At 44.7% G+C, this 116,976-nt stretch overlaps 2 protein-coding genes and 2 non-coding genes across 5 annotated transcripts; 3 read left to right on the forward strand and 1 right to left on the reverse strand.

Annotated features, from left to right (window-relative positions):
* The first annotated feature begins 22,802 nt into the window (after positions 1-22,802).
* Positions 22,803-38,160, forward strand: DKC1 (dyskerin pseudouridine synthase 1). 2 transcript variants are annotated; one of them, XM_051967738.1, is made up of 15 exons: positions 22,803-22,912; positions 23,892-23,959; positions 24,416-24,502; positions 25,296-25,387; positions 27,012-27,196; positions 27,435-27,499; positions 29,010-29,136; positions 29,358-29,488; positions 30,046-30,189; positions 32,406-32,526; positions 33,526-33,644; positions 35,048-35,151; positions 35,600-35,666; positions 36,467-36,853; positions 37,200-38,160. In XM_051967738.1, the coding sequence occupies exons 1-15, from the start codon at positions 22,897-22,899 to the stop codon at positions 37,266-37,268; spliced, it is 1,782 nt and encodes a 593-aa protein (XP_051823698.1). In that variant the 5' UTR covers positions 22,803-22,896; the 3' UTR covers positions 37,269-38,160. The 2 variants fall into 2 exon arrangements, with proteins under 2 accessions (XP_051823698.1, XP_051823699.1); XM_051967739.1 differs by lacking the exons at positions 22,803-22,912; positions 23,892-23,959; positions 24,416-24,502 and adding an exon at positions 26,362-26,518 and having other exon boundaries at positions 25,331-25,387.
* LOC127543289 (small nucleolar RNA SNORA36 family) lies at positions 29,578-29,705 on the forward strand. Its single transcript, XR_007949193.1, has one exon. It is a non-coding gene; the product is annotated as a small nucleolar RNA SNORA36 family (small nucleolar RNA).
* LOC127543294 (small nucleolar RNA SNORA56) lies at positions 35,384-35,515 on the forward strand. The gene has a single exon (XR_007949196.1). It is a non-coding gene; the product is annotated as a small nucleolar RNA SNORA56 (small nucleolar RNA).
* Positions 38,161-41,162: 3,002 nt separating the features above from the next.
* Positions 41,163-110,033, reverse strand: MPP1 (MAGUK p55 scaffold protein 1). The gene is made up of 12 exons (XM_051967749.1): positions 109,587-110,033; positions 70,119-70,268; positions 69,562-69,640; positions 67,573-67,658; positions 67,082-67,150; positions 62,076-62,272; positions 56,744-56,856; positions 50,583-50,663; positions 49,492-49,572; positions 48,269-48,471; positions 46,890-46,964; positions 41,163-41,853 (listed from the first exon to the last, which is right to left on the reverse strand). The coding sequence occupies exons 1-12, from the start codon at positions 109,686-109,688 to the stop codon at positions 41,677-41,679; spliced, it is 1,413 nt and encodes a 470-aa protein (XP_051823709.1). The 5' UTR covers positions 109,689-110,033; the 3' UTR covers positions 41,163-41,676.
* Positions 110,034-116,976: the final 6,943 nt, after the last annotated feature.

Below are 116,976 nucleotides of genomic sequence, written 5' to 3' on the forward strand. Positions count from 1 at the left end.
ACTGACACTCATCTCCATGGGGGGTATCTACCCCTGACCTCCACAATGGATCACTGACACTCATCCCCATGGGGGGTATCTACCCCTGATCTCCACAATGGATCACTGACACTCATCCCCATGGGGATTATCTACCCCTGATCTCCACAATGGATCACTGACACTCATCCCCATGGGGGGTATCTACCCCTGACCTCCACAATGGATCACTGACACCCATCCCCATGGGGGGTATCTACCCCTGACCTCCACAATGGATCACTGACACTCATCCCCATGGGGATTATCTACCCCTGATCTCCACAATGGATCACTGACACTCATCCCCATGGGGGGTATCTATCCCTGACCTCCACAATGGATCACTGACACTCATCCCCATGGGGATTATCTACCCCTGATCTCCACAATGGATCTCTGACACTCATCCCCATGGGGGGTATCTATCCCTGACCTCCACAATGGATCTCTGACACTCATCCCCATGGGGATTATCTACCCCTGATCTCCACAATGGATCACTGACACTCATCTCCATGGGGGGTATCTACCCCTGATCTCCACAATGGATCACTGACACTCATCCCCATGGGGATTATCGACCCCTGATCTCCACAATGGATCACTGACACTCATCCCCATGGGGGGTATCTATCCCTGACCTCCACAGTGGATCACTGACACTCATCCCCATGGGGGGTATCTACCCCTGACCTCCACAATCGATCACTGACACCCATCCCCATGGGGATTATCTACCCCTGATCTCCACAGTGGATCACTGACACCCATCCCCATGGGGATTATCTACCCCTGATCTCCACAATGGATCCCTGACACTCATCCCCATGGGGATTATCTACCCCTGATCTCTTAGGGGGGGTCTCTGCCACAGTAACCCTGCCAGCTTTTATTGCTTACAGGTTTCTCTTCCCTTCCTCAGGACCTGATCTTTTCCACCTAACTTCTCCAGTCTCATCTCCACACGCTCTGTTTCCCCTTCCACCACTTCTTTTTCCTTACCCTTCAGCTCTCGATGCCTCATCTCACAGTGGATCTATCACCGTGATCCCCGTGGGTGGGGGTCTCCATCCTTGATGGTCATGAAGGGTCTCTGCCCCGGGGAGTCTGAACCAAATGTCCATGAGGAGTCTGTCCTGCAGAGGTTTCTGGCACTGATCCCGATGGGGGGTCTGTGACCCCGATTCCCATGGGGGTTCTTTTACATTGATTTTTGAATTTGATCTTCATGGGGGGGACACTGTCCTTGATCTCTCCATGGAGGCTCTCTGCCTCCAGGGGGTCTGTGACCCTGATCTCCACGGAGGATCTCTGACCCTCATTTTCCTGAATTTGCTCCATATGGGGAGGATGTCGTCCTTGAGCTCCATGGAGGGTCTCCACCCCAGGGGGTTTGTGACACTGGTCTCCATGAGGGGTTTCTGCCCCTGATGGCCAGGAAGGGGTCTCTCTCCTTCATCTCCATTGGGGGTCTCTACCTCTGATCTCTATTGAGGATCTATCATGTGATTCTCCATGGGGGTTCTGTATGCCTGATCTCCATGGTGTGGCTGCGTCCCACATCTCCATTGGGCCCCATACTCGTGATCTCCATGGGGGGTCTCTCTGCTCTCCATGGTGGGGGGGTCTGAGATGCTGATCTCCATGGGGGATTTTCTGCCCCTGGTCTCCATGGGAGGTTTCTGAATCTGATGTCCATTGTGGGATCTTCCTCTGACCTCTAGGGGGCATTCTAGCTTTGATCTCCATCTCTTTGTCGGGTCTCTACCCATGATGTTCTGGAGATCAGGGTGGGGTCTTTGTCCTAGATTTCATAGAGGATCTCTACCCCTGCATACCCCTGCCTCTCATTAACATGGGGGTCCCTAGCCCTGATTTCCATGGGGGCTCTGTGCCTCTGATCTCCATGGCTTTCTCTGTTCCTGATCTTCTTGGTGGAGTCTATGCAACAATAACCATGGCACCTTATGTTCCTTACGTGTTTCTCTTCTCTTCCTCACGACCTGATCTTTCCCCCATAATTTACCTGTGAATCTTTGCCCCCCATCTGCACACACTCTGCTGCCCTCTTCCCCCCATCTCTTCTTTCTCATTGGTCTTCAACGCTCAGTTGCTTATCTCTTTATCCATCTTATTCTGTAATCTCCTAGAGTTTTCTAACCTTGAGGTCCGTGGAGGGTCTCTGCCCCCAGGGGGTCTGTGAACCTGATCTTCATGGGGAGTCTCCATTCCTGGGGGGGTTTCTGACACTAATCTCCATAGGGGTCTCTGACGCTGATTTCTATGGCTAGTCTCACCTCGATCTTCACCACGGTTCTCTGTGACTGACTTCCATAGGAGGTCTGTGCCACTGAGATCCATGGGAGATTTGTAACCTGATTTTTATGGGCAGTCTGAATTTTAATCTTCATGGGGGGGGTGTCCCTGTCTTTGATATTCATGGGGGGACTCTGTCCTTAATCTTTGTGGAGTATCTCTACCTCTGGGTGGATTGTGACCCTGATTTCCATGGGATGTCTCTGTCTCTGATCTCCATGTGGGAGTCTGTCTTATTTTCCATAGGGAGTCTCTCAACCTGATCTCACTGGGGTGTTTGTCTCAGATCACAATGGAGGGTCTTTGCCCCTGATCTCCACGGGGTGTTGCTGTCCCTGGTCTCCATGGGCATTCGTGTCCCAGATCTCCACGGGGAGTCTGTACCACTGCTGTCCATGGGGAGTCTTTTCCCCTAATGCCCATGGGAAACTCAACATACCTCAATGGGGAGTCCCAGCATTTAACATTCATAAATGATCTGTTTTTCATGGGGGGTCTCTGCCGCTGATATCCATGAGGGTTTTTGTCCCTGAATTTCATGGGGGGGGGTCTGTGATCCTGATCTCTACAGTGGGTCTCTGACCATGAACTCCATGGGGGTTCTCTTACCTGTTCTCCATGGAGGGTTGCTGCCCATGAAATCCATGGGATCCTACCTTGATCTCTTATCATCTCTGACCCTGATTTCTATAATGGGTCTGGCTGTGATTTCAGTGGGTATTTTTTGCCCCTGATTTCTATTGTGGGCTCCCTACCAATGATCTTAATGAGGGGTCTCTACCATAATCTCTATGGGGGTTCTCTACCAATAATCTCCATGGGAGCTTTCTGATGCTGATCTCCATAAAGGATCTCTGTCATTGATTTCCATGGGGGGCTTTACCCTGGATCTCCAAGAGGGTCTTTGTCCTTGGTGTCCTACCCCTGTTCTGCATGGGAGATTTGTGACCCTGATTTTTCTGGGCACTCTAAATTTTTTTTGGTGAATCTCTCCAATTATTTGTATCCTTTATTTTTGCAAAAATCATCTTGTATGTGTTATACTTTAACTTCCAGACACTTTTATGCACATTGTGATTATTTTTTTTATTAAAGCTTTTTATTTTTCAAAACATATGCATGGATAATTCTTCCATATTAGCTCGTATAAAACCTTGTATTTCAATTTTCCCCCTTCCCCCCCCGCCAGGTGGCAAGAAGTCCAATCTATGTTAACCGTGGTAGAACTATATGTTAATTACAATATATGTATACATATTTATACAATTTTCTTGCTACCAGAGAAAAATCAAATCAATCCAGAAAAAAAATGAGAAAGAAAATAAAATGCAAACAAACAACAACAAAAAGAGTGAGAATGCTATGTTGTGTTCCACCCTCAGTTCTCCCAGTCCTGTCCCTGGACTTGCTTCATTAAAGACCATTGGAAGGAGTCTGAATCATCTCCTTGTTGAAGAGAGTCACGTCCATCAGAACTGATCATCGCATAATCTTGTTGCTGTGTACAGTGATCTCCTCTTTCTGCTCATTTCACTTAGCATCTTCTATCCCAAAGAGATCTTAAAGGAGGGAAAGGGACCCACATGTACATAAATGTTTGTGGTAGCTCTTTTAGTAGGGGCAAGACACTGGAAACTGAATGGATGCCCATCAGTTGGAGAATGGCGGAATAAGTAATGGTACATGTGGGGGTGTGACCCTGATCTCCACGGGGGGGTCTCTGACTCTAATCTCCTTGGGGCATCTCCTTCCCGGATGTCATAGAGGGCCTCTACCCCTGAATACCTCTGCCTCTCACTATCATGGAGGTATCTAGTCCAGGTTTCCCTGGAGGCTCTGAGCCTCTGAACTTCATGGCTTTCTCTTTTCCTGATCTTCTTGGTGGAGTCTCTGCAACAGTAGCCCTGGCACCTTCTATCCCTTACATGTTTCTCTTCCCTTCCTCATGACCTGATTTTCCCCCTAATTTTCCTGTGAATCTTTGCCCGTCATGTCCCCACACTCTGCCGCCACCTTTCACCGTTTCTTTTTTCCATTGGTCTTCACCCCTCTATCCCTATTTACTTCATCTATCTTACCCCATGATCTACATGGGGGTCTCTGTCCTTGATGTCCATGGGGGGTCTCTCTCCCTTGGGGGGATTTCTGACCCTGATCTCCATGGGAGTTCTCTGACTCTGATTTTCATGGGTGGTCTCTGAATTTGTTCTCCATGGCTGGGGTCTCTGTTCTTGACTCTGAGTCTCTCCATGGGGGTTCTGTCTCTGATTTCTATGTGGGGTCTGTGTTCCTAGTCTGCATGGGGAGCTCTGTCCCTCGGGGTCTTGGACCATGATCTCTATGGGGAACTCTGACCCTGATCTCCAAAATTGGTCTCTGACCCTGACCTCTATGGAGACTCTCTTTCCCAGGATAGGGTTTCTAACACTGATCTGCATAAGGAGGGTCTGTATTTTATCTCTGTGGGGGGTCTTTGTCCCTGAATTTCATGTGGGGTTTCTGACCTTGATCTCAGGGGATGGGGAGGTCACTACCACTGATTTCCATGGGGTCTCCAGCACTAATCTCCATGTTTGATCTCTGCCCCTTGTCTCCAGAAGGGAGCTCTGCCCAAGGGGTATTGGACAATGATCTCTATGGGAGATGTCTGATCCTGATTTCCATAAAGGGTCTCTCACACTGATCTTCAAGTAGTTCTCTACCACTAATCTTCATGAGGGACTCACTGCCCCTGATCTCCATGGGGAGTCTGCTCTGATCTTCATGGGGGTTCCCTGCACCTGACCTTCATGAAGGATCTTTCCCCCTGATCTTCATGGTAAGTCTGTGGCCCCTATCTCCATAACAGTTCTTTGCTCTGTGTGATCTCGGACCCTGATCTCCACGAGGTTCTCTGACTTTGATCTCCATGGGTGGTCTCTTACCTTTTGCCACGATTTCCATGGAGGGTCTCTGATTTTGATCTCCACTAGGAGGTCTGTGTTACTGACTCCCATGGGAGGTCTCTAAACCTGATCTGCTTGCGGGATTTGTGACCTTGATTTTTTTATGGGCATTTTAAATTTGATCTTCATGAGTTGACTCTGTCCTTTAGCACCATGGAGAGTCTCTGTTCCTGATCTCCATGTTGGGGTCTGCTTTGATCTCCATAGGGGTTTTCTAACCCTTATCTCAATGGGGAGTCTTTCTGTGATCACAATTTTTGTCTTTGCTCCTGATCTCAGGGGTGATTTCTGTGCCTGGTTTTTATGGGGTTCTGTGTCCCTGACCTCTATGGGCAGTTTCTGAATCTGATGTCCATTAGAGTCTGCCTCTGATCTCTATGAGGTTGTCTGTCCCTGATCTCCATGAAAGGTCTCTGATCCTGATTGCCATTCTGAGTCTCTGACCCTGATCTCCATGAGGGTTCTCTTACCCTGCTCTCCAAAGGGGCTCTTTGCCTGTGATTTCCATGGTGGGTCTTTGACTTTGATCTCTACTAGGAGTCTTTGTGATGGAACTTCATAAGAGGTTTCTACCCCTGATCTCCAAGGAGGATTTGTGACCCTAACTTTTTTGAGCAGTATAAATTTTTTCTTCACGAGTGATTCTGTCCTTGATCTTCATATACTTCTCTGACCCTGATCTCTTTTGTGGGGTCTCTGCAACAACAGGTGTCATTTTGCTTGTCTCCTTTGGTCTGGCACCTTCTATTCCTTATATGTTTCTCTTCCCTTCCCCATGACCTGACCTTTCCCCCCAAATTTCCCTGAAAATCTTTGCCCCTCATCTCCATACACTGTGCTGCCCCCTTCCACCATCTCTTCTTTTGCCTTGGTCTTCAGCTCTCTATCCATCATCTCTTAATGATTCTCACGCCGTGATCTCCATGGGAGGTCTCTGTCGCTGATCTCCATGGGGGGTGTCGCTAATTCTGATCTCCATGGGGGTTCTCTGACCCTGATTTTTATGGTCAGCTTCCCAATTTGATCTTCATGGGACGTTTCTGTCCTTTAAGTCCATGAGGGACCTCTACCCCCTTGGGGTCTATGACCCTGATCTTTGCGGGGCGGCTATGACCCTGATCTTTGTGGGGTGTCTCTGCCCCTGATCTCCATAAGAGGTCTGACTCTCATCTCAATTGGGGGTTTTTTCCCCTGATTTCCAAGAGGGGGGTCTTAGCCCCTAATCTTCTTGTGTGGTCTCTAACTTTGGTTTCTAAAGGGGGTTTGTGTCTCTGACCTCCTTGGGAAGGTCTCTGACCCATGAGGGGTCTGCCTCTGATCTCCGTGAAAGGTCTCTGCCACTGATCCCCATGGTGGGACTTCAACACTTATCTCCATATGAGGTTTCTGCCCTTTGTCTTGATATTGAAATCATGGGTAAAGAACCCACTAATTGAGATCAGAGGCAAAGATTTCTCATGGAGATCAGAACCAGACACCTCCCCCCCCCCCCACCATGGAGATCAGGGACAAAGACCTCACAAGGAAATCTATGACAAAGACCCATTGTGGAGATCAGGGTTAGAGAACCCCCATGGCAGGATACAAAATAAACCCACATAAGTCATCAGCATTCTTATATATCACCAACAAAACCCAACAGTTAGAGTTACAAAGAGAAATTCCATTTAAAGTAACTACTGATTGGATAAAATATTTAGGAATTTATCTGCCAAGGGAAAATCAGAAACTTAATGAGAAAAACTACAAAACACTTTCCACACAAATTAAGTCTGATCTAACCAACTGGAAAAATACTAAATGCTCTTGGACTGGGCGAGCAAATATAATAAAGATGACAATACTCCCTAAACTAATCTATTTATTTAGCGCTATACCAATCAGACTCCCAAAAAACTACTTTGATGACTTAGAAAAAGTAACAACAAAGTTCATATGGAAAAAGAAAAGGTCAAGAATTTCAAGGGAATTAATGAAAAAAAAAATCAAATGAAGGTGGCCTAGCTGTACCAGATCTAAAATTATATTATAAAGCAGCAGTCCCCAAAACCATCTGGTATTGGCTAAGAAATAGACTAGTTGATCAGCGGAATAGGTTAGGTTCAAAGGACAAAACAGCCAATAACTTTAATAATCTAGTGTTTGACAAACCCAAAGATCCCAGTTTCTGGGATAAGAATGCATTATTTGACAAAAATTGCTGGGAAAATTGGAAATCAGTATGGCAGAAACTAGGCATGGACCGACACTTAACACCGTACACCAAGATAAGGTCAAAATGGGTTCATGACCTAGGCATAAAGAATGAGGTTATAAATAAGTTGGAAGAGCATAGGATAGTTTACCTCGCAGACCTGTGGAAGAGGGAGGAATTTATGACCAAAGAAGAACTAGAGATCACTATTGACCACAACATAGAAAATTTTGATTATATCAAATTGAAAAGTTTTTGTACAAACAAAACAAATGCAGACAAGATTAGAAGGGAAACAATAAACTGGGAAAATATTTTTACAGTCAAAAGTTCTGATAAAGGCCTCATTTCCAAAATATATAGAGAATTGACTCTAATTTATAAGAAATCAAACCATTCTCTAATTGATAAATGGACAAAGGATATGAACAGACAATTCTCACACAAAGAAATTGAAACTATTTATAGACATATGAAAATATGCTCCAAATCATTATTAATTAGAGAAATGCAAATTAAGACATCTCTGAGATACCACTACACACCTGTCAGATTGGCTAAAATGACAGGAAAAAATAATGATGAATGTTGGAGGGGATGTGGGAAAACAGGGACACTGATACATTGTTGGAGGAATTGTGAACACATCCAGCCATTCTGGAGAGCGATTTGGAACTATGCTCAAAAAGTTATCCAACTGTGCATCCCCTTTGATCCAGCAGTGCTACTCCTGGGCTTATATCCCAAAGAGACACTAAAGAAGGGAAAGAGACCCGTATGTGCAAGACTGTTTGTGGCAGCTCTGTTTGTAGTGGCAAGAAAATGGAAACTGAGTGGATGCCCATCCATTGGAGAATGGCTGAATAAATTGTGGTGTATGAATGTTAGGGAATATTATTCTTCTGTAAGAAATGACCAGCAGGATGATTTCAGAAAGGCCTGGAGAGACTTATGGGAACTGATGCTGAGTGAAATGAGCAGGATCAGGAGATCATTATATACCTCAACAACAATACCATATGATGATCAATTCTGATGGACCTGGCCATTTTCAACACTGAGATGAACCAAATCAGTTCCATTTGTTCAATAATGAATAGAAGCAGCTACACCCAGTGAAAGAACTCTGGGAAATGAGTGTGAACCACTACATAGCATTTCCAATCCCTCTATTTTTGTCCACCTGCATTTTTGATTTCCTTCAGAGGTTAATTGTACATTATTTCAAAGTCTGATTCTTCTTGTGCAGCAAAATAACTGTTTGGACATGTATGCATATGTTGTATTTAACATATATGTGAACATATTTAACATGTACTGTTCAACCTGCCATCTGGGGGAGTGAGTGGGGGGAAGGAGGGGAAAAATTGAAACAAAAGATTTTGCGATTGTCAATGCTGAAAAATTACCCATGCATATATCATGTAAATAAAAAGTTATAATAATAATAAAAAAAGATTTAGAACATTGACCTAGAACAAAGTACCTAGAACCAGGATGAGGACTAGAAGCTAAAGAAGTGGTCTTATCCAACCTAAGAGATAAGTGTGGTAAGTTTGCTCTTTGAGATGCTGGAGACACTTGAGGGAGACATGATGTATTTACTTGTAGAGGGCTGGAACTCTGAAAAGGTGTACTTGAATTTAAGACAGCTGAGTGCTTAAGGCTAAGTACCTACTCAATGTGAGATGATTCTATAAACATATACTTAGATGATATGGTGACATGATGGCTCTCTTCACGATTGGCTCTTGCTGAACGTGTAGTGGTGAGGTAATCGTAGGCAAGGATTGGATGCTGAGGGAGAGAGATCAGAGTCTCTCTGCTGCAGCACGCTGAGGAGAGAAGAATTCAGGCTCCAGACTCGAGAGTCCAGGATTCATCTTTAATGAGCCGCGTGGCAGCTTTCCGGCCTCCTTCACTTCTCCTGCTAAAGGCCAAAGACTTTGACTGATCCTGAGGACCTCGGGAGAGCTAGCCCAGACATTATATTTACTAAGTGATAGATATCACTCTGTGATCCAAGGTCACTCTATGATCCCAGGTCCACAAATGAGGCCCTTTCTCTTCACTCCAGGCATTTTCACTGACTGTTAGCCATGCCTGGAACTCTGTCTTCATCTCTGTCTCCTGGCTTCCCTGGCCCCCTTCAAGTCTCAGCTAAAATTTCACCTTCTGTTGGAAGCCTTCTCTCTCACACACACCCCAATTTGAGGGCCTTCCCTCCTTTGCTGATCTCTAATTTATCCCGTATACTGGATACAGTCGTTTGCATGTTGTGAACTACTTGAGAGTACTCGCAGATTTTTGCCTTTCTTTGTATCCTTAGCCTGGAGCCTGACATGTTCACTTTAATAAATGGTAACTGATTAATTTGTGAGAAGTCAAAACATACTCAGTGGGAGCTTCACAGTAAGAGTATTATATCCTGCTAAGTAGGAACAAATTGGGCTGTAGAAAGGATGGGATATAGTGTCATTAAGTGGAATCTGGAAGAGAAGCAAAGATGGAGCTTATTTCATTGTTGGAGGCAGCTCTTGATGAGGAACTCTCTGACCCGATGCAGATTGACAACTGCTTTATTGTGTTGAGTTGTCTGGGATTCGTTCGTCTACTGTCACAGAGCCAGTAAAATATCAGGTGCCGACCTTGAACTCAGATCGTATTCCCTCAGAGGCCATATCCCTTACCTCACTCATTAAGCTTAGTTTTTGGTAAAACACATTATACAACATTGGAATGAAGAATCACTGGTCAATAAAAATATTTTTGGGAAACTGTCTAGCATCATGATAAAAAAGGAAGGGGGGGGGGAGGGTGGAGTTCCTTCCCTGTTTTGGTCTTCCAGCTGGGTAATCCAATTATCCCCTAGGCTGACTGGATTCACCTAGGCAGCAGGGAGAAGAGTGAATTCTTCGGAGAAACAATGACTGGGGCTAAAGGGTTGATCTGGATCGCCATCGTCCCACCCCTCAGCCTGCTTTGGAAGAAAGTCTTATCAAAGTGGTGAAATGGTCAAGGGCAATGAGCAAGCCCTTTCGGAAGGAGGGAGCACACGTTGTCCATGGCAGCCCGCTTCTGAGAAATGCCCTAGAAAAGCCGGCTCCACAGAACAAGGCGTGGGGAGGTAAGAGGCTGGGAGGCAGCGACCGGGGGGCTGTGGTGGTCAGTGCGCAGCTCCGAGAGTCCGCATTGCACAAAGCAGTTCGGATTCTGGCTGGGGCAGCAGCAGGCCTGCACCAAAGGGCCCTCGCTCTTGGTCTCCCGCCTGTGTGCATCCCGACCAATTTGAGGGTAGAACCCCACATGCCAGGGCCAGGCTTAGGGTTATGACCAGGACCAGGACCAGAGCCTGGACCAGGACTTGGACTGAAGCCCAGGCCAGCGGGCTCCAAAGGTACTCGGACCCAGTGTCCCCTTCCCCCTCTCCCCTCCTTCCCCTAGATAGTACAGGCAATCTCTATCTCCCAAGGGTTCCAGGCCAGGAAGAGGCTCCAGCATTTCCAGATGAACGGATCAGAAGTCTCAGGCCTGGTGCTAGGTTTGGCATGGGACCAGCTTTGAAACAAGCTGATGCTTTCTGGACATCCTACTCCAAGGGAATGGGAACTCCCCACTGACTGGCTCTTCCTCCCACCTCTGGCTGGTAAAGGCGATCCTCCCCCTCCCTTTCCTCCTTTGCTGGGAGAATTTCCTCTTGAGAGGTCCAGAGTTCTTTTCCATTCCTTCCCCTTTCCTCCACCCCTTTCCTCCTATCCCTCCACTTCTCCTGCTCACCCTTTTTTCTGTACGCTTTCTTTGTCCTTCCATTCCACTAGGCCCTCCAGAAATCCACTTTGGCCTTAAATTCTGAACCATTTCTCTCTCTCTCTCATTCATTTCCTCCTCTCAGTCACACAGCCACTCATCATCGGCTTCCACCTGGGCTACACAGCAAGAACCTCCTCATTGGTTTTGAAGCCCCCCTCTCTCCAAGCTGTCCTCCTATTAAATTAATATTCCCGAAACCCAGATTTAACCATGTCGATCCCTTGAACAACAACAAAAAAAAAAACAAACTAGTGACTCTCTGCTGTTCCTGGAATCTTAGGGCCTCTGCAATCTGGCACTGCCTACATTTTAAGCATTAGTCCCAGTATTCCACATTGTATATGACAAATTGGACTAACTGTTCCCTGAACTCCGCATTCCATCTCCATCACTTCTGCTTGTAATGTGTTCCTTATCTTCACCTCTTGAACCCTTAGTTGCCTTCAAAGCTCTGCTCAAGGTTCTTTTCCATGAAAGCTTTCCAACCCCAGGTTTTCATGGTTTTTTTTTTCCTTTTTCAAATGCTGACCAACTGGACACACTATACTTTTCAAAGATAATGTAGTCATGAGAGCAAGAACTATTGGTTTTTTTTTTTTTAATCTTTGTAGCTTCGGCGTGCCTGGCACAAGACCTGGCTCACTGTAAGCATTTGAGATATTTTTGTTAGAATGAAAGGCGGGCAGCAGTGGGCAAGATGAAGTGAACTCCATGTAGTTCAGTTGAAATTCAGAGTGTGTGTGAAGAATCACGAGCTACATTGGCAAACGTGTGGGATGGGTCTTGATTGCTGTGAAAACCGGAGAAGATTAGTTCCCATTTATTCAGAACTTTTCTTAGAATAATTTGAAGGCAGGTGAGACAGTATTATTTCCATATTAAGAATGGGAAGAAAGAAAAACATAAGTGATTCAAAGATGCAAGTGTGTTATCAAGTACTTGGAAGAAAACACTGATGGCGTGCTCTCAGAATTTGTACATTCAATTCAAATTCAATTTGATGGTTAAGTTTTTGTGGCTGGCAAAAACTGATTATATTTTGATAAACTTTGGCTGCAGCTATGGGATTAATTTCCAAATTGTTTATACACAATTAGACTATTGAATCTGGAGTCGTGTGCAGAGAGGAGGAAAGGAAGAGTTCAGCATGTGATGGGCTTTAAATGCTAAACAGTGAATTTTGTGTTTGTTCTTGGAGGTATAATAATGAGTCACTGAAACTTAGAGGAGGAATATGGTCAGTTTTAGGAAAATCCACTTAGCAGATGAATAGATTGTATTAGGGGAAGATTTGGGTTAGGGAGATCAATTAGAAGCCCATTCCAATAGTCTAGGGAAGAAGTGATGGGGGCTGAGTGAAGGGGATGTGTGTGTGTGTGTGTGTGTGTGTGTGTGTGTGTGTGTTACCTTATGAAGGTATAAAACAAGACTATGCCAATATATTGGATATGTGGGATGAGTATAAGTGAAGAATCAAGGATGAAGTAGGATTGTGAGCGTGAATACCCTGGAGGATGCTAGTACCCTTAAGAGCAATAGAAAGTTGGGAAGAGGGGAGAGTTTGTTGGGGAAAGAAATGAATTATTTTGACCATGGTTGAGTCTGAGATGTCCATGGGACATCCAGTGAAGAAATATCCAAGAAACACTTGGTGATGGGATACTAGAGCTCAGGAGAGAGGTTAGAGGTGACTCTATGCATCCGGGAATCATCTACATAGAGATACTAACTGCACCCTTGGAAGCTTATGAGATCATCAAGCAAAGCAGTTTAGAAAAAGAAGAGAAGAAGGCTTAAGAAAGGGTGCTGGAGGATGCCCACATCAGTGGATGTGATTTGCATGGATATCCTGACTGAGAGACGGTCCATAGAAGGAGAACTAGAGGTGAAAGTTCTTTCCAAGCAGAGAGATATGGCAAAAGCTAGCATTTTTATAAAGCACTTGTGTGTGCCAGACACTGATCTCTCAACAAACTTTCAAAGTAGCTGCTACTTTTTCTCTCTAGTTTACAGTTAAGGAACTTAATGACTTGCCTAGGTCACACAGCTAGTTTGAGGCCAGATTTGATACTGCCCACTGTGCCATCAGCTGCTGCTTTGATAACAAAAGATAACATTGACATAGAACATAATCCATTTGTAAAATATCTTTTACGCTGGGTGTCTCTATCTTAGCCAGACTAGAAGTACAGTCCACTTACAGGCCTGATCTCAATGCCAATTGACCCAGACGCTTCAACCTGCTGCTCCATTTTTTTCTGATCTGGCTTAATTCAGTATTCCAAATCCAGGGGCTCCACGAATTTTTGCCAGACTTAGTGTAACCCCCGATCTGCTTTAGTTTTATGGCATAACAATCTGTTGAACTCGAGTGTCCCATCAGCCTCAGTTTTACCCCAATATTAAGCAACATAAACACCGACACCCTCATGTCTGGATTACTTGCCAAATCTTACAGAGGAGGATAATGGAAGATTATGAGCAATATTGTGTCATAAAACTTTTGAGGTAGAACTGAGAGAAAAACAGAACCATAGGAAATTTGGTAAGAGACCCAATTAAGCTGGATTATTCTGAAGGCATTTAAAGCTAAGGACAACAGACAATGCAAAAAAGTTTTGTAAAGATTTCCATAAATCTTTTCCTCACGAATTCCCATTGGAGCTACTACATTTGTACTCTGATATCACAATCTCAATGAGGAAATAGAAATGTCACCAAAGAAAACCAAACTCGGAGGAACAACTAGACTCAAGTATACACAAGGCTGTTCCATGTTCTAGGATAACAAGAGTTTGAGGGTGTTGGGAGCACTATTTTCAAATTATCTAAAAGAAAAGAAGATAGTAAATGTTGGGGGGAAGGAAGAAGGATTGTGGATCTTGTGATTATTCAGAAAAGTAACCAAGATGACTCCTGATCCATCCATGTACCTACTTTCCCATTTCTACAAAATCTTCCTGAGAATAATCAATACAGGCATTGAGAGCATCCTCAACGAAGCAGAAGAAAGTAGACTTTGTTAAATATCAAGATCAAGGCTTTAGTGGCTAAATGGCCTTTATTGTTCATTGAGTGTATGAAAAAACAATTAAGAAGTGATTACCATGTGCTAAGTCCTGCATTAAGCACTAGAGAGGCAAATAGAGGAGTAAGCCAGGCCCTGCTTTCATATGGAGGAGACAGGATCCGTGATAGCTTTCAGCTGCAAAACAGATGGAAAAGTCTCATGGACCTTAAAGGACAGTAGAGAAGCACATAGTCATTTCTACAGGTAAAATGACACGTTTCTGGGCTAGAATGACTTGACATAGCCAGACTGGTGGTGAGCATTTTCTCTTCTGTGCCTTTAATAACTCTGGCTGTAGCTCCTGTAGAAGCAGTGTTCAGGATGTATCTCTTTGGAGATTGCTTTCCAGAAGAATGGTAGAGGACAGAGGGAGCTGGAAGTATACCAATGCTCTGGGGGATGGGGCCACTCCCAGGAATTCCTTGCCCTTTGATGGCAGTTTCTCAGCAGTTGGTATTGTGGGGACAAGAAAAGTGAGCCTCTTCTCCCCATGATTACTCCCTTCATGGAAGTCTCCATGGTTCAGGCTGGAAGTAGGGTCAGTGGTCTGGAGGATGCTGGTATCCTCAAGGTTCTTGGGCTCAAAGTCCTAGTGTGTTTTCATTGGGGTCCAAGAGGAAATGGTAGCTCAGGCAGTGGTGGGAATGATTTGACTTGTTTGGTACATATGACCTTCTGTAGCTTCTTCAAGGTACCAGCTAGATTAGCTTACCCGCCTTATAAGTCAGTAGCTGGAGTAAATTTGGAATGCAATTGCATAGAACAAAGTGTTTCCTTAAAGGCTTTTCTCCAATATATTGTCTATGAATAGCTATGTATATTCCATATATGAATATGTATGTATCCCATGAATATGAAGATTCCTTGACATCTGCAACAAGAGAAGTAACTTTGATAACCTTCTGATTATTATCAAGCAAGGCAGAAACTAGGAAAACAATATATGCTCATCATTTCATTCAAAGGAGTTTGCCCCTGTCATGGAGAATGAACATCCAGATATGTAGAGGGCTGAAACTATTGAGTCGATGCACTGAGGTCAGGACTGCCAAGCACTTGAGGCTAACTACCAATGGGACAATACTCTATGGGCATATGCTTGGAAAATGGTCCTTTTCACTATCCGTGCTGGCTCAATGATTGGTGTATACAGAGGATAGTAAGAGGGACTAGGGGATGGAGTAAGACTAGCTAGAGTCACTCTTTGGCCCTAGACGAGGGAGAAGGCAGTCGCAGAGATCTGCTCCCATCCTGTTCAATCTTGCGTCTAAGGACCAAGAATAAAGACTAAGGACTTTTGCTTATCCTGACTCTGGCTGATTCTGAGGTATCCTGGGTGCTAGTGCGGTTGTCACACAGTGAAAGGAATTTCTAGAAATAGTAAGGTCTTCCAGATATTCCTGTTTATGAATGACATTGGGCCAATTCCAGAGCCTGGAATGTTGCAGTGCTTTCACCAAGAGATTTTTTTTTAGTTTATTTCTTTTTAATCCACATTGTTTTATGAATTGTTGGGAGAGAAAAATCAGAGCAAAAGGGAAAAGCCATAGGAGAGAGAAAAAAAAAAAACAGAAAAAAGTAAATATATCATGTGTTGATTTACATTCAGTCTCCTCAGATCTTTTTCTGGATGCAGATGGCATTTTCTTCCAAAATCTATTGGAATTGCTTTGGAGCACTGAACTATTGAGAAGAACCAAGCTTTTCATAGTTGATCATCACACATTCTTGTTATTATTGTGTACAATGCATTCCTGGTTCTGTTCATTTCACTCAGCATCAGTTCATATAAATCTTTCCAGGCCTTTCTATAATCAGCTTGTTCATTGTTTTTATAGAATACTAATATTCATGTAGCACAGCTTGTTCAGTCATTCCCCACCTTACGAGCATCCACTCCTTTTCCAATTCTTTGCCACCACAAAAAGAGCCGCTACAAACATTTGTGCCCATGTGGGTCCTTTTCCCTTCTTTATGATTTCCTTGGGATACAGACCCAGTAACGGCACTGCTGGGTCAAAGGGTTTTTATGGCCCTTTGCGCATAGCTCCAAATTGCTCTCCAGAATGGTTGGATCGTTTCACAACTCCACTAACAATGCATTAACATCCCAGTTTTCCCACATCTCCACAAACATTTATCATTATCCTTTCTTGTCATTTTAGCCAATCTGAGAGCTGTGAGTCCACAAAGAGAATTCAGTCCCTCAGGGGTTTTACCACCCACAGAGGAAAAACCAAGTAAATCAAGAATGTTCATTGTCTAGAGAGAGTTATGCAACTGGATAGACAGATCCCCTAGATCTCCTGAATCTGGAACCAAAATCTGGGACAGATACTGAGGATGAACAATCAATTGGGCCCATCACTTTGAAGATTAAACCTTTACTCAAAGACCAATAGAAGAGAACGTGGTATACATGAATAAGGTACATATGTTACCTGCATAATTGCTCCCAAATCCTCGGGGGGACTTGCCCCTTCAATCATCCATTCCTCCTTTCTTACTTCCACAAACATAGCCAGATTTCCCCTATTCTTCACAAGAAAGCAAAATAAAACTTTCATTTGATCTTACCATTTCCTCCAAGAATTGCCTTATGTCTCTTTTCTCTTTGACAGCCAAACTTCTAGAAAAAGTTGTCTTCAGTGACCGCCTCCACATCATCTTCCACTTACTTCTCTACCGTTCAATCTAACTTCTATCCTCACCCCTGCACAGAAACTGTTCTCTTCACTTTATAAACAACCTCTTACTTAGCATATCCAAAGTCCTTTTTGGGGGCATCATCCTTCTTCTACTTTGGTGTATTTCAGACTGTTGTCAGCCCTCTCCTTCTGAATATTCTCTCTGCCCTGGGCTTTTGGGATATTGACTCTACTGATCCTGCTTCTCAGATTCCTTTGCTGGAATCTGATCTACATGTGGGTGTGCCATAGGTCTCTGGACTGGGCCCTTCTCTTGTATAATCTAGCTACACTCTCTGATTTTATCCATTCCCATGAGTCCATGGGAATTGACTCCTAAATCTGGATATTCAGCCCTTATCTATATCCCGAGAAATAGATCCATATTATCAATTCTCTGCTAAATATGATCAGATCATAAGTATACCAAAGAACATGTCTAAAAGAGAACCCATCATTTCTCCCCTTAAGCCTACTTTTCCTCCTAACCACTTTCTTTCTGTTGAGGGTGTCACTATTCCTAGAACCTGGCCAGGTTCATAACCTCCAAGTCATCGTCAACCCTTCATCAATCGATCAACCAATAAACACTCATTTATTAAGGTCCTGCTATATGCTAGCCACTGGACTAAGCACTGAGAATTTAAAAACAGGCAAAAGCCAGTCCCCACTCTCAAAGAGTTTACCATCTAATGGGGTGGCAACCTGCAAACAAATATATACAAAACAAGGTACCTACAGAAGAAATAGGATAGCTTGTTGTGTATACAAATTATTTCTCCTGTAGATAGCTTGTTTTGTATATATTTGAATTAAAGATATACTTAGTGTTCCTGTATAAGGTGGTTATTTTAGCTGGGACTTAAAGGAAGCTAGTGAGGTGGAGTTGAGGAAGGAGAGAATTCTGGGGCATAGGGAACACTGTTGGAGAAAAATTCCCCAAACTGAAAGAGGAATATCTTGTTTGGGGACCCACCAGGAGGCCAATGTTACTAGGATCTTAGAGGGGACTGTTTGGAAAGGTTAAATACTAAACAGAGGGTTTTGTATTTGCTCCTGGAGGGTGATAGGGAGCCACTGGAGCTTCTTGAGTGGGGCAATGATGCAATCAAGCCTGCACTTTAAGAGACTCAGTTTAGTTTTATAAGAAATCAAGCCATTCTCCAATGGATAAATGGTCAAAGGATATGAACAGACAATTCTCAGATGAAGAAATTGAAACTATTTCTAGCCTTATGAAAAGATGCTCCAAGTCATTATTAATCAGAAAAATGCAAATTAAGACAACTTTGAGATACCACTACACACCTGTCAGACTGGCTAGAATGACAGGGAAAGATTATGCAGAATGTTGGAGGGGATGTGGGAAAACAAGGACACTAATGCATTGTTGGTGGAATTGTGAATACATCCAGCCATTCTGGAGAGCAATTTGGAACTATGCTCAAAAAGTTATCAAACTGTGCATACCCTTTGATCCAGCAGTGCTACTACTAGGCTTATATCCCAAAGAGATCTTAAAGAAGGGAAAGAGACCTGTATGTGCAAGAATGTTTGTGGCAGCCCTCTTTGTAGTGGTCAGAAACTGGAAACTGAGTGGACGCCCATCCATTGGAGAATGGCTGAATAAATTGTGGTATATAATTATGTTATGGAATATTATTGTTCTGTAAGAAATGACCAGCAGGATGATTTCAGAAAGGCCTGGAGAGACTTACACGAACTGATGCTGAGAGAAATGACCAGAGCCAGGAGATCATTATTTACTTCAACAAGACTATATGATGATCAATTCTGATGGACGTGACCCTCTTCAGCAATGAGATGAACCAAATCAGTTCCAATAGAGCAGTAATGAACTGAACCAGCTACACCCAGAGAAAGAACTCTGGGAGATGACTATGAACCACTACATAGAATTCCCAATCCCTCTATTTTTGTCCGCCTGCATTTTTGATTTCCTTCACAGGCTAATTGTACAATATTTCAAAGTCTGACTCTTTCTGTACAGCAAAATAACTGTTTGGACATGTATACGTATATTGTATTTAATTTATACTTTGACATATTTAACATGTATTGGACTACCTGTCATCTAGGGGAAGGGGTGGGGGGGAAGGAGGGAAAAAGTTGGAACAAAAGGATTTGCAACTGGCAATGCTGAAAAATTACCCACGCATCTATCTTGTAAATAAAAAGGTATTAAAAAAAAAAAAAGAAAGAAAGAAAGAAACTCAGTTTAGTGATTGAACAGAGAATGAATGGAACAGGGAAAGATGAAGCAGGTAGGCCCATAAGTAGCCTCTTCTAATAGTTCATATGATAAGGTCTAGATTTGGGGTACCTAAATGAAATTAGGGTTTAATTGAGGTCTAGTGGCAGGTTCGGGGTACAGGGAATCAAATAGAGCTCCCCTGCAACCCCCTTGGATTCGGCGCAAGGATATGGAGTTAAATAAATCTAATAGTGCTGCGAGAGTTCCCTATAAAAGAATTTATAGGCCCGAAAAGCTAGATTGATAAAAGAGGTTTATCATGGGGTTTGGAAGTAAAGTTAAAGTCTAATTAAGGAAATAGGTGAAGGTAGAGATGCTAAGGAGGGCACTGGACACAGAGTTCCAGTGGTCAGAGGGTCCTGGCGTGCCAGGCGTAAGGCTGGCATGTTTGGAACCTCTGCAAAGAGAGGGTCCCAGCTTGGCTCTGTTATAATGAGAGCTTTGACTAGAGGGGCCTATGGGTATAGCCCCAAGTTGGCTCAGATCTGGGTGGGGCTGGGACAGGTCCAGATCTTCTATTGGAATTGAAAGGGACCAGGATTTGTGAATCAAAAGGTCCTTGATTGATAATTACATCAACTAAGGAGGGGTTGGGAATCAGAAAGAAAGGAATCTTAAAGGCACCACACCTGCATCAAGGCCAGTTCTAATTTCTTCTGTTTCCACATCCTCCCACTGTCCTCTCCTTTTTCACATGTCACATCTTCCCTAGACTACTGCAGTAGCTGCCTCTGGAGAATTTCCCTTCCTCCTCTCTCCAATCTATTCTCTCCACAACTACCACTAAGAAGTTTCTCAAGCTCAGATTTCCCCCTGTGACTCCCCTGCTCCAGAAGCTTTGGTGGCTCCCTGCTGACTGTAGGATAAAGTAGAGCAAGCTGTCTTCCACATCACCTTCCCACACTTGATGGGCCAAGCCTGCCATCTCCTACAATGAAATCCCCATTCCATGCCTTTGCATAGCCTGTTCCGATCGAGTTCTGGCCCCTTTCCAGGCTCCCCTTCTTCTTTCATGAGGCCTTTCCCCTCTCCCCACTTCCTGAAGTCACTTGGTACATGCTTTGTTCCATGTGAGTCGATAGTTGAACGGGAGGTATTTGAGGAAGGAAACACGTGGACCGGAGTCCCTCGGTAGGAAACTTTCTGGGTGAATTGCTGGCTGTACCACTTCAGGGCAAATCCAAGTCAGTGATAGCACGGCCCAATCGCAGAATTTCCAGTTTGAAGGGGGCCGCGTTGATCATCTGCTCTAACTTGTACCTCCCTCCCCCCCCAAAAATCCTAAGTAGAATAGTCACAATGAGCCCCGCTGGAAAGGAGCCCCTGCCAAAGTGGTTCATTCCATGACTATTCTTGTAAACAATGTAGACAGGAAATGTTACTCTGAAGCCAAAGCAGAAGCAACATAGTGAATACTGAGTTGCAGTTCTTCGGAGCCCCGGGAGAGGCAGGTCGTGCGGAAGAGTGGGGGTCCCAAACAGAAAATAACATTCTCTAACACGTCAACCGGCTAGTCTCGGGGATGTCACCTTAACTTTCTGAATAACAATTTCTCTATAAGACGGCACTAGACCGTCTTTTGTACTAGCTGCCTCGCTGTGTGCTGGGAGGGAGCAGAGCCTTGTGAGTTCCCATTTAACAGAGAGAAGGCTGGGGTTTCAGCAGTTAAGCTTCGGATTCAGAGAGAGGAGGCATTTTTGCTTCCTCGTGTGATACGCTCTGCCGCCGGCTAAAAGTCCAAAAATGTGCTTCTGGACAGGGGTGAAACCTACAACGGTGGAGGATTCTGGGGGTCACATCTAAGAGGAGTTAAGGAGATCGGTCTTGACCAAAAATTTCTCTTTTAACCTCAAAAAGAATTCCCCCTCCCCCCAAAGACCTCAGCTATCTTTGTGTCTTCTCCCCCATCCCTTTGACTTTCTTGCCAGTTCATTTCTATCCTCCTATCCACATTTTCATCATGATGTGTCTTCCTCCTGTCTCCTTTGATTTAATTCCCCACTGCCATCACCCTAACTCAGTCATTAATTTGCTGGCCTCCCTACCAGGCTTTGTCCTGGCCTCTTTTCTTTGATCTCTGCGCTGTCTCTTGGAGATCTCATCCAGTCTTGTGATTTTCTCCCCTCTACCTGGGTGTCTCCCAAATCTGTATCTCTAAGTCCAAATTCTCCCCCCTTTAAGGGGCAGATTTCTTTTTGTTCATTATCTTTGCAGTTAACTAGGTTCTACGTTTGATTTTTCCTGATGTCTCATACCCCTTCTAACCTAGGAGCAAGTCCTGTTCATTCTAGCTCCCGCCTCTCTTGCTTTTAGCTCCTTTGCTTCACTCCCATGCCCCAAACGCAAATTCAGGGCCGGTCGCTTCCTTGACCTGCTGAAACAGGCTTTTTATTGGCCTCTTCCAGTCCATCCTTCTTCATACAGCTAGCCGGCTCTATTCTGTGAAAGGTGACTATGCAGTGCCTCGCTTGCTGCCTCTGGAACAAAAGTCAAAGCCCTTGGCTTGGCTTTTAGGGTCCTCCACACTCTGGCTCCAGCCTATCTTTGGAGTCTCGAGGATCATTCCCACTCTGGCCCGGCTGCAGGCACCCTCGTGAATGTGCCGCTTCCCCCGCCCCATCCCGACTTCATGCATTTGTTCAGGCTTCCCTACTGTCCCACGAGCTTCACCTGTGGGACGTCAAGGGGCACAATTCAGTGCCACCTCCTGTGTGAAGCCTCCTTCCCCCCCCCCCCCCCGAACTACACGTGTTCTCTGTCCTTCAGTTATTTGGTGTTTGATCATTTGTTTGTCTTTGGGATTTGGCGGGCTGAGCTCCGGGAGTTTTAGGTCTAGGATTTCCCTCTCTATTCCCGGGCCACGCTTATAATGGGCTGGGGGCTGGTTTGGAGCTCGGATTTCATCGTTGCCGCTAGAGGAAATGTCCTCTGTCCACGCAGATCCGCCGCTTGCGGCAGCCTGGCGGCTGGGCGGGAATTTTGACTTGCCTGGGAGGATGGGGGGGAGGGAAGGGGGGAAGGAGGAGCGAGGCTGCCCTCCCAGCCTGGAAGCCCCGGCCAAAAGCCAGGCCTTCCAGACTCCGGACCAGTTTACTGGGCGACTCACAATGTGAGCCGAGCCGGAAGGCCCGTCATTTTAGACTAGACTAAACCGAGGCGCCGAGACGAGACGTGACTAGGCCAGGGTGATACTAAGCGAGCAGGTCCGGTCTAGGAGGCGGAGTGGGGGAAGGGGTGGCTCGCGCTTCCGCGCGGTGGCTGCCGCATCTGAGTCGGAGCGAGCGCAGCGGGTGCGAGCCGCCTGTCAGTTTTGTCGGGCGCGCGCGCAGCGTCTCGCGCTCCACGAGCCCGGCTCTGTTCAGACAACCAATCAGAAGCGCGAGTGCTGCTCCGGAGTCCCGCCTCCAGCCTCTGGCCTGCCGTCACGAGCCCTGAAACGTCACGCGTCAGCCAGACGTTAAAGGGGGCCGGCTCTTGGCCCGCACTGCCTCTCGGGACTGAGGCGGGTTCCCTTCAGTCGGTTCTCTCGGCGCTCAGCTGCAGCACGCGGGTTGGAGTCCCGAATTGTGGTCCCCAACATGGCGGACAGCGGCGGTAAGAAAGGCCCGCGACGTTTCGGGACGGAAGGGGCTATTGAGGCCGTTGGGGCCTCCTAGGTTTGGACGTCGTTGACGTCCGTACGGGTGCGGGTCGCGTAGGACCGGGAGCGTTGAGGGGAGGTCGGGCGTATTGCCATCGGTCTGGGCAGGGCCTGATCTTGGAGCGAGGCAGGGCCGGGCTGGGCCGCGCTGCGCGCCTTCTGGAGGGCCCGGGACTGCCGCCTCCGCCTCCCGGACACAGTTCCGCCATGGCTCGGCTCGGTCTGACAGTCGGCTGCCTGTGGCGCGCGGCCCTCCGGGGACTCGGGCCCCCGTTAGCTGACGGACGAGCGGTTGAAACTGCCGGGCTTGGGTAACAGGGAGAGGTAGCAGCTGCCTATGTTACATTTGGTTACTTTGTCATTAGGCGATAGCAGCTGGCGAGTTCGGGGCCCTGGGCTGGGAGGCTGTCAGGCCGGCCGAGCGGAGGGGTCAGAAGAGGACCTGCAGGCCGATCGGGGGAAAGGGGCAGAGTTGGCCGACCAAAAGTTCTGGAGGGGTCTGCGGGCCGATCGGGGGTCCACGTGACCGGGCCAGTCAGGGGAGAAGGGGCACAGGATGCAGAGGAGGGGCCTAGTAAGGCAGGCAGATTGAGGGGAGGGCGGGTTAGTTGGGCAGATGTAAAGTCCTGCCCGCCCCCCACCCCCACCCCCCAGAAGCTACTCTTAGCGTCTGGGTGCCTGTGTATCTCAGGAGGGGCTTTTGGTGTGCTGCTGCCTGCCCCTGCTGCTGCTCGGGACTTTTCCGTTAGAGCATTGGAGAACGAGCCGTTGCAGCCACGTGGTGGCTGGCCCCTGAGGGGAGGGAGCACGTGGGACTGGCCGGCCCCTTGGAGCACTTCTGGTGTCCTTGGGAAGAAGCTTGATCTCGACCCACTTGGTCCAGGATCCTCAATGCCTCAAGTTCATTGGAGTGTTTTTCTTTTTCTTTTAAAGTTGTTATGGTGTCAAAGAAGCACAAGAAAAAAAAGGAGCGCAAAATATTGGGAGACGAAGATATAGCTGTGAGTAGAAGATGCCTTTTCCTTGCCAGTATTTGTTTGCTATTTCTTGTTAGTATTTTGCCATATTTAGAAAATAAATAACAGAATGGTGTGCTCCATGAACAGGCTCGAGCTGGGGTAAGGAGCCAGTAACATCCAGATTTAGATTGTAGTTACTCCTGGCTCATTCAGTATTCCAAGACCCACTTCACAAAATACTTTGCAAACTAAATGGTCCCCCTTCAGTTACTCTGCAGTACTGGAACACACGTACATTTCTCGGGGCTTTTTGTTGTTATTGGTTTTTTTTTTTTTTTTTTTTTAACCTTTTGTTCCTGCTTGGTTCCACGTGCTAGTTCTTAGAACTATAAGCCACCAGAAGAGATTTAGGACCCCTTGTTCAGGCCTTTTTTGTTATTCTGTCTGCGCATAAAGTTTAAATAGAAGTAATTATTGGACTTTTCTATCCTATATTAGGAAATACAGCATGAAGGGGAATTCTTCATCAAACCTGAATCTAAAGTAGTTCATTTGGACACATCTCAGTGGCCCTTACTGCTAAAGGTAAGGAATATAAATGTTATATATCAAATAATTGCCTTTGTTTTCCTATGTAATTTTTTATTGGTTTGTTTTAATTTATTGAATCAATCCTGTGACAATCTAAACCAGTTTTATAAACTGGCTTCCTTTTTTTTTTTTTTTTAATTTGTTATGTCTTCTATAAAACTTCACTGGTAGCTTTTTTTTCTTAAAATAAATTTAAGAGATATTGTATATTATATAATTTAAAAGTTAGGGCATTAAATTTTTCTTTGTGCTATAAGAATTCTCATCTCTTAGCTAAATAGATCGCTTGTATTTTGTTCATAAAGCCTGTCCAAAGAGATTATATCCATATCTACATTTTCAGTGGAGGGCAACGTTATTTTGACAAGCAACCTCTTAGAATCAAATAGCACAGAATTATATCGGCTATTGAAAGCATTTCATTGAAATTCTCTGATACATTAACTTTAAAATGGTGCCAGTTAAGCTTGGAAATCCCTACTTGTAGATAAGAATGTTAGAATTTGGAAACCTAAATATCTGGTAGATACCATAATGCACAAGCAGAAATAATGTATAAAATTCTCAAACCAAATGAGGTCCACAGCATCTGATATCTGCAGTGTGGCAGTTCAGAAAAATGGTTCTGCTTAAGTCAATTTCTGGTTTAGACTTCGGTGGCTTTGTTTATTCATTGGATTTTCATTGTGAGACCAGTTGGTCTTACTGGGTCTAGAAAAGGGTCAGTCAAAAAATTGAGAATTTATTGTTGATTGAGTTTAATTTGTGTCCTATCATCCCTTTTTAGAACTTTGATAAACTAAATGTAAGGACAACTCACTATACTCCCCTCCCTTCTGGATCTAACCCTCTCAAGAGAGAAATTACAGACTATATCAGGTAAGCCATTTTTGCTGGTAGTGACTTCATTACTCTTCAGTTCAAACTTTTCTGTACCCTATCTTCTATTAAAACCATTAAAATATTTGAACCATTTGAAACAATATGCTACCTCTTTCAGTTGGGGAGGGAGAAAGATTGTTTTAACCCTAAACAGATGCCAGAGAGGGGCAGTTTGCGGGTAAAATCGTATTACCACAAAGGGCGTGACTGAAATATGTTCACAAAAGTTGCCTGTGGCACAACACCCGAATAATGGTGTCAAGGAATTCTGTTTAACCAGCGGGTACGACATTACTTCTCCAGTCCCTGATTGGGGATCAGTTGCTCAGTAAATGTACCTGTTTTTTATGTGCTGTTTTCACTTCAGGAAGAGAGGGAGAGAGGGGAGCTGTGTGCAGTGAGAGCTTCACATCTCTTGTGCTTCCCACTGAACAGCAATTACCCTATGGCAATTCTCATCTCTGTATACCTGAAACATTGTAAAACACAACTTGGCTCACCCATATACAACACTGTAACACAGAAAGGCCGGGAGGGGGAGGGGGGGGGGGCGAGGCACAATTCTGAAGTTAGGTTTATAGCCCTTGGACTCCTGGACTCAAGTCACCCAGCACCTGGGGAAGTGCTCTCCAAATGCCAAACCTTATGAAGTCTAGTGGAATTTGTTATACTGAGATTTTCCTTGGATCGCCAAAGCCAATGGCAGGCAAGCACCCACAGCAAGCCAATCGACAATGTGTGCATTCTGCACTGGTCGTGCACAATGTGTGCATTCTACCAGTGCAGAGATTGGTTAGAAATCGATCGGGCGACCGAAAACATAGCTTGTTGCTTGGTCCAGAATCAATCGTTGAATGCATCCTCTTGATTGTCGTCTGTTCTTGGCACTGTGTGTAAAATAATCTGTCCATCTCTATTCTTTTTTTTTTTTTTTTATTATAAATACATTTTTTGTACCAACGCCCATTAAGGATAATTGGGTAAAATCGGGAAGTTTGAAGAGACAAGAGAGCAAAAAGTGTTAATAGCCGACTGACGATGAAACAAACCTCCATGAACCTAGTCCAAGTACCAAAACAGAAGAAACGAAAATATGACGATAGCTAGTCATCCTGACGTGCTGTTATGGTACCAAAATTTTTTAAAAATAGTTCTATGATTTCTTTTTGCACATTACAAAGGCATTTTCAAATAATGCAATGAATTTAGAAACAATTTTTTAATGTGAAAATGTGATGAACTGAAAGAGTCCCCCAAATACTGGCTTATGTAAGTAAAGGGGAATAGGAGAATTGGTGTGAATCAGCCTAAAAGGTGAGCTATCCCTCTGTTATTTCCAGTTATTGAAGAATTGCTGGTAGCAAATCACTTTCTTGCTAAGTTATACTATATTTTCAGAGCAATTTTATTCTCTTGTTTATTTTAAAATCCACATTTCTCTTTGGTGTCATGTAATCACAGGCATTTAAAATCATTTAGAGGCATTTTAACTGGGGTGGGTAGAATTAAACTTGTAAGATGACCTCTTTGGGGTGGTAATCTTGGGGGCCTTGTGCCATGTTAGGAAAGGGGAAAGAGGTGGTATGCTAATATCTTAATTATAAAAAAATTTTCATTCTAGGACAGGTTTCATTAACCTTGACAAACCCTCCAATCCCTCTTCCCATGAGGTAGTTGCGTGGATCCGGCGAATACTCCGTGTTGAGAAGACGGGCCACAGTGGTACTCTGGATCCGAAGGTGACTGGCTGTTTAATTGTATGCATAGAACGAGCTACCCGATTGGTCAAATCCCAGCAAAGTGCAGGTATGTTGGTTTGTTTTGAGGCTTTCTAATCAAGTGAAAAAAGGTGGGGCTTGGTTTAACCCCACAGGCTTTGATGCCAACTCGCAGAACTGCCACTTGAATTGTGTTTCCCTCAGCAGCTTTCTCTTCCGGGACCCTTGTACCGCTGGGAAAGAAGGTGCTCAGGTGTTTCACATATCAGGCGGACCCAACCCAAAGGATTGACCCACATCTCACCTCACTGTCTTTCTCTTTTCAGGCAAAGAGTATGTGGGAGTTATCCGGCTGCATAATGCTATTGAGAGCGAGGTTCAGCTTTCCAGGGTAAGGCTCTGTGGGTATTAATTGCTGTCATTGGGAAATGGTGGGACAGGTCCCTTTTTCTGAGATCATAAGAATCGCATGGCCTTTAACTTAGGCTATTGGCAACTCTCCTGAGCTATGTATTTACTTTTGGTTTTCCTTCAGTAAAATGCAGCTTTCTCAAAGACAAGTGTCTATTTGGCCTAGTGCCTGATCATCTCTTAGAGCTTGTCTTTGATGTTTTTGCAATGGCATCAATAAAATTTAGATTTTGTTTCATTTCATTTCTCTAGCTGTCTAGCTGTGTATGTTGCAGCTTTGTCTGACTTTGGCCAGCTACATTGTCTCTGGCAGTGCACACTCCATGGCCTCACTGTAGCCCTGCTAAGGGCCGCTGGGGATCGTTTTAGATTATATTGGAGATACTAGTCAGCGGGGCTGTTCTGGAGAGATGGTTGTATGTAGTAGCAATCAGTTATTTGATTACTATTCTAAGGCTGTCAGTGTTTGACTTTGTATTTACTTAATGACATACAGGTAAAAAATGTAAAAAGCTGGCATTTAGCACATGCGTACAGTCTTTTTTTTTTTTTTAAATTTAAATTTTATTTTATTTAATAATAACTTTGTATTGACAGAATCCATGCCAGGATAATTTTTTTTTACAACATTATCCCTTGCACTCGCTTATGTTTCGTTTTTTTTCCTCTTCCCCCCCCCCAAGATGGCAAGCAGTCCTATATATGTTAAATATGTTGCAGTATATCGTAGATACAATACATATTTGCAGAACCGAACAGTTCTCCTGTTGCACAGGGAGAATTGGATTCAGAAGGTAAAAATAACTCGGGAAGAAAATCACATTCATTTCCCAGTGTTCCTTCTTTGGGTGTAGCTGTTTCTGTCCATCATTTATCCATTGAAACTCAGGTCTCTTGGTCATAGAAATCCACTTCCATGAGAATACATCCTCATACAATATCGTTGTCGAAGTGTATAATGATCTCCTGGTTCTGCTCATCTCACTTAGCATCAGTCCATGTAGGTCTCTCCAAGCCTCCCTGTATTCATCCTGCTGGTCATTCCTTACAGAGCAATAATATTCCATAACATTCATATACCACAATTTACCCAGCCATTCTCCAATTGATGGATGCGTACACAGTCTTGATGTGTATTGTAGGTGAGGTAGAATTCTTTCAAGAAGAGTGCTTTTTACTTGCTTTGCAAGAGACTTGTTATTTGTCCCTTTATATTCTTCTCTCCTCCCCCCCATAATAAATGGAAATCATTCCTTTCTTCCCCCCCCCCCCCCAAATATAACAGGCATAGAAATTTGGTCATTAAACTCCTCCAAAATTGTCAGGTGTGCTTAAGAACAAAAGTACTCCAAATGGATGTTATTGTTAAATAATGTCTGTGTGAGATCATCAAACACTATTTGAATTTTGGTGCTTCTGGGATTGTCTCAAGATGTGATAATATTGTCTTAGATGGTGTATGTTGTGCTTAAAATGTGTTTCCTTTCAAGGCACTGGAAACTTTGACAGGGGCTCTGTTCCAGCGACCACCTCTTATTGCTGCTGTCAAGAGACAACTCCGAGTACGAACTATCTATGAGAGCAAAATGTTAGAATATGATCCTGAAAAAAGACTAGGTAAATCAGATATCACTATGCTTTAAAAAATGATTAGCAGTATACCACATGGGCCATATCATTCCTTGGAATCTGTTATTGGAAATTCTCTTGTTTCCCGTTGGCATTTAGAAATAATAGAAAAGCACAGTTGTCTGCTTATGGTACAAAGGTGATGTTTTGTGGGTAAGGAAGCCAAGCACATTGGATTATGGCTTTTAAAAGTCTCATCTCCGTATTAGGTATCTTCTGGGTGAGCTGTGAGGCTGGAACATACATTCGAACATTATGTGTCCATGTCGGCTTATTACTTGGAGTTGGAGGCCAGATGCAGGAGCTTCGCCGGATCCGCTCTGGTGTTATGGGGGAGAAGGTATGATTGAAATGTTACAGAGAAGTCTTGTTTCTTCCAGATTTTGGACAGGACTGTTCGATCGGTCCCCATTCACCAAGGTTTTAAATATCCAAAGTGTTGAGTTCAGCACAGGGATTCTCCCCTGTTCTGTTAATTAACTTTGGAACATTAAAGTGGCAGGGGGAAATGAGGATGGAAAAGTTGTTCTGTCCTTTTTGTCACCCAGCCTACAATCTGCTCCTGGTAGAGTGCCTGTGGTGATAGTCCAGGGCCCGGGTCGAGCTGGGACTTTGGTTTCAGCGCATACTCTGGGATCCTTTGGCTATGGATTTATGCTGTTTTACAATATACGTAGGTAAGTATTTTAAAGTTTTCAAAAAAGACATTTTTGTCTTTGAGATTATTGCTTAAAAGAATTTAGTCGGTTGTGAGATGGTAGCAAAGCAAGTTGTGTAAGTTTTGAAGGGTTTTTTCTAGGTGGTAAGTAAAATAAATACCTATGGTACGAGGAGCAAGCAGTTCAGAACAATGGGGTGAGGCACAGCACATATTAATTGTCACCTTATTCCTTGCAGGACCACATGGTGACTATGCATGATGTGTTAGATGCTCAGTGGCAGTATGACAATTATAAGGATGAGGGTTACCTTCGTCGGGTTATTTATCCTCTGGAGAAGCTGCTGACATCCCACAAGCGGCTGGTCATGAAGGACAGTGCGGTATGTTCCACTTCTTCCCGGGCAGACTATTTGTCCTGTGACTGTCTCTGGTTAGGGCTGCTGGGTATTGGGCACACCTACCGTAGGATGGATTTGGGAGGAAAACACTATGGCGGGAGGAAAGGCATGAAGTCTAGTTGAAAAAGAAAAGAGGCAGAAAGCTATGAGCCCCTCCAACTCTAACCTTCTTTCAGTAGAAACCGATTAAGCTTCTTTGCAAGTCAGATCTTTAGGAATAATATTCCATTTCAGAGGGCATCTTGTCTTGTGACCCCTATCTGACCAGTGGGTTGCTCCCCGCCTTCCTTCTGTACCTCTCACTCGCCAGCCAGAACCAGCTTTAGTGATTTCACTCATCTGGCAGCACCTTCTCTGCAACTTTGGTCTGAGAAAGTAGCTTCAAGGGCTGAAGTCACCTGGGATCACCTAAGGTTGTCTAGCTGAGGGCAGCTTCTCTATCCATTGTACCACATTGACTCTTGGGAAAAATGTTGATAGCAAAGGAGAATTAAGAAATGAAGCCTAGAAAGAGGGGTGGGGATGGGTTTGAATATCTTGATTCCCAGCTTCCTTCAGACACTTACTGGTTGTCTAGACCAGAGCTTTTTAAACTTTTTCCATTCAGGCCCCTTTTGCCAAAGAAATGTTTACTTAACTCTGGACATACGGGTACATAAAAATGGGTATGCAAATCAAACAATACTGATAAATCATAATTTTGCAACCACATTCAGTTACAGTGCCCCTGTGGAATCAGGAACCACAGTTTAAGAAACTAATGTGTAGACAAGCACTATAAAATAGAGATAACACCTATTTCAAAAGGTGTTTGTGGGGATCAAATGTATGTAAAGTGCCTTGTAAACAAAAAGAGGTGTATATATACACGTGTTCCCTATGATTAACTCTGCTCTGTTGGAACTCATTGATCAGAGAAGAGAGGTCTGGGGAATGCCCTGAGGATGAGTAGAGAAGAGGACATGTTCTGGGACATTCTGGAAGACGATTAGGGCCGAGTGGTTGAATGAGAACTTTGGGTGGAGCTTCACTTATCTTTAGATGAAGCCACACTTTGGCTGCTACAGCCTCTCAATTAGAAGGCCCTGGAAACAGAGAAAAGTAAAACTTGGGTTTAGGGTTGGAAGAGAGCTTGGAGGGCAAGTTCTCGTAATTCAGGGTCACGGGCTGTTCTTAAATTCTTCCCATGAAGCAAGTCTGGAAGAAGTTATTGCTCTTCCAGAAGCAATGGGGCCCCCAGATGGGAGTCTGGAGTTTTTAACCTGCCACTGAGGACTTTGGGCAAACCTCCCCCACAATTTGATCACTAAATCATAGGATACAGTAATAGATCCTAAAGGATTTTAGTCATTGACTGGTTCCTTAGCTAACAGGGGACAAAAGTGTAATGAAGAGTGCAGTAGTAGAGGGTGAGGGTCCTGGGCCTAGTCAGAAGGCCTGGGTTTGTCACTTAATAAGGATGAGGAAGTGTGGGTGATCTTGGGTTTTGAGCTTTAGTCTCTTCCCCGTAAAACAAGGCAGCTAATTTATAAGTGTCAGTCATTAGGACATTGAACTAAAGCCCAAATGAAGGGCTAGAGTTGGAGATAAAAACTGTGTGGCTATCTCATTGGGGAGGGGTGTTAAGGAAAAAGAAAACAGCATCAAATCTGTTTGGAAGAAAGCTGTATGGAAGGGTTAGGAGTTGGGATTTAGGAAGAAAATGTCTAGAGTTAAAAGCCCTAAGGGCCAGCAAACTAGACACCCTCAGGCCATAAATTTTGGTAGCTGCGTGCATCTGGTCTAACTTGCTGAGGAAGTACCTGCTACCTATTAACAACCTAATTGTAACTCAGAGGAGGCAGCAACATGGCCCAGGTGACACTGAGCTCCTCAGACCAGCAACCCCTGAGGCTTGATTGACTTGCATGGATGGAGCTGTAGTGCAGAGGCAAATGATCATAAAGTACTGCTGATCTTGGGTAGTTCCCCAGGTGTAGTAGAGAGATCTCCACATTCAAGAAAAACAAGCTGGCCTTGGAGCCAGGAAAATCTGACGCTGACTGATGGTGCCTGGGAAAACCCCTAAGATGGTGTAATGATACGCATTGGTAGGGAATCTTTTCTTCTAGGAAATACAATCTAGAGGGAAAAAAACAAAGCAACATTTTATCCCGAAGTTTGGGAGGAACTGAGTTTTTCATCTTAATTTTCTCTAGGTTAATGCCATCTGTTATGGAGCAAAGATCATGCTTCCTGGAGTTCTTCGGTATGAAGATGGCATTGAAGTCAATCAAGAGGTTGTGGTCATCACTACCAAAGGAGAAGCAATTTGTGTGGGTAAGAACTTGGAGCACTATGTTCATCAATCGGTCCCTAGGAATCTGCAAGTATGGGACTAAAAACCTTGCAACTCAACCAGATTTCAGTTCCAGTAAACATTCCCTTTATGTTGGTGGAGTCTAACAGAGGCAAAGAAAGGATTGAAAGCTTATAGCGCTTTTGATGAACTGGTTTTCCCTTTCCCCTTAAGCCACTGAGGAACAGAGCCCTGAGTGGCTGCCCCTCTCTAACTCTTGAGCAGACTCCATTCATTGGAGTGATTTCTTACCCTTCAAGGGTAAGAAAATTGTTTGTCAAGAGTGAAGTCTCTGTAGTCAGACTCCTTAGCTAAAGAGCCCTGGTGCTAGAGAAAGTATTTGTTCTTATGGCATATAGGTTTTTGAGTGGTTTCCCATTCTGATTGTTGCATTAGGCCCCCTAGAGCACTTGAGCTTTGTTGTGGTTTTTAATCCTGTCCTATGTAGCCTCCATGCTCCTCATCTTATTCTGGATCCTTACTTTGTAGGTGTAAGGGAGGGTTAGGGAGGCAGCATCCTGCTTGTAGGAAAAGAATGATGTCAGCACAGGTGGTCCTCAATAGTTTGAGGTTTCAACTACAGAAGAAAAATGGGAGTCTAATCACATATCTTCAAGGCTTTGGCTGAGCTTCAGGAAATGTTTTCAAAGTAACCCATTACAGTTGAGATGCCAGTGGAAGATGATCTTGGGCCCCTTACTTGACAGTGTCCACATTTGTGGTCATTTGAATAGAAAATGAGGATCATCAAAAAAGGGTTTGCCTCTGAATATGTGCTCTGCAGGGCTCTGTGAATACTTTGGGAGTTTGATTTATCTATTCCTAAGAAAGTGATAGAAAAAATGGCAAAAAGATTAAAAAACAAAACAAAACGATTTGGACTTGTGTATGTCTATAACGGGTAGTTGTATTTTGCTGTATGTAAATCTGGTGGGTGTTCCCCCCTGCCTTTTATTCTCATTTACTTCCTCTTTGTGCAGCTATTGCCTTGATGACTACAGCAGTGATTTCTACCTGCGACCATGGTATAGTGGCCAAGATTAAGAGAGTGATCATGGAGAGAGACACTTACCCTCGGAAATGGGGTCTGGGCCCAAAGGTGAGTTGACTCCTTTAGTGAACTGGCATTATGAGAGACTCCTTTGATGGCAAGGTTTGAAAAATACTGTAATTTCTTTGGGAAAGCGCTACAGAAATAAATTCTGTCCACTACAATGCACAGCATGGCAGCAGTAGAGACTCCCTGAAAGCTCTACTTAATGACCCAGCCCTTTTTAGGAAAAAGATTGGCCCCATGTTTCTTTGATTTCTTTTGATTAGCTGTTTTTTCTGTTTTGGGAATGAGACTGAATGAAGGATGGTTGCAGTTTGATACCTGCTGAGCAGGATTAACCATTGTAAGGAAGTTGATGCTGTCCGCAGCTACAGGGCTCCCTTATTGAAGGGAAAGACTAACTGTGACAGCTCTGGCTGCAGGGCCAATTTGTTAACGTGTCCAGAATCTGATGCCACAAGGGTAGGAATCCTTTGTATTTTATGTATAGAAAGGCAACACCATTTGTATCTGAAGTGCCTCCATTTTCTTGGCAGTCACTACTTAGTAGTGGCTTAAAATGTATTTTCAGAATAAGATCTGCCAAATCTGCTGGCAGATTATCTTGATGCTGGAGAAAAATGCTGCCATTGAGAATTCTGCATCTTCAGTCTCTCCCTTCTCCTGTTCTGCCCATCTTCACAAAGCCTTTCCATCCTACTGTTTTGTCTGTTCTTTGTGGATAAACTTGCAGAAGGTGGTCTACGATAATTGAGATCTCTTCCTCTCTCCTCCACCTTCCAACCATGTCACCATCTCACCCAAATCGCTTGCTCCAAAGTTAGCACTGATCTTTTAATTGCCAAATCCAGTGGTCTTTTCTCAATCCTTATCCTTCTTGACCTGGTGCAGGCCCTCATTGCCTCAGCACGCCTGAACGACTGCAATAACCACTGGTAGGTCAGCCTGCCTCTAGCCTTCGTCAGTTACCTGAAGCACACCTTGTGATCAAGAGGCTTCCTTTAGTCTTAAGAATCAAATACAGGAAGCTGTGCTTGTCATTCAAAGTCCTTCATATCCCAGTGTCCCTCCTCCTTACCCTTGCCAATCTTACACCTATGTCCCAGTGGGTGACACTGGCTTCCTGGCTGCTTCACAAACAAGACCCTCCATCTCTTGGCTCTGGGCATTCTGTCCAGTTCTCCCACTTTTCTTTCAAAGGATATAGTGTAAAGTATTTTGTGCCAGGGGGTCTGCCATAGTTCTGTGACCACCTCTTGGCCTGTTTTCTAGCTGTGAAAGTAGGGTGCCGCCTGCCCTGTTGCTTTCAGACTTGAAGGAGATGAAATCTGTGAAATGCTAATAGTTCAAATTTGTAAAATTCACATGATAAGCAGTGCACTTAAGCAGTGCAGAATTGGTTGTATTAGGTTTGTTATTTAATAAAAATTGACTTTTTTGTTCATGAGGCAAGTCAAAAGAAGATGATGATCAAGCAAGGTCTTCTGGATAAGCACGGAAAGCCCAATGCTAGCACACCTACAGCTTGGAAAGAAGACTATGTGGACTACAGGTAAATTGGAGCAGCCTTTGGGTGGGTGGGTGGATGGGGGATTCTTACAAGCCAGGTGGAAGCATCTGGGTGACTAGTATACTAAGTCACAAAGTAGAGATTGCAAATAGAAATGGGCAAATGAAACCACTTAAGCTGGGTGAAATGGTTTCCCTTGGAACCATTCAGAGTCTCTCAGCACGGTGATTGAGGGGCAATGTGGGGAGACAGGCTGAAGTCTGAGTTAGCCATAAAGCAGACAGTTATCCCTTTTTAGTCTTGCTCTTGTGACTTTAGAGGGAGTCAGTCTGCAAAATGAAATGGTGAGCTGCTTCTGTTCAGCATCACAGTGTGTTGATGGTGACTTCAGCTTTGCCAAACATCACCAGATATACTCAAGGACTTCAGTACTTGTAATACTGACATGTTACTGAAAATGACTTCAAAGGCACCACCTCCTTTCTTTCAGTGTAACTGTGAAGCAAGAACCAGGAACATTTGTAGTTGAACCCCTGAAGACAGAGAAGACAAGAAAGGTGACTAAGTAATTCCTTCCTAGCTGTTTAGTTTGTTTAAACCTCCCGTGGGTACACTTGGAAGTGCATCAGGGTGTTGATGCCCCAGTTTCTAAGTTAAGGGTGGGGGCTGTGCTCTGGCAATGGGGTGGGGCTTATCAAGTTCAAGAAAGTGGACATGGAAGGATGGAGGGGAAAAATCGGAACAGAAGCGAGCGCAAGGGATACTGTTGTAAAAAAATTACCCTGGCATGGGTTCTGTCAATATAAAGTTATTATTCAATAAAATAAAATATTAAAAAAGAAAGTGGACATGAAGTGTCACATCAACTGGAGTTGCTAATAAGTCATTCCCAGAGCAAGATCCTAAACAGGAAAGCTCTGTGTGTCTGATTTCAGAATCGGGGTCAAGAATAGATAGGCAAGAGCCACGGTAAGCAGAGTATTTTGGACGTGGGAGATCCGGACAGCAGTATGGGAATACTTTTGTTCCCTGAATGAAGGCGCTCCCTTGAACTGGGAATTGCTGAGCAATGCAAATTTGAAGAATGACTGGTAACGGGGAGTTACCACTGGGCAGACTGTGTGGTTGCCTCAGCTCCATGAGGTTCTCTGCATTTGCTCACTTATCTCGTAGCTAGATAGGAAGCTCAAGAAAACGCTGTGGGTCTAAAGAAGTGTTGCGAGTGTTTCCTCTCTCCCATTTGTCACCATTTTGGTTGGCTGGGATTTCTTTTGGTTAATTCTTTTCAACTTGACTGTTTTTCCTGATCCTTGCTCTAAGGAAAGATTGAGTTTAACATTTTTGTTTTTTAAAATAGCGGAAACGAGAAGGGGACAGTGAAGAGGAAGCCGATGTTGCTCCTGGGTACAGTGATTATAGTGATTATGGGGATTATGGGGAAGAGAATGGCGAAGAGGATGAAGAAAGCAGTGAGGAGGATGCAAGTGGTGAAGTGCAGGAAGAGGAAGAAGAGGAGGAGGAGGAGGAGGAGGAGGAGAAAAAAAAAGTAGTAGGAATAGATAGTGATGGAGGAAGTGTGGAAGAGGAAGATGATGGTGATGAAGTTGCAGCAGGTGATGATGAAGATGAAGAAAGTGAAGACTTTACTCCTCAACTGGAAGTCAGCAAAAAAGGGAAGAAGAAGAAAAACAAAAAAGAAAAAAAATCTAAAGTTGCAGTAGAGAGTAGCAAATCAAAGGAATCGGTATGTATTCTAGATAAATGAGGCTTGCTTGGTTATCACTTAAAGGGAATCCTCGAGATTTTCGAAAGGAAATGCTGTCATATAGGTACTGGGGAAGACTGGCATGGTCGAGTCAACAAGTACACATTAAACATTCAATATGTGCCTGGCACTCGAGTCCAACCTCCAACTTGCTGGCAGGCTTTTTTTTTTTTTTTTTCCAACCCAGTTACGTTGTCCTAATATTTAAGCTATTGCTAATCACACCAACGCTGGCTGGTTCTTTTGGCATTCGGTGAGTGGGCATTGCCACTACAAAGTGTCGGATGTTCGTTATGTAACCAGCTTAACTTTCTTGACCTTTTAGGCCACGGAGAGCACCAAGAAGAAGAAGAAAAAGAAGAAAGCCAGACTAACGACTGAGGATTCCGACTAGTGAGCATCCATTATGGGGGACATGATGGAAGCCTTCACCAGAATAACGCCAACTCTCCACAACCGTTTGAAAGGAAGAGTGGCCAGTGGCTACCATTGACCCTACTACTTGGAATATACTTCTGTATATCTTCTGTGGTGTGGGGATAGAGTAATCCCATCTTGTCCTGTTTTAAGGATATTGGCAAGGGCATGGGTGAGAAAAATATATGCAAAACTGCAGTAGCAGATTCTGTACTATAGCTTACGTTTAGAGCAGCAGGTGGCCAAGCTATCCACATATACCACCTAGTAGCTGTTTGCAGCCATTTTTTTTAATTTGCTCATTTTATCTGTTTTACGTCATGGATTGGGGGTGTTGAAATGTTTTCTTCCTTGTTTTCCTTTGCTGAAAAGTTGATAAAAAGAAGTTGATAAAACATTTTTATGTTTTGCACAAGATAGAAGCCCCCATTGCTAGTGGAGGTTAGCTGTAGTGTGGTCATGTCTAAAGAGGGCCCCAGAACAGCTTCTTAGACTCCCTTGAGTCGCTTTCTTCTCTCCAAACACATCTCCTGGCATGGAATGTGCTTCTTCCCGCAATGCAATAAGTTGTGTGTTGGTGAGCCTCCGAAGAAAAGGGCTCTTGGGACTGTTTGTTCTTCCAGTTCCAAATCTTCTGAGCCACCTTAGATAGAGATGGGTGTTTGCAATGGAATCATCCGTCCTATATATATATATATATAATATATATACACATACACACACATACAATGATTCTGCACCCATCCTCCCTCCCACTCATTTAGTTCAGAGAGGGGGTAAAACAACTAAATGGCTGTAGGGGAGGAGAAAAGTTGTAATTTTTATTTACTTTTTATTAAAAATAATAAAACATAAGAATTAGTTTTTAAGGATTCTTGTCTTTTTTTTGAGGGGGGGAAAGGTGCCAACTTTTGGACAGAACAGGAAGGAAGCAGGAGTTTGAAGTTGTAGTTTGTGTGGGGAACTAGTTTCCTTGACTAAGTTGGAATATTGGACAGACGTGAACCACGACTGGAGGAACAAAACAGTGGGACCTAGTCCTTTTCCCTCCCTTAAAAAGGGATTCCTTCCCCCTGAGGGAGTCAAGACTTGAGTCGAGTAAGCAAGTATATAGTAATATACAATATAGTGTATATACGATTGTATATATACAGTACATATAGTGTATATATAGATACAATATATAATGGCACTCAAGTTCTGTCTTCAAACTGCTGGTTATATAAGCAAACTGGAAGGTAGGTATTTTAATAGGGTACTGATACCCAGGGGTGATAGCGCATAAAAATCCTGTCTCCAACATTTACCATTTCCTAGGCTCTTATGTTTAAGGTTCCCGACCTATTATAATTGAGCATGAAGATTATGCCAATGGGCCTACATATGTAAAGGTTCTGAAAAATGGAAACAAGTTGTATGAGTAGCATTGACCAGGTTTTCTGGATCAAAAGCAGGTGGAAGTTTCCCCAAAAAGTAGGACCATAGTTCTCAGATCACCGAGTATCAGGACTTTTGGACTCCAAAACCAACTTTCTTAAAACTGGACCTTCACCCAAACTTTCCAAAACTAGACCCTCAAGACCTGCAGTTAGTTGTAATCCCTAATTACAGCCAGACTGTGTATTTAATGATTCTGGTCTTCAAATTCTCTGCTGAAAAAGACTTAGGAGGAAAGAAAGGAAATTTTGAAAGTGATTTTTAAGGAACATGTTGGAATTAGGGAATTTAGGACAATTTGGAGAGGTAAAAGGGGGAACAGTGAGAATGGCTCAGAGAGAGTTGATGGGAAGGAAAAGCGTTGAGTTAGCTGAAAAAGTTGATCAGGTTAGTGAGAAGAAAAGAAATCGCTTAGTTACCAAGAAACTATTAAACTGAGGTTTGAAAGGCAACAGCTTCCTAGGGATCTGTTTCCCAAGATTCTTTGGGAAAAAAAAGACTGGAAGTCTCAATTAGCATCGTGTGGACAAGTTTACTGATATAAATTGAGTGTAATGACAAACAGCTTCAGTATCTCTGCTGAGAAAACCCCTTGGATAGCACGACCATGCTATGGGCCAGGCCATGAGTTCTGCTGTGAACAAGAAATTTGAGTATGTACTGTTTGGATCTCTACCATAGCCAAGTGTCTTTCCCCAACTCCCACCCCCAAGTGTAGGTTGGTGTTCTTCCGATCACCCACAAATGGAAGTGGGGCTAATGGGGGAGGGGAAACCGGATTGGCCAGAAGTGGAAAGAATGGCAGAGTGCAGAGGAAGTAGGAGACGGAAGGGTAGTTTCAAGGAATGCTGAGTTAGAGGCAGTTTAAAAACAGATTCTTTTTAAAGAATTTTAAAATCTGTTTAAAAACAGATTCTTTAAAGTTTCACATAATCAATCTAACAACTCTAGTCAAATTTTGAACTTTGTAAAAACTTTCCTCAGTGAATTACTGAGGAAATTCGACGTCACCTAAAGAACAAAGTTTGGATGCATATGTAACAAAAAAACAGGTAGCTCAGTGGGTAGGGTGCCGGGTTGGGAAGAGAAGTTCCAACCTCCCATTTCCTAGCTTTGTGATTGTGGGCAGGTCAATTTACCTCCGGTTACCTAATTTCCTCATCTGTAAAATGAGCTGGAGAAGTAAATGGCAAGCTGCTCCAGCGTCTCTGCCAAGAAAAGCCCATGAACAATCCGGTCCACAGAAGTGGGCACAACAAGGAGGTGATCCAGCAAGAACGAACATCTATTGGTCCTTCTCTGAGAAAGTCATCTCAACTAGTTAGTAGTCTAGTTATGACTAGATAATGTATAATATGTCAATGTGATTTTATTTGTGGATAGTCACTGGATGCTGTGAGAAAGGTAGGAGGTAGGCTTTGAACTCCGGCCAGAGGATTTTATATTTCATTCTGGAGGTGATAGGGAGCCACAGCAGTCTGAGTAGGGAGGTGACATGATGGAACCTGCATCTAACCACTTTAGTGTCTGGAGGGTGGTAATGAGAGCCTGTACTAGAGTGGACGAGATGCCAATGCCATGGGAAAGAAGCAAGTATTTGGTGAAAGTAGTTGCCAGGCCTTGTCGCCTTGTCCCCTTGTCCCTTGCCCCACCACTTGGGGAGGGGGGTCGGGATGAGAGATCGAGGAGTTCGGGATGATCTAGATTGGAAGTGGGGGGGGGGGGGAGTGGACTGGGAGGATGGTAATGCCTTCCCCAGTACTGGAAAAGTAGGTTTGGGGGCTGACAAGGATGGTAATGAACATTTAGAACACGTTGAGTTTCAGGTGTCTGCTGGACATCCGGTTAGGCATGTCTGAGAGGCAGATGGGAGATTGGAGTCCTGAGAGTCTGAGGCTGGAAGGTAAATGGGAGAATGAGAAATGGCAATTCGATCCATGGAAGCTGATGGGATTCCCCAACTGAAGTCGCTAGTGTTTCAGGGCTAAATATCTGCTGAATCTGAACCGAGGCTGTCAGTGACTGCTGAGAATCTGGGCAAGAGCCAGCCCATGGGAAAAGGTTACAGTTTGTTTCTTTAAAAAGGAGGGGAGGGGGAAGAATGGTTTCTGAAAGCATTTGAAAATCAGGGCTCATGAGACGCTACCAAATCACTTGAAAAAACACCCAAAAAAAGGAGTTTAGCAATGAATTGTTGAAGGCCAACATGTAGCCTGGCTATGAAGCCCAATAGTGTGACATCGTTTTGAAGGAAAAAAGGGATGGTGCATTTCTATGGCACGAAGTGTTGGGTCCCATGGGAAGGCCTAAAAGTCAGGATTGGAACAGAGTCCAGAACGGGGAAGGATCCGGCCCTGGTCCCGAGGGCCATGTGACTGCAGCAATAGAGCGACCGCAAGAAAGAAGCCTCTGCAGAGGCCTGGGAGACAAAACGGGCATTTGCACAGCGACATTTTTATTGCTACTTAAGGCTTCCCTGCACATCAGTTTTTGGCATTTAAAGAAATTGCACAAGTATAAACATTTGCATCATTCTACTAGACAGACACCCTTCCCCAAAGCGAACCGGACGAAGCTTGTGCTCCCTGGGGAGACAAGACAACAAGAGAGAAGCAGAAAGGGAGCTGGATCAGCTGCAGCAGTGGCAGGGAGAGGCTGGGGCGTGCAGGGCCAGGAGAAGCCTAAAGACTGGAGCTTGTTTTCAATCCTTTTCTCCTTGTTGATTTTCCAGTTGATTTCTATTCAGTAATTTAGATCCCTCTCCAGCGATTCTTGGAGAGGGAGTCTTGCACGAAAGGTCTGACTGCAACCTTGACCTATCTTTGGTAGGTGGGTAAGTCTAGGAGCAGAAGCGGCAAGCCCGGACTAGCTGTGAGGAGGGAAGGACCGATGGAAGCATCGCTACCATTGGGTGCTGGGGCAAGGTCGGGAAAAGCGAGCTAATGTGCTCAGTAAACCCAGGAGACGGGGACCCACTGGGGGGAAGTGCACGCCTGCTCGAAGGCCTCTTGCACTATCTTGAGGCTCTCATCGATACCATTATTTACCAGCGTGAAATCAAAATAATGTGCATATCTGTGATGGATAGTCTCAGAATCCTTTTGCAGTTGCTGCAAAGCTTCCGACTGCAAAGAGAAAAGGAACAATAAATGAAATGATGTTGCCTTTGTCAGCTGCGGGCTCTCCCTCCACCCCCCTGCCAGGACCTTAACATTGTTTCTTGGCTGAGTTTTCCAACCCTGATGGCTGGAGTGGCACAACAAGGCAAAAACATATTTAACCCGGATCAAATTGCTCGGAGGGAAGGGGAAAAATGTAGGCCACAGAAGTTTTACAAAAATCAAGGCTGAAGACTATCTTTATGTGTATTTTGAAAAATAAAATACTATTAAAAAAAAAAAACCCAACACAAAAAGAACCCCAGTTAGCAGCCATGGGGGTGGGAGGGGAGGAAAAACAGGTGGGAAAGGTGAAAACCTTTTGTCTTCCACAGAACAGCCGCCCCCTCCCCCCAAGTCTTCTCAAGTCTACAAGAGCCATCCCAGAGAGAGGAGAAGCTGTGTAGCCCCCAGACTCGTCATTCTGAATGGATCTGCTCATAATGATCCCATTATGCTAACATCTAGTTTTTGCACTAAGTATATTTCTACTCTGAAGAGGAAATAGATTTAAAAAAATTTTTTGACTAAACAAGCACAGAGAGTTGGAGAAATCTATAGCAAGCTTCTCACAAGGAATCTCGTGTTCAAAAGACACGTGTGTGTAGGTCATATAGAACACATATATAAAAACATGTACATAGACACACATTTACATATACAAATTGTAATAGATAAAAGAAACAAGTGGTTTTCAGAAGAAATCCAAGTTATCATCAAAGAAATGTTTTAAATCACTAATTATTTAAAGGTTCTTTCAGGTAGTATATGGCCAAATGAAAACATTTCCAAATTTGTACCAGAAGACCAAGTGTTTCTCAACCAGCACTACATTCGGTTGCTTTGAATTAGGTTTACCATTTGAAGGCGATAAGGCGGTGTCTCAAAGTTGTTGAGTATCTTTTAAGGCTTTTTATTTTAAATAAAAATTTCATTTTGAATTAGATTTTGTTTTTGCCATCCTTTGTGAGAAAGAAAATTTTGTTTCTCTGAAAAACGATTCATGTTCTTTGACCATTGTAGAGTGGGATGTACCACTCCGGCTTTGAGAAATTTCTTTTCTGGCTTCCTTTCTTTTTTGTTGTTCTGGAGGGGAAGGGGTTTGAAATGTGTTAAATTTCACTCCCTGTCTCTCCCTTCCCCCATTTCCCCTGAAGTAGTCAGCTCCAAACTATGACTGGAAAGGTTCTCTTCCCACTCTGAGGTCAGCCTGCTGGCATTTCTATTTCTGCTGGAATAAACGTGGGGCTCAATGTCTTTCCCAACCAATTACAGAAATAACCCTTTCCCAATTTAGATTCCTAAATAGGAACCTTTTCCATACATTTGGATGGATATTTGGGTTTAGACCTCCCGGTTTCCCTTTTAACTTTCTTTTTTTTCCATGTAAATTTCATTCTGATTTTGTCCAGCTCATATAATAAATGACATAATAATAATAATACTATCTAAATTAATTTACTCTCAACGGTAATAATGAAAAATGGAAAGAAGGCATGGCAGGATATATCAGTGCTAGGTCTCAAAATGTGCTCTCGAGTCCCAACCACTAGTGAAGGGGATGATCAGTGGAACAAACAGTGACCTAATAGGACAGACCGAAAGATGCCAGTTACTGAGAGAGGGACGAACCCACTTTTGACAGAAACGACTGGGAAAACTGGACGATTTTTATAGCCCTCAACACCAGAGACGCAAGGAAAAAAATTACCTTTCAGATCAATCGATAGGGGAAGAGTTCATGATTAAAACAAGCAGAGAGGTGGAGAAATTTATATCAAGTTTCTCTGACAAGGAGTCTCATACGCAAGAGACACGTGTGTATATGTAAATATAAAAAGTTACACATTTACATATATAAATTATAATGTAATAAATAAAAGTAACAAGTGATTTTCAGAAGAAATCCAAGTTATCGTGAAAAAAAGTTTTAAATCCCTAATTATTTAAATAAATGAACAGGAAATCAACATAAGGGTTCTACCCAGCAGATTAGCAAAGATGATCAATGAGGAAAATAGTGGAGAGGATAGGAGAAACTTGATAGTTTCTAGCACACCGTTGGCAGAGCTGTGAAGTAGTTCTGACATTCTAGAGAACCACAATCATGAACCAGGGGTACTGCTTGGAGTCTATACCCCAAGAAGATCAGAGGAAAAGACTGTCCCCAAAATTGGACTATTGGGAAAAGGTTAAATTATGGGATTAGAATGTTGTTCCATAAGAAATGGTGAAATAGAACGTGAGAAGGGAAAAGGGAATAATCATTTATTAAGAGCCCACTATGCTGGGAGAAGGAAATGGGCAGACCACTCTGATATCTTTGCCAAGGAAACACTTAAAACGCTAACAGATATAACATCGGATGAGTCCCTCAAGCTAGAGGGGCCTGGTGTCTGGGGGGTCACTAAGAGTTTGACTGAATGACAACAAATGTGGCAGGTACTGTGCTAAGTACTTTCGACAAATATGCCATCTGATCCTCACAACAGCTCTGGGAGCCAAGTAGTGTTATTATTCTCATTTCAGAAATGGTAGGAGAGGGAGACAGACAGGTTAGGTGACTTGTCCAGAATCCAAAGCTAATATATGTCTGATATCATATCTGAACTCGTCTTGACTTCAGGTGGCACAGGCCTGGAATCAGGAAGGCTCACCTTCCTGATTTCCAATCTGGCTTCAGACACTAACCGTGTGACCTCAGACAAGTCACTTCACTCTGTTTGCCTTAGTTTCTCATTTGGAGAAGGAAATAGCAAAAAAACTCCAGTATCTTTGCCAAGAAAATCCAAAATGGGGTCACATCCTCTTAACGAGGGTGAAAGAGAATATAAAAGCTGGCTTAAAGCTTAATATAAAAACAAACCAATATCAAAATAAATGCACTAAGCTCTTGGCAACTGGTCCCATCCCTTCTAAGCAAACAGAAGGAGAAGAAATAGAAGAAGTATCAGATTTTATATTCTTGGGCTCAAAGATCACTATAGATAGTGGTTGCAGTCAGGAAATTAAAAAACTCTGACAAACGCGGTCAGCATACTAAACAGCAGAGACGTCACCTTGCCAACAAAAGCCAGGTCAAAGCCACGGCTTTTCCGGTAGTGACGTATGGCTACGAGAGTTGGATTAGAAGGAAAGCCGAGCACTGAAGAATCGACACTTTGAAATCAGGGTGCTGGAGAGTACTTGTGAGAGTTCCTTGAACAGCAAGGAGGTCAAATCAGTCACGATTTAAAGAAATTCATTTTGACCATTCACTGGAAGGTCAAATGCTGAAGCTAAAGTTTAAATCCTTTGGCCACATGATGAAAAGCCGGGACTCATTGGAAAAAACTGTGACGTTGAGAAAGATTAAAGGCAAAAGGAGAAGAGGATGGCAGAGAATGAGATGGAGAGAGAATGTCACGGAAACAACAAACACGAGTTTGGACAGACTTTGAGAGATAGTACAGGATAGAAGGGTCTGGTGTGACCACAGTCCACGGGGTCGCAAAGACTTGAACAACTTCCTGACACCAGGCCTAGTGCCCTGTCATTTAGATGATCTGAGCTCATTTGAACCAATGAAAAGCCAAGTGAGCAGCACTAGGATGAGTTCTAACACCATAGAGAAAAACACCTTTGAAAGATTTCAGCACCCTAAACGATGCTGTGATCATAGCCTTCTTTCTCCTCCGAGGATCTTGTGGCTGTCTTTGCCATGGGGCAAAATAATTATTTCTTGGATATTTTGGAATATTTCTGCTAAGATCTCTGAAATTCCAATTCTGTCATCCAGCTTTTACTTCCAACTTGGTGTCATTGAAAAATTTGGTGACCATGGCAGCACACAACAGAAATCTCGTACGAGTCTTGTGAGCACATCCACAGTGCCAGAACATTAGTGTTCTGTCCACAAGGAGATCAGAAACTTTGTCAAACACCTTCAGTTTGCCCACATTGCTCTTGGCAAACCCACATTGGCAGAGGATGTTCACAACTGGGAAAAGAGAGATCCCTACATTTCCCCAAACCCAGTTTTAAAAATCCTAACCCTTTTAAAGAACCTGAAACATTTTCCTTTTTTTTTTTTTTTTTTTTTTTTAAATAGCATACACATCAGAAACTCCAACTCTAAATACTATGGACACACTTTAATTCTTGATCAGCTTTGAGAACTCAAGAGACACTTCTGCCCAGCTTTTAGGAGACAATGTTAGCGATCTGTACAAAGCCAGTCACACAGGCGGAATCACCGCCCCAAACCCCAAACCCGAGTGACCGTGGCTTTGCAACAAAGGAAGGAAGAAAGCTGACTCTCTTCCACAGATTTAAGCAACAATCTACTTTTTCTAACTAACTGACTAAATACTGTTTTCTCCAGGGAAATTTCGAGCATGTCCACGGAAGGGCACTTCTCTTTGGCTGGCATGGATAGGCAAGGGCCTATTCAGGAATTGGTTGTTTTTTTTTTTTTTCTTCTCCTTCTTATCAGACATTGCCTAGGGTAGGGGCTTAATGAACAATTCTTGGATTAAATGGAATTTCCTTAAAGGTGGGAGTGCAGGGAAGATGGGAGGGGAGTTTCCCTAAAGGACCATATCCAATATGGATTACTTCTCCTTCTGTTATAGTAAAGAACTATTCCCTTCATCCTTTTCAGAAGCTACTTTCTCTGCACTCAAGAAATGGTTTCCTTTGGGAAGAGGAGGAAGTCATTCTCAAAGAAGTATCACTGCAGACAGCTGGATAATTACACCTAGCTCCCACCCTACCCTACCATGGAGTGACCTAGGAGTCCCAGACCTTCCTTTCCTCTCTCTGTCATCATTTGTCTTGTAACCTCCCCCAGACAAGGGCTCTTTCTCTGCAGAACGGTCCGGTACAAGGGCAGTTAGCCAAACACAACTGCCAGGAATTGGGAGACTAGGGAGTGGCGGTCAGAGGAGCTACACAGATCCTAGAGCCGGCCCTCGCCATGTTTAATCCCGAGAGTTCCTCCCCTCTCTCCAGTGCCATCCCACCTGTTGGGCCTTGTCCGTCGGAGCGATGAAAACGATGAAGGGGGACAGTTCTGCTGTCCGGATAATCTTCAGGGTCTGGAGAAAGAAAGGGGGAAGAAATTTAAGTGAGTAAGAGGAATAACTTGCAGCCAATCAACTTGGTCTCAGTTGAGTCTCCCAAGAGTTCTGCCTGAGAACGAGCTATTCCAGACACTGCTATCTTCCTTTGCTGGATACTGAAAGATTCCACATCTAGAACCCAGATCTCTGCTGACTCCAACTCTTGCACTCCAAACATGACCATGCTGTTCTCCATGTAATAGTAACCCTTAGAAATCAGTACTTTGCTACCTCCTACAGCCCTGGGCATCGGTCTTGCCCTTCACCTTCTTCAGGTATGTTTTCAGAGATGCCCTTTCTGCGCCTCAGTCTTCTCTAAAATGAGCATTGGAAAGAAGTGGGCAGGTGGAGCCTGGAGAAGAAGCCTCAGGGAACCTGTGGACTAAGACTTGCCTGAAGAAGAGGGTTCCAAACGGGGACAAGAGTGACGAAGAGGGAAGCCTGAAGCTTAGTGGCTTCCCCCTCCCCAAGTGCCCCTCAAAAGCTTCCCAAGTCACTCCTCAGAAGAAAGCAGCAGGATGATGTGTCTGTGGCTCCTGTTGCAGTATAGTGGAACCAGACAGTCATATGGAGCAAAGTAAAAATCTAGTGATTTCAGCCCCAAAGTGTTTTAGGAAGATGTAACTCCAAAAAGTTGCCCAGAAACCTTGAGGGCATGGACCCTTCTCTCCCCGCCTCCACCCCTAGCTTTGGCAGTGAGGAAGCCTACGGGCCTCTTCTCAGAATTGTTTAAAAGTATTCAATAAAATACGTAAGATGACAAAGGAAAGCAATTAGACTGAAAGAGAATTACTACAAAATGTTTGGCTGAAACCCAGCCCGGATTCAAGGCTACTTGTCAAACTCATAGTAATAATCCTGCTCCAGAAAGAGAGAAGAAGCTGGCCCACGCTCACTCACTCAATCCATTTCAAATCCCTGTCCAGGGCCAGGGTCAGCTAAGCAGGGCCTACACAACATCCTTGCTGTTTCCTTGGCTTTGTGACCGTTTTTACAACATGCCTTCTCTGCCGATGTCCTAAGACGTCCTCGGCCAGCCTCAGGATCCAACAACAAGAGATTGTCTTTCTCAAAGGACGCTTTTATTATTCCTCCACCCACCTGAAGCCAGGTCTTCCTATCATTAAGTATGGCTGCCTTACCATTTCCTACCGTCCAGGGACGGCCATTCTACTGAGCTGGGCTTTTCTATTTCAACTGACTGAAGCTAACAGGCGGCAAAGTGTCTTAGCCCAGCCCCCTGCCCATCCACGGGGGCCCAGGACCGACTGTCCATTCACCTGGGGCTCGATGTCCAGGATGGCAACTTTGTCCTGCTGATGGATCTGATGCAAGGTCTCAAATTTGGTGCCAAACATGTTGCCCTGGTAACTGCCAAATTCCAAGAACTCATTGGCTGAGATATTCTTGGTCATCTCCTCAGTGGAGATGAAATGATAATCCTTCCCATTTTCCTCACTCTTCTTTGGAGGTCGGGTGGTGTCTGCAGAAAAGATCCAACGCCAGTCAAGTTCAGGCTTTCTGTCTCTCAGCTGGCCTGTGGCCCTTGCCTCCTGACTTCTGCCAGATTGATCTTCCCGACACCACGGGCTGCCCAAAAGTCACTTCCCTGCTGAAAAGCCTTCGCTGCTTCCCTACTGCTTTTAGGCGAATGTACAAATGCTTCTACCTGACATTGAAAACCCTTTACAATTGGGCTCCCACCTTTTCCCCCCATCTCTTTCGTGTTATTTTCCTTTCCCCCATCCCCACGCTCTGATCCAGCTGTTTCCCAGAGACGATACCGCGTCCCTCATCACCACGCCTTTACGATGTGTTCCCCACCCCGGGTATGCCCTCCCTCCTCGTCGCTGCCTTGCCTGCTTAGAATGCCAGCAAGATTTTTTCCAGATGGTCTAGCAGAAGGCCTTTTCTGGCATGACCTTCTTTCCCTCCTACAAAAAGGACTTTCTCTTTATTATCCAGTATTATGTCTCTTCCTTATAGCTACCCAGTAGAATGGATGATGCTTAAAAGCGGAGATGGCTGGGTACTTTTTGTTTCCCTTGTGGAATATGAGAGCGATGAGAGGAAAGAATTTGGAACGGTGATTTAGTCGGAGAGGAAGTCCCAGTGTGGAAATTTTACCCATCGATACAGATGGACAACTTGCCTTTTAGTCATAAGAGAAACGCCTAAGGTTAGGTTTAAGTGACTTGCTTAGAGTCACACAGTATGTGTGAGAGGCAGGGTTGGAACTTGGATTTTTCCCAGTTCAGGTCAAAGGGTGAGGACTAAGCCAAAGACAACTTCGTTTCTGAGTAGAAACAGAAACTGGCTTCTCCACCATTGGGGTCACCAAGCACTAGGGCAGAGGCAAAGGCAAGAGACCTGCCCTGGCAGTCTATGGCTGCAGGTTTCCCAGAGTTTTTTTAGGCTTTAAATGCCCCCCCCCCCAATATGCAGAGGGCTGATTTCCAGGCTAAGCTTGGCTACGAAGCTCCCCTTTCCCGAGGCTACTTACACGGAGCTGGGTACACAAACTTCTCCGGGTTCTTGTTGACCAGGGCATTCTTGATGTGGCTGCGACCGACTCCATTGGCTCCTGGTTGGGGAGAGAAGAGAAAGGCTCAGGTGGAATTGAGCGGCAGCCAGACTACCATCCCCCCTCCAGGAAAAGGGAAAGTAAGGGCAGAGGGGAGTTGTATCAGCTGGCTCCCCTGACACAGCTTCAAGCAAAGCAGATCTTGGTCATTCTGGTGGAATTAGGCGAGCCAGTGGGGGGAGAAGAGAGCAGGATAGAAGGAGCAGGGGGTCAACTACTAGGCAATCATCCTTCCTCTCTTCCCCCAAGGAAGTGAGGGAAAAGAATCTTTCCTCAAGCCCCTCACACTCTCTCTGTCTGGGCCATTTCTATAAAGGTTCAGGGATCCCCACGGCAAAGTATCTTTAAACACTCTGAAGAAGCTCAAAGAAAAGCAGCCAACTTCACGGTCAATGTGGAATGACCAACCCTCTCCTTCTGCCTCTCTTCCCTCTGGGTCTCTCTACCTCTCTCATGACATCAAAAATCCTTCCAATGCCAAAGCATCAAAAGTGTGTAACAAGCCTTTCCACTGCTCTCCTGAAAAACTCCAGCTGAAGGTCGTGACACTGGCCCATCTAGACTGTTCCTTATGCCTGGTCACTCTCCCTCCACATCTTCCTGAGCTTTCTTGTTCCTCTTATTTCCCAACCCAGACATCTCTTCTTGGCTTTCTAAATATTTCAGACCGACACCACGGGTCGACTGTAAGTTCCCGGAGGCCAGAAACAATTCCATTTTGGTGTCCGTAACCCCAGCCTGTGGCCCCCTGACTGGGCCCTGACGGGATTCCCTCCCTGTACTGGGTTTCTCCCCTCCCCCCCTCGCCATAGGCCAGGATAGACACCATGTTTCTGGGTTCCTGCCCCCCAACTCCACCCATTGCCTTCTAATGGGCACCTAGCTTTAGGGAACCTCTGCTGCCTTTCACTCCTCTTTCTAGGTGAATGCCATTGGACGGAGAACTTCTCCCATGAGGTCAGCAGCTTTTCTCTGCTGCCAGTGGGGCAGGCCGGGGCCTCTTCACACACCTATCAGCACCAGCGTCTTCCTCTTGAATGCAGGGAGCTGCACAACCTCCTCATAGGAAACCACATCCAATTGATCAAAAACTATGGCAAAGAAAGAGAGGTCAATGAGTTAGTGGCAAGGGGATGGCGGTCCTTGTCACGGCGAGCTATGGGGCAGTCCCTTTCTTGGGCACCTTCTGGTCTCCAGCCTCACTCCACTTATATTCTGTTGCTAAGACCGTTGATTTTGCCTTCCTCTCCCAACGATCTCTCTTCTCCCTTCCGCTATTACCACTTCCCTGGTGCAGGTCTCCTCATGCCTGGGCTACCACCATGGTGGTTCTGCCTGCCTCAACCCCTCCTTCCCACCCCACCCCATTCAGTCACCCCCTACTTAACTTTCAGAGTGATTTTCCTAAGAACAGGTCTGATCATGTCACTTTCTCTTTGCCCCGCCCACAACAGACTCTAGCGGCTCCCTATCAATGCCAAGGTCAAATATAGAGGGCTGTATTCAAAGTCCTTCCTAGCAACGCCCCTCCCTTACCTTTCCAGTCTTCTTATACTTCACCCCCCACCACACTTTTGATCCAAGAACAATATTCCCCATCACTGACTCCGGGCCTTGGTCCTGGCTGTGCCAAGCTTGGACATTCTCCCTCCTCATCCTCTCCTCCTGACTTGTGAGGGCTAGTTTTGGCTTCTTTTTGGATGCCCATAATTTAGCACAGGGTCTGGTATACAGTAGGTGCTTACTCAATGTTTACGGATGGACCGATAGCTCTATTTAAAATTACTGGTGGCGTACAATATATAACATGCTGGTCTAAGCCCATTTGGAGCCAAAAGGCCTCCCAGTTTCTCTAGTAGTTCTCATCTAAGACCCCAAATAGGGCGAGAAGTTTGTGGTCTTGCACTTATGGAAAGAATGCTCGTTGTCTATATCGTTCAGGAATGAACCGATTCTACTGTTTAAATCCAACGGTATAGGCTTCGAGCCCGCTGGCGCCGCCTGGCTCAGTAGTTCTCTACCAAGGCTGAAGAGGGCTACAGGGAATTCGGGGCTCTCCTGGATCCCCCAAAACATTCTGCTCTGGGGTCTACTCAAGCTTGTGTCTTGGCTTCTTTTTGTGTTCTGCCTTTGACCAAATTTTACTTTGACTTTTACTCACATGGACCTCGATCTTCCTGGCTTGCCAGCGGCCCTCTCAGGGAAAATGCCTACGTGAAGTGGCCCCCGGGGCAGGGGGTAGCTTTGTCAGCTACTTCCTGTGTGACCGAGCGGTGTCACACTTTGACCTTTGTCAAAGTCCTAGCTAATGTAAATCTTCCAAAACCTGAGGAAGGGAGCTCCCCCCTTCTCTCCAGCTTTCTCCTCCACGAACTGACCTCATCTGATTTTGAGATTTATTCTCACCCCTATTTTAGAGAGAAAATAGGCCTAAGAAGGGGAAGTTCTGCTCCGGCCCTCCCCACTTGCTCATATTCTGGGCCTTTCGGAGACATGTCGACATGCTCTCAAACACACCGGGCTTCCCGTTTCTTAGCCTCTCTCCCACCCGCTGATCCCCTTGATCTTACCTTTCCCCATCACAATTCCACTTCTATAATCCTGAGCTCCGATCACAGCCTCCTCCCCGTTTCCTCTCTTCCTCTGCCTCATCCTTCCTAATCCTGTTCTTTACATTGATCCTGGCCTGTCACTCCTCCTGTGGCCTATTCTGCCTCCTTTTCCTCTTTTCACCATTTTGCTCAAGCAACCGCCGCTCGCTCCCCATGAGTCCGGCGATCCCACGTCCTTCTGCTTCTCGTTCCTTGTGAGATCCCAACTCGGAGCGCCCCGCTTCTATCTTCTCTGCTCCCACTCACACGGCGATGGGCACTCCCGGGAGAAGTCCACTCACAATTTCCATGACCCGACTTCAACTAGCCCCAGGCTGCCACTGGAAATCCTTTCCCTTGTATCCATTGATCCTTATCCCGATTAATTCTAGCTCACCTTTCCTCTTCTAAAACCAGTCAACTCCAACTCGACTCCAGCCATCAGTGAAAACGCCATCACCTACTCCTTCCTTTGCTGTTCTGTCCCAGGAGAGCCCTGGCCTTCTCCCGTTTCACGTCAAGTTTGTTATGAACGCTGACTCCCGCTTTGTTCCCCAACCCAAAACCCCTCCTCACTCATCCCACACCTGACCTCAGACACTTCCTGGCTGTGTGACCCTGGGCAAGTCACTTAACCCCAATCGCCTCAGCAAAAACAAAACCAAAAATTGCCTTTGAGCCCACCATTCCTAAAAGCTATCAAATGATAGTTTTTCTTCTGTTCACCAGCATCTCCCCTTGCTGCCTGTGTCTTCCTTTTGCTCATTTCTCAGCCCTTTGCCACCTGGCTCAAAAACTGCTCCCTTTATCCGGGACCTGATAAAACCAATGCTCTTTGAAAAGTTCTCTTTTTACAATGTTTTAATTATTTAATTTAAATTTAATTTATTTTAATTGATTCATTTAAAATTTTAAAATAACTTTTAAATTGAGTATTTAACCTATAGCAGATTATCTGCTGTCTTGGGGAGGGGGGATGTAAGGGAGGGAGGGAGAAAAATTGGAACACGGTTCTTACAAAAATGAATGATGAGAACGATCTTTACATGTTCTAGGAAAAATAAACTACTATGGAGGACAAAGAAAACCTGACCCGTGGGCAACTCCGGCCACTGTTAAGTCCCTATTTAAGTATCGTTCCCATCCCCGGTCTCCAGGCTTCCACAATGCCACTCTCCCCTGGTTCTCCTCCCCATTTTCTGACTGCTGTCTCAGTTTCCCTCCCTGCAACCACTCTTCTTAACCCCCACTGCAAGCATGGGTGTTGATGCCACAGGACCTTGACCTTGGCCTTCTCTCCCTCCACTCTTCCCTCCAGCTCATTAAATGAGCCCATGAGCTCCTCCTGTCACCTGAGAGGAGTCCGCCTCTCAGACTGCTACACCCACATGGAATTTCTCTCCTGAAATCTAGGGCAGCTAGGTGGCCCAGTGGAGGGAGTACTGGCCCTCAAGACAGGAGGAGTTGAGTTCAATTCCAGTCTGACATTTAATGCTTCTACTGGGTGATCCTGGGCAAGTCACTTAACCCCAATCGCTTCAGGGGAAATAAAGAAAAATTCAGGAAAGAAATAAAGAAAAAAGGTCAAAAATTTGAAAAAAAAACCTTACGGAAAAACCCGCAAAGTCTCCTGCAATCCGGGCCCACGTTGCCTAACGCTGGTGAGACGCCTCACGGCTCACAGACTCAGTTATGTCGAAATCGGAACATAGGAGCTTCCCTCCCACACTGCCCCGTTGCTGTGGAGGGGACCACCAACTCCCGGTCTCCCCCGCTTCCGGTCTGAAATGGATTCATCTTGGATTCTTCCCCTCCCCCTAGTCATCTCGTTGCCCAATGTCATCAGTCCCAGCTCTCCACGTCCGTCCCCTTTCCTCTCCTCACACCGCTGCAAGCCTAACTCGGGCCCTCTCAAGCCTTGCCCCAACTAGTATGAGAACTCACTCATCGGTTTCCTTGCTCCCAGTCTCTGCCCTCCTCATGGCATCCAATCACAGCAACAAAAAGAGTACCAGCAGCTCACGTTTACGGAGAGCTTGAAGGTTTGCAAAGTGTTGTAGAAATGGCATTTCATTTACTCTTCACAACAACCTTGGGAGGCAGGGCTACTATGATCCCCGTTTTACAGTTGAGTCAGCTGACATTAATTACGTGACTCGCCCAGGGTCACGCAGCCGGGCAGTGGCCGAGGTCGGACGTTTCCCCCGACTCCAAGCCCGGTGCCCTGTGGCCTCCCTAGCAGATCAAGAAATACTCAAAACATATTTGAGCAAAGCATTTCCCTGCTAAAAAAGCTCTTGACGGTTCCCTCCTGCCTCTACGATAAAATACCAAGTCTTTGGCCTGGCGGCGACAGAGATCTCCCATGCGACAAAAACCTGCTTTTTCTAGACATTCCATATGCCCCCCGATGGCTTACCGAGGTGATCGCCAAGCTCCGTCCGGCCTGTCTCTCCCTCCCATAACCACTCTGCCTCTCAGCTTTCTTCCGGGCCCTGGCAGGCCCGCCTCCTCCTTCATGGAGGCCGTCCCTGCCTGCTTCCCTTTCCTCCCCACGTGTCTTAAGCCAAGCACCTTCTCCTTAACTTGGATTGGCCTGCCTTGTGGCCTCTAGGAGGAAGGAAGCTCCTTGCATGCCAGCCTCTAGCTTAGTGTAGGGCACCTCCTTGGTGCCCAGTGACCACTCTGCATGCCAGCCCCTAGCTTTGTGCAGGGCACCTCCTCGGTGCCCGGTGACCACTCTGCATGCCAGCCCCTAGCTTAGTGCAGGGCACCTCCTCGGTGCCCGGTGACCACTGTGCATGGCCAGCCCCTAGCTTAGTGCAGGGCACCTCCTCGGTGCCCGGTGACCACTCTGCATGCCAGCCCCTAGCTTAGTGCAGGGTACCTCCTCGGTGCCCGGCGACCACTCTGCATGCCAGCCCCTAGCTTAGTGCAGGGTACCTCCTCGGTGCCCGGTGACCACTGTGCATGGCCAGCCCCTAGCTTCGTGCAGGGCACCTCCTCGGTGCCCGGTGACCACTCTGCATGGCCAGCCCCTAGCTTAGTATAGGGCACCTCCTCGGTGCCTGGCGACCACTCTGCATGGCCAGCCCCTAGCTTCGTGCAGGGCACCTCCTCGGTGCCTGGCGACCACTCTGCATGCCAGCCCCTAGCTTCGTGCAGGGCACCTCCTCGGTGCCCGGTGACCACTCTGTATGGCCAGCCCCTAGCTTCGTGCAGGGCACCTCCTCGGTGCCCGGTGACCACTCTGCATGCCAGCCCCTAGCTTAGTGTAGGGCACCTCCTCGGTGCCTGGCGACCACTCTGCATGCCAGCCCCTAGCTTAGTGCAGGGTACCTCCTCGGTGCCCGGTGACCACTGTGCATGGCCAGCCCCTAGCTTCGTATAGAGCACCTCCTCGGTGCCTGGCGACCACTCTGCATGCCAGCCCCTAGCTTAGTATAGGGCACCTCCTTGGTGTCCGGCGACCACTCTGCATGCCAGCCCCTAGCTTAGTGCAGGGCACCTCCTCGGTACCCGGTGACCACTGTGCATGGCCAGCCCCTAGCTTAGTGCAGGGCACCTCCTCGGTGCCCGGCGACCACTCTGCATGCCAGCCCCTAGCTTAGTATAGGGCACCTCCTCGGTGCCCGGTGACCACTCTGTAAGTCCTTGTGCCCGAGTCCCATGGCCAGTACCATCCAGGAGACTTCTAATTCTGATTCTCCGACTTCAAATCTTCCCCAGAGCAGGAGCTCTGAAGTCAACTGGGGCGCTCGTCTGCCACCACTGCATTTCAGCGTGGCTGGTCTCCTTCATAAACCCGGCTGTTTCATTTGATTCTGTGGCCGCCCGCGGTACGTCTGCCCTGCAGCAGAGACTGCCAGAAGTAGGAGCCGGGAAGGCCTGGGTTTGAATCATGTCTCAGGCCTTATAACCCTGGACAAGTTACCTCAGTGAGCCCCAGCATCCCCATCCATAAAAATAAAAGGGGCTGCCAAGGGCCTACGCTCACCCCAGAGGTGCTGCGGGGTTCCAATGGGACAGCGTCAGTCAGCACTGGGCCAGCCTCAGGGTGTCAGAGAAACGGAGGCCACTCTCCGACAGTGGCAAGCGGAGAGCCGTGTTCCCAACTGGGAAGTGGGAAGGGGTCATACCCACACCAAGAGGGTGCTTCTGGGAGCTTTGGAGCCCTTCCTGCTGGCCCATGGCCTTACTGATTCCTCCCAACAAGCCCAGGAGGCAGGTGCTCTTGGGGCCTCAAAGGGAGGGAGGGCTGGCCTCTCACTGCCTCTATGGACTTACCTGCTGAGGGGGGAGCCTGGAAGGGTGCCAGGGGAGGCAGGAAGTGAGCCTCCAGGCCCCTAGCTCTGGGGCCCCGTGCCTCCGAGGTGGCCGAGACCCCTACTTTACAGGCGTGGAAAGGTGAGTCCCAGTGTTTGTCCCTCAGCCGCCCCCCAGTGGGTGGCAGCGGGGGGTCCTGAGTGAGGTGTGAAGGGTGGGCTTCCCATTCCACACTGCCTCCCCACCAAGAGGAGGCCTCCCAGGGAAATGTGGCGGGGGGAGGGGGAAGGGGAGAGGCCGGGGGTCCTTCTTACTTGAGCTGTGCTTCGCCAGGTACTTGTCTTTGTATTTCTTCTTCTTTCCCCCAAAGGGGCTGCAGCTCGGGGACTCGGATTGAGTGGCTGACTGGGCCACGCTGGCCACTCTCCTGGGGGAACCAAGCGCAAAATAACTCAGTCAGGTGGTGGTGGCGGCTGGGGGTCCGGCCCCCTGCCCTCACCCCTCCTCAGGGGAATCAGGCCCCAAAACACTCAGTGGGGGGGAGAGGCGGCTGAGGGGCCAGTCCCCTGCCCTCACCCGCCTTGGGGGAAATCAAGTCCAAAAGTAGCCAGTGTGAGTGTAGTGGAGGAAGAGGGCGTATCTCAACCCTCCCAGTGAGGTTCCCCGCCCCCCATCCCCACCTTCTCTTCTCTTCCCACTCAGATGATGTCAGACCATAGGGCAGACAAGGCTTTCTGGGGAACAGCGTTCAGGAGGGCAGATGGGAGTCCGCCCACGGGCCCTGCTTCAACGAGACATGTGCGGACCACTGAGGCACGGTCGGGACCGTAAGGAAGCCGGGTCATTCAGACTCATTTGTTAACACCCAGGGAGTCTCTGTCCTCTTTTCAGGGTGATGGATCTCAAAGTGTCAGTGAATATGAGGGAATATTTACGGGCCTCAGGGAGCGAGCTACAGCAGGGCTGGGAAACAAGCAGCTTGGACGGGGTCGGGAGCGGGGACGGGAGGCTTCGGAGACACAGCCAGGGCTCAGTCCCGGGACAGGAGAAGGGAGAAGGCTTTGAGACAAGCAATTCAGCCGCAGGGGGCGCTAAGGGCAGCTGGGTGACCTTGTGCATGGGACACACTGGGGCAGACACGCAGCCAGATGAGGCTGAGCCACGTCAGGTGCCCCGAAATGTCCTCAGCTCCTCCTCATTTCCAGTACAGGAAAAAGCAACTCGTGGCCCTCGGGTAGATTAGAGAATTTACAACAGAGCAAGCTAATGAAGGAACAAGCTAAGGCACGTTTCAGGAGTCCTCCCAGTCCCTGGCTTAGCCCCACCCGCCTCCTTTACAGGAAAAGGAGGCAGGGACAGCAGAATGATGGAGCCAGGGCCGGCCAGCCCCGGGGGTTCCTCAGCGGCAGACTCCCAGGACTCCCATGGTTACCCTAACCTCGCCCCTACGAGGAATGCCCACTCCTGCACCAGTGATTGTCTGACCTCTGCCGGAAGCCCCTGCTGCTGATTGTGGCTCCTTGATCCGGAACTAGTCCTTCAGGTGTATTATCCAGACTAAGTTCTAGATGCTAGGGCCTCAGAGGTAGCACAGCACAGGGAAGAGAATATGGGATTTGGCCTCTCGGTAACAAGTGACGGGCCCATTCTCAGATATGGCCAGTGTGAATGTGTGGGTGCTTCTGGGCTTCTTGGTGACAGAGGAAGAGCTTTGGGGGGTGGGGGGAGGGATGGGGCAAAGGGTTAATGATAATGAAGCAGAAAAGCAACCGTGACGAGATCATCAATGAACAATTACAAAAAGGACACAGAACTGACCGAAAGGTAGTTCAGAGGGAAACACAGATTAGTGGAACAGCTTTGGGACCAATTCATCCTATGTATGAGTTACTTTAAAAAAAAAAAAAACAAAAACAAAACCAGCTCTACATAAGAGAGATTTGCAATTTCATGCACAATCTCCTCTTTGTTCAAGTTGTTGGTGTTAAGTTTAGAATGACTAAAACACTGATTAAAAAAAAAGAATGTTGGGGGCACCGAGCCTTCCCGTGTTCTGGCTCGCTCCTGAGGTTCTTGCCCCTACAAAATAGGCGAGCACAGAAGTCATGGCATCTGTGCTCCTGACAACCAAGCCCCAGGTGAGCCGTGATTCATTCTGCTCTTTCCTAGCCAACCGAGGTGGAGATAAGCTAACCGGAAGCCGGGACCAATCTGGTGAATCCTGTGCCTGGAAGCGGAGAGACAAGGCCTGCATCTACCAGCAGTGTTATCATTAGGGACTCTAGCTTAGGTTAGAATTCGATCCAAAGAAGGGCTGGGTATTTGACTGAGTAGAGACCCAACCAGAGGGGTGAATGGTACCACTGCTTTGTTCCTCTGTCACATCAGTGACTTGGCTGGAAGCCTAAATGGCACAATGACTCAATTTCGAGCTGATCGAGCTGTAGCTAATACTGCGGGGCGAGATTTACAAAATCCCCAGAAGAAGGAAAGAACGTTGGTTTTAGAGTCAGAAGATCTGGTTTCAAATCATGCTTGTACTTACTAATGGCAGCATGGGGCCAGTTTTCTTCCCCCTCTGGCCTTTCGTTTCCGCTTTCTGGGGGCAAGGGACTAGGATACAAAGAGCTCTGATTTTTCTTTTAGTTCTAAATCTTAATAACAATGGCCAGAAGCAGAAAACTGAAATATAGCAGGGATAAACGGCATGTCCTGCATTTAAGTTAGGTTTTTTAATCAACTGCATAAATATATTAGGAGAGACATAATTGGCAACTGTATATATATATATATATAAAGATATAAATAACCTGGGAGATTATGCTTTATATATATATATAAATAACCTGGGAGATTATGCTTTATATATATATATATATATATATATATATATATATAATATATATATATATATGTATGTATATATATATATATATATATAAATAACCTGGGAGATTATGCTTTAACAAAAGCTAAATGGAGTCAATTCTGTGTTGCTGCTTTCTTCCTATCTATACCCTGTGTTTTTTCAATCTAATGCAACTTAACACCTCAATAATAGACTTAAACACTCGAGGTCATGGGAGGTAGGTTTGTCTGTATTCTGCCTTGCACCAACTGCATTCCCGAATGTTACAGCTGTCAACATTCTCAGAAAGAAAGAAGGTAAAAACGAGCAAATCGTTGCCTTTTGAAGTTGCTTTGACTTTTACAAAGCGGGGGAAGGAGAGCAACCAAAACACATTTTTTAGAAACTTAGAATGTGAAACATGGAGGAGTCTACAGAGACTATTTACTCCAACTCTGTTCTTTAACAATGATGTTGATGAAAGGGGCCCAGAAAGGGTAAGATTTGCCCAATATCATCCAACTGTTGAATAAAGCCAGGCCCCACGGCTGCCAGACCAACGTGCTTGCCCCTATATCAGACAACTTGGTTCTTAGAGCAAAGCTTAGTCGATAAGATGTGTGAACAAGCTGGGTGATTCTGGTTTTTTGGTTGGCTTTTCTTGTGTGTATGTGTATAAATAAATAAATAAAATGTGAAGAAAAAAAAGAATGTTGTTTTTACAGTTAAAGGGTCTGATAAAGGCCTCATTTCCAAAATAAATAGAGAATTGACTCTAATGTATAAGAAACCAAGCCATTCTCCAATTGATAGAGGTCATAGGATATGAACAGACAATTTTTGCATGAAGAAATGGAAACTATTTCTAGCCATATGAAAAGACGTCTGAGATATCCCTACACACCTGCCAGATTGGCTAAGATGACAGGAAAAAATAATGATGAATGTTGGAGGGGATGCGGGAAAACTGGGACACTGATGCATTGTGGGTGGAGTTGTGAACACATCCAGCCATTCTGGAGAGCAATTTGGAACTAGGCTCAAAAAGTTATCAAACTGTGCATCCCCTTTGATCCAGCAGTGCTACTACTGGGCTTATATCCCAAAGAGATACTAAGGAAGGGAAAGGGGCCTGTATGTGCAAAAATGTTTGTGGCAGCCCTGTTTGTAGTGACAAGGAACTGCAAACTGAGTGGATGAGAATGACTGAATAAATCGTGGTATATGAATGTTATGGGATATTATTGTTCTGTAAGAAATGACCAACAGGATGAATACAGAGAGGCCTGGAGAGACTTAAATGAACTGATGCTGAGGGAAACGAGCAGAACCAGGAGATCATCATACACAACAATACTGTATGAGGGTATTTTCTGTTGGAAGAGGATTTCTTCGACAAAGAGAAGATCTAACTCAGTTCCAATTGATCAGTGATGGACGGAAGCAGCTACACCCAGAGAAGGACACTGGGAAATGAATGTGAACTACTTGCATTTTTGTTTTTCTTCCCAGGTTATTTTTACCTTCTTTCTAAATCTGATTTTTCTTGTGCAACAAAAGAACTGTACGGATCTGTACACATATATTGTATTTAAGATCTACTTTAACATGTCTAACATGTATGAGACTGCCTGCCATCTAGGGGAGGGGGTGGAGGGAAGGAGGGGAAAAGTTGGAACGGAAGTGAGTGCGAGGGACAATGTTGTAAAAATTACCCACGCATATGTTCTGTCAATAAAAAGTTATAATAAAATAAAAAGTTAAAAAAAAAGAGTGTTGGAGGGGCGGCTAAGTGGCACTGCCATGGACAGAGCACTGGCCCTGGAGTCAAGAGAAGCTGCGTTTAACTCCAGCCTCAGACATTTACTAGCTGTGTGACTCTGGCAAGTCACTTAACCCCAATTGCCTCCCCTCCCCCCCAAACAAAAAGACTGATGGATCGGGAGGCAGGGAACTTGGGTTAAATTGGAAACTCCTTGAGGACACTGGCTGCCTTTGGCCTCTTCTTGTTTCTCCGGTGCTTAGCACAGTCCCTCTAGGCACACAATAGGCTCTTAATGAATGCTTGTGGATTGAACCCAGACCTCCCCTGGCCTGGAGCACAAGCCGCCCCAGAGAGAGCTCCGAGGTGAAAGGCAGCTTGGGAATTAGCTGGACCAACCCTCTCCTCTTGCATGAAAAGAGGGGAAAGTGACTATACCAGGGAAAGTCGTCTACAAGGCTTCAGGCGCTCTCCAGTTGGGTTGGGTGACTAATAGTCCAGGTACTAAGCAGGAAGCTGGGGAAGGAGTATTTGAACTCAAGTCCCCTCTGAACCCTAGTTCCCTTGATGGAAACATTTTCCCGAGCTGTTACAGGAGTGAATTTGTGGCCACCCTCCTACTGGTTGTGAAATCTTTTTAGCTCAAGTGAGTCAAAGAGCCCCCATCTAAGTTGGCTGAATCTGGTGTCAAAGGTCCTGGGTTCAATAAATCAATTTGACTTTGAACAAGTCACCAGCTCTCTGGGCCTCAGTTTCCTTCCCTGTAAAATGATGGAATCGGATTCGACGCCCAACTCGAGCACACTGATTGCGCCTCCTCACCTTGTCCAGACCCACTGACCATTCTTTTTGCTCCTAATGTCAGGATGTCTCTAGCCCTGCCCCAGCCCTCCCACACACACCTTGTATTATTTCTCCATGTACATGACCTCCTGTTCCCAGAGGCCTTTGCATGGTAGCCCCTGGCCTCCAGCAGGTGATGGACGAATGCTTACTGGGGTGAGGCGAGCGCCCATGTGGGACCCCCTTGACTTACCATTCTTGCAGCTCTGGAGAGGGAATCAAGCCTGCGGCCTCCCTCGAAGAGCCCTCTACCCTGCCTTGCCACCAGTTGCTGTCATCCTTGTTGATGATCTGAATGATGTCTCCCGTGGCGAACTTTAGGCCTGCTTCCTTGCAGGGGATCAGGGGATCCTTCTGGGGATCGTAATCAAACTGAGCCCTCATGAACATCTGCACAACAAAGTAAGGGGGAGGTGGGGACAGAAGAAGTCAGATGAGCAAAGCTATTGCAGTCTTGGAAGAAAAAAGCCCCAGGCTGCTTTGCCTGGCAGCAAAGTCCTGCTAGGGATGCTGACATCTACCCTTCCCCAATGCCCAAGTCCTCCCTTCCCCGTCCCCAAATCCGCCTTTCTCCAATCCCCAAGTCCTCCCTTCGCCAATCCCCAAATCCGCCTTTCTCCAATCCCCAAGTCCTCCCTTCGCCAATCCCCAAGTCCTCCCTTCGCCAATCCCCAAGTCCTCCCTTCCCCAATACCCAAGTCTTACCTTCCCCAGTCCCCAAATCCACCCTTCCCCAATCCCCAAGTCCTCCCTTCCCCGTCCCCAAGTCCTCCCTTCCCCAATCCCCAAGTCCTCCCTTCCCCGTCCCCAAGTCCTCCCTTCCCCAATGCCCAAGTCAGTGCCTAAGATAAGAAGCGCCTCCCCATCAGCCACACCCTGGACCTCCCCACTGCTGTTTAAATGAGACCCCAATCCCACAGTCCAAAAGCGGTGCTGGAGAAAGGATGGCGAGAGCTGGTGTTCCCTATGTGGAGTCTGGGGGCAGCTCCAATTTGGGATCTGGACATCAGCTAAGTTGATCATCTTAGACATGAGGAGCTGGAAGCCCTGGAAGCCCTTTGAGGCTTACCTACCCCAAGAAGTGGGGACTGGCTCTTCTCACTCAGGGAGAAGCACTTAGGTGGCAGAGAGCACTGCCCTAGGAATCACAAAGATCTGAGCAGCTCAAATTCTACCATAAACACTTCCTAGCTGGATGACCCTGGGCAAGTCGGTGCCTCAGTTTTCTCAGCTGTAAAATAGGCTTAAAACAGCACCTACTTCTCAAAGTTGTTATGAGAACCCAACAAGATAACATATGCAAACTTTCAAGAAAGCCCAGCCATGATGATGATGATGATGATGACGATGATGATGATGATGATGATGATGACGACGATGATGATGATGATGATGATGATGATGATGATGATGATAATGATGGGACATGATTCTCTATATCAAGGAGGCACCCTCAACCTCCTTAACGTCCTGAGCTCTAATCCAGGAATGGCTGTTTATGGATCTGTTTTCCCCCAAGACGACATCAGCTTCTTGTAGGCTGGGACTCTTTCCCCGCCACGCGGCCATCCCCATAGAATCCGGCTTCACCGGCCGTTTGGCTCTGCCCACAGCGGGAAATGCCCGTCTTGGACCAGAGCCGGGGAGGAGGAGCTCATGTGGGGAGGAGGATCCCAGCCTTCCAGCTGGAGACTTTGCAGGCCCTTTCACAGTTCGTCCCCAGCCTAGCGGCCCCGTCTCTGCTCTCATTATCCCTCTTGGTCTCCTGAATTGAACAATCTGGCCTCCAACAAGGTCTTCTACCTCCCAACTGTTCCCTTCTTAGCTCCCAGAAGCACCAAAAATGATTAGAGGCCAAAACGTGGGGTCACGGGACCCAGGATCAAATCCTGAGCCTGACACTCACTACCTGGAGAACTGAGCAAATCACTTGACCGAGACCAGCTAGTCCGGTCTTCTGTAAAACAGGATGAAAATCAAAAACGATACAGGAAATGTATGTGCAAATGTATGTGCTCTTTGATCATTATTGGAGAGACAGTCCACAAAGCCAATGTGAAAGGCAGGGAATGGCCCATCAGTATCTCCGACTGCACACAGCCCAAGCCGGGCGCATTCTGTCTCCGGAAGCCTTTCCTGCTCCCCTCCCCCCTTTCCCCATTCCTGTCTGGCCAGGGCCTTCAGCCTCCCTGTCTCTCAGGCTCCCTTCCTCCCGCCTCTCACTGTCTGGATCCGCCGCCTGTCTCCCTGACATCTGTCCCGTGATGTGGCCGCCACTCCGACTGCAGGCCCCCAGCACCTCACTCCTGGGTGCATCTGCCTGCCCGAGGCTCTCCCTCCCCCCGCCCACCTCAGCTGCAGAGCTCTTCCTGAAGGGCCTCTCGGAACCATGTCCATCCCCCATCTCCATCAACAAACTCTAGTGGCTCCCTACCAACTCCAAGATCCAGTGCAAAGTTCTCTGGTGTTCAAGGCCTTCAGAAGCCAGGTTCCTCCTAGCTTTAGTCCTGTTGTCCTCCCTGACCTCCCACCGCCATATTCTGCAGCAACACCCGTCTCCTCGCCCCCCTTGAACAAGAATCTCCACCTTCCCAATCAAGGCATTGTCCGTGGCTGTGAGCCCTTCAGGAATGAGCCCCCTCCTCTGCTCTGCCTTCTTGCTTCCAACCCCCCATTTCCCAGCTGCTCGTCCCAGAAGACGAGGTTAGCTTTGGACATGGGGAAGTGGTGCCAAAAGGACACTTGGGTAGAGCTCCCAGCAGGCTATGTGGGAGTGGGAGTGGGAGTGGGTGCGTGTGCAGAGAGAGAAGGGATGACCGCAGCCCAGGGGTATGGATGCGATGCTTCAGGACAGAGTCCGGGGGAACAGTCACCTTCAGCCCCCCCCCCCCCAAATAGATATGCATGTTCTATGGGATTGGATTAGGAAACACACACACACACACACACACACACACACACACACACACGTGCATGTTCTCTCTCTCTCTCTCTCTCTCTCTCTCTCTCTCTCTCTCTCTCTCTCTCTCCTACAGATACAGACACATCCACACATCCACATCCAGTCAGTCTGGTACGTTCCAAATCAACCAATTCGAGGAGCAAGCCAATCTTCAGGACCTGGTGGGAAAACCTAGCTTGGGACTCCAGGAGCACTCGGCCTCCAATCCTCACTTCCTCCACCTCTTTGCTCAGCTAGGTGAACTCCTCGAAGCCTCCAGAAAAGGATGGCCTCAGATCAGATGAACTCTCTTATCCCAAGGGTGGCGAGGACAGAGAGTCTGACTGTTGTTCACAGAAACTCCCCAGAGGCAGAGCCAAAGCATTGAGGAGATACAGAGGTGTGCAAAAGGATCTTAGAGGATGCCCAGAGGACGATAACAACAGCTGGAGCTGTACGGCCGCCAAGAACAGGAAGGCCGGGAGGCCCAGCAACAGATCTGTTGGGCAGCCCAGTCTGCCGGGTTCTTTCTCCCAGGATCCCCAGTGCCCCCAGCCAACATCATTCTAGCAATGGCCAAAGTCTCACCATATGCTTTACTCAAATCAAACTTCAGATGATGCCTACGGTCCGAGTTCACCTCCTTGGCCATCTATCCTTACAGACCGTCTCTCTTCCCATGATCCCAATGTGCCAACCCCACCTCTCAAACCCCAAAAAGGCAGGAGGGAGGAAAGGGCCTTCTACTTTACAGGCTCCCTTTGTGATCTTACAACATCCTTCCCCTCAAATAATCTTCACGCCTTTCTATTTCTCTGTGTGCACACTTCCTCCAGTAAAACAAACTTCCGGAGGGCAGGCTTGTTGTGCTTTTCCTATTTCTAGGGCCCAGGAGAGTCCCCGGCCCTGGATAAATGCCCCATAATCACAGAATTGCAGATTTTGCAATTGTTTTATTCAAATTTAGAACTGGAGGGCACTTGAAAGACCATCTTAACTAGCTCCATTTTACAGATTAGGAAACTGAGGCCAAGATGCCAGAAGCAATGAAAACAATCCCAGTTCACATCTCTTGTCCTCTATTCCAGCTGGTGACAAGTTCTGCCAATCATTCCCAAAAATGGGGATGGGGCATGTATTAGCAATTTGAGGGTAGGGGCTGATTCATTATTTTGTCTTTAAAATCCTGGTGCCTGAGCATGCTGGGAGCTTATGATAATGCACAGCGATCAATCCAAGAAAGCCTCTATTACTGTGCTTAGGGGAAGAGAAGTTCTTCCCACTCTCCGTGCCCACTCCTCCGCAAGGACTTCTGGGTGACCCATGAAAGAGCATCGGTACTTGAGACCAGTCAAACCCAATGGTCATCCCTCTCACTCCAACCCCACCACAGCCACTTCTTTGCCTTCCCAGCCTGCAATAATTCTGTCCGTCCCGTAAACTATTAGCTGGGTGAACCTGGGCACATCACTTGGACACTCATTTCCTCCTCTGTAAAATGGGGATAACAGAGGCACTTCTGGGCAGCTAGGAAGCACTACTGTGGGTAGAGCACTGGATCTGGAGTCAGGAAGAACTGAGTTCACATTTTGCCTTACACACTAACTGTGTGACCCTGGACAAGTCAATTAACCCTGTTTGCCTCAGTTTCCTCCTCTGTAAATTGAGCTGGAGAAAGACATGGCGAGCTAATGCAGTACCTTTGTCAAGAAACCTCCAAATGGGATCAGGATGTGACTTAAAATGATTGAAAAACAAAAAAAGAAACACTTCCCTTGTTTCCTCCCCACCTCGCACTTTTGTGAGACATAAAGAAGCTAGCAGGGATAAATCTTCAAGTACTATATAAATACTCTTAAATGAATGGAAGACGTAGCACCGTCTCCACTGCTCTGCACCAGGGACTGCTCAGGAAGAGGCAGGGGCAGCGAGCCTCCTGCTGTAGTCCAGCATGTTCTCAATGAAGCGAGTGAAGGGCTGACGCCCAGCGTCTACAGCCGGCTGTCCGGGCTCCTCCGGCTCCCGGGCAAGCTCCACATCCCAAAGAGCCTCCCCGGACCACGGACAGCACTCTGGACTGAATAACGGCCCTTCCCGTGAACGTGGCGCCTTGCCACAGATCACCAGAGGCCTTCTCTTCAGCTCCTCCGCATCCACTTGGTCTGAGTCCCAGGCAAGCAGGCCTCAAGGGGCCAAGCTCCTAGTGTAACCTTCATTATCTATAAATAAGGGCTTCTAGACGACACAAAGACACCTACCTGGAGAGCAGGGAGCCGGCTCTGCTGGTTGGGAATCACTTTTAAGGAGATCGTTCCTTTGGTTTCTTTCTATTGGACAGAAGAAGAGGAAACACGAAGCAAATGCAGGAATGAATAACATGGCTTTGTTGAGTCTCTCAGTGTCTTCAGGTATGAGAGAAGAAACAAGGAGACAGTGCCCTCAAGCTGTCGGCCGCTGGCTAAGGTAACTGCGGCCCCCCCGTGCACCGTGGGTGCCGGTTGTGCCTTCTGCTAAGGCCGAGGCAAACCCTCGCCATCCACTGACCAGCGAACCTCAGTGCTCCCCTATAGAAGCTTGGAACACGCTCCCAACGCGTACATTTACCTCTCATCCAAATCTCGCCTGTGAATCAAAACTCGTTTTATACACACCGAGAAAGGGGAGGCAACATCTGCCTTCAGGAGGCAGCCATTCAATTAGCTCCCAAAGCTACGGTGGGCTTGGGACTGCCGAGGGCCCCCATACCTACCATCACCTTCTGCAGCTGATCCACAGAATGGTTGGTCACACTCATGCCATTGATCTCCAAGATCTCATCTCCCACGTGAAGGGAGCCTGCCGGGAAGAGAAAACGAACTGAGGACAGGAAACCTGCGGAAAGCCAACTCAACGTCTTGCTCACTTCAGACATAATGCCGTATGGGCACCAGAGGCTGGATCCAGAGCCAGGGGTGAGGGGCTGCAGAGGGGAGACTTCCAGCTCTTCCATTCTTACAGCCCAGTCAAGGCCTTTTCTTCCACATGAAGGCAAAAGCCCTCCCCCTATCCTGGGATTGTAGGAATTTCAGCCAGCGCCCCGTTTCTGTTGTGGGGCACGAGTTGATAGAGAAACCCCAAGGAGGGAGAGGAATCAGAATCAGCCACGCACCCCTCAATCTGGGGGCTCCCCAGCATCTTCCCAAATCCCAGAGCAAAAAAGACATGATGCGGGAAGGCAAGATTTTCTCTAAAAAAGAAAACCACCTTTGCAGAGTAACTGGCATTCTCAGTGCCCGTTGTGGACACCTGGGAGAATCTTCCATGAGGAGGCAAAGGCTATGAGAGTGATATGGGGGTGGGGAGGAAGGAAAGGCCAAGGGAACATCAAAGGCACACAGGAGGAACTCGGGGAGAGAGGCAGGGGACCAGGTCTCAGAAGCAGGAAGTCAAAAAGTCTCGCTTCCGCTTCCATTTGGAAACACCCACGTGTGGCCGAGTGACTCCTGGGCGAGGTACGGCTTCCTCCTGGGCCAGGCTGTGCTCCACAGCGAATGCTGGGGCCGCAGGGGGTCCAGGCCCAACCAAGCTACGTGGCCTCCCACCGCCAAGCTCTCCCTTCGGAGGATACAAGCTCCCCTCGCCTCCCTCTACCTGTCCACCGCCCCCACACCCTCTTAGGCCCAGCTCAAGCTTCAGCTCCGCTAAGCTTTGACGGCTGGCCGCGATCTCTGAATGCCAGTTTTCCCTCTGGGCCACGCACCCTAGCACTTTGCTTCCCTTCTTCTGGACTCTCCCCTTACAGCCCAATGGCTGGCTGCTCCACAGAGGAAAGCTCTGGAGCACTAAGAAATGAAATGTCCAAGATCACACAGCTTTTAGGCATCAGGGGCTGAACCTGAACCCGGGCCAGTCACGGTAGGTCATAAGCCGGTGTCGTGTGAATTATTTCAGGTTTCTTAAAACTTCTTTTACACTTGAGTCAGGGATTACTCGTGTTCCACACGATACTTGACATGTATGTTAGACTCTAAGGTCCTTGAGGGCAGGTGGAATGGGCTGAGGCTCGGGTTGATGCACTGAGGTCCCAAGCACGTGAGGCTAAATAGTCATTGGACTATAATCTATTAATATATAAGCTTGGAGAAAGAATGGCCCCGCCCACTCTTTGTGCAAGTCCTGATGTATTGTATAGGAAATGATGTTTTTGGTGGGTGGAGGCAGGGGAGTGGAGAGGGAAGCAGAAGGAGAGACTGCTGGCTGGTGTCTTGTCACAGCTGCTCACATTGCCATTGCGATGGCCCTTCATGTCTAATCCCCCTCTGCTAGCTGGCTTCCTGTGGCAGCTGCCCATATTGCTATCACAATCCTTCTTCACTGCCCATATTGCTATGGCAATCCCCCCTCACCTCTACTGAGAATAAAGATTGAAGATTTTCCCCTTAATCCAAATTCCTGACTCCGCCTGATTTTAAATACACGGTCATCACAGGCAGGGACTGTGCTTTTGCCTTTCCCCGTCTCCCAGCGATCAGCTCGGCACACCGCCTGGCACACAGTAGGTATTTAAGAAGCGTCTGCGACCAGCGGCCACTGGACGTACAGAGCGGATGGTGGACTGGGCTGCTGCCGATCACTTTGGCACGGCTCTCCCTGTTAGGTCCAGGAGTGGTGAATATTCCTCCAGGATCCCCTACCGGGCGATGGGCACACTCCCTCCCCCACACCAGAGAAGGGTGCTCAGGGCAACCCTGAAAGCTACCTTGTCTGTGAATCATGCCTCCATGGAGAATTCTGGCCACCATGCAAGACTGCTTCTCATTCAGCTTCAGAGTAATTCCCTGGAAGAAAGGAAAATGTCGAGGGCCCTTCACGTTAAGGAAGACGGGCTGTGTTGCTGTGGCAGGCTCGGCCCCAACAACGACAGGGGCTATTCCAAAAACAGCATCTTCGCCTTCATCGAGCTACCCGAGGTGTTGTTTGTAAAGTGCTATCAGTCTCATCTTAAAGATGGGCAGACTGAGGCTCTGAGAGGGTGAATGAGTTCAGTTTCTTTGGCCAGTGTTCCCTCCGCTGTACCACAATAGGCCTCCTTGGGCTTCTTGGGGAAAAAATTTAGTAAGTGGGCAAGCAGCTTTGTGAAGTTTCCTATTTCTAGCCCAGGGAACATTTGGCAGCAGGAAGGAACCCATGATTACGTACTTGCCCATCATACTCTAGCTAAAGATAATTTGATCTGTGCTGGGGGGGAGAGGAGGGGCGGGGAGAGGGAGTAGGGAAGAAGAAGGAGGGAGAGGGGAGGATTGCCAACCAGCTCACCATGGGCTCCTCGGTGACTTTCTCAAATTGAATGAAGCGGACTTTGCGTGGCTCCCGGTGGCTGCCGTGGCCGGGTCCAGGACTAGCTGGTGCAGCAGACCCATTGGTGTATATGTCCTCAGTCACAGCATTGGAGGGAAAGGAAGCAACCTGGGAAGCGCAAAGTGCCCGTTAGAGTAAGGCCTTGGCAGCAAATCTACCACAAAGGCCCCTCCTTCCAAGAGTCAGACGGGCAGCCCGAATGACGCCCGGCCGGCCCCAGGGCCACAGGGCACAAGTTTTGTTCAACCAAAGGAGGCCCTTGGAGGCTCTTCTCCCCACAAGTCAGCAAGGAGCCCTGGGAGACACTGAGCCCACACACAGGCCAGACCAAACACAGGCTGTGTGGGTATGCCAGTGTCTTCTTTACTAATGTCTTACAAACGATTCCTGCTAGAAAAACTAAGGCCGGGAAGAGGCAACGGCAAAGGGAAGCGACTGGAGTTTGGGACACGCGGGGCGAAGAAACCGTATTCTCCCTCGACGGGCGGTGGGGTCCAGACCAGTTTTCAAGTGGAAGATCATGAGGAAAACCAGAAAGCACAGTATTTCCGAACAGGGGGCCCAAATCCACCCAACGTGGCAGCTGGGAAGAACCCCCGAGCCCAGAAGGCCCTCCCTTTTCTAGAAAGGGAGCTATCTCCATTTTTTGCTGTCCTCTTCACTCAGGGCCAGGAGGAGAATTCCACAGCCCCTCCTTCTCTGAGATCCCCACCACCTGCTGACGTTACAACTGTCTACAAGTTATCACTGTTCTTCTCAACGAGTTCAATTCCTAACTCACAGTATTTTGCTCTTCTTCACTCCACACCTCATACCCAGTGACCATCCCTCAAGTCATTCATTCCTCAGCTCCTCACCTGTCATGCTTCCATTTCCATATTACTTCAGCTACCCAGAAGTTGGTTGCCCTTAGGACCCATGTGACCGTCACCTGAAAGTGATCTTGAACTCTTAAAACTCTCTCAGTGTATGACCCAGCAGCCCAGGTCTCATTGTGGTCCCTTCTCTCCCAGCACATCACCCAGGATCACACTTCACTTTTCCCTCTCAAAACCTTGAGTCCGGAATCAGCATTCTTAACAATGTCCTTCACGCCCTCTTCTCCCAATCTCTGGACTTTCAACTGTTAGCCAGTTCTGATTCCGGTCTCCTGCCCTCACTCTCTCTCTCCTCATGGGTGCACTGTTGCAGAAAGTCATAAAATCTTGCTGACTGGGTTCGCTTGAACGTCACACTCTACCTAGAACTTGACCTTCTCACTAGACGATGACCCTTCTGCACATCTCCCCACTCCATCCGCTGACTGCATTCACTTTTTTGGTGAACAATCAGAAGACCCAGATGCAAATCCTGACTCTGCTGACTGTGTGACTTGGAGCCAATCACTATTCTCCTCATTTACAAAATGAGATGAAATAGATAGCTCTCCAGTTTGGAACTATGCTCAAAAAGTTATCAAACTGTGCATACCCTTTGACCCAGCAGTGTTACTACTGGGCTTATATACCAAGGAGATCTTAAAGAAGGGAAAGAGACCCGTATGTGCCAAAATGTTTGTGGCAGTTCTCTTTGTAGTGGCCGGAAACTGGAAACTGAGTGGATGCCCAGCAACTGGAGAATGGCTGAATAAATTGTGGTATATGAATATTATGGAATATTATTGTTTGGCAAGAGATGACCAGCAGGATGAATACAGAGAGGCTTGGAGAGACTTACATGAACTGATGCTGAGTGAAATGAGCAGAACCAGGAGATCATTCTATACTTCAACAACAATACTATATGAGGATCAGTTCTGATGGACGTGGCTCTCTTCAGCATTGAGATGAACCAAATCAGTTGCAATAGAGCAGGAATGAGCTGAACCAGCTACACCCAGGGAAAGAACTCTGGGAAATGAGTGTGAACCATGACATAGAATTCCCAGTCCCTCTATTTTTGTCTGCCTGAATTTTTGATTTCCTTCACAGGCTAATTGGACACTATTTCAGAGTCTGATTCTTTTTGTGCAGCAAAATAACTGTATGGACATGTATACATATATGATATTTGACTTATACTTTAACATATTTAACATGTATTGGTCTACCTGCCATCTGAGGGAGGGGGTGGGGGAAAGGAGGGGGAAATTTGAAACAAAAGGTTTTGCAATTGTCAATGCTGAAAAATGACCTATGCATATGTCTTGTAAATAAAAAGCTATAAAAAAAATAAAAATTAAAATTAAATTAAATTAAAAAAAAAGAATAGACAGCTCTCTCAGATCCCTTCTAGGTCTAAGTCTTAATCAGTAACCTTGAGCTCATCTGAGTGGTAGACTTCCAGTCCTAGGGCCTGAAGTGAAATCCCAGATCTGTTATTCTGGATATCAACTCAGGCACTTTTCAAGGACTTGGCATTCTCCCCTGGACCATCTGGATGGCAGACTAGCTCTCCAAGGCACTTTGGAACATCTACATTTCATGATCCTGCCACCTGTAGGAACGTGGATTATCAATCATTTCCTCTTGTTCCCCTCCTACCAAAACCCACCAACCCAAAACTTCTGCTTCCCTTCGGCCTTAAAAAGGCATTTCTAGACCTTGCTGCTGTCTTGTAGCTTGGTCCATTTGTACTGTCCAGCTTCTACACTCCATCCTCTCACTAACTACTTTTCCATTCCTTTGTAACCTGGACTTCCCTCAGATCCAGCCTCCATAAGCCCCTGGGTGCAAGAGTACTGGATGTAAACTTGTAGGATCACTAAGCTCATCACAGAAAATAACAAATAGGAGGGAATCCAAGCAGCCTAGAAAGACCTACACGAACTGACGCAGAGTGAAGCAGAAAGAACAATAAAGTGAAATCGAGTCACACTACGATGATGACTGATTTTGGCTTCCCTTTCCTCCCTCCTGCTGGGAACCCAAGGGCCTAGAAGATGGAGCCATGGCAATCCGCTCCGCTGTATTTAAATCAATCCACCGGCATTTACCAAGTATCTGCTATGTGCCAGGCTCTGTGCTGGGTGCTGGAAAACAAATATAATGACTGTAACGACTCTGAATTACAAAGGCAAGCTGGGGAAGGAGATGTGACAGCCAAAGGCCTCTATCAACCATTTGGGGAGTTAAGAGGAACTAGGTTTAAACACTGCTTTGCTCTTTCCTACCTCTTGTGATCCTGGAGAAGCTGCTTCATCTGTAAAATGAATGGAACTAAGTGATTTCTACAGTCTCTTCTAGCTATAAAAACGGTATTCTCCTACCAGTGCCACTACTCATTGCCAGCCTTTCTCTTGGGCCCTCTTCTCTCTTAACACTTTCATCCTTGGCAATTTCAACCACACTCCTCCATTCAATTAACCTCTCTACAAAGATGACTCAATCAATGAGTCTTTTTAAAAAGTCAATTCTGTTTTCTTTTCAGTTTTGAATTCTCTCCCTCCCACATCCTCTTCCACTACCCATTGAGAAGGCAAGAAAAACAAAGCCCATTACAAATGTGGCTAGTCTTTCACATTAGTCACGTCTAAAAATAAGAAAGAAGGAAAAGAAAATCCGCCCCCATCTGCCCTGAGTCCATCCAATTTCTCTCTCTCTCTGGAGGCGGAGAGTTGTTTCATCATGAATTCCCTGGAATTATGGTAGGTCACTGTGCTGATCGGCATTTCAAGTCTCTCGCGGTTGTTTGTCTTGACTATATTGCCGTATAAATTCGACAAACATTTCTTAAAGGTCTGCTATCCTGCAGGCTGGATGATGATACAGAGACAGTCCTACTTTAAAGGAAATTCTACTCTGTCTATTCAGCCTTCATATAGCTAGCTGGTGCAGTGGATGAAATTCCAGGTCTGGAGTGAGGAAGACCTGATTTCACAGACAAATCACTTGGCCAATCTGCCTCAGTTATATCATCTGTAAAATAGGAATCATAATAACATACCATCCAGGATCGTTATAAGGATCAAATAAAATAAGAATTGTAAAGCCAAGACTTAGCATGTGCTATATAATTTCACCTCCTTCATTTTCCTTCTCCTTCTCTTTATTATTAATGTTTTTCTGAATCCCAGTCCCACATTCCCATGTACCTGAAAGCCATCTCCATGGGGAAGTCCTGTTGGCAACCCAGGATGAACTTATCACATAACCCCCAAAAAGCCATCCTTCCCACTAGAATTAAAGCACATTAGGGACAGGGGCTATTTCCTTTTATTCCTATGTATTCAGTGCTCTCTCTATCACAGAGGAACAAAAGCCTAGATCTTAAGATAGAGAGATCCACAGAGGTTGGTCACTGTGAAGAGGGGACCCCCGAACTTGGAAAATCCTGGAAGGAGAAAATCTTCAATTCTGTCTCAATAAGAGACTTTGCCCCATGTCTTTTATCTTAAATGAATTTAAGTTCCAACTGCTTGAGCGGGGAATGATGTGGGAAAGATTAGTTTCTAGATTCCCATCCCCTCCTAGTGAATGTAATTACCCTTTGACACAAATCCTGGTGCCTTTGAATTCCAATAGAAGAACCGGACCTGTCCCAGCCCCACCTGGATCTGAGCCAACTTTGGGGCTACACCCCAAAGCCCCTCGAGCTAAGTCTCCTATTATAAAAAGGCCACGCTGGGAACCCCTCTTTGCAGAGATTCCAAACATGGTAGCCATGTGAGGACCCTCTGTCCGCTGGACCCTCTGTCCGGTGCCCTCCTTATCTCTATCTTCACCTATCTCCTTACTTCCAAACCCAATAATAAACCTCTTTTATCAATCTAGCTCTCGGGCCAATAAATGCTTTTATTGGGAACTCGCGCCGCTACTGGATCCCATTTACCGCCGTATCCTTGCGCCAAATCCAAGGGGGTTGCAGGGGAGCTTTGCTTGACTCCCTGTACCCCGAACCTGCCACTAGACCTCAACTAAACCCTAATTTCATTTAGGTAGCCCAAATCTAGACTTCAACAACTGAATCATCCTTCATTTGACAGATGAAGTGTGATGACCGCGTATTTAAAATCAGCCGGAGTCAGGAATTCAGGTTAAGGGAAAAATCTTCAATCTTTATTGAAGTGAAGAGGTGAAAAAGGATTGCGATAGCAATATGGGCAAGAAGGATTGCGATAGCAATACGGGCAGCTGCGACAGGAAGCCGGCTAACAGAGGGAGATCTGAGCTGAAGGGCCGTCGCGATAGCCATCTGAGCAGCTGAGTCAAAACGCCAGCCAGCAGTCTCTCCTTCCCCTTCCTTCTCCACTCCCCTGCCTCCACCCACCAAAAACGTCATTTCCTATACGACACATCAGGACTTGCACAAAGAGTGGGCGGGGGGCATTTTTTCTCCAAGCATATATTTTAATAGAGTATGGTCCAATGACTATTTAGCCTCACGTGCTTGGGACCTCAGTGCATCAACTCAAGCCTCAGCCCATTACAATGACGATATTCAGTCCTAGGCAGGTTAAGTGACTTGTCTAGGGCCATAAACTTGGAAGGATCAGAGGTTGGAGTTCAACATAGGTTGTCCTAACTCAAATTATTCAATTTATAATAAATTAAAACCAATTTGCTAGTATTCAGTAAACCCAGAAACCACAATTCCTAAAGCGAGGACTCATTATTCGACAAAAAATTGCCCACAAATTGGACAGCAGGATGGAAGTTAGATTTAGATCAACAAGTCACAACTTCTATCAAGATAAGCTCCAAATGAATACATGACTTAAGGTCACATCATAAACAAATCAGAGAAATGGGGAAAAAATTTACTCATCAAATCTGTGGAGACTTAAGGACAAAATAAAGGATAGAGATGATCACAGAAGATAAAATGGATCATTTTGATTACACAAAATTTAAATTTTTTTGTACAAATGCAATAAAACTAAAATTTAAAGGGAAACAATTAACTAGGGGAAAACTATTTGCAAAGATCTGAAAAAGGATTCATTTCTATGATATATCTATAGACTTGTGATGGAAAGAACTATGTGCATCCCAAGAGAGAACTATGCAGACAGAATATGGATCAGAACATAGTATTTTTACTTTTTTTGTTGTCATTTGCTTGATTTTTGTTTTCTTCTCATTTTTTTCCTTTTTGATCTTATTTTTCTTTTGCATCATGACAACTGTCATAGAAGAACTGTACATGTTTAACATATATTATTAGATTACTTACTGTCTAGAGGACAGGGTGGGGGGGAAGGGAGAAAAATTTGGAACACAAGATTTTGCAAGGATGAATGCTGAAAACTATCTTTGCATATATTTTGAAAATAAAAAGCTATTATTTTTTTTAAATCACAAAAAATCGCTAATAGAGAAATACAATTTTTTTAAAAAATCCATTTATGTGTCTTTTTTTAAAAATATATTTTATTTTACTTTATAATTACTTTATATTGACAGAATCCATGCCAGGGTAATTTTTTTTACAACATTATTCCTTGCACTGGCTTCTGTTCTGATTTTTCCCCTCCCTCCCTCCACCCCCTCCCCTATGTTGCAGTATATCCTAGAGACAATATATGTTTGCAGAACTGAACAGTTCTCTTGTTGCACAGGGAGAATTGGATTCAGAAGGTAAAAATAATCTGGGAAGAAAAACAAAAATGCAAATAGTTCACATTCATTTCCCAGTGTTCTTTCTTTGGGTGTAGCTGCTTCTGTCTATCCTTGATCAATTGAAACTGAGTTAGATCTCTTTGTCAAAGAGATCCCCTTCCATCAGAATACATCCTCATACAGTATCATTGTTGAAGTGTATAATGATCTCCTGGTTCTGCTCATTTCACTTAGCATCAGTTCATGTAAGTCTCTCCAACCCTCTCTGTATTTATCCTGCTGGTCATGAGAAATGCAATTTAAAGAAATTCTGAGATTCCATCTCAGTCCCATCAGAATTTTAAGGACAACAAAAATGAAAATGTTACAGAGGCTGTGGGAAAAACAGACACATAGATGGTGGAGCTGTGAATGGCTACAACCATCTGGGAAAACAATTTGGAATTATTCACAAAACGTTACTGAACATGTGTATCCTTTGATTCAGCAATACACTGCTAGGCCTATCCTCAAAAGAAATCAGAGAATGAAGAGTCCTATATATACAAAAATATTTAGAATAACTCTGTCTGTGGTAACAAAAAAAAACTGGATGCCCATCAGCTGAGGAATGGTTGAACAAATTGTGGTATATAAGAAGGTGATAGTGTTATTTTGCTGTTAAGAAATGAATGAATGGATGTTTTCAAAAAAATCATAGAAAGATTTATATAAACTGAAACAGAATAAAATAAGTAGAACCAGTTGAACCATAGATACTATAACATTGATATTACACAAATGAACAATTTTAAGGACATTTATCTACTGATGTGTGAGATAAGGAGAAACAGGAGAATAATATATACACTACCAACAATGTAAAAACACGATCAGCCATAACGCTAGAGGACCAGTAATGGAACATCCTATCTAGGACAGGGAGATGATTTATTTCCAGGGGAGAATAAGCCATAGATATTTTTGCATACAACCACTGAGGGAATTTATTTTGCCTAGCTTTGCATATTCATTTCAAGGAATTTGCTTTGCATTTGTTTTCTCAGCCAAGAAAAAATGACCTTTGCTCTAGGAAAGCTGGGAAAGGGAGGGGGCTGTACAGGGGGGGAAATGGAGAAAGTTAACAGGGAGTAGATACCTAAGATCAGGAAGGCAATAAAAAGAGAGACTCTGGATGCCCTTGATGAATTCAAGTCCCAAAAGTCCAAATGAACATTGTCCTTAGGTCCTGATAAAACTGAAAGGTGAGATTGCTGCACTACTGTCAATGATCCTGGAGAGATTTGGAGAAAGGGAAAGGATCATTAGGGCTGGAGACGCAAATCTTGTCCAGATTTTCAAAAGAGGAAAGGAACAGTTTCCAACCTATAGGCCAGAGAGTTTGACTTCTATTCCCAGGAAATGTTAAAGCAAATCTTTAGGGTTAGTGAACATCTCAAGAAGGAAGGAGGAAGTACAAAGAATCATTAAGATTATCTTGTCAAGGCCAGATCATGCCAAGCCAGATCAACCTTAGCTCCTTTTTTAATTAGATTAAGCTAATATCAGACCATAGACTACAAATGAAAGTAATAGAATGAAAAGAAAAGGGCTCAGAGAAAAAAAAGCTAAGAATTATCAATCTCTTTCAACAGAAAACTGGAAAAAAACCAAAATCTAGGTGCTCTGGTTCAGGAAATCATAAGAACCAAATACAGAGGACAAAGTAAAGATTGGTGAAATGCTGAGGACACCAACAGAAAGGATACACTACCCAGCTTAGGCATTCATTTTTTAAGCAAACTCTAAGAACTCTGGATACAAAGATACAATTCATTTCTACAAAGCCATTTATTATGCAGTAAGAAACAACATAAAAAATTTAGAGAAACTTGGGAAGATTTAGAGAAACATAGATAGATAAATAGATACTTCTGGTTTCATTCTGTCCCAAGTTTCTCGAAACTTATTATATACACACACACGTATACACACTACAGTAATATAAATAAAATCAGATTTAAAAAAAAAATGATCAATCTTGATTCCAAAAAATTGATACCATTTCTTTCCTCCCATAAGTGAAGGCCTACAGATGCAGAATATTGCACTGCTTGGTCATTGTGCTACTTGGCTCTGGTTTGTTTGTTTGTTTGTTTGTTTTTTCTGGATTATAATGGAGGTTTTTATTAAGGGCTAAAATATTGGAAATATTGGAAAATAGTACCAAAAAATCAACAAAGCATAAAAACAAATGGCCTGTGAGTGCACCAACTGGAACTGCACAAGTTTCTTTGTCCACAGAAAGAAAGCGAAACGAGACACACATTGAAACATGAAGGAAACTGGCCTGCGACTTAAAATGGCTTGCTCAGAAATACAGGCCATCTCTTTTCATAAGAAAAAGACAGGGATTGGAACTAGACCTATGATGTCACAGACATCTTTGTCTCCATTTTACAGTTGTATAGAGGGGCCCGGCCAGGAGTTGGGCACCCGAGCCACCTTTATCGCCCCATGCAGCAATATCTCAAGAAAAAGATATCGGAGGTGGTGATAGTGGGGTTTTAATTTTCTTAGGATGAGGCCAAACATAGCAGGACATAAAAACTGACCCCAAAACATCAACAAGGTAAATCTTCTAGGCTGAATGACCATGAAAGGGGGAAAGAATTACATTTTCTGGGAAACCCAAAGGCTGTTGTCCTTTTGAAGCCCAAGAAAAACAAGAGCTAAGAATAGAATTGCAAACTCTACAGAAGTAGATCAAAAGGAAGCAAAGGACTTTAGGTGGGGGCGGAAGAAAGGTAACCGAGAGGAGAAAGGAAAGCTTTTGTACCTTGAACTTCGAAAATCCAGACAAAGGCTGAGGTTGGCAATCCTTTACCAGCCCTATCTGAAGTTGACAGATATAGGGGAGGTTTAATGAAGCTTACTACAGCAAAACTAAAGAGTAGTGCTTAGCATGGAGGGGAGAGAGTAGGTACAAAGTCTAGTTTGGGAGTGACCCTCGTGGAATAAAAATGGGATTATAAAACAGTTAACAAACAGGATATGACACAGGGAAAATACAAATTCATTAGAATAGGGAATATACAATATGCTCAATATACATATATTATATATAATTATAATTCTGAATATACCTGATCTCATCTCTAAAAAGGAAAAACCTAACAGTTTTACCCAAACAATCTGGGGCTATGAGCAGATTTCCCTTGCTTCCCAATATCTATTATTTGTAATAATTCGTTTCATAAAATGACTTTCCAAAATCTAGCAAAATGCTGCCTATAAGAACATCCAAAACATAAAGACACAAGGACGCACACAAATGCAAAGTGAGTCTAGAATAAAATGTATTATGCTTCAGCAATGAGTCTGCACAGAAAATGGTAACTTGAATAAGTAGAGGAGTCTTTTTCATCCAGGGAGTTCCCCCTACCAGCAAAATCACAGGTCCATTCCCCCGACCTAAATTTCTGTTTCAGCAAATCTTAAAAGTAAAATCAGGATTTGCCATCGCGCTTTTGGACAAAATGGAAGATAAACACAGCGGTCAACTGAGACGAACAGAAACAAGACCGTGCTGAAAGGCTTCATGTAGACAATGAAACAGTACCTAACATGATCTGCATCAACTGCCGTAGCAATTAAATACTCAAAAGATAAGCTTATTGAAATGGAAGAGACCGAGAAAGCATGATGGCCATTTTTAATTTCCTTTGATTAATTATTATTATTTGGGACTCAAGGCCATTCTTCCTGCAACTTTTAGTTAACTGAAAGCTCATTCTGTTAATATTAACTTCACCTGACCAAAACCTGACTCACAGAATAATAATGTAAAGGGAAGACTATTGGACATTCATCAGATAAAAGCCAAAGGGGAATCTGATCTTCCTAAGAATTGCCCCCTGACTCCTTGGTTATCTTGGCAACATGTAAATCCCTTTGGGACATTGTGAACCCTTTAAACGCAGTTTAATCTGTAACATGACTTTTTAACTAGGGTTGTTTTCTCGGAGGATGTATATGACTCTGCTTAACTATGTTTTCTCAACTTTTATGATACTGAAGAAAATATGGGATTATAAATCTGTCTTTTAAACTTATATGAAGGATAGTTAAGAAATCATCTGGGGATCTCATTGTCTCAGTTTACTATTTCAATTAGCTACTTGACAATGCTGGTGCCAACAACAACAGAGTTTAGGACAGAAAGAAAAAAATATTTTGAAGGGTTCAGTGATTCTAATTTGGCAGAAAAATTTGGTTCCAAACTTGTTTTTTGTTTTTTTTTTGGGGGGGGGGTCTCTCAGATTTTGGTTCCGATATTACAGGTTAAAAAAAAAAGAATTTACACTAAAGTATGGGACCTAGTCAGTCCATATCTTTTAAAGATACTCCTACGGGTTGTTTCCTGGTTAGTTTTTGGGGGGGAAAAATCCTTTCAAGGAATCCAATTTTAAATCTTTGTGAAAATGTTTGGACAGAATTAACTTCAGGGGAAAGACATCCTTGGCCCTGAGAAAAATCCTTTGATTTTAACATCCAGTTTGGGCTGAGATTGATTATAGAAAAGTAATATCTTTACCAAATGGTTTATTGGCACTTTTGGACAAATATTGGATAATCAAAAATTACACCCTAAATTTGAAAAACAATCACCTTTGCTATCTATTTCTACAGCTGTGTCTGTGGGTTTTGATGATCAGAAAAACCCACTTGGTTATGTTATGGAAGAACTAGGATCCTGACTCTACTCCCCCTGTAACTCTTCCTAGAAAAAAATAGTCAAAAGAATAAAGTAGAACAGGTTGAGGGAGCTTAGAATGGTGGGGGAAACCACACACATACCACTCATTTGGTATCAAGTCTCTTCTAAGTGGTCTGTATCATAAGAGATGGTTATTTTTAAAATGAAAATTTTGCATGAGCTTAAGTCACTGAGTGAAGTTTCCTACCTGCTTTTTGTGATATACTACAGTTCTGATGCTAAGTTCTTCTCGATTAGCAGGGACTTATTTCCACTGACCCTTTTATCAGACTTTCAGTGGGACATTAAAAAAAAAAACCAAAACTGGCAAGATAGTCTCTTCTCGAGCTTCTCAGCCCTGTCCAGGTTGAGGTGCAGAGATAAAAACAGGTAAGTAAGTAAAATAAAAATTTGTTGTTATTCAAGTTGTTTTTCCGTCACCGAGGTTTTCTTTGGCAAAGCTAGGAGGGGTTTGCTACTCCCTTCTTCACTTGATTTTATAGATGAAGAATCAAGGCAAAATTAAAGTGTCCGAGTTAAGTGACTTGCCCAGGATCATAAAGCTTCTAAGTGTCGGACTTTGAATTTGAACTCCAGTCCTCCCGAATCACAGGCTTGGCACTCTATCCACTGTACCATGTAGCTGCCCCAATTTTCTTTCTCTGTTGACTAGAATTTCCAAATCATGATTTGAATGTTTTTGTCAATTCTGAAATATCTTAGTGGATTCAGAGAAAGGGATACAGTTCTCTAGGATTAAGATGATGTGAAAACAGCCCTTGAGACTTCTTTTTTTAGACACATTCTTTTAGAGAGAGAGAGTCATTAAGAAAGCCTTAAAACAAAGGGGAAAACATGGTTTGCAGTCCACAGTCTTTAGGCTTTTAGGTAAACATTGAATCTTGGAGGGATGTTTTACCATAGTACTATATTTTTTTCTGTGAATGATTTAACAGATTTTCCTTGTTTAGGCAGGAAAGTCACCTAAAAGAAACTGAAAAAGACCACGTAACTCAAAATGTAAAAGTTGTGCAGTTAATTAGTGGAGCGTGAGAAAATCTGTATAGGAGATTCAGTGGATAGGAAAAAAAAAAAAAAACAAACAAGAAAAAAAGATGAGACAGACTAAGAAAGGCAGTGAGGTTAAATGAAGGGCCAAATCAGAGGGTAAAAAGAAAGGGGCAGTTTTCAAGTTTGTAGGTCTTTGCTATTCAGAGGCAACTGTAAGAAGAGGGAAGGTTTCTAAGGAAAGCTGGAGTCTGCACTGAAACTCTGAATGGAAAGTTTCAAAGTTAAGAGTTTGGAGTTTGAGAAAGAGAAGTTGATAAGGTTGTTTTATATCACTAAGATAAGGAGGAGGAATTTGAATGGCATTTGAAGAAAGGCCTGTGTTGACAATATTCTGTCAAGTTATAACCTTTGCCAAATGGAAACTACAGTAATAAATTTGTAGCGTGCTATTATTTGAGTATGGCATCCTAAAACTTTGTCCTTTAAGGATGATGACAGGGGTGTGTGCCAATCTTTATGTGGAGGATATAGTCATCGTATCGTGTTTACAATTTCCATATTTTAGAAGAGCCTTATGGCCCCAAAGGAGGGAAATGAGAATGTGAGTGCCACCAGAAATTCTTGAAATTGAACTAACAGAAAGCAGAAGGCAACTGATGGCTCCTGGAAAAAGGGAAATTGGAATGATATCATCTGTAATTGCAAATTCAGATTTGATTGGACTGAATTTGTCCCCAAACTAAATTATAGTGTGGTCTTATTTAAAGTGAAATGTATTCTTTTTGGATAAATGTGATGTCTGACCCTCCATAGGTAGATCATGGTTTAATACAAAATATACTTGATATTTGGCATTAAGGTAAATATGCTTTAGAAACTCCATGAATGAAAACTAAAAATGAAAGGCGAATTTTATTTTTTATCAAAGATGGATTTTAAAAGAATTTAAAATGAAATTACTGTGAAAAATGAAAAAGAATATTCTGTCCTGTCCTGGTTTTTCAATGCATGACTGTGGATAGAAAGAAGTGATTTTCTATATGATTCAGAACTGCATTCAAATGAATTGATGTTATCAGACCTGCAGTACATTTTGTGTTGTGTTTTTAAAATCCACATCTTGTGTCTATTGTTAGGTTTCTAATTTTTCTTCTATTGTTATTTGGGGAAATCACTGTCTATGAAATACTGTGGATCTGAAAAAAAATGATACCTAGAGAGTAATTGTAATCTTTGGAAATTTACTTCTCTTAAATGGGATGCTGTTAGATGATGAATCGAACTGTTAGAGAATGTGATCACCATGTTTAAAAACTGTTGCGTATCTGAGTATATTTTGCTTTCAAATGAATAATAATAATGATAACATAACGCTTGAGAAAAATACAGTAGTTCTCACAATTTTCGTTATTCGCAAAGCTCTTTGGGGGTTTACCAGTTTTCCTGAGACTTAATACACACACACACATTTATATCTATATCTATATCTAGGTATACATGTACTTTTTTTCAAAGTAGGGAATAGGATAAATAGAAGATAAAGATATAAAAGTTTGAAGTTTCATATTTTATGTCAAAGTTTTCATTTTAATGGAGTAGTAAAATTCACTTTGAGAAAAGCAACAAGATTAGACTTTTTGAATCCCTAATCACAAGGATATATTATGATTAGATTCCACATGTTTCTTTTAAGAAAATAACAAAAGGAAAAGTAACTATGATGCTCCTGGATGGTATTTTCTAAACTGTTTTGGTTGATCCTGAAGGTAATTAAGACAAAGGCTGAAAAAGTAGAACAAAGTAATTTACACAGATGAATTAAAAAACATTTTTTTCCTCTTCTTTCTTCCACCACCCCCACCCCCACTCCCAGCAGGGCTATACAAGCTTTGGTTATATTTCAATAAGGTCTCAAAATCAGATTAAGGATTCTGCATATATAATTGTATTAATAATTGTAAGAAATTTCTGAACTTTTTTTTTCTTGTTTCGAAGTCTCTATCTGATAATATTAAGAGATAGAAGGGCTCATTTTCCAAGTCAGGCCCTCATGGACCCTTTAGTCTGTAAATAGCATTCAGGTAGAACTTTTAGGGGGAATTATGGGTTCCTAATTTGATGTTCTTATACCTCTGGTGTAAATAAGGTTAACTCCATAATATTTGAACTTGTTTTCACCACATGAAATAATAACTGAAAGGCCATTTTTTTTCCCCCTGAGGTAACTGGGGTTAAGTGACTTGCCCAGAGTCACACAGCTAGGAAGCATTAAGTGTCTGATTCCAGATTTGAACTCAGGTCCTCCTGACTTCAGGGCTGATGATCTATCCATCGTGCCCGGAAGGCCAATTTTCAGAGGTCTTACTAAATTGTATTAAGTCAGATCACTAGCAGCTTGTAGTAGCATTACCTAGGGAATCTCTGCAAGTTGTTCGGAACAAGAGAAGTTCATTTGCTGGGAGGAACCCCTTCCCGGAACTGCCCTTGGAATGAAGCCCATTCCAGAATTTCCAAGGGAAAATGTTTCCTAAGATCCCAAGGCTACATGGGCCAGACAGCTAAGACAAAAGATGAAATAACCTCTTTAAATTGTCATTTTGAGTGGGTTAGCAGTAACAGGCTGGGTCAAGGAGACCGCATTTTATTTAATATGGATGATGGTTACTGTGTTCCTCATGTTTCAATGCTTGTCAGAAAATTCAAATCTTGGTTCAAGGTTATTTTCCCCCTTGAAGCTTGAATCTGTGCTTAAGCATAATACAACGTAGGCGTTTCTTATCTCTCTAATTTCTGTGTTGCGTTATATTTATTGCAGCAGCAATAACCTATCATAGGAACTCAAAGAGGAGATATTTCTACCATGACAAAAGTAAGTGGTTAGACCAGTGATTGATTTCATTGGGAAAATTCTCTCCAATACATGTCTGGTCTGTACCTTTTCTTGTCTTGAGGTAAAATGACTGCCTGAGGTCACACAACTAGTTCAGGGTTTGAGATTGGATTTTAACTCGGGTCTTCCTAAGTCCAGGTTCAGTCTTTTCCCACAGCACCGCAACTTTTAGCACAGCTTAGGTCTGGCCTAGTGTGCCCTTTTGTCTGCAGAAATGTATGCCCAAATTCTAATATGAATACACCGATTTCTAACGTGTGCAATGACAAAGATAATGCAGCTCTCTATGATCCAAATGGGGAAAACCATGAGGGGAGTTTTTGATTTCCATTTTTTAAAAATTAATTCCTAGTATCTGTGGCTTAGAGTCCTTCTTCCTATAACTTTTGGTTAACTGAAAGCCCATTTTCTCACCTGATCAAAACCTAACTCATAGAGTAACAGTATGAAGGAAAGACTGTTTGACATTGTCAGATGCCAAAGGGGAACCTTCCCAAGAAGAATCCCAATTGTCCTCAATAAAACCTTCATTATTTTGGAGACAAGATAACAATGGAATAAAATCCTTTAGGATATTATGAATCCTCTAAATGCAGTTTAATCTGTAACTTGACTTTACTTTATCCTCCCTCCCTCTTTCCTTTTCTACCTTCCCTCTCTCTCCTTCTCTGCCCATTCTAGTACCTCTGCCTATCAGCCTTGCCACCCCCATCATTCTCCCCATTTCCACCACTTTCTCTCTTCCTGGTACTTTTCTTCACAGAAATTCAAAAAATCTTTTCCCATAATATCTCACTCATTCTCGTATTAGCTCTGTGAAGTAGGCAGAGATTCATAGAGTCTCTTTAACTAGGTTTATTTCCTTAGGGGATGGATAAGATTCTGATTCTGCTTCACTAAATTTTCTCAACTTTTATGACATTTAAGAAAGTATGAGATTATGAATCTGTCTTTTTTTAGTTTTTATTACCTAAGAGGATGTATGGGATTGCATTATAGAAAGAATTAGTTCTCTGTCTCTCTGATGTAATTTTCTCGCCAAAAGTTGGATTTTAACTCAGGTCTTCTACGTACAGGTGCACTGTTATTTCCACAGCACCACAAACTGGATGAAAACTTTTACAGCATGGCTAGGTCTGGATTAGTATGAATAATGAATCCCTTTCAATGGGAAATCTCATTACATATTTCTATGGAGGTAGAACCATATTTTACATGAATTATGACTTTCAAAGTGCTCCCAATCACTACTGAGCAGAAAAATACAAATTAAGATACCACTACACACTTCTCAGACTGGCTAGGATGACAGGTGTTTCTCTTGGGCTTATATGCCAAAGAGATCCTAAAGGAGGGAAAGGGACCCACATGTGCCAAATGTCTGTGGCGGCCCTGTTTGTAGTGGCCAGAAACTGCAAACTGCGGGGATGCCCATCAGTGGGAGAATGGCTGAATAAATTACAGCGTATGAATGTCATGGAGTGTTATTGTTCTATGAGAAACCATCAGGAGGATGATTTCAGGGAGGCCTGGAGAGACTTACATGAAATGATGCTGAGTGAAAGGAGCAGAACCGGATCACAGTACATGGTAACAAGATCATACGATGATCAGTTCTGATGGACGTGGGTATTTCCAACAATGAGATGACTGAGGCCAGTTTCAATGATCTTGTGATGAATAGAGCCATCTATGCCCAGAGAGCGGGCTGTGGGAACTGTGTGTGGTCCACAACATAGCATTTTCACTCTTTTTGTTATTGTTTGGTTGTATTTTATTTTCCTTCTCATTTTTCTGTTTGATTTGATTTTTCTTGTGCAGCAAGATAATTGTATATTAAAAAAAATTTTTTTTTTGGCTGAGGCAATCGGGGTTAAGTGACTTGTCCAGGGTCACATAGCTAGGACGTGTTAAGTGTCTGAGACCAGATTTGAACTCAGGTCCTCCTGACTTCAGGGCTGGTGCTCTATCTACTGTGCCACCTAGCTGCCCCATATATTGGATTTAACAGATATTTTTACCATGTTTAACATATATTGGATTACTTGCCATCTAGGGGAAGGGGTGGGAAAGGGGGGAAATTGGAACACCAGGTTTTGCAAGGGTTAATGTTGAAAAATTATCTATGCACATGTTTTGAAAATAAAAAGGCTTTATTTTTAAAAATTCAGGCTATTCACTGGAAGGTCAGATATGAAAGCTTAAATACTTTGGCCACATAATGAGAAGACGGGGCTCATTGGAAAAGACTCTGGAGTTGGGAAAAATGGAAGGCAAAAGGAGAAGGGAATGGCAGAGGATGAAATGATAGAATTATGGAAGCAACAAATAGGAGCTTGGACAGACTTTGGGAGATAGCGGAGAATAGAAGGGCCCGGTGTGCTATGGTCCATGGGATCATAAAGAACCATCTGTGATTGAATAAACAACAAAATAAACGTTATGGTATAGTTTAAGAATAAAACCAATGGCCTACTAAGTGGTCCTAAGATAAGAACAGACAGTTATTTAAAGAAATGCAAACAACTAACATTTTCAAGTGCTTAAAATCACCAATAATCAGTAGAATTTCAATTAAAATAATCTATTTTAATTGACAAATGATAGAGATGTAGAAATCAATGGCAGCCTCGCTGCTCTGCTTTCATAGGGAGTGAGTTACAGGAGAAACATTCCCTAAATGTTGTCGATCCTCCAGTCCTACTTTCAGTTTATATCCCAACAAAGTTATCAAGAAGAACCCATAGGTAAAAAAATTCTTCAAAGCAACACTATCTGGAAGAGCAAAAACTTGGAAACAAATTGTTATAGGCCGTGCAATTAGGCAATGGCTTGTGGTACGTGAAGGAAGTGGAATTTTATTGTGTTGTAAGGAACGATGACTGTGAAGGGCGCAGAGGAAGATGGGAAGGCTTCAGTGATGGCAAGCGAAAGGAGTGCACCAAAGAACAGACACACTGACCTCAACATCAAATAACAGTAAAACTCAGTGACAAACTGTCAGGAGAAGCTTGCAGCACTTGCAAACTACCATCCTTAACCTCCCAGTCATGGCCAAAACAAACCTCTAGAAAAAGTCATGTGTGAAATGAGGATTTCTGAGAAGGGCCTGTCTACTGACTGCTTGCTAACTGCCTCATAATCCACCCCTCCATTCCTCTTCTAGCTCTTCTCCTCTTGGTGGTTAAACTCCTTGGGAAGGCAGTCTACTATAGAGAGCTACACTTCTGCCAGCCTGGCTTCCTACATCATCAGCCCACACAAAATCCTTTGCCAAATTTACTCATGATCCCTTCATTGCCAAAGTCAGTGGCTCTTTCTCAGCCCTCATCCTCCTTGACCTCTCTGCAACCTCTGACACTGGTGGTCACTGTTTCCTCCCGGACATTCTCTTCTCTCTAGGCTTTTGGGCCAATGTTCTCTCCTCTGATGGCTCCTTGGCCTCCTTCCTTTGCCGGATACTCTTGTAGGTCACACTCACTAATAGGGGTCAGAGGGAGGGTATCCCCCAGGAGTCCTAGGCCCTCTTCTCCTTCCCCTCTATATGACTTTGCTTGAGGATCTCAACAGCTCTCACGAATTCAATGACTATTTCTATGCGGATCTATTTAGCTGAACCTAACCTCTCCTGGCCTAGAATCTCATCTCATCAGCTTCCCGTTGGCTGCCTTGAATCGGACGTCCCACAGACATCCTAAATTCAACATTTCCAACCTTACCCCAACTTCCCGTCTTTCCAACTTCCCTATTAGTGAGCGCCAGCATCCTCCCGGTCACGCAGGCTCAAAGCGTGGCCATCAGCCTCAACTTGTCACTCTTACCATATACCTTCTTCCCCCATTGCAATCATAACCAATAACTTGCCTAGTCCTGTAAGTTCTACCTTAGCAAGATCTTTCCAATCTGCCCCCCCCACCCACTCTGATTCTATCCTCGGTCTGGTACAGGCTCTCACCTCACACCTGGACTATTGCAATTGGCTGCGTGAGAGTCTGCCTGCCCCCAGACTCTCCCCACAACAGTCAGCCATCAAAGTGATCTTCCTAAAACCCAGGTCTAACCATATCACCTCCATATTCCATAAACCCCAGCGGGGGGCAGGAGGAAAGAGAAGAAAATAAGTGTTTAGGAGCTCAGCCTGCTATGTACCAGGCACTGTGCGATAAGCACTTTATAGATATCATCTAATTTGTTCCTTACAACCCTCCTTCGAGCTAAGGGCTATTATCTCTATTTTACAGTTGAGGAAACTGAGGGAGGCAGTAGTTAAGTGACTTGCCCAGGGTCACATCGCTAGTTAATAGTCTGAGGTTGAGTATGAACTCAAGTCGTCCTGACTCCAGGCCCAGAGCTCTAGCCACTGGGCCACCCACCGAACCATTACCTCCAGAATCAAATCTAAAATCTTATGTGGTTTCTAGAGCCCTTGAGAAACTGGTTCCTTCCTCCCTTTCCAGTCTTTTTGCATCTTCCTTCCATGAATTTTTTGATCCGGTGATACTGATTTCCTGGCTCTTCCCTAAATAGGATGTTCCTTCTCCTAAGTTTGGCCATTTCTTTTGTCTGTCTGCCACGTCTGGGATTTTCTCCTTCCTCATCTGCACTATTCAGCCTTTCTTCCCGTTTTCAGCTAAAATCCCACCTTCTGCTTTTTCCCGAATAATTCACCTTTTATTAGAAGCCTTTCTTGGTCTTCCTCAATGCTAAGATTTTTCCTCTTAAATTGCTTATTTGTCCTGCACAGAACTTGGTTTGTACATAGCTAGCAAGCATGTGTGCCTCCCACACCAGAAAGGGAAACTCCTTAGGGCAGGGACTGTATTTGTGTCTTTCTGTGTATCCCCAGGGCTCATCACGATGCCTGGCACCCAGTAAGCACTAAATAAATATTTGTGAAGGATGAAGCAAGAGTGACTGAGGAGGGATCAGATAAATAAGGGGTAAAGCAGAAGAGCGGTACCATGGAAACTTGGAGAGGAATTAAGCCTAGCCAGGAGGAGAGGGCAGTCACACTGTCAAACGCAGCCAAGCGCTTGAGAAGGATGAGCTTGGAGAAGAAGCTATCAGACTGAGCAACTGATAGACCACTGATACTTTGGGAGGGCCCTTCCGTGTCAAAGTTCAGCCTTATATGCTATGGAGTCGTATAAAATCATATACTCCCCACCCCTCTAGCTTCCTTTGTCCAGCATTACGGTTGAAGAGCCCAATGGCTTTTCTACGTCCTCCTCCTCTTCCTCCTCTCTCCATACTCAAATTCTTCGAGCCGGAAAGGGCTCCAAAGGTCATCGAGTCCAATGGGCACCGAAATGACAATCCCTCTCTTGGATGTCACTGACAAATGGTCATCTGGTCTCTACTAGAACACTATCAGTGGTGAGAAAGTCACTACTTCCCAATGGAGATAAATGAATAAACTGAAAAACAAAGGATAAGAGGGAAGAAAGGACAGCCAAGAAACAAAGAGGTGGATGGTGTATAAAGAGGACAAATAAGGGGCAACCGCAGGGCAAACCTTGCCTGAAGAAACCATCTGCAGGGGAGTTCAAAGGGCACTCAATGGCCCCAAACTAGGTGGGACAAAAATAAAATGAAGAGCAACTTCTGGGTCACTTAGCAAAAGATAAAGGGCTGGGTCTAGTCCAACCCCCACCCACCTCCTGAGCAGCTACTCCCCCCACGCTGGCACACATGTGCCTCACCTACACACACACACACACACACACACACACACACACACACACACTGACGGAGTGGGCCTGGAAGCCTAGCATTGCTCCCCCTTTCCCTGGTACCTTAGCCACTTCCCTTACTCTGTGTAAGCTTATCCACATGCTGACTCAGTCTCTGGTTGGCAGTTTTCACACTGGGGTCCAAGGTCCTCTTCTAAATCTAAGATCTGCTGATTTCTCTGAGGCCCAGTGTCTTCTTATTCAAAGTGAAAAAACTTCATTGGGGAGCCACGCTAGAACTACAGGGTTCTCAATGATTTCCCTACGAGCAGGGAACATGCCACAAACACTGCTGGAGGTGGGGAAACTGACAGAGAGAAAGAGCCAGAAAAGCCGAGAGAGGGAAAGTGAAGAGAAAAGAAGGGGAGAGACACAGACGTAGAGGAGAGAAGGGCAACAGGAGGAAGACAGAAAAAAACAGAGAAAGGGAGAGGACAAAGAGGGAAGGAGGAAGAAGGGGATGGGAGAAAAAAAAAAGGAAAAGAAGGCTGGGGAAGGACCGAAGGATAACAGAGATGACAGAAAGATTTTCTGTTTAAAGAAAGGGGCCAGGGAACCAGACTTCTAATTCTTGGGAAAATTCTAGAAGCAATCCACTGAGAGCTGGGTAATGAACATCTGGAAAGATTGCTAAGAGCCAGGCCGGCTTCATCAAAAACAGGCCACTCCAGGCCAGCCATTTCTTTTAGTAGGTGAGGGGATGCTAGAGCTCTTGGGGCTGCATAATTCTTTCGGAGACTACACAAGAAAATGACCCTAAGTCGGGTAGATGACTGGCCAACCTCAAAAAGTAGTTCAGACTTCAATGTCAACATGGAAGTCTCCAGGGGCCGATCTCAGGGACCCGGGCTTCACCCTGGGCTATTGAACAAGCTTTTTAGCAAGGACTTGGATAAAAGCATAGGATGACATGCTCATGAAATGACACCAAAATAAGAGGGATGACTCCCTGGAAAGGACTAAGATCCTATATGATTTTTTTGGTGAGATAATTGGGGTTAAGTGGCTTGTCCAGGGTCACACTGCTAGTAAGTGTTCAATTTATTTCAACATTGGACTAAATTTCATAAGAAAAGAGTCACAAGGAATCCTAAAAGTCAATCTCACAAATGCAGGAAGGAGAAGCACTGAGAGACAGCAATTCTTCTGAAAAAGAATAAGAGGTCTGAGTGAACCACAAACTTGATGAGTCAGCAGAGGTGGGATTGCAAGGGGTATAGCTTCCAGAAAGAAGCTGATACTCTTAATGGACTCAACCAAATTGCAAAAGGGTAACAATGTCAGGAGGAAACGTCTTTTTATTGCATGCAATTTTTATTGTATCATGATCTGAGAAAAACGCATTTACTATTTCTGCCTTTCTGTGTTTGATTTTAAGGTCTTTTATGTCCTAATATATGGTCAATTTTTGTATAGGTTCCATGAAGTGCCAAGAAGAAAGGATACTCCTTTCTGTGTCCATTTAGTTTTCTCCAAAGATCTATCACACCTAACTTTTCTAGTATTCTACTTATCTCTTTAACTTCTTTCTTATTTATTTTCTGGTTTGATTTATCTAGTTCTGAGGGAGCAAGGTTGAGATCCCCCATAGTATAGTTTTGCTGTCTATTTCTTTTTCTTACAGCTCTCGTGCTCTCTCTTTTTTTTATTATAACTTTTTATATACAAAGCACATGCATGGATAATTTTTCAACATTGACCCTTGCAAAAACTTCTTTTTCAACTTTTCCCCTCCTTCCCTCCATCCTCTCCCCTATATGGCAGGTAGTCTCATACATGTTAAATATGTTAAAGTATATGTTAAATTATATACACACACATACACACACACACACATATATACACATACATATTTATGCAGTTATCTTGTTGCACACAAAGACTGGATTTAGAAAGAAGGTAAAAATAACCTGAGAAGAAAAAAACAAAAATGCAGGCAAACAATAACAGAAAGAGTGCAAATGCTATATTGTGGTTCACACTCATTTCCCTGTGTTCTTTCTCTGGCTATACCTGATTCTATTCATTACTGATCAATTGGAACAGATTTGGATCCTCTCATTGTTGAAGAGAGTCACTTCCATCAGAACTGATTATCATATGGTCTTGTTGTTGAAGTATATAATGATCTCCTGGTCCTGCTCATTTCACTCAGCATCAGTTCCTGTCAGTCTCTCCAGGGCTTTCTGAAATCTCCTGCTGGTTATTTCTTACCAAATAATAATATTCCATAGCATTCATATGCCACAATTTACCCAGCCATTCTCCAATGGATGGGCATCCCTTCAGTTTCCAGTTTCTAGCCATTACAAAGAGGACCGCCACAAACATTTTGGCACGTACGGGTCCTTTCCCTTCTTGAAGCTCTCTTTGGGATATAAGTCCAGTAGTAGCACTGATGGATCAAAGGGTATCTTCTTGCAGCTCTTTTAACTTCTACTCTAGGAATTTGGATGCCATAGCACTTGGTGCATATATGTTTAGTATTTCTTGATAATACTTCATTATCTATGGTACCTTTATATAGGATGTAGTTTCTTTCCTTATCTTTCTTAATTAGATCAATTTTTGCTTTGGCTTGATTTGAGATCAGGATTACTATCCCTGCTTTTCTTTTTTTTTTAAACCTCAGCTGAAGCATAATAGATTCAGCTCCAGCCCTTTACCTTCACTCTGTATGTATCACTCTGCTTTAAATTGTGTCTTGTAAACAACATATTGTAGGATTCTGGCTTCTAATCCAGTCTGCTGCTGGGAGAGTTCATCTGATTCACATTCACAGTTAAAATGACTAACTGTATTTCCTGCCATCTTATTTACACCAAGTTATGCTTTTCTCTTCCCTTTTCCCCTTTTCCTCCTCCCCAGTGTCTTGTCACCGATCACCCCCCTCCCTCAAACAACCCTCTCCCTTTCTTCTCCTATTTCCCTATAGGGTGAGACCAGCTTTTCTGTGAAGAGGAGGAAACTTCCTAATAACTAATAATCTCACAACAGTAGTCCAGATTTCTCCCCGTTTGGAGGTTTTCAAGCAGAGGCCAGCCGACGATGACTTGGCTGTTTTTACAGTGGCCGTTCCTCTTGGGTGTGAATTTCCAAGACCCCTTACAAATCTCAAATAATACCATTCTACATCGCTGAACTCCAGAGCTTCGTGAGAACAAAGGCCTTAACCCTCCAATTCAAACATTAACAAAGGATCCCATAGGAGCCTTTGCCTCGGTGCAGAGGTCAGGCAGCGAGCTCCCACGTAGGCCTCAGCTGTACACTCCCTCCCCCACTCCACCCCACTTTCATGCCTGCCCTCCAGGCTGTGCCCCTCTTCAGAGCCGTCTGCTCAAAGTGCCAGATTTAGCTCCTATTGAAAGCAGAGATGGAAGGAGATTGACTCTGAGGTCATCTAAGCTAGCCCCTTCACTTGGCCCAGAGTAGGAAGGGCACTTGCTCAAGCTGACATACCGTTAAGATGTGGCAGAGCCAGGGTCTGAACACAGATTCTGACTCCAGGATTCTCTCCACTGCCCCTCACTGCCTCCCTATGATGAGCCTTTCATACACTGGCAGACAAACCTTAGAATTCATAAATCAGGCCTTCCAGGTCACAATTGCTTTGGCACAACCATATTCCTAGAACTCCAATTCTGAAGAACAGAGCGACTTTCCTCCCAACCTGGGAGATTGTTTGATCTTGGTATTCCCAGATCCATAGTAAACACTTGATGCAGCCATGTTAAAGACTTCTGATCAAGATGGCATCCAGAACAAGAGGTCTCTAGATCACCAATGACACACACAATTACTCAAGGCAAAAAACCCAACCAAAAACCAGAAATCCATGTCTACCTGCCATCTGGGATCGGGGGTAGGAGGAAGGAGGAGAAAAATTGGAACACGAGGTTTTGCAATTGTCAATGCTGAAAAATTACCCATGCATATATCTTGTAAATAAAAAGCTATAATAAAAAAAGAAAGATCATGCATACATATAAAAAAAAAGAAATACCATGACAAATAATTCTTTTTTTCTAGGAAATTTATTTCCTTTCATAGTTGACGATCACACAATTCTTGCCATTATTGTGTACAATGTTCTCCTGGTCCTGCTCGTTTCACCCAGCATCAGTTCATGTGAATCTTTCCAGGCCCTTCTAAAATCAGCTTTTTCATCATTTTTTACAGAACAATAATATTCCATCGCCTGCATCTACCACGATTTATTCAGTCATTCCCGAATCGATGGACATCCATTCATTTTCCAATTCTAAAGACTGACAAAATGAAGAAAATGGAAGCTAGCTGAGATAAAAAAACAATTGCCCTAGAGAACAGGTCAAGAAAGGATCATTTCAAAATCACTGGAATCCCTGAAAGTCACAACCAAAAAAAGAGACTGGACATAATATTTCATGAATAATATATGAAAATCAGCCAGAATCTTACAACTAGAGGACCAAGATTGGAAGGATTCTATCAATCACCTCCTGAAAGAAAGATCGGAAGACATCCCACTGCTCAAATCTAGGATGAACCTCAAGGAAAAGGTACTTCAAACAGCAGAAAGAAGCTTCCAAGTGCCAAAAAACTATACTAGAGATCATAAGACCTGGGAAGCTCTATTTAAAATGAAAGCTCTTAGAATTCCAAAAGGAAAAAGATACAACCAAGAATAATTGACCCAGAAATGGTAGAACAATCGACCCTTAATGAGATATAGGCCTTGAAAATACTATGAAAGAAGAGACCAGAACTCAGTAGGAACTTCAAACTGGGAAAACAGGAATCCAGAGAAACCCAGAAAATCAATGTATTAGCACAATTAAAAGTAAAAGTACAATGTTCTAAATAGGGGAAATAGGGTGGAGAAATAAGTGAGTGACCCTTCAGATCTTTAATGTCTTCAAAGGGTATAAAGGTATAAATAAAAAGAAGCCCTGGGGAGGAATAGTTTCTTTCAAAAGAATAATAATAATTTATTATTTCCTAGCATTCTTTTCTTTTTAAATTTTGAGTTACAAATTCTCTCCCTCCCTACATTCCTTCTCCACCCACCAAGAAAGCAAGCAATATCAGTTATACATGTGAAATCATGCAAAACACATTATCCGTATTAACCATATTTCCAAAAAAAAAAAAAAAAAACAAAAACAAAAACAAAGAAAAACAAAGAAAGTGAAAAAATTATACTTTGATCTACAGTTCTCTCTCTGGAGGTGGGGCAACATTTTTCATCATGGGTTCTTTACAATTATCTTGGATCAGAATAGCCAAGTTTTTCATATTTGATCATGATGATAACATTGCTATTAATATACACAATGATCACCCAGTTACAGTATTCCATCACAATTATATGCCGCGTTCCTCAACTGTTAGGAATCTCCTCAATTTTCCATTCTCTGTCACCACAAAAAGCTGCTGTAAATATTCATGCACATATAGGTCCTTTTCCCCCATCTTTAATCTCTTTAGGATACAGAGCCAGTAGTGGTACTGCTGGGTCAAAAGCTACTCACAGTTTCATAACTCTTTGAGCCTAGCTCCAAATTGTTCTCCAGGATGGGTAAATCTATTCATTCCGCCAACAGTTCATTAGTGTGCCCATTTTTTTTTCTTATCCTCTCCAACATTTGCTATTTCTGATAGGTCTCAAGTGGTACCTCAGAACTGCTTTAATTTGCATCTTTGCAAAGTTAAGACAACTCTGAGATACCAAATTGGTCTTGCAACTAAAAAAGCTAGAAAAAGAACAAATTAAAAATCCCCAATCAAATACCAAACTTGAAATTCTAAAAAGAAGAGATCAATAAAAATTGAAACTAAAAAAACTATTGAATAAATAAAACTAAGAGTTGATTTTATGAAAAAACCAACAAAAGATAAACCTTTAGTTAATTTGATTAGAAAAAGGAAAGAGGAAAATCAAATTGTTAGTTTCAAAAATGAAAAGGGAGAACTTTCCACCAATGAAGAGGAAACCAGAGCAATTATCAGGAGTTACTTTTCCCAACTTTATGCCAATAAATTTGACAACCTAAGTGAAATGGAGGAATACCTATAAAAATAGATTGCCCAGATTAACAGAAGAGGAAATAAATTACTTAAATAGTTCCATTTTAGAAAAAGAAATAGAACAAGTTATTAATCAGCTCCCTAAGAAAAAATCTCCAGGACCAGATGGATTTACATTTGTATTCTATCAAACATTCAAAGAACAATTAGCCCCAATGCTAAATAAACTATTTGAAAATATAGGGAATGAAGGAGTCCTACCAAATTTCTTTTATGACACAGACATGGTACCGATACCTAAACCAGGCAGGACCAAAACTTCATAACAACATAGCATTCTCAGTCTCTCTGTTGTTATTTGCTTGCATTTTGTTTTCTTTCTCAATTTTTCTTTTTCTTCCTTCTTGATCTGATTTTTCTTGTGCAACAAGATAACTGTATAAACATGTATACATATATTGATCTAACATGTATTTCAACATATTGAACATGTATTGGACCATCTGCCAGCTAGGGAAGTGGGTGAGGGGAAGGAGGGGGAAATTTGGAACAAATATTGGGAAAATTACCCATGCATATGCTTTGTAAATAAAAAGCTTTAATTAAAAAAAAGGGGTGGGGAGGATCAATAAAACAAAATGACTATCTGATCAGGCTTTACAAATAAGTGAAGAAAGAAGGAAAGCAAAAGGGAAAGATATAACCATCTGAATGAAGAATTCCAAAGAACAGTAAGCAGAGATAAGAAAGTCTATATAAAGATTTAAGAAAACAATAGAATGGGAGACTTTAGATAATTTCAAGAAAGTTAGATATCAAGGCAAAGCTTCAAAAATGGGCAAGATAAAAGGCAAAAATGAAAGAGATTTAACAGAAGAGGAAGAGATTAAGAGGTGTGAAAAATACATAAAACTTTACAAGAAAGATCTTGACATTAGCAAGTCAAATGGACCTTAGGGAAGCACTGCCAACTATAAGCCAGTGAAGGTGAAGAGATTCCAGCAGAGCTATTTAAACCCTAAAAGATGATGCTGTTAAAGTGCTGCACTCAATAAGCCAGCAAATTTGGAAAACAAAACATAGTGGCCTCTGGATTAAAAAATGAGTTTATATGCTCAAAGAGCTATCAAACTGTGCGTACCCTTTGATCCACCATTGTTACTATTGGGCTTATATCCCAAAGAGATCTTAAAGAAGGGAAAGAGACCCAAATGTGCAAAACTGTTTGTGGCAGCCCTCTTTGTAGTGACCAGAGACTGGAAACTGAGTGGATGCCCATCCACTGGAGAATGGTTGGTAAATTGTGGTATATGAATGTTATGGAATATTATTGTTCTGTAAGAAATGACCAGCAGGATGAATACAGAGAGGCTTGGAGAGACTTAGGAACTGATGCTGAGTGAAATGAGCAGAACCAGGACTTCACTATACACAGCAACAGCAAGATTACAAGATGATCAATTCTGCTGGACATGGCTCTTTCCCATACTGGGACGACTGATGTCAGTTCCAATAATCTTGTGATGAAGAGAGCCATTCACACCCAGAGAGAGGACTATGGGAACTGAGTGTGGCTCACAATATAATGTTTTCACGCTTGTTGTTGTTTGCTTGCATTTTGTTTTCCTTCTCAGGTTTTTTTTTTCTTTCTACATCTGATTTTTCTTGTGCAGTAAGATAACTGTATGGATATGTATACATATATTGGATTTAACATATTTTAACATGTATTGGAATACCTGCCATCTAGGGGAGGGGGTGGGGGGGAGGAAAATTTGGAACAGAAGGTTTTACAAGGGTCAATGTTGAAAAATTACCCATGCGTGTTTTGTAAATAAAAAGCTATAATAAAAAAAATTTTTTTTAAGAAAGAAAAAATCCAAGAAAATTGTCCTGGAATAATGTAACATGAGGGGAAAGTAGAAATAGAAAAAACCCACCGGGCACCACCTCAAAGAAACCTTTGGGGGAAATGCATAGGAATATCATTGCCAAATTTTGAAATCCTCAGATCAAAAAGAAAATTTTGCAAGAAACAAGAAAAACAACTCAAATACTTTGGAGCTACAATTAGAACTGTATAGGATTTAGCAGCAACCATAACAAAAAACTGCAGGTCCTAGAATCATATATACCAGCAATCAAAAGAACTAGGCCTGGGGCCAAAAAAAACATATCCAGAAAAATTATCCATAATCTAGGAAAAAATGGATATTCAATGAACTTATAGATTTTCAGGGCATTTTTTTTTCAATCAAACCCAAACTCAACAGAAAATTTAACAGATAAGAACCAACCAATATCCAAGATTAAATTCCAAGAATTTAACATGGATAAATTGTGTGAAAACATATACCATATGTTTAAAATTAACACTAGCAATGGGGTAGCTTAAAAGAAAGATTGGGGAAGAATTAAGGTTAAAATAGTAATTATGTTATACAAATGAGGGACAGAGGAAGAATAGACAGAGGCTTTGAGGAGAAGAAGGGCTCATAGTTCTGAAAAATCTATTATATAGGGAATGGGTTAAATAGGCAACACTCCATATATACCATGAAAGGTATAGCACCCTCCAAAATCTATAAAGAAATAAGGGAGAGGAATGGGCAGATGGGAAAGCAAAGGGTGAAGGAAGAAGACATAGGAAGAATCCACGGATGAGGGAGTTTAAGTAATAGCAAGGCAAGTAATGGAGCAGAATTAAAGCAGAGGAGTTAGTAGGGATAGGAAAGATGTGTGTGTGTGTGTGTGTGTGTGTGTGTGTGTGTGTGCACGCATGCATACAAATATTTTGTCAGTAAACTACAGCCTGCCTGAGAGGGGGTGGAGGAGGAAGGAAAGAGGAAAAAAAGAATAAAGTTAAAAACCTGTGTAGCAGAGAACAAAAGGAAGTAAAGACGGACATTTATGAATATAATTCCTTCTACTATTACTTATCCTTTCTTGCACTAGTAATTTGTTATATATTTTGACCCCTCCCTGATGTTCCACTGGACACATGACATGCTCTGTTTCATCTTGTTTTATTTTGTTTTCCTTTGCTGTTTTTCTTTTTTTTTTTAATTCTTTTTTTTCCCCAACAAAATAAAATTTTTTAAAAAGAAAAAGATCAGTTTACATCCCAATTTTAAAGAAAGAAAATGCCAAGGAATGTTCTGGAAACTGACTGAATGCCCATCCATTGGAGAATGGCTGAATAAGTTATGGTACATGAATGTTATGGAATATTATTGTTCTATAAGAAACGACCACCAGGATGATTTCAGAGAGGTCTGGAGGGACTTACATGAACTGATGCTAAGTGACATTACTGAATTTGCACCTGTTTCACGTGCCAGCAAAGTTACACTTAAGATTCTGCAAACTAGATTTCAGCAATATGTGAACAGAGAATTACCAGAAGACAAGTCTGTTTTTTAAAGAGTGAAAGGAACTAGGGACCAAATCGGGAACATTTGCCAGATTATGGAAAAAGCAAGGGAGTTCCAGAAAAACATCTATCCCTGCTTCATTAACTATATGTTGTAGTCAATCTTTGACTAGAGCTCTGATTGTATCACAACAAGATGTGGCAAGTCTTCAGAGAGATAGGAGTACAGATCATTTGACTTGTCTCCTAAGGAATTTGTATGCAAGCCAAGAAGAACAGGTAGAACTGTACATGGAAAAAATGATTGGGTTAAGATTGAAAAAGGAATACGATAAGCCTATATGTGATCACCCTATTTATTTAACTTATAAGCAGAGTACACCATGTGAAATGCCAGGCTGGAGGAATCAAAGCTAGAATGAAGGCTTCTGGGAGAAATAGCAACAATCTCAGATAGACAGGCGATATCACTCTGATGGCAGAAAGTGAGGAAGAATTCAAAATTTTCATGAAGGTGAAAGAAAGAAAGAATGTAATCGTTGACATGCTTAATATCCAAAAAATGAAGATCTTGGCAACTGGTCCTAGCTTTTCTGGCAAACAGAGAGAGAAGAAATAGAAACTGTGTCAGATTTTATATTCTTGGGCTCAAAGATCACTGCAGATGGCAAATGCAGCCATTAAATTAAAAGATGCTTGTTGTTAGGAAGGAAAGCTATTGTAAGTCTGGATAGCATACTAAAAACCAGAGACGTCACCTTGCCAGCAAAAGTCCACATAGCCAAAGCTCTAGTTTTTCAAACAGCAATACGTGGCTGCAAGAACTGGACTAGGTCGGAATGCAACATAATGGATGTTTTAGAATTACAATGCTAGAAAAGAATTTTAAGAGTCCCTTGGACCCCAAGAAGCTCAAATCATTCACAACTTAAAGAAACTGACTGACTATTCATTGGAAGGTCAAATACTGAAGCTGTAGCTAAAATACTTTGGTCATAGGATAAGACAGAACTCAATGGAAAAGACCCTGATTTGGGGAAGGATTGAAAGTAGAGGATAATGCCATGGAAATAGTGAATGTGAGCTCGGGCAGACTTTTGAGAGATAGTAGAGTACAGAAGGACCTGATATGCCACAGCATGGGGTCATGAAGAGTCAGGCATGACAACTGAACAACAAATTAGATAGCTTTGATTTCTTCTGAAATTTTCCTAAAAAAGAAAAAAAATCTGCCTGTTTTTACCTCTTGACTATTTATCAGTTGGGAATGGCTCTTTTTTCTTGTTGTTACAAATTTGACTAAGTTCTATATACAATATATATTTGAGAAATGAGGCATTTAATCACAGAAATTTGCTGCAACATTTTTTGATATTACTTCATTGTCTATGGTGCCTTTGAGCAAAGTGTAGTCTCCCTGATTCTCTTTTAATTATCCCTATTTTTGTTTTCGTGCTTCTATTTTTGATGGCTTGAAAGGAAAAAAGAAAGGGAGTGAAAAGATGTCTGCTAATTTCTTAGTGCTGAGTTGGCTTCCAGTTTGGAGAGAAAAGGTGAATTAAGTCAACCTCCCTTCAGGTTGCCAAATGGAGAAAGGGCTGAAGAGAAAGAGGAACTATCACAGGCAAAAGGTGAGACACTAACTGATGCAAAACAAAAGGAGCAGCATCGGGAAGCTATGGATACAAACTAATGAATGCACCCTGACCAATGGAAGCTCAACCAGAGCTCCAGCTCCTGACAAGAGGAGATGGACACAAGGTGCAGAAAAAGACAGACCTTCCAAGACATAGCCATTCACTGGGTATGTTTGATTGGTTAGAATGCACATACCTTCTTTAATCGGGGGGTGGAGGGGATGAAGAGGAAAGGAGGGAAGGGAGAAATATAGAGAGGGAAGGAGAAAAATTTGGAACACAAAGTTTTACAAAAATGAATGTTGAAAACTATCTTTAGATCCATTTGGAAAAATTATTGGAAACATTATTGAGGAAAAAAAAGTTAAATAAAATGTCAGCAAAGAAAAAAAATTTCTTTTTGCTGAAAAGTACTGTTTCCGAAGTACTTTCTTTGAAACAACCCTCTGAGGGAGGCAATGGAAGCATGATTATCTATCCCTTTTTTAGAGTCAAGTAAATTGAGTTTCAGAGAAGTTCTCCAAAAGCCAAAAAACACAGCTCTCCTGCAGGCATAGCTCCAACTTACTTCAAAAAGACACAAAAGCAGAAGGAGAGGTCCCTGGCTTTTGGCAAGGATTGGTACGAAAGATTAGGAAAAAGAGGAAGTGAGAGCAGAATGTCTACTAGGCTCGAGGGAGGGTTTGTGTTTTTCATTTCTCCTTGCCTAGACAACTAGAATCCAGCAGATGCTTCCTGATGGCTCAGAACACATGACAAATTGACACAGAGGCTGCCTGAAGAACATCAGCTTCACTTGACTGAGTCAGGGCAAATGCCTGGCAAATTGCTCTCCTGCTGACTGGCTTTTGAGAGTTTCCAATAGTTGAGGTGGTCCCACGTGAAGCTGAACTAAACCCATCTACGTTTGGTCAGTCTCTTGAGGTGTCCCCCTCATCCAGAGAACAGCCAACAGGACGGTGGCTGGCATGCTCTGCTAAAAGTCGGGATGATCAGCGACAGGGCCAGCTTCTCCCCTGGGTCCTTTCCTCAAAATTATGGTCAGCTTTCTGGCACAATCATCCAAGAAATTTATCTGTCTTCCCAAAAGACCTCCCTCGGTACTGGAACATCCTTTCCTTTATTCTGCACGCACCTAGTTATTTACATGTTATCTCTCCACTAGACCAGTAGCTCAATTCAATTCAATAAATATTTATTAAGGCCCTGAACTAAGCTCCTTGAAAACTGGGACGCCTGGTGGTATCCTCAGCTCTTACTACAGTGCTTGACACAATGGGACACCTTGATACATGCTGAGAGGTTCCCATTCTCCTCCCTGCCTTCCTTCTAGAAAGCCAGTAGAATTCCCCTGCTATTCCATTGCTGCTGCCTTCTTCTCAACACCAACCCCATGTGGGAAAATCGGGACACTGATGCGTTGTCGGTGGAGTTGTGAAATGATCCAACCATTCTGGAGAGCAGTTTGGAACTTTCCCCAAAGGGTTATCAAACGGAGCCCTTTTGAGCCAGCAATGCCATTAGTGGGTCTGTATCCGGAGGAAATCTTCAAGGAGGGGAAAAGACTCCCATGTGCAAAAATGTTTGGAGCGGCTCTTTTTGTGGTAGCAAAGAATTGGAAAATGAGCGGATGCCCATCAGTTAGGGAATGCCTGAACAAGCTGTGCTACACGAAGGTCAGGGAATATTATTGTTCTACAAAAAATGTTGAAGAAGCTAATTATAGACAGGCCTGGAAAGATTTCCGTGAACTGATGCTGAGTAAACCAAGCAGCAACAAGCAGAAATACATTGTACACAATAACAGCCAAAATATGCCATGATCAACTATGAAAAGCCTGGTTCTTCTCAATAGTTCAGTGACCCAAGGAATCCTAATCAACTTTGGACAAAAAATACCATCTGCATTCAGCAAAAGAGCTAAGGAGACTGAATGGAAATCAACACATGCTATGTTCGTTTCTTTTTTCTGGTTTTTTGTTTGGTTTTGTTTCTCTTCCCTGGTTTTCCCTTTTGCTCTGGTTTTTCTCTCCCGATTCATTCATAAGGCAATGTGTAGTAAAAATGAGTAAACTTACAATGTAAAAACAACACCATTCCCCAAAGGAAATTCAACAAGTAGTCATCCAGTGGCTACTAGGAGAGGGGCAGCAAAGCCTAGGACAGCCGGCCTCTAGGTCTAGGAGTCCTAGCTTCAAGTCCCACCTGATCGAGGTGACCCCGAGCAGGTAAGTCCCAGTAGCTCTCTGGGCACTGGAGCTAAAGACAGACATGAACCGATCCTTCCATTTTACCAAGAGAAATAAAGGGCTATAGAGCAATTTGAGGGAGAGAGAAAGAAGAACAACCCTAGTTTTCCAAGCAGTCTTTGAATAATTGAGATCCATTTCAGAGCTAGAACGTCCAAAGGTCACCAGCTTTGTTTTACAGAACGGAAAAGGGCCATCAAAAATGTGACAAGCCCAAGGTCACAGATTGGCCACAGGTCTTGAGGACTCCAAAGTCAGAGCAGGCGCCCAGACCACAGGAGCCAAGAACGCAAGTTTCCCAGCCATTAAATGGATGCCTGCCACAAAGTAGGAGTTTAATACATGTTAATGACTATTGACAGAGATCTAAACGACGAAAGATCAGAACAAACAAGTTAAAAACAAGTACTTAAAATTTCTTAACTTGACTATCAAGATTTGCCATCCAGGGGCCTCGGAGCAAAGTCTGATCCACATAGCCCCAGGGGGTCTTGGGAGAGAACAGGTCACACGGGTTACTAAAGAAAAGTCATAAAGTTATAGGACAGGGAAGGGCCACCTCTGGGGCCATAAAAAGGGGAAGGGAACACGGAGCACTCTCTAACTTGCTTCCGGCAATTTCTGTGCTTTCCATTACAAAAAGGGCTAGCTCTGACCTGGGAGTCCAATCTTTTCCTGGAGAAAAGGAGCAGCTTCAGTTAGCCTGTGGCTTCTGGGAAAAGGCTTCAGCTCTATCTCTGTACTACCTTGCTGGCCAAAGGTGAACGCACAAGCTGGAGCCTGAAGCTAGCTTCTCTCCTCGGTACCTCAACACGGCTATGTGGCACCCGAAGGTACCCAGCCCAGACTAGGAGGAGACTCCACAAAATCTACAAACTCTGACTTTAAGCAAGCTCAGTCCAGGAGACATCACAATGTAAAAAAGCCCCTTCCGTCCCGCCCCGACGTGGGGAACACTCTAAATATTAATTGACGGAGCTCCATTCATTTTGCAAAGCCCATTCTCACACGAACAACTTCAAGAGGTAAGTAGGTGGGCAGGTATTACATCCCCCTTTACAAATGAGGAAACTGAGGTTTAGAAAGAGTAAATGACTTGGAGAGACTTACCCTGGTGATCTGGCTAGGCAGCAGGCATAGGGTTCTAACCCACTTCACCTGTCCACCAGCCCAGCGCTAATTTTTTTCCCTGCAAAGCAAATGAAGCTAAGGACTTGCCCAGAGTCCCACTGCTAGTATGAGGCCATGATTTGAACTCGGGTCCTTCTGACTCCTATGCTCTATCCACTGCACCATCTAGCTGCCCATAAGCACCATTTTACAGGATGCCACCTTCCCTAGCTCTAGCCCCTAAACACTTCTTCCCCGGCCTAGGATTAGTCAACCCCCTGGGGGAGAGGAGGGGAGAGGGCCAATAAATGGAACGGTCCTGAAGGGGAGGGAGCTCATTCATTTCCAGCTTCCCCCTCTCGGTACCCAGAGGACTGACACCACCCCGACGATCAGGCCCTCCGCTCGGAAGCGTGGGCGTTCTCTCCCTTACCCCCCTGAAGAAAATCTCACTAACTCAAATGACCTTTCAATCTGGCCTCGGGTTCTGGCTTCTCCTGCCTTTCCTCAGGTTACCATGGACAGAGGGAGAAGCGGCCGGCCAGAGAGGGGGGCGGAGGGGCCTAGGCAGCACCAAGAAGGTCCGGAAGGAAAGCGCCAGGACCAGGGCTAGCGAACCCCTCAAGTTTTCAATGCCGCAGCCCAGTCTTTGGTCCTACCCATCTGTTCCTTGGCCCGAGAGGAGGCGCTGGCAAGAACTGTGGGGAGGCTCTCTCCAAAAGCTTGAGTGAGGCTCATCAGGTGGCCTTACAGTATGCAATATGCCGAGCAAATAACTGAGTCCAGGCGATCCCCAAGCACAGCCAGGAAGAGACAGGCAGCTGGGGGCAAGAGCTGAGTTCTAGTCACATGACATCAAGCAAGTGACCTAGGTCCACCACAAAGGAGGGAGCAGGACCACTATAATCTATCTGTGCCATTCCCTCTAGAATACGACCTTTAACATTTTTAAAATAATATTTTCTTTTTCCAAATAGATGGAGATAGTTTAACATTCATTTTGGTAAGAGTTTGTGTTCCAGATTTTTCTCCCTCTCCTTTACCTTCCCCCTCCCCAAGACAGCAAGCAAACCGATCCACATTAAATCTGTGCAATTCTTTTAAATGTATGTCCATATCTGTCACGTCGTACAAGAAAAATCAGGCCCAAAAGGAAGAAAAAAAATCCAAGAAAGAAAAAGCAAACAATCAACAACAAAAAGGTGAAAATATTATGCTTCAGAGCATCTTTGGTCTCCATAGTTCTCTCTCTGGATGCCAATGGCATTTTCCCATCCCAAATCTACTGGATTACCTTCAATCACTTCATTGTTGAAAAGAGCCAAGTCCATCCAAAGCAATCCCAATACACACACACACACACACACACACACACACACACACACACACACAAAAGCCAAGTCCATCGCAGTTGATGATCACATAATCTTATGGCTGTCTACGATATTCCCTTGGAGGCGCTCACTTCACTCAGCATCAATTCGTCTAAGTCTCTCCAGGCCTCTCTAAAATCATCCTCCCGATTGTTTCTTACAGAACAGTAATGTTCCATAACATTCACATACCATAATGTATGAGCCGTTCCCCAGCTGAGGAGCAGCCCCTGTTTCCAGTTCCCTGCCACTACAAAAAGGGGCCACACACATGTTCCTACACATGGGTCACCTTTTAGAAGGAGGTGGGGGATCAGGACAGGAAGGGGACTCAAAGTTATCTGCAAATCTGTGGAAGGACAGAGAATGCTTAGCCAACTAGGGAGTATGTGGTTAGGGGAGACAAGCATCATGGGAGAAGCTCTGAGGGCCGGAGCTAGCACCAGTGATTGGCAGCTATGTGGAGGAAACAGACTTGGCCTCAATATGTGGGAAAACATCCCACAAGGCTGTCTGAAAATGAAACACATCGCTCAGTTCTCTAGTGAACTTTCTTTCCATCGGTGGCGAAGCTCAAGCAGAGGTCAGTGGGGGAAAGCAATGGCTTTAGAGTTCAAAGAGGCTGGAGGCTTATCTCTACCCTGTACCCACTCTATGACCTTCAGGGAAGTCATTGAATTGTTCTGAGCATCAGTCTCCACTCAAAAAAAAAAAAAAAGGAGGGGGCGGGGGAGGGTGAGCTAATGCTACTTACACAAGCCACCTCAGAATCGGTAAAGAGAACAAAAATGCCAGCTGCAAAGTGCCACGTCACATTCTCATAGTGCCTCAGTTCTCTCATCTATAAGATGGGAAAAACACTTGTCCTGGAAAATAAAGCTCAAAAACAATGAACTTCCTGGCCCAGGAAAATTCTGAGGAAATCCTAATAGGCAAATGGTCTCAAAGTACAGGGTGTCTCATTTTGTTTCGCTTGACTATACATCTCTGGGAGGCAGATTTTGCTTTTCTTTTTCAATGAAAGGAGAGAAAAGGGAAAGGATGGGGCTTTGTTTTGTTTTGACCTTTCATTTTTAAAAATCCTGAAGAAAAACTGCAGGAGATAATGGGAAATAATCCAGCCACGTCTCCACTTCCTCCTCTACCAAATGAAGGAATTGGCCCAGCTGGCCCTAGAGCTCTGTCACTATGATTCAATCTGGAGGCCTTTAAGGTCTGTAAAATCTGTGGTGTGGTAGGAATGGTTTGTGGTTTGGCTGCTCTTTACTGCCTGTGTGACCTTAGGCCTCAGTTTCCTCTGATCTTAAACGAGATTGACTGAAATGGCTCCTGAGCTCCGCTTCTAGCTGGTACAAGTAAAGCCGCTCTTTCTCTAAAATCCTGTCCTCTCCATGACAAACGGAGTCCAAGCACAGACTGGAGTTGGGGCTGGTGGTTTCCGTGTCCCATCGGGTTCTGACCTTTTAGGACCCCTGTCAGCGTAGAGACCTAATCCTGTAGCGTGCAAGGTCACAAAGAAGCCAGGCCACTCTTAACCACGCCTTGTCTTTGGCCACCGACAAGGACTTGCCCGTGTACCTGGCTAGGGGATGGCCGGTCCTTACCCTCCCTCCTCTCAAGTTACTTTCTGTCCCAACTGGCACGTGGATGGCAGGGGGGGCATAACTAACAGCTCTTTGTGCACACCATTGTGAAGGAGGGCCCTACCCCCCAAGGCACGCCGGTGGGGCCCAGACTTTACTGGAGGCTCCCACTTTGCCTGCTCAGGAGCAGAATCCCAGAGGGAAGAAGTCGCTGCTATCATTTGCCACAGAGATAGCCTTCCTTCCACCGCGCCTCCCGAAGATCCAGGTGCAGACGTTAGTCCATTTCCAAATTGGCCAGAGCCTGGCTGTCCGTGGGGAGGGGGCAGACTCACGAAGGTCGTCTATACCCATGTAACTTCCTCTCCAAATCAAGGCAGCAAAGTGGACCCACTTTCGTGAAACCTCAACCCTGCTTACTTCATTTGGCGAAATAGGAGGCTGAACTAGGGACCCTTGGCGCTCGTCTATTTTTGCCACCCCCGGGGCACTGCCCAGGGGGAGACCTCCCCAGACTCCCACAACTGGCATCCAGTCTCGTGAGGAAGAAAAGCTTGTCAGAGGTCGCAGCCCAGAGGAACAGAGGAGTGGGAGTGGGGGTGGGGATGGGGAAGGGAGGGGGCATCGTGACTGCGGAAGTCAGGCGGGGAGGGGGGGATCTCCGACTCTTCCCTTTCTTCCCCTTCATCATCTCCCACCCCCCTTCCCCTTTTTCCTCTCCCCGCTAACCCCATCGCCACAAGAGAGAGCAGCCCCGAGTGCTGGGAACAGCCGCAACACTAAAGAAGCTACAGAACACGCCCCTCCTCCCCCCGCGGGAGACCCAAGCCGTCTCAGGTGCAGGGCGATTCGGTTCTCGTCACCGCCCCCTCCCCAGGGCGCCCCGCAGCCCCTTCTCCAAGGGGCGCCCTCTCATCTTGTGTCCCGGGGCTCCCGCCGTCCTCCCGCTTGGAGTTCCCCAGCGCGCCCCGTTACCGCCCTAAAAACGGGTAGGAAGCCTTTAGGCCAGGGCCTCCGCCACGCACGCGGGGGCCTCGGGCGTCTGGCCCGCACCCCGGAGGTCCCACGATGCCCCGCGGGACCAGGCCAAGAGGGCTTCGGCTCCCTACGCGACCCCGGCCCGAAGCCTCCCGCACCCAAGCCGCCCCGCAGCCTCCGATCTTCCCGCAGTCGCCCGCTCACCTCGGGCTTGGTGCGGTTCTGCAGCAAGTGCTCCAGGTAGAGGTCGGACAGGGCCGTCCGCATGCTGCTCACGCTCTCACTCCGGCTCGACTTGAGCGTCATCTCGGGCCAAAAGCGAATCTGCCCGGAGCTTGCCGGGAGCCTGGCACCGCTAGAGATGCGGCGGGGCACTGACTGACTGACTGATCGGACGCCGCTGCAGTCGCCGCCGCCGCCGCCACCAGGCAACGGCCGGGAGCTGCCGAGCCCAGAGGGGGACCGAGATGAGCCGGGGAGGGAGATGGAGAGAGACCGGCGCGAGGGGGTAGAGAGGGAGAGCGAGAGAGATCTAGAGAGAGACTGAGAGAGAGGTACGCGCGGAGGGAGAAGGGCGGAGGAGGCGGGGGCGAGGGAAGGAGGAGGAGCTACGGCGCCGCCGACGCCGACGGGGGGCCGGCAGCCTGCGGAGCACCCGGCTCCCACAACTCCGCCCCCGCTGCGGAGGCCCCGCCTCCGGGCCTCTCTGGCCCCCGCGCCGAGCCAAGGAGAGGCCACGTCACCCTGGGCTGGCCCGACCCGGCCGGCCGAGCGCCCCGCGGCTCCGAAAGCTGTGGAGGGGAGCCGAGTCTGCGCCGCAGGCACCGCCCCCGCCTCCCTCGCTCCGCCCCAGCCCCCTGCCCTCCCCTCCCCTTCTCAGCTGCCGGCTTCTAGTCTCTCTCTGCCTCGGCCCGTTCCTCCTGCACAACCCGCTCTGGGGACTGCAGCTGGGTGCCCGGGCGAGGGAGATGGCCCCAGAGAATGGCCCTTGGGGAGCAGAGCACGAAAGGGATCTTGGAAGAGGCCACCGGCGGGACCACGCGACCGGTCCTACAGCCAGCTCCCCTAATTGCGCCTCTAATTGAGTCTTCGCACACTGGCCAACACTCTCCATTTCGGGGAGTGGTCTACCCCCAGGCCAAGCTTTCCCTTATTCCCCTTTCCCCCATTTCCCTTTCCTCTGTGCCCTTTTCCCTATCCCCTTTCCCCCTAATTTTCCTTTCCCCCATTTCCCTTTCCTCTGTGCCCTTTTCCCTATCCCCTTTCCCCCTATATCCCTTTCCCCTATCCCCTTTCCCCCTAATTTTCCTTTCCCCCATTTCCCTTTCCTCTGTGCCCTTTCCCCTATTTCCCTTTCCTTTATCCCCTTTCCCCAACCTCTATTCCTCTATCCTCTTTTCTCCCATTCTCGTTGAAAACCGACAGCAAAGTGTAGATGAATGCACCCATACCCTAGGAAATGCTTGCTTAGATTATAGGATGATGAGTTCTGACAGACGTGGCTCTTGACAGTGAGATGATCCAGGCCAGTTCCCGTGCTCTTGGGATGAAGAGAGCCATCTCCACCCCGGGAGAGGTCTTTGGGAACTGGATGTGGAGCACAACAGCATCTTCACTTCTTTTGTTGTCGTTTGCTTGGATTTTATTTTCTTTCTCACTTTTTTCCTGTTTGATCTGATTTTTCTTGTGCTGCAAGAAATAGAAATATAAGTGTATACATATGTACGTATGTATGCATGTGTATACTTTTACCATGTTTAACATATATCGGATTACTTGCCTTCTAGGGGAGGGGTGGGGGGAAAGGGGGGGATTGGAACACAAGCTTTCGCAAGGGTCAATGGTGAAAATTTATTTTTACATGTGTTTTGAAAATAAAAAGCTTCAATAAAAAAAGGAAATACTTGCTTGAGCAAAATGTGAGGAAAGAAAATTCATTGAAGTGGGGGTGGGGATTCCAAACTCTATTGTCCAAAGGGCATTAGCTGGTTGGCTGCAATGCCCTCTCAGGTCATGTGGGGCACAGCTGAATGCGAGGCCTGACCCATCACTCAGCTGCACACTGACAATTTCTGGACCTCTGAAATCCCTGACCACCAATGGGCAATGGATCCTCCCCCACAGAATAGCTTGCAGTGTTCTATAAAAAAGAACGATAGCTAAAGGCTACAGCCAATCCAACAAATGTAGATTCATAAGCAGTACTAAGACTCAGAAGGGTAAATGGCTAAAAGGGCCCTGCCTCAGTCAATCAATCTTTATGAAGCAGCCGCTACGAGCCGGGCACTGTGCTAAGCTCTGGAGGTTCAAAGAAAGGTAACAGACAATCCCTGCTCTCAAGGAGTCCACGATCTAAATCAGGGAGACACCGAGCAAACGAAGCTGTACAGACAAGCTATTTATAGGGAATAATAAAGAGAAAAGGCACTAAGTCTAAAGGGATGTTGGGAAAGACTTCCTGCAAAACAGGGGAATTTGGTTGGGACTCAAAGGAAGCCAAGGTCAATGATTGGAGGAAAAGAGCGATGGCACTCCAGGCACGGACTCTAGCAAGGGAAAAATGCTTGGAGTCAGGAGATGGAATATCTTGTTCAGGAAACAGCCAAGAGGCGAGTCACTCAAAGAGGGCATGGAGGTGTGTGTGCTGGGGACTTGGATCACGAAGGTCATGGCAAGCCACTGGAATTTATCGAATAGGGGGACGATCAGACCTGAGCTTTAGGAAAATCACTGGTCGATGAATGGAGGACGGATCGAAGTGGGGAGAGACTTGAGGCAGGCAGAGCTAGCGGCAGACTAAATCCATAGTTCAGGTGTGTGGTAGCAATGTCAGAGGAGAAAAGGAGGCATAGTCGAGATTTTGCCACGGTGAAATGGGGAAACTTTGGCAACACCTTAGGTGAGGGGGACAGACAGTGAAGAACTGAGGAAGACACCTAAGTCGTGAGCCTTTGGGGCCACAACCCAGGGAGGATGGTGGTGCCCTCAATAGTAACAGGGAAGTCTGGAAGAATCCTCTCCCAAAGGGTTTAAGGGGAAAGAAGATTTTGGTTTAGATCCTGCTGAGTTTCAGATGATTAGCAGATAGCCAGTTGGAGCTATCCAAAAAGCAATTGGAGATGCAAGACTCGAGGGCTGGAGACAGATTGGGGCAGAATAGGTAGATCTGGGAACCACGAGCATAGAGATGATAATTAAATCCATGGGCGCTGATGACATCCCCAAGTGAAGTACTATAGAGCCAGAAGAGAAGTCCCAATCCAAAACCCTAAGGGACACCTCCAGTTAGAGGGCATGATCTGGAGAAGAATCCGGCAAAGGAGACAGAGGAGGAGCAGTCAGAGAGAGAGGAGGAGGACCAGGAGAGAGGGGTGTCCCAGAAACCTAGAGAAATGAGACTACCCGGGAGAAGAGAATGGTCAGCAGGGCCAAAGCTGCAGAGAGCTCAAGGAGAATGAGGCCATTGGATTGAGCAACCTAAGAAATGAAGCTTTTATCATCAGTAACTTTAGAGAGAGCATTTTTAGTGAAATGATGAGGTCAAAAACCAGATTTTAAAAAGCCAGGGCCAAGATGGCATATCAGAGGCAACCCAGCTGAAGTCTCTCGGCCTTCCTCTCTAAATAAATTTCAAATAATGCCTCAAATCAAACTTTGGAGTTAGGGTGAGGCATTTCTCCAGCCTAGAAAACTTAGGTCAGCAGGAAAAGTTTGCGTCACATACAACCACAGCAATAGTTGCAGCAACAACAGCACCAACTTCGGGAGCTCTCAACCAGAGATGGTAAGGGGGTCAAGCAACTGGACAGAAAGAGTTGAGGGAGATCTTTTGCTGGCATTGGGTACAGATGGTGCCGATAACTCTATTACCCTTACATAGGTCTGATCACAGTTTCAGATCAGAGAGACGTGCTGGAGGTCAGTCACAAGGGAGCAGGGATCCTGGTCAAAATTCCAAAGCAGAGAGAGACTAGTACTTGTGATTGTGGCTCCAGGGGACCAGGAGCTCTTCTCGGCCATACTCTTACTCCCACTGACACCTAATGGCCTGCTCCTACATTCTTTTCAATAGTATCTTCCACAATGTTCTAAGATACCACAAATGATGAAGTCATATTAAAAAAGTTTGAGTTTCTCCTTAAATACATACTGACTATAGAACTGAATAAAATGGATTAAAAAAATAGAGCCATTCCCCAATTAATACATTACCAAAGAATATAAACAAGCAGTTTTCAGAAGAAGAAATCAAAGCTATCTATAGTTATATTTTTTAAAAATGCTCTAAATCACTATCGATTAGAGAAATGCACATTAAAACAACTCTGAAGTACCACCTGAGACTGGTGGTACTCACCACTAGTGATGAGATGACAAATGCTAGAGTAGAGGAGGGAAAAATAGGTACACTAACCAACTGTTGGTGAAGTAGTGAACTGGTCCAACCATTCTGGGGAACAATTTGCCCAAAGGGCTATAAAATTGCACATATCCTTTGACTCAGCAATACTACCACTAGGTCCCTATTCCAAAGGGATCAAAAGAAAAGGAAAAGGACTTGCATGTACAAGAATATTTATTGCAGCTCTTTTTAAAAAGTTCAATAATATTTTATTTTTCCAATTATGTAAAAAGATAATTTTCAACATTTTATTTTTTTTCTTTATGAATGCTTTTTATTTTTCAGAACATATGCGTGGATTTTTCAAAATTAACCCTTATAAGACCTTGTATTCCAATTTTCCCCACCTTCTCCCACCCCCTCCCCTAGCTAGCAAGTAGTCCCATAATATTGCTATTACTTTGTACACAGTATATTTCACTTTGCTTGAGCTCATGGAGGACTTGGAAGGTCTTTTGAGAGTATCCTGCTCATCATTCCTCACAGACCAAAAATATCTCATCATAATCACATACCATAATTTATTCAGTTGATGGGTATCCCCTCAGTTTCCATTTTTTTGCCCTGAGAATAAAGTTGCTATAAATATTTTTGTACATATAGCTCCTTTACCTTTTTAAAAAAAACATCTTTTGGGATTCATGCCTAGTAGTGGTATGGTTAGGTCAAAGCATATGCACGATTTTATAGCTCTTTGGGTATAAGTTATGTCTTTTGATCATTTATCAATTGGGGAATGGTTATTTTTTATAAATTTAACTCGGTTCCCTTTATGTTTGAGAAATGAGGCCTTATCCATTTCTAAAATATATAATTGACTCAAATTTATAAGAATTCGAGCCATTCTCTAATTGACAAATGGTCAAAGGATAGGAATAATTTTCAGAGGAAATTAAGACCATTTCTAGTCACATGAAAAGGTGCTCTTAATCACTATTGATCAGAGAAATGCAAATTAAGACAACTCTGAGATACCAGTACACACCTGTCAGATTGGCTAAGATGACAGGAAAAGATAATGCCGAATGCTGGAGGGGATGTGGGAAAACTGGGACACTGATTGGTGGAGATATATGAACTGATCCAACCATTCTGGAGAGCAATTTGGAACTATGCTCAAAGAGTTATCAAATTGTACATACCCTTTGACCCGGCAGTGTTTCTACTGGGATTGTATCCCAAAGAGATCTTAAAGGAGGGAAAGGGACCCGTATGTGCCAAAATGTTTGTGGCAGCCTTTTTTGCAACAGCAAGATTATACAATGATCAATTCTGCTGGACATGGCTCTTTCCCACACTGGGATGATTGATGCCAGTTCCAATGATCTTGTGATGAAGAGAGCCATCTACAGCCAGAGAGAGGACTGTGGGAACTGAGAGTGGATCACAACATAACATTCTCACTCTATTTGATGTTGTTTGCTTGCATTTTCTTTTCTTACTCATTTACTCTCCTTTTCGATCTGACTTCTTGTGCAACAAGAGAATTGTATAAATATGTTTATACATATTGAAATTAACATATATTTTAATATGTTTAACATATTTTGGATTGCTTGCCCTCTAAGGGAGGGGGTACGGGGAAGGAGGAGAAAATCTGAAACACTAGGCTATGCAAGGGTCAATGTTGTCAAATTATCTGTGCATATGTTTTGAAAATAAAAAAGCTTAAAAAGAAAGAAAGAAAGAAATGAGGCCTTATCAAAGAAACTTGCTTCAAACTTCGTTTTACTTCTGCTAACTGTATTCTCCCCCATTTGTTCTATTCTCGCTCTCCTTTCACACTATCCCTCCTCAAAAGTGTTTTGCTACTGACCACTCCCTTCCCCCAATATGCCCTCCCCCCCCCCATACTACTTTTCTGCAGGGTAAGAGATCTCTATCCATTTTGAGTGTGTATGTTATTTCCTCTTTGAGGCAATTTTGATCGTGCTCATCATTCTTCTAGAACAATAATATTCCATTACATTCCCCTAGCATGACTTATCCAGTCATTCCCTAATTTGTGGCTGTCCACTCGTTTTCCAGTTCCTTGTATGGCAGTTGATTTTGTAGTGGCAAAGACCCAAAAGACCCTGGTGGAAAAATGCTATTCTCCTCCACAAAGAGAATTGACCGACCCCAAGTTCCAATTGAAGTCTAATTTTCTTACTGTCGTTTCTTGCTTTTTGCTAAATATGGCTAATATGGAAATAGGTTTTGCATGATTTCACACATATAATTGCTATACTGTTTGCCTTCTCCACAGGTGGAGGAGGAGATGGGAGGCAGGAAAAGAATCTGAACTCAAAAATAATTAGAGTGTATATGTATATGTATATGTATATGTATATGTATATGTATATGTATATGTACAAACACAGAGGGGAGACAGAGAGAGACAGAGAGAGAAAAAGAGAGAGACAGAGAGACAGAGAGGGAGACACACAGAGAGATATTTTTTTAAAAAAAAGAATGAAAGGAGAGATGGAGAGATAGTGGAAAGATCAGTTGTTAAAGGAATTCTCCAAGTGGTACAAAAGACAGAAGCGATAAGAGGATAATTGTTATCGGGAAAGTAAAGATCAACTGAGGGCTTTTTGAGGGTGAGGCAGTCATGGGGGCATGTTTATAGACAAGATGGCCAAGAGGCAGAGATTAAGGATAAGAGAGAGCGTTGCGGTGACAGAGGAGGCGATATTGGGGAGGAGAAAGGCTAGAATGGGCTCGCTTGAGCGGGTAGAGCCTTGGCAAGGAGTTAGGCCGCTTCATCACGCGAGACTGGGGTGAAGGAGGAGATGGCTGCAGGCTTCTGAGTAATGGGATATATAGAAGGGAGAGAAAGAACTCACAGCAAATGGCCTCCAAGTTCTCAGCTTTGGGGGGGGGGGGAGAGTGGCAGGTGGCAGAAAGTCTGGGGAGGGAATGACAAGATTTGGAAGAGCTACTGCGGAGAGTGAGTCGATCAAGGAGGTAAAAGCAGGTTTGCCTGGCAGCAGTGAGGGCACAGTGGAGGTTGCGTAACACGGATTTGTTCCAGAGCCGGTGGGAAGGATTTCGTGATTTTCTCCATCTCCATTCAGCGGCGCATGTGGAGGAGGAAGGCAGTGTGTGGTGGGAGTGATCTCAGGCTGAGGTTTGGCAGGGTGCACTCAGCAAAATAATGTGGGGCAGCTTGGGAACGCAAGAGGACGGGGTGACCTCAGCGAGGGG

The sequence above is a fragment of the Antechinus flavipes genome, chromosome X (assembly GCF_016432865.1).
Source record: "Antechinus flavipes isolate AdamAnt ecotype Samford, QLD, Australia chromosome X, AdamAnt_v2, whole genome shotgun sequence".
NCBI classification, from domain to species: Eukaryota; Metazoa; Chordata; class Mammalia; order Dasyuromorphia; family Dasyuridae; genus Antechinus; species Antechinus flavipes.

Coding starts and splice junctions, on each gene's coding strand:
- DKC1 (XM_051967738.1), top strand. Junction 23,960..24,415: donor TGGGAGACGAAGATATAGCT/GTGAGTAGAAGA, acceptor ATCCTATATTAG/GAAATACAGCATGAAGGGGA. Junction 27,500..29,009: donor GCGAGGTTCAGCTTTCCAGG/GTAAGGCTCTGT, acceptor TTTCCTTTCAAG/GCACTGGAAACTTTGACAGG.
- MPP1 (XM_051967749.1), bottom strand. CDS start 109,688: ATGACGCTCAAGTCGAGCCGGAGTGAGAGCGTGAGCAGCATGCGGACG. Junction 69,641..70,118: donor AAGTCACCGAGGAGCCCATG/GTGAGCTGGTTG, acceptor CCTTTCTTCCAG/GGAATTACTCTGAAGCTGAA. Junction 50,664..56,743: donor CCTGGCGAAGCACAGCTCAA/GTAAGAAGGACC, acceptor TCTTTGCCATAG/TTTTTGATCAATTGGATGTG.